Source organism: Ascidiella aspersa, chromosome 4, assembly GCF_963924565.1.
Source record: "Ascidiella aspersa chromosome 4, kaAscAspe10.2, whole genome shotgun sequence".
Lineage (NCBI taxonomy): Eukaryota > Metazoa > Chordata > Ascidiacea > Phlebobranchia > Ascidiidae > Ascidiella > Ascidiella aspersa.
In genome coordinates this window covers 29,763,000-29,890,576 of record NC_139450.1, presented here as the reverse complement: position 1 = coordinate 29,890,576, position 127,577 = coordinate 29,763,000, and the positions used below count along the sequence as shown (strand labels likewise).

Here is a 127,577-nt window from a genome sequence, read left to right as displayed (position 1 = left end):
ACTGTAATTGGCAGTGGAGCTGCAGCTGGCGCTCTAGCCGGCAATGGCCTCTATCGAGGACACTACGGCGGCCCAGCTTATAATGGAGCATTCGGACAGGGCAAGTCGGACATCGTCCTAGGAGGCGCTAGTTTCGAAACCGTGACTGGAGGTGACGGTTCGAGCGGCAGCGATGTTTTGCTCGCCAATGCGGCCGAAAATGCAGCCCTCGGAAAAGCGCTCGCCGCTAGCAAGCAAGGTAGCGACGTGTACGTCGGAGGCGAAGAAGACGAAGAGGACATGACCAAGACCTACTTTACTATGGGAGATACTGTGATTGGCGCTAATGCATTCGGAGGTGCGGCTGGCCACGGTCAGTATTACGGCGGCCCAGGTCAGTACTATGGAGGTGCTAAGGCCATGGGTGCTGCCGACTCGGGTATCGTCGTTGGCGGTCTCTCATTCGTGACGGAAGATTATGATGGCGACCATTACGACGGAGTTGTCAAGGCTGGCATGGCTGCCGATCAAGCGGCTGCTGGACTCGGCGCGGCCTACGGCGCCCAAGACGCCGGCGTCGCTGTCGACGGTGGCAGAAAGGGCGGCAAGAAGTCCAAGACCATTTACCAGCTCGGCGACACTGTAATTGGCAGTGGAGCTGCAGCTGGCGCTCTAGCCGGCAATGGCCTCTATCGAGGACACTACGGCGGCCCAGCTTATAATGGAGCATTCGGACAGGGCAAGTCGGACATCGTCCTAGGAGGCGCTAGTTTCGAAACCGTGACTGGAGGTGACGGTTCGACCGGCAGCGATGTTTTGCTCGCCAATGCGGCCGAAAATGCAGCCCTCGGAAAAGCGCTCGCCGCTAGCAAGCAAGGTAGCGACGTGTATGTCGGAGGCGAAGAAGACGAAGAGGACATGACCAAGACCTACTTTACTATGGGAGATACTGTGATTGGCGCTAATGCATTCGGAGGTGCGGCTGGCCACGGTCAGTATTACGGCGGCCCGGGTCAGTACTATGGAGGTGCTAAGGCCATGGGTGCTGCCGACTCGGGTATCGTCGTTGGCGGTCTCTCATTCGTGACGGAAGATTATGATGGCGACCATTACGACGGAGTTGTCAAGGCTGGCATGGCTGCCGATCAAGCGGCTGCTGGACTCGGCGCGGCCTACGGCGCCCAAGACGCCGGCGTCGCTGTCGACGGTGGCAGAAAGGGCGGCAAGAAGTCCAAGACCATTTACCAGCTCGGCGACACTGTAATTGGCAGTGGAGCTGCAGCTGGCGCTCTAGCCGGCAATGGCCTCTATCGAGGACACTACGGCGGCCCAGCTTATAATGGAGCATTCGGACAGGGCAAGTCGGACATCGTCCTAGGAGGCGCTAGTTTCGAAACCGTGACTGGAGGTGACGGTTCGAGCGGCAGCGATGTTTTGCTCGCCAATGCGGCCGAAAATGCGGCCCTCGGAAAAGCGCTCGCCGCTAGCAAGCAAGGTAGCGACGTGTACGTCGGAGGCGAAGAAGACGAAGAGGACATGACCAAGACCTACTTTACTATGGGAGATACTGTGATTGGCGCTAATGCATTCGGAGGTGCGGCTGGCCACGGTCAGTATTACGGCGGCCCGGGTCAGTACTATGGAGGTGCTAAGGCCATGGGTGCTGCCGACTCGGGTATCGTCGTTGGCGGTCTCTCATTCGTGACGGAAGATTATGATGGCGACCATTACGACGGAGTTGTCAAGGCTGGCATGGCTGCCGATCAAGCGGCTGCTGGACTCGGCGCGGCCTACGGCGCCCAAGACGCCGGCGTCGCTGTCGACGGTGGCAGAAAGGGCGGCAAGAAGTCCAAGACCATATACCAGCTCGGCGACACTGTAATTGGCAGTGGAGCTGCAGCTGGCGCTCTAGCCGGCAATGGCCTCTATCGAGGACACTACGGCGGCCCAGCTTATAATGGAGCATTCGGACAGGGCAAGTCGGACATCGTCCTAGGAGGCGCTAGTTTCGAAACCGTGACTGGAGGTGACGGTTCGAGCGGCAGCGATGTTTTGCTCGCCAATGCGGCCGAAAATGCAGCCCTCGGAAAAGCGCTCGCCGCTAGCAAGCAAGGTAGCGACGTGTACGTCGGAGGCGAAGAAGACGAAGAGGACATGACCAAGACCTACTTTACTATGGGAGATACTGTGATTGGCGCTAATGCATTCGGAGGTGCGGCTGGCCACGGTCAGTATTACGGCGGCCCAGGTCAGTACTATGGAGGTGCTAAGGCCATGGGTGCTGCCGACTCGGGTATCGTCGTTGGCGGTCTCTCATTCGTGACGGAAGATTATGATGGCGACCATTACGACGGAGTTGTCAAGGCTGGCATGGCTGCCGATCAAGCGGCTGCTGGACTCGGCGCGGCCTACGGCGCCCAAGACGCCGGCGTCGCTGTCGACGGTGGCAGAAAGGGCGGCAAGAAGTCCAAGACCATTTACCAGCTCGGCGACACTGTAATTGGCAGTGGAGCTGCAGCTGGCGCTCTAGCCGGCAATGGCCTCTATCGAGGACACTACGGCGGCCCAGCTTATAATGGAGCATTCGGACAGGGCAAGTCGGACATCGTCCTAGGAGGCGCTAGTTTCGAAACCGTGACTGGAGGTGACGGTTCGACCGGCAGCGATGTTTTGCTCGCCAATGCGGCCGAAAATGCAGCCCTCGGAAAAGCGCTCGCCGCTAGCAAGCAAGGTAGCGACGTGTATGTCGGAGGCGAAGAAGACGAAGAGGACATGACCAAGACCTACTTTACTATGGGAAATACTGTGATTGGCGCTAATGCATTCGGAGGTGCGGCTGGCCACGGTCAGTATTACGGCGGCCCGGGTCAGTACTATGGAGGTGCTAAGGCCATGGGTGCTGCCGACTCGGGTATCGTCGTTGGCGGTCTCTCATTCGTGACGGAAGATTATGATGGCGACCATTACGACGGAGTTGTCAAGGCTGGCATGGCTGCCGATCAAGCGGCTGCTGGACTCGGCGCGGCCTACGGCGCCCAAGACGCCGGCGTCGCTGTCGACGGTGGCAGAAAGGGCGGCAAGAAGTCCAAGACCATTTACCAGCTCGGCGACACTGTAATTGGCAGTGGAGCTGCAGCTGGCGCTCTAGCCGGCAATGGCCTCTATCGAGGACACTACGGCGGCCCAGCTTATAATGGAGCATTCGGACAGGGCAAGTCGGACATCGTCCTAGAAGGCGCTAGTTTCGAAACCGTGACTGGAGGTGACGGTTCGAGCGGCAGCGATGTTTTGCTCGCCAATGCGGCCAAAAATGCAGCCCTCGGAAAAGCGCTCGCCGCTAGCAAGCAAGGTAGCGACGTGTACGTCGGAGGCGAAGAAGACGAAGAGGACATGACCAAGACCTACTTTACTATGGGAGATACTGTGATTGGCGCTAATGCATTCGGAGGTGCGGCTGGCCACGGTCAGTATTACGGCGGCCCGGGTCAGTACTATGGAGGTGCTAAGGCCATGGGTGCTGCCGACTCGGGTATCGTCGTTGGCGGTCTCTCATTCGTGACGGAAGATTATGATGGCGACCATTACGACGGAGTTGTCAAGGCTGGCATGGCTGCCGATCAAGCGGCTGCTGGACTCGGCGCGGCCTACGGCGCCCAAGACTCCGGCGTCGCTGTCGACGGTGGCAGAAAGGGCGGCAAGAAGTCCAAGACCATTTACCAGCTCGGCGACACTGTAATTGGCAGTGGAGCTGCAGCTGGCGCTCTAGCCGGCAATGGCCTCTATCGAGGACACTACGGCGGCCCAGCTTATAATGGAGCATTCGGACAGGGCAAGTCGGACATCGTCCTAGGAGGTGCTAGTTTCGAAACCGTGACTGGAGGTGACGGTTCGAGCGGCAGCGATGTTTTGCTCGCCAATGCGGCCGAAAATGCAGCCCTCGGAAAAGCGCTCGCCGCTAGCAAGCAAGGTAGCGACGTGTATGTCGGAGGCGAAGAAGACGAAGAGGACATAACCAAGACCTACTTTACTATGGGAGATACTGTGATTGGCGCTAATGCATTCGGAGGTGCGGCTGGCCACGGTCAGTATTACGGCGGCCCGGGTCAGTACTATGGAGGTGCTAAGGCCATGGGTGCTGCCGACTCGGGTATCGTCGTTGGCGGTCTCTCATTCGTGACGGAAGATTATGATGGCGACCATTACGACGGAGTTGTCAAGGCTGGCATGGCTGCCGATCAAGCGGCTGCTGGACTCGGCGCGGCCTACGGCGCCCAAGACGCCGGCGTCGCTGTCGACGGTGGCAGAAAGGGCGGCAAGAAGTCCAAGACCATTTACCAGCTCGGCGACACTGTAATTGGCAGTGGAGCTGCAGCTGGCGCTCTAGCCGGCAATGGCCTCTATCGAGGACACTACGGCGGCCCAGCTTATAATGGAGCATTCGGACAGGGCAAGTCGGACATCGTCCTAGGAGGCGCTAGTTTCGAAACCGTGACTGGAGGTGACGGTTCGAGCGGCAGCGATGTTTTGCTCGCCAATGCGGCCAAAAATGCAGCCCTCGGAAAAGCGCTCGCCGCTAGCAAGCAAGGTAGCGACGTGTACGTCGGAGGCGAAGAAGACGAAGAGGACATGACCAAGACCTACTTTACTATGGGAGATACTGTGATTGGCGCTAATGCATTCGGAGGTGCGGCTGGCCACGGTCAGTATTACGGCGGCCCGGGTCAGTACTATGGAGGTGCTAAGGCCATGGGTGCTGCCGACTCGGGTATCGTCGTTGGCGGTCTCTCATTCGTGACGGAAGATTATGATGGCGACCATTACGACGGAGTTGTCAAGGCTGGCATGGCTGCCGATCAAGCGGCTGCTGGACTCGGCGCGGCCTACGGCGCCCAAGACGCCGGCGTCGCTGTCGACGGTGGCAGAAAGGGCGGCAAGAAGTCCAAGACCATTTACCAGCTCGGCGACACTGTAATTGGCAGTGGAGCTGCAGCTGGCGCTCTAGCCGGCAATGGCCTCTATCGAGGACACTACGGCGGCCCAGCTTATAATGGAGCATTCGGACAGGGCAAGTCGGACATCGTCCTAGGAGGCGCTAGTTTCGAAACCGTGACTGGAGGTGACGGTTCGAGCGGCAGCGATGTTTTGCTCGCCAATGCGGCCAAAAATGCAGCCCTCGGAAAAGCGCTCGCCGCTAGCAAGCAAGGTAGCGACGTGTACGTCGGAGGCGAAGAAGACGAAGAGGACATGACCAAGACCTACTTTACTATGGGAGATACTGTGATTGGCGCTAATGCATTCGGAGGTGCGGCTGGCCACGGTCAGTATTACGGCGGCCCGGGTCAGTACTATGGAGGTGCTAAGGCCATGGGTGCTGCCGACTCGGGTATCGTCGTTGGCGGTCTCTCATTCGTGACGGAAGATTATGATGGCGACCATTACGACGGAGTTGTCAAGGCTGGCATGGCTGCCGATCAAGCGGCTGCTGGACTCGGCGCGGCCTACGGCGCCCAAGACTCCGGCGTCGCTGTCGACGGTGGCAGAAAGGGCGGCAAGAAGTCCAAGACCATTTACCAGCTCGGCGACACTGTAATTGGCAGTGGAGCTGCAGCTGGCGCTCTAGCCGGCAATGGCCTCTATCGAGGACACTACGGCGGCCCAGCTTATAATGGAGCATTCGGACAGGGCAAGTCGGACATCGTCCTAGGAGGCGCTAGTTTCGAAACCGTGACTGGAGGTGACGGTTCGACCGGCAGCGATGTTTTGCTCGCCAATGCGGCCGAAAATGCAGCCCTCGGAAAAGCGCTCGCCGCTAGCAAGCAAGGTAGCGACGTGTATGTCGGAGGCGAAGAAGACGAAGAGGACATGACCAAGACCTACTTTACTATGGGAGATACTGTGATTGGCGCTAATGCATTCGGAGGTGCGGCTGGCCACGGTCAGTATTACGGCGGCCCGGGTCAGTACTATGGAGGTGCTAAGGCCATGGGTGCTGCCGACTCGGGTATCGTCGTTGGCGGTCTCTCATTCGTGACGGAAGATTATGATGGCGACCATTACGACGGAGTTGTCAAGGCTGGCATGGCTGCCGATCAAGCGGCTGCTGGACTCGGCGCGGCCTACGGCGCCCAAGACTCCGGCGTCGCTGTCGACGGTGGCAGAAAGGGCGGCAAGAAGTCCAAGACCATATACCAGCTCGGCGACACTGTAATTGGCAGTGGAGCTGCAGCTGGCGCTCTAGCCGGCAATGGCCTCTATCGAGGACACTACGGCGGCCCAGCTTATAATGGAGCATTCGGACAGGGCAAGTCGGACATCGTCCTAGGAGGTGCTAGTTTCGAAACCGTGACTGGAGGTGACGGTTCGAGCGGCAGCGATGTTTTGCTCGCCAATGCGGCCGAAAATGCAGCCCTCGGAAAAGCGCTCGCCGCTAGCAAGCAAGGTAGCGACGTGTATGTCGGAGGCGAAGAAGACGAAGAGGACATGTCCAAGACCTACTTTACTATGGGAGATACTGTGATTGGCGCTAATGCATTCGGAGGTGCGGCTGGCCACGGTCAGTATTACGGCGGCCCGGGTCAGTACTATGGAGGTGCTAAGGCCATGGGTGCTGCCGACTCGGGTATCGTCGTTGGCGGTCTCTCATTCGTGACGGAAGATTATGATGGCGACCATTACGACGGAGTTATCAAGGCTGGCATGGCTGCCGATCAAGCGGCTGCTGGACTCGGCGCGGCCTACGGCGCCCAAGACGCCGGCGTCGCTGTCGACGGTGGCAGAAAGGGCGGCAAGAAGTCCAAGACCATTTACCAGCTCGGCGACACTGTAATTGGCAGTGGAGCTGCAGCTGGCGCTCTAGCCGGCAATGGCCTCTATCGAGGACACTACGGCGGCCCAGCTTATAATGGAGCATTCGGACAGGGCAAGTCGGACATCGTCCTAGGAGGCGCTAGTTTCGAAACCGTGACTGGAGGTGACGGTTCGACCGGCAGCGATGTTTTGCTCGCCAATGCGGCCAAAAATGCAGCCCTCGGAAAAGCGCTCGCTGCTAGCAAGCAAGGTAGCGACGTGTATGTCGGAGGCGAAGAAGACGAAGAGGACATGACCAAGACCTACTTTACTATGGGAGATACTGTGATTGGCGCTAATGCATTCGGAGGTGCGGCTGGCCACGGTCAGCATTACGGCGGCCCGGGTCAGTACTATGGAGGTGCTAAGGCCATGGGTGCTGCCGACTCGGGTATCGTCGTTGGCGGTCTCTCATTCGTGACGGAAGATTATGATGGCGACCATTACGACGGAGTTGTCAAGGCTGGCATGGCTGCCGATCAAGCGGCTGCTGGACTCGGCGCGGCCTATGGCGCCCAAGACGCCGGCGTCGCTGTTGACGGTGGCAGAAAGGGCGGCAAGAAGTCCAAGACCATTTACCAGCTCGGCGACACTGTAATTGGCAGTGGAGCTGCAGCTGGCGCTCTAGCCGGCAATGGCCTCTATCGAGGACACTACGGCGGCCCAGCTTATAATGGAGCATTCGGACAGGGCAAGTCGGACATCGTCCTAGGAGGCGCTAGTTTCGAAACCGTGACTGGAGGTGACGGTTCGAGCGGCAGCGATGTTTTGCTCGCCAATGCGGCCAAAAATGCAGCCCTCGGAAAAGCGCTCGCTGCTAGCAAGCAAGGTAGCGACGTGTATGTCGGAGGCGAAGAAGACGAAGAGGACATGACCAAGACCTACTTTACTATGGGAGATACTGTGATTGGCGCTAATGCATTCGGAGGTGCGGCTGGCCACGGTCAGTATTACGGCGGCCCGGGTCAGTACTATGGAGGTGCTAAGGCCATGGGTGCTGCCGACTCGGGTATCGTCGTTGGCGGTCTCTCATTCGTGACGGAAGATTATGATGGCGACCATTACGACGGAGTTGTCAAGGCTGGCATGGCTGCCGATCAAGCGGCTGCTGGACTCGGCGCGGCCTACGGCGCCCAAGACGCCGGCGTCGCTGTCGACGGTGGCAGAAAGGGCGGCAAGAAGTCCAAGACCATTTACCAGCTCGGCGACACTGTAATTGGCAGTGGAGCTGCAGCTGGCGCTCTAGCCGGCAATGGCCTCTATCGAGGACACTACGGCGGCCCAGCTTATAATGGAGCATTCGGACAGGGCAAGTCGGACATCGTCCTAGGAGGCGCTAGTTTCGAAACCGTGACTGGAGGTGACGGTTCGAGCGGCAGCGATGTTTTGCTCGCCAATGCGGCCGAAAATGCAGCCCTCGGAAAAGCGCTCGCCGCTAGCAAGCAAGGTAGCGACGTGTATGTCGGAGGCGAAGAAGACGAAGAGGACATGACCAAGACCTACTTTACTATGGGAGATACTGTGATTGGCGCTAATGCATTCGGAGGTGCGGCTGGCCACGGTCAGTATTACGGCGGCCCGGGTCAGTACTATGGAGGTGCTAAGGCCATGGGTGCTGCCGACTCGGGTATCGTCGTTGGCGGTCTCTCATTCGTGACGGAAGATTATGATGGCGACCATTACGACGGAGTTGTCAAGGCTGGCATGGCTGCCGATCAAGCGGCTGCTGGACTCGGCGCGGCCTACGGCGCCCAAGACGCCGGCGTCGCTGTCGACGGTGGCAGAAAGGGCGGCAAGAAGTCCAAGACCATTTACCAGCTCGGCGACACTGTAATTGGCAGTGGAGCTGCAGCTGGCGCTATAGCCGGCAATGGCCTCTATCGAGGACACTACGGCGGCCCAGCTTATAATGGAGCATTCGGACAGGGCAAGTCGGACATCGTCCTAGGAGGCGCTAGTTTCGAAACCGTGACTGGAGGTGACGGTTCGACCGGCAGCGATGTTTTGCTCGCCAATGCGGCCAAAAATGCAGCCCTCGGAAAAGCGCTCGCTGCTAGCAAGCAAGGTAGCGACGTGTATGTCGGAGGCGAAGAAGACGAAGAGGACATGACCAAGACCTACTTTACTATGGGAGATACTGTGATTGGCGCTAATGCATTCGGAGGTGCGGCTGGCCACGGTCAGTATTACGGCGGCCCGGGTCAGTACTATGGAGGTGCTAAGGCCATGGGTGCTGCCGACTCGGGTATCGTCGTTGGCGGTCTCTCATTCGTGACGGAAGATTATGATGGCGACCATTACGACGGAGTTGTCAAGGCTGGCATGGCTGCCGATCAAGCGGCTGCTGGACTCGGCGCGGCCTACGGCGCCCAAGACGCCGGCGTCGCTGTCGACGGTGGCAGAAAGGGCGGCAAGAAGTCCAAGACCATTTACCAGCTCGGCGACACTGTAATTGGCAGTGGAGCTGCAGCTGGCGCTCTAGCCGGCAATGACCTCTATCGAGGACACTACGGCGGCCCAGCTTATAATGGAGCATTCGGACAGGGCAAGTCGGACATCGTCCTAGGAGGCGCTAGTTTCGAAACCGTGACTGGAGGTGACGGTTCGACCGGCAGCGATGTTTTGCTCGCCAATGCGGCCAAAAATGCAGCCCTCGGAAAAGCGCTCGCCGCTAGCAAGCAAGGTAGCGACGTGTATGTCGGAGGCGAAGAAGACGAAGAGGACATGACCAAGACCTACTTTACTATGGGAGATACTGTGATTGGCGCTAATGCATTCGGAGGTGCGGCTGGCCACGGTCAGCATTACGGCGGCCCGGGTCAGTACTATGGAGGTGCTAAGGCCATGGGTGCTGCCGACTCGGGTATCGTCGTTGGCGGTCTCTCATTCGTGACGGAAGATTATGATGGCGACCATTACGACGGAGTTGTCAAGGCTGGCATGGCTGCCGATCAAGCGGCTGCTGGACTCGGCGCGGCCTATGGCGCCCAAGACGCCGGCGTCGTTGTCGACGGTGGCAGAAAGGGCGGCAAGAAGTCCAAGACCATTTACCAGCTCGGCGACACTGTAATTGGCAGTGGAGCTGCAGCTGGCGCTCTAGCCGGCAATGGCCTCTATCGAGGACACTACGGCGGCCCAGCTTATAATGGAGCATTCGGACAGGGCAAGTCGGACATCGTCCTAGGAGGCGCTAGTTTCGAAACCGTGACTGGAGGTGACGGTTCGAGCGGCAGCGATGTTTTGCTCGCCAATGCGGCCGAAAATGCAGCCCTCGGAAAAGCGCTCGCCGCTAGCAAGCAAGGTAGCGACGTGTATGTCGGAGGCGAAGAAGACGAAGAGGACATGACCAAGACCTACTTTACTATGGGAGATACTGTGATTGGCGCTAATGCATTCGGAGGTGCGGCTGGCCACGGTCAGTATTACGGCGGCCCGGGCCAGTACTATGGAGGTGCTAAGGCCATGGGTGCTGCCGACTCGGGTATCTTCGTTGGCGGTCTCTCATTCGTGACGGAAGATTATGATGGCGACCATTACGACGGAGTTGTCAAGGCTGGCATGGCTGCCGATCAAGCGGCTGCTGGACTCGGCGCGGCCTACGGCGCCCAAGACGCCGGCGTCGCTGTCGACGGTGGCAGAAAGGGCGGCAAGAAGTCCAAGACCATTTACCAGCTCGGCGACACTGTAATTGGCAGTGGAGCTGCAGCTGGCGCTCTAGCCGGCAATGGCCTCTATCGAGGACACTACGGCGGCCCAGCTTATAATGGAGCATTCGGACAGGGCAAGTCGGACATCATCCTAGGAGGCGCTAGTTTCGAAACCGTGACTGGAGGTGACGGTTCGACCGGCAGCGATGTTTTGCTCGCCAATGCGGCCAAAAGTGCAGCCCTCGGAAAAGCGCTCGCTGCTAGCAAGCAAGGTAGCGACGTGTATGTCGGAGGCGAAGAAGACGAAGAGGACATGACCAAGACCTACTTTACTATGGGAGATACTGTGATTGGCGCTAATGCATTCGGAGGTGCGGCTGGCCACGGTCAGCATTACGGCGGCCCGGGTCAGTACTATGGAGGTGCTAAGGCCATGGGTGCTGCCGACTCGGGTATCGTCGTTGGCGGTCTCTCATTCGTGACGGAAGAATATGATGGCGACCATTACGACGGAGTTGTCAAGGCTGGCATGGCTGCCGATCAAGCGGCTGCTGGACTCGGCGCGGCCTACGGCGCCCAAGACGCCGGCGTCGCTGTCGACGGTGGCAGAAAGGGCGGCAAGAAGTCCAAGACCATTTACCAGCTCGGCGACACTGTAATTGGCAGTGGAGCTGCAGCTGGCGCTCTAGCCGGCAATGGCCTCTATCGAGGACACTACGGCGGCCCAGCTTATAATGGAGCATTCGGACAGGGCAAGTCGGACATCGTCCTAGGAGGCGCTAGTTTCGAAACCGTGACTGGAGGTGACGGTTCGAGCGGCAGCGATGTTTTGCTCGCCAATGCGGCCGAAAATGCAGCCCTCGGAAAAGCGCTCGCCGCTAGCAAGCAAGGTAGCGACGTGTATGTCGGAGGCGAAGAAGACGAAGAGGACATGACCAAGACCTACTTTACTATGGGAGATACTGTGATTGGCGCTAATGCATTCGGAGGTGCGGCTGGCCACGGTCAGTATTACGGCGGCCCGGGTCAGTACTATGGAGGTGCTAAGGCCATGGGTGCTGCCGACTCGGGTATCGTCGTTGGCGGTCTCTCATTCGTGACGGAAGATTATGATGGCGACCATTACGACGGAGTTGTCAAGGCTGGCTTGGCTGCCGATCAAGCGGCTGCTGGACTCGGCGCGGCCTACGGCGCCCAAGACGCCGGCGTCGCTGTCGACGGTGGCAGAAATGGCGGCAAGAAGTCCAAGACCATTTACCAGCTCGGCGACACTGTAATTGGCAGTGGAGCTGCAGCTGGCGCTCTAGCCGGCAATGGCCTCTATCGAGGACACTACGGCGGCCCAGCTTATAATGGAGCATTCGGACAGGGCAAGTCGGACATCATCCTAGGAGGCGCTAGTTTCGAAACCGTGACTGGAGGTGACGGTTCGAGCGGCAGCGATGTTTTGCTCGCCAATGCGGCCAAAAATGCAGCCCTCGGAAAAGCGCTCGCCGCTAGCAAGCAAGGTAGCGACGTGTATGTCGGAGGCGAAGAAGACGAAGAGGACATGACCAAGACCTACTTTACTATGGGAGATACTGTGATTGGCGCTAATGCATTCGGAGGTGCGGCTGGCCACGGTCAGTATTACGGCGGCCCGGGTCAATACTATGGAGGTGCTAAGGCCATGGGTGCTGCCGACTCGGGTATCGTCGTTGGCGGTCTCTCATTCGTGACGGAAGATTATGATGGCGACCATTACGACGGAGTTGTCAAGGCTGGCATGGCTGCCGATCAAGCGGCTGCTGGACTCGGCGCGGCCTACGGCGCCCAAGACGCCGGCGTCGCTGTCGACGGTGGCAGAAAGGGCGGCAAGAAGTCCAAGACCATTTACCAGCTCGGCGACACTGTAATTGGCAGTGGAGCTGCAGCTGGCGCTCTAGCCGGCAATGGCCTCTATCGAGGACACTACGGCGGCCCAGCTTATAATGGAGCATTCGGACAGGGCAAGTCGGACATCGTCCTAGGAGGCGCTAGTTTCGAAACCGTGACTGGAGGTGACGGTTCGACCGGCAGCGATGTTTTGCTCGCCAATGCGGCCGAAAATGCAGCCCTCGGAAAAGCGCTCGCCGCTAGCAAGCAAGGTAGCGACGTGTATGTCGGAGGCGAAGAAGACGAAGAGGACATGACCAAGACCTACTTTACTATGGGAGATACTGTGATTGGCGCTAATGCATTCGGAGGTGCGGCTGGCCACGGTCAGTATTACGGCGGCCCGGGTCAGTACTATGGAGGTGCTAAGGCCATGGGTGCTGCCGACTCGGGTATCGTCGTTGGCGGTCTCTCATTCGTGACGGAAGATTATGATGGCGACCATTACGACGGAGTTGTCAAGGCTGGCATGGCTGCCGATCAAGCGGCTGCTGGACTCGGCGCGGCCTACGGCGCCCAAGACGCCGGCGTCGCTGTCGACGGTGGCAGAAAGGGCGGCAAGAAGTCCAAAACCATTTACCAGCTCGGCGACACTGTAATTGGCAGTGGAGCTGCAGCTGGCGCTCTAGCCGGCAATGGCCTCTATCGAGGACACTACGGCGGCCCAGCTTATAATGGAGCATTCGGACAGGGCAAGTCGGACATCGTCCTAGGAGGCGCTAGTTTCGAAACCGTGACTGGAGGTGACGGTTCGAGCGGCAGCGATGTTTTGCTCGCCAATGCGGCCGAAAATGCAGCCCTCGGAAAAGCGCTCGCCGCTAGCAAGCAAGGTAGCGACGTGTATGTCGGAGGCGAAGAAGACGAAGAGGACATGACCAAGACCTACTTTACTATGGGAGATACTGTGATTGGCGCTAATGCATTCGGAGGTGCGGCTGGCCACGGTCAGTATTACGGCGGCCCGGGTCAGTACTATGGAGGTGCTAAGGCCATGGGTGCTGCCGACTCGGGTATCGTCGTTGGCGGTCTCTCATTCGTGACGGAAGATTATGATGGCGACCATTACGACGGAGTTGTCAAGGCTGGCATGGCTGCCGATCAAGCGGCTGCTGGACTCGGCGCGGCCTACGGCGCCCAAGACGCCGGCGTCGCTGTCGACGGTGGCAGAAAGGGCGGCAAGAAGTCCAAGACCATTTACCAGCTCGGCGACACTGTAATTGGCAGTGGAGCTGCAGCTGGCGCTATAGCCGGCAATGGCCTCTATCGAGGACACTACGGCGGCCCAGCTTATAATGGAGCATTCGGACAGGGCAAGTCGGACATCGTCCTAGGAGGCGCTAGTTTCGAAACCGTGACTGGAGGTGACGGTTCGACCGGCAGCGATGTTTTGCTCGCCAATGCGGCCAAAAATGCAGCCCTCGGAAAAGCGCTCGCTGCTAGCAAGCAAGGTAGCGACGTGTATGTCGGAGGCGAAGAAGACGAAGAGGACATGACCAAGACCTACTTTACTATGGGAGATACTGTGATTGGCGCTAATGCATTCGGAGGTGCGGCTGGCCACGGTCAGTATTACGGCGGCCCGGGTCAGTACTATGGAGGTGCTAAGGCCATGGGTGCTGCCGACTCGGGTATCGTCGTTGGCGGTCTCTCATTCGTGACGGAAGATTATGATGGCGACCATTACGACGGAGTTGTCAAGGCTGGCATGGCTGCCGATCAAGCGGCTGCTGGACTCGGCGCGGCCTACGGCGCCCAAGACGCCGGCGTCGCTGTCGACGGTGGCAGAAAGGGCGGCAAGAAGTCCAAGACCATTTACCAGCTCGGCGACACTGTAATTGGCAGTGGAGCTGCAGCTGGCGCTCTAGCCGGCAATGGCCTCTATCGAGGACACTACGGCGGCCCAGCTTATAATGGAGCATTCGGACAGGGCAAGTCGGACATCGTCCTAGGAGGCGCTAGTTTCGAAACCGTGACTGGAGGTGACGGTTCGACCGGCAGCGATGTTTTGCTCGCCAATGCGGCCAAAAATGCAGCCCTCGGAAAAGCGCTCGCCGCTAGCAAGCAAGGTAGCGACGTGTATGTCGGAGGCGAAGAAGACGAAGAGGACATGACCAAGACCTACTTTACTATGGGAGATACTGTGATTGGCGCTAATGCATTCGGAGGTGCGGCTGGCCACGGTCAGCATTACGGCGGCCCGGGTCAGTACTATGGAGGTGCTAAGGCCATGGGTGCTGCCGACTCGGGTATCGTCGTTGGCGGTCTCTCATTCGTGACGGAAGATTATGATGGCGACCATTACGACGGAGTTGTCAAGGCTGGCATGGCTGCCGATCAAGCGGCTGCTGGACTCGGCGCGGCCTATGGCGCCCAAGACGCCGGCGTCGCTGTCGACGGTGGCAGAAAGGGCGGCAAGAAGTCCAAGACCATTTACCAGCTCGGCGACACTGTAATTGGCAGTGGAGCTGCAGCTGGCGCTCTAGCCGGCAATGGCCTCTATCGAGGACACTACGGCGGCCCAGCTTATAATGGAGCATTCGGACAGGGCAAGTCGGACATCGTCCTAGGAGGCGCTAGTTTCGAAACCGTGACTGGAGGTGACGGTTCGAGCGGCAGCGATGTTTTGCTCGCCAATGCGGCCGAAAATGCAGCCCTCGGAAAAGCGCTCGCCGCTAGCAAGCAAGGTAGCGACGTGTATGTCGGAGGCGAAGAAGACGAAGAGGACATGACCAAGACCTACTTTACTATGGGAGATACTGTGATTGGCGCTAATGCATTCGGAGGTGCGGCTGGCCACGGTCAGTATTACGGCGGCCCGGGTCAGTACTATGGAGGTGCTAAGGCCATGGGTGCTGCCGACTCGGGTATCGTCGTTGGCGGTCTCTCATTCGTGACGGAAGATTATGATGGCGACCATTACGACGGAGTTGTCAAGGCTGGCATGGCTGCCGATCAAGCGGCTGCTGGACTCGGCGCGGCCTACGGCGCCCAAGACGCCGGCGTCGCTGTCGACGGTGGCAGAAAGGGCGGCAAGAAGTCCAAGACCATTTACCAGCTCGGCGACACTGTAATTGGCAGTGGAGCTGCAGCTGGCGCTCTAGCCGGCAATGGCCTCTATCGAGGACACTACGGCGGCCCAGCTTATAATGGAGCATTCGGACAGGGCAAGTCGGACATCATCCTAGGAGGCGCTAGTTTCGAAACCGTGACTGGAGGTGACGGTTCGACCGGCAGCGATGTTTTGCTCGCCAATGCGGCCAAAAATGCAGCCCTCGGAAAAGCGCTCGCTGCTAGCAAGCAAGGTAGCGACGTGTATGTCGGAGGCGAAGAAGACGAAGAGGACATGACCAAGACCTACTTTACTATGGGAGATACTGTGATTGGCGCTAATGCATTCGGAGGTGCGGCTGGCCACGGTCAGCATTACGGCGGCCCGGGTCAGTACTATGGAGGTGCTAAGGCCATGGGTGCTGCCGACTCGGGTATCGTCGTTGGCGGTCTCTCATTCGTGACGGAAGATTATGATGGCGACCATTACGACGGAGTTGTCAAGGCTGGCATGGCTGCCGATCAAGCGGCTGCTGGACTCGGCGCGGCCTACGGCGCCCAAGACGCCGGCGTCGCTGTCGACGGTGGCAGAAAGGGCGGCAAGAAGTCCAAGACCATTTACCAGCTCGGCGACACTGTAATTGGCAGTGGAGCTGCAGCTGGCGCTCTAGCCGGCAATGGCCTCTATCGAGGACACTACGGCGGCCCAGCTTATAATGGAGCATTCGGACAGGGCAAGTCGGACATCGTCCTAGGAGGCGCTAGTTTCGAAACCGTGACTGGAGGTGACGGTTCGAGCGGCAGCGATGTTTTGCTCGCCAATGCGGCCGAAAATGCAGCCCTCGGAAAAGCGCTCGCCGCTAGCAAGCAAGGTAGCGACGTGTATGTCGGAGGCGAAGAAGACGAAGAGGACATGACCAAGACCTACTTTACTATGGGAGATACTGTGATTGGCGCTAATGCATTCGGAGGTGCGGCTGGCCACGGTCAGTATTACGGCGGCCCGGGTCAGTACTATGGAGGTGCTAAGGCCATGGGTGCTGCCGACTCGGGTATCGTCGTTGGCGGTCTCTCATTCGTGACGGAAGATTATGATGGCGACCATTACGACGGAGTTGTCAAGGCTGGCTTGGCTGCCGATCAAGCGGCTGCTGGACTCGGCGCGGCCTACGGCGCCCAAGACGCCGGCGTCGCTGTCGACGGTGGCAGAAAGGGCGGCAAGAAGTCCAAGACCATTTACCAGCTCGGCGACACTGTAATTGGCAGTGGAGCTGCAGCTGGCGCTCTAGCCGGCAATGGCCTCTATCGAGGACACTACGGCGGCCCAGCTTATAATGGAGCATTCGGACAGGGCAAGTCGGACATCGTCCTAGGAGGCGCTAGTTTCGAAACCGTGACTGGAGGTGACGGTTCGAGCGGCAGCGATGTTTTGCTCGCCAATGCGGCCAAAAATGCAGCCCTCGGAAAAGCGCTCGCCGCTAGCAAGCAAGGTAGCGACGTGTATGTCGGAGGCGAAGAAGACGAAGAGGACATGACCAAGACCTACTTTACTATGGGAGATACTGTGATTGGCGCTAATGCATTCGGAGGTGCGGCTGGCCACGGTCAGTATTACGGCGGCCCGGGTCAGTACTATGGAGGTGTCAAGGCCATGGGTGCTGCCGACTCGGGTATCGTCGTTGGCGGTCTCTCATTCGTGACGGAAGATTATGATGGCGACCATTACGACGGAGTTGTCAAGGCTGGCATGGCTGCCGATCAAGCGGCTGCTGGACTCGGCGCGGCCTACGGCGCCCAAGACGCCGGCGTCGCTGTCGATGGTGGCAGAAAGGGCGGCAAGAAGTCCAAGACCATTTACCAGCTCGGCGACACTGTAATTGGCAGTGGAGCTGCAGCTGGCGCTCTAGCCGGCAATGGCCTCTATCGAGGACACTACGGCGGCCCAGCTTATAATGGAGCATTCGGACAGGGCAAGTCGGACATCGTCCTAGGAGGCGCTAGTTTCGAAACCGTGACTGGAGGTGACGGTTCGACCGGCAGCGATGTTTTGCTCGCCAATGCGGCCGAAAATGCAGCCCTCGGAAAAGCGCTCGCCGCTAGCAAGCAAGGTAGCGACGTGTATGTCGGAGGCGAAGAAGACGAAGAGGACATGACCAAGACCTACTTTACTATGGGAGATACTGTGATTGGCGCTAATGCATTCGGAGGTGCGGCTGGCCACGGTCAGTATTACGGCGGCCCGGGTCAGTACTATGGAGGTGCTAAGGCCATGGGTGCTGCCGACTCGGGTATCGTCGTTGGCGGTCTCTCATTCGTGACGGAAGATTATGATGGCGACCATTACGACGGAGTTGTCAAGGCTGGCATGGCTGCCGATCAAGCGGCTGCTGGACTCGGCGCGGCCTACGGCGCCCAAGACGCCGGCGTCGCTGTCGACGGTGGCAGAAAGGGCGGCAAGAAGTCCAAAACCATTTACCAGCTCGGCGACACTGTAATTGGCAGTGGAGCTGCAGCTGGCGCTCTAGCCGGCAATGGCCTCTATCGAGGACACTACGGCGGCCCAGCTTATAATGGAGCATTCGGACAGGGCAAGTCGGACATCGTCCTAGGAGGCGCTAGTTTCGAAACCGTGACTGGAGGTGACGGTTCGAGCGGCAGCGATGTTTTGCTCGCCAATGCGGCCAAAAATGCAGCCCTCGGAAAAGCGCTCGCCGCTAGCAAGCAAGGTAGCGACGTGTACGTCGGAGGCGAAGAAGACGAAGAGGACGTGACCAAGACCTACTTTACTATGGGAGATACTGTGATTGGCGCTAATGCATTCGGAGGTGCGGCTGGCCACGGTCAGTATTACGGCGGCCCGGGTCAGTACTATGGAGGTGCTAAGGCCATGGGTGCTGCCGACTCGGGTATCGTCGTTGGCGGTCTCTCATTCGTGACGGAAGATTATGATGGCGACCATTACGACGGAGTTGTCAAGGCTGGCATGGCTGCCGATCAAGCGGCTGCTGGACTCGGCGCGGCCTACGGCGCCCAAGACGCCGGCGTCGCTGTCGACGGTGGCAGAAAGGGCGGCAAGAAGTCCAAGACCATTTACCAGCTCGGCGACACTGTAATTGGCAGTGGAGCTGCAGCTGGCGCTCTAGCCGGCAATGGCCTCTATCGAGGACACTACGGCGGCCCAGCTTATAATGGAGCATTCGGACAGGGCAAGTCGGACATCGTCCTAGGAGGCGCTAGTTTCGAAACCGTGACTGGAGGTGACGGTTCGAGCGGCAGCGATGTTTTGCTCGCCAATGCGGCCAAAAATGCAGCCCTCGGAAAAGCGCTCGCCGCTAGCAAGCAAGGTAGCGACGTGTACGTCGGAGGCGAAGAAGACGAAGAGGACATGACCAAGACCTACTTTACTATGGGAGATACTGTGATTGGCGCTAATGCATTCGGAGGTGCGGCTGGCCACGGTCAGTATTACGGCGGCCCGGGTCAGTACTATGGAGGTGCTAAGGCCATGGGTGCTGCCGACTCGGGTATCGTCGTTGGCGGTCTCTCATTCGTGACGGAAGATTATGATGGCGACCATTACGACGGAGTTGTCAAGGCTGGCATGGCTGCCGATCAAGCGGCTGCTGGACTCGGCGCGGCCTACGGCGCCCAAGACTCCGGCGTCGCTGTCGACGGTGGCAGAAAGGGCGGCAAGAAGTCCAAGACCATTTACCAGCTCGGCGACACTGTAATTGGCAGTGGAGCTGCAGCTGGCGCTCTAGCCGGCAATGGCCTCTATCGAGGACACTACGGCGGCCCAGCTTATAATGGAGCATTCGGACAGGGCAAGTCGGACATCGTCCTAGGAGGCGCTAGTTTCGAAACCGTGACTGGAGGTGACGGTTCGAGCGGCAGCGATGTTTTGCTCGCCAATGCGGCCAAAAATGCAGCCCTCGGAAAAGCGCTCGCCGCTAGCAAGCAAGGTAGCGACGTGTACGTCGGAGGCGAAGAAGACGAAGAGGACATGACCAAGACCTACTTTACTATGGGAGATACTGTGATTGGCGCTAATGCATTCGGAGGTGCGGCTGGCCACGGTCAGTATTACGGCGGCCCGGGTCAGTACTATGGAGGTGCTAAGGCCATGGGTGCTGCCGACTCGGGTATCGTCGTTGGCGGTCTCTCATTCGTGACGGAAGATTATGATGGCGACCATTACGACGGAGTTGTCAAGGCTGGCATGGCTGCCGATCAAGCGGCTGCTGGACTCGGCGCGGCCTACGGCGCCCAAGACGCCGGCGTCGCTGTCGACGGTGGCAGAAAGGGCGGCAAGAAGTCCAAGACCATTTACCAGCTCGGCGACACTGTAATTGGCAGTGGAGCTGCAGCTGGCGCTCTAGCCGGCAATGGCCTCTATCGAGGACACTACGGCGGCCCAGCTTATAATGGAGCATTCGGACAGGGCAAGTCGGACATCGTCCTAGGAGGCGCTAGTTTCGAAACCGTGACTGGAGGTGACGGTTCGAGCGGCAGCGATGTTTTGCTCGCCAATGCGGCCGAAAATGCAGCCCTCGGAAAAGCGCTCGCCGCTAGCAAGCAAGGTAGCGACGTGTATGTCGGAGGCGAAGAAGACGAAGAGGACATGACCAAGACCTACTTTACTATGGGAGATACTGTGATTGGCGCTAATGCATTCGGAGGTGCGGCTGGCCACGGTCAGTATTACGGCGGCCCGGGTCAGTACTATGGAGGTGCTAAGGCCATGGGTGCTGCCGACTCGGGTATCGTCGTTGGCGGTCTCTCATTCGTGACGGAAGATTATGATGGCGACCATTACGACGGAGTTGTCAAGGCTGGCATGGCTGCCGATCAAGCGGCTGCTGGACTCGGCGCGGCCTACGGCGCCCAAGACGCCGGCGTCGCTGTCGACGGTGGCAGAAAGGGCGGCAAGAAGTCCAAGACCATTTACCAGCTCGGCGACACTGTAATTGGCAGTGGAGCTGCAGCTGGCGCTCTAGCCGGCAATGGCCTCTATCGAGGACACTACGGCGGCCCAGCTTATAATGGAGCATTCGGACAGGGCAAGTCGGACATCGTCCTAGGAGGCGCTAGTTTCGAAACCGTGACTGGAGGTGACGGTTCGACCGGCAGCGATGTTTTGCTCGCCAATGCGGCCAAAAATGCAGCCCTCGGAAAAGCGCTCGCTGCTAGCAAGCAAGGTAGCGACGTGTATGTCGGAGGCGAAGAAGACGAAGAGGACATGACCAAGACCTACTTTACTATGGGAGATACTGTGATTGGCGCTAATGCATTCGGAGGTGCGGCTGGCCACGGTCAGCATTACGGCGGCCCGGGTCAGTACTATGGAGGTGCTAAGGCCATGGGTGCTGCCGACTCGGGTATCGTCGTTGGCGGTCTCTCATTCGTGACGGAAGATTATGATGGCGACCATTACGACGGAGTTGTCAAGGCTGGCATGGCTGCCGATCAAGCGGCTGCTGGACTCGGCGCGACCTACGGCGCCCAAGACGCCGGCGTCGCTGTTGACGGTGGCAGAAAGGGCGGCAAGAAGTCCAAGACCATTTACCAGCTCGGCGACACTGTAATTGGCAGTGGAGCTGCAGCTGGCGCTCTAGCCGGCAATGGCCTCTATCGAGGACACTACGGCGGCCCAGCTTATAATGGAGCATTCGGACAGGGCAAGTCGGACGTCGTCCTAGGAGGCGCTAGTTTCGAAACCGTGACTGGAGGTGACGGTTCGAGCGGCAGCGATGTTTTGCTCGCCAATGCGGCCGAAAATGCAGCCCTCGGAAAAGCGCTCGCCGCTAGCAAGCAAGGTAGCGACGTGTATGTCGGAGGCGAAGAAGACGAAGAGGACATGACCAAGACCTACTTTACTATGGGAGATACTGTGATTGGCGCTAATGCATTCGGAGGTGCGGCTGGCCACGGTCAGCATTACGGTGGCCCGGGTCAGTACTATGGAGGTGCTAAGGCCATGGGTGCTGCCGACTCGGGTATCGTCGTTGGCGGTCTCTCATTCGTGACGGAAGATTATGATGGCGACCATTACGACGGAGTTGTCAAGGCTGGCATGGCTGCCGATCAAGCGGCTGCTGGACTCGGCGCGGCCTACGGCGCCCAAGACGCCGGCGTCGCTGTCGACGGTGGCAGAAAGGGCGGCAAGAAGTCCAAGACCATTTACCAGCTCGGCGACACTGTAATTGGCAGTGGAGCTGCAGCTGGCGCTCTAGCCGGCAATGGCCTCTATCAAGGACACTACGGCGGCCCAGCTTATAATGGAGCATTCGGACAGGGCAAGTCGGACATCGTCCTAGGAGGCGCTAGTTTCGAAACCGTGACTGGAGGTGACGGTTCGAGCGGCAGCGATGTTTTGCTCGCCAATGCGGCCGAAAATGCAGCCCTCGGAAAAGCGCTCGCCGCTAGCAAGCAAGGTAGCGACGTGTATGTCGGAGGCGAAGAAGACGAAGAGGACATGACCAAGACCTACTTTACTATGGGAGATACTGTGATTGGCGCTAATGCATTCGGAGGTGCGGCTGGCCACGGTCAGTATTACGGCGGCCCGGGTCAGTACTATGGAGGTGCTAAGGCCATGGGTGCTGCCGACTCGGGTATCGTCGTTGGCGGTCTCTCATTCGTGACGGAAGATTATGATGGCGACCATTACGACGGAGTTGTCAAGGCTGGCATGGCTGCCGATCAAGCGGCTGCTGGACTCGGCGCGGCCTACGGCGCCCAAAACGCCGGCGTCGCTGTCGACGGTGGCAGAAAGGGCGGCAAGAAGTCCAAGACCATTTACCAGCTCGGCGACACTGTAATTGGCAGTGGAGCTGCAGCTGGCGCTCTAGCCGGCAATGGCCTCTATCGAGGACACTACGGCGGCCCAGCTTATAATGGAGCATTCGGACAGGGCAAGTCGGACATCGTCCTAGGAGGCGCTAGTTTCGAAACCGTGACTGGAGGTGACGGTTCGACCGGCAGCGATGTTTTGCTCGCCAATGCGGCCGAAAATGCAGCCCTCGGAAAAGCCCTCGCTGCTAGCAAGCAAGGTAGCGACGTGTATGTCGGAGGCGAAGAAGACGAAGAGGACATGACCAAGACCTACTTTACTATGGGAGATACTGTGATTGGCGCTAATGCATTCGGAGGTGCAGCTGGCCACGGTCAGTATTACGGCGGCCCGGGTCAGTACTATGGAGGTGCTAAGGCCATGGGTGCTGCCGACTCGGGTATCGTCGTTGGCGGTCTCTCATTCGTGACGGAAGATTATGATGGCGACCATTACGACGGAGTTGTCAAGGCTGGCATGGCTGCCGATCAAGCGGCTGCTGGGTTCGGAAATGGTGTAAGTTCCTCTTCGATGAAAGTATTTGCCGAAGCTTCTATGTGCTGCGACTTCTTCGGTCGAGATAAGTTTTACGGCGACTCCTGGACTGACAATAAGGATCCCTGCTCTACCTGCACTTGTGTAGATGTTGATGATATTAGGTAGGTTTGGATTTGTTTGTCTTTTGATTTATTGAAATATCTCTTTTGTATGTTGTCATGTATCCCCTTTTTGTTGCTATTTAATAGAACTTTACACTTATTGGACATTTAAACCCGAAGTCAAACCTTTTTTCATGCTGTTTTTTTAGGTGCGAGCGACAGACTTGCGACGAACCACCCACGCCCGACGACGGGTTTTCACTTGTCCTGGACAAAAACGACACTTGCTGTCCGGTTTATCGCTCGGTGCCGACCGAGTGCGACGTTTCGTCTTGTCCCTACTCGGCACCAAGCTGCGCATCCTACGAAGACCTCGTCAGCTACTCGATTGACGAGTGCTGTGCTACGTACGAGTGCAAGTGCAATCCGTCGCTCTGCCCAGCACTAGGAAACCCCGCCTGTCCGGAGGGAAGCACTCGTGTCGTCATCGAATCTGACGAATGTTGCGCGGCCGGCAAATGCATCTCGTCGGGCGACGGCCAAGCTTCGGCCGCGCACGCAGCCGCTGGTCTGCTGGCACCGGGACTCTCCGCGGGTCATTCTTCGTTTAACGACGCCGGGCTTTTCTCACCTTACGTGGGTGGCCAAGCTAGCGGTTTGGCTGGTGCGGGCGCTGGAGCTTCGGGACTGTCAGCACTTGAAATCGTCACCGAAAGTGCGATGTGCGTCGACAGCAGCGGTCAGGAGCGCGAATTCGGCAAGACCTGGTACGGAGATGGGGATCCGTGTCGCCTGTGCACTTGCTGTGACAACAACGACGTCAGGTTAGTGAATGATTTGCTTTATTGGTTTTGCAAAGCTTCGGCCAGACCATACGAATTACCGCTAGCCGCGTAACATGTTAAAACATGTCTTTTGGATGTGAATGCGTGGTATTTCGCAAGAAATGTACTTCCAAATATTAGAGTACCTCAGTAATATTGAATTTTTAACGGCTCACTTCGATTATTTTTGGCGAAATTACCGAATAAACTAACAAATAGCGGCATACATCAATATCAATAATCAAGTCTCCTTATAAGCTGTCCGTTACTAAAAACAAACAATAATTCTATCATTCTGAGCTACTCAATTAAAATTTATCCCTTAAGCAATTGCACAAAAAAACAATTTTCTCACAAAGGTACATCAAACCATGACTTTATAAAGTTACGTATAAACGTGAGATCTTAAAAAAGGTTGCCACAATGCAAAAATTTTGTCGATTTGCGCAAAACGTGAACAACTTGCCTTAACGGATAAATTGCCTTTTTTAAATGGTCGTGGTTCGGCCATAGTCACATTAAAAAGTAGAGAAAAATACTTTAACACAGAGTGATAAATTCTATAGTTTATCCTGTTTAAAGTTGCAAAACATATATTCTTAAACATTGTCTAAATTGAAACCTGTAGTTTAAAAAATAACCGTGTATTTTTTGTTTGTTAAAACGATAGAAAAAATGCCTTTAGGCTATATAGTTCAGGTTATACCAAAACTTTCATTTAAGGGAGTACGATGACACGCGCGGCGCCTTTGCGCTAATGGATTGTTGCAAAATGGGCTAAGACATACCCGAAACATAACTTTGGTAGCGCAAATTTCGCTTGAATTTACGTTGATATATATATATATATTTGTTGTTTTTTTGGGGGGAGAGCATTGCCTCGTGTCGAACTAAACACCCAAACAGACCGGAAACTGTGAAAGGCGGCACGCTTTCGCCAATTTTGTTGTGAATCGTACTATTGCCCTGAATATTCAATCTTCTCGAATTTGACATTGAATTACCTTAGCAGTTGTACAATATCTAGTGCAGTGATTCTCAACCTTTTTTAGAGCAAGAGCCGCATTTCAAACCTAATGTTTGCAAGGAGCCGCATAAAAAACATTAAGAAAGCAACAAGAAAACAACAAATATACATTACGCTAGCCAGGCTAACTAATTAACACTGTTTGCCATAGCTTGTCGATCAGGACTAAATATATTGTGACGTAACAAATCACAAAATTATTTTAAAGAGCCGGATGGAAGTACCCGGTAACATTAGTACTTCGTACTCGGGATCCTTGCTGATACAATTCATTAATTCTTCATTTCTCTTACTTACTTTGTTGCAATTCTGCTACTTCTAACTAATTTTTCACTCGGTTAGAGAGCCGCAAAATGTACAGTTGAGAGCCGCGGTTGAGAATCACTGATCTAGTGTGTGTTCGTTTTAGGGGATATTTTCGACCTAAAGGCGCACAAGCTGGAACTATAAACAATACAGGTTTCGCCAACTTAGTATATGCGACCGACCGATAAACCCTGTCAAACAGATGAATGTAATTGTTTCTTTTATATATTTACAAAGCACCGAGAGCTTACAACCCTAGTCAATTTCCACAATGACGTTTATCGTGTTTTTCTAAAGTATCTTTATTACATCTTTTCATTGTGATCATGGATGACGCCGCAGAGACTCGACCAATTTTTAATTACAACAATCCTAACTACCTTGCTGATCAGCAGTTGTTATACTAAAATCTTTAAAAACCACACATTTTACAACCAAATTGACAGTTAAAATTTGTTGCAGCCCGACGAGACCTTTCGAAGTCTGGCTTTTGCCCGCGACTAGGAATAGTTTGTCGACAAGTGCGCTAAGCGATAACAACTTAGCGTTACAAAAAACGCGAATTTTTGTATGAAGCAATTGTTACACATAACTATATTTTTGTGTCGCTACAATAACATTGCATAAATATGTGTGAACACGTATATAACCACATTGAAATTCGTGATATACTTTTAGATGTGAGACAAGAGAATGTGAATCATATCCAATTGCACCGGTGGGCTATCACGTGATCGAAGAAAAAGCAGATGAATGTTGCTACAACTACAGGGTTGTTGCAGCCGATTGTGATATTTCAAATTGCCCTTACAGCTCGAACATCTGCAACTATTACGAGGATTTAATGACCTATCAATTAGATGAGTGCTGCTGTACATACGAATGTAAATGTAACAAGGATAAATGTCCCGAACTAGGAAACCCAGAATGTCCCGGAACTTCCAAACGTGTGCACCTGCAATCAGAAGAATGCTGCCCTATTACAAAATGTGTCGAAACTAATTCACAACAAGCGACAGGAACCGGAGGATTAGCTGGAAGTCACTATGGTGGAAACGCTTTCTTTATTGAGGATTTTGGGGGTGACCATTACGACGGAGTTGTCAAGGATGGCATGGCTGCCGATCAAGCGGCTGCTGGACTCGGCGCGGCCTACGGCGCCCAAGACGCCGGCGTCGCTGTCGACGGTGGCAGAAAGGGCGGCAAGAAGTCCAAGACCATTTACCAGCTCGGCGACACTGTAATTGGCAGTGGAGCTGCAGCTGGCGCTCTAGCCGGCAATGGCCTCTATCGAGGACACTACGGCGGCCCAGCTTATAATGGAGCATTCGGACAGGGCAAGTCGGACATCGTCCTAGGAGGCGCTAGTTTCGAAACCGTGACTGGAGGTGACGGTTCGACCGGCAGCGATGTTTTGCTCGCCAATGCGGCCGAAAATGCAGCCCTCGGAAAAGCGCTCGCTGCTAGCAAGCAAGGTAGCGACGTGTACGTCGGAGGCGAAGAAGACGGAGAGGACATGACCAAGACCTACTTTACTATGGGAGATACTGTGATTGGCGCTAATGCATTCGGAGGTGCGGCTGGCCACGGTCAGTATTACGGCGGCCCGGGTCAGTACTATGGAGGTGCTAAGGCCATGGGTGCTGCCGACTCGGGTATCGTCGTTGGCGGTCTCTCATTCGTGACGGAAGATTATGATGGCGACCATTACGACGGAGTTGTCAAGGCTGGCATGGCTGCCGATCAAGCGGCTGCTGGACTCGGCGCGGCCTACGGCGCCCAAGACGCCGGCGTCGCTGTCGACGGTGGCAGAAAGGGCGGCAAGAAGTCCAAGACCATTTACCAGCTCGGCGACACTGTAATTGGCAGTGGAGCTGCAGCTGGCGCTCTAGCCGGCAATGGCCTCTATCGAGGACACTACGGCGGCCCAGCTTATAATGGAGCATTCGGACAGGGCAAGTCGGACATCGTCCTAGGAGGCGCTAGTTTCGAAACCGTGACTGGAGGTGACGGTTCGACCGGCAGCGATGTTTTGCTCGCCAATGCGGCCGAAAATGCAGCCCTCGGAAAAGCGCTCGCTGCTAGCAAGCAAGGTAGCGACGTGTACGTCGGAGGCGAAGAAGACGGAGAGGACATGACCAAGACCTACTTTACTATGGGAGATACTGTGATTGGCGCTAATGCATTCGGAGGTGCGGCTGGCCACGGTCAGTATTACGGCGGCCCGGGTCAGTACTATGGAGGTGCTAAGGCCATGGGTGCTGCCGACTCGGGTATCGTCGTTGGCGGTCTCTCATTCGTGACGGAAGATTATGATGGCGACCATTACGACGGAGTTGTCAAGGCTGGCATGGCTGCCGATCAAGCGGCTGCTGGACTCGGCGCGGCCTACGGCGCCCAAGACGCCGGCGTCGCTGTCGACGGTGGCAGAAAGGGCGGCAAGAAGTCCAAGACCATTTACCAGCTCGGCGACACTGTAATTGGCAGTGGAGCTGCAGCTGGCGCTCTAGCCGGCAATGGCCTATATCGAGGACACTACGGCGGCCCAGCTTATAATGGAGCATTCGGACAGGGCAAGTCGGACATCGTCCTAGGAGGCGCTAGTTTCGAAACCGTGACTGGAGGTGACGGTTCGACCGGCAGCGATGTTTTGCTCGCCAATGCGGCCGAAAATGCAGCCCTCGGAAAAGCGCTCGCTGCTAGCAAGCAAGGTAGCGACGTGTACGTCGGAGGCGAAGAAGACGGAGAGGACATGACCAAGACCTACTTTACTATGGGAGATACTGTGATTGGCGCTAATGCATTCGGAGGTGCGGCTGGCCACGGTCAGTATTACGGCGGCCCGGGTCAGTACTATGGAGGTGCTAAGGCCATGGGTGCTGCCGACTCGGGTATCGTCGTTGGCGGTCTCTCATTCGTGACGGAAGATTATGATGGCGACCATTACGACGGAGTTGTCAAGGCTGGCATGGCTGCCGATCAAGCGGCTGCTGGACTCGGCGCGGCCTACGGCGCCCAAGACGCCGGCGTCGCTGTCGACGGTGGCAGAAAGGGCGGCAAGAAGTCCAAGACCATTTACCAGCTCGGCGACACTGTAATTGGCAGTGGAGCTGCAGCTGGCGCTTTAGCCGGCAATGGCCTCTATCGAGGACACTACGGCGGCCCAGCTTATAATGGAGCATTCGGACAGGGCAAGTCGGACATCGTCCTAGGAGGCGCTAGTTTCGAAACCGTGACTGGAGGTGACGGTTCGACCGGCAGCGATGTTTTGCTCGCCAATGCGGCCGAAAATGCAGCCCTCGGAAAAGCGCTCGCTGCTAGCAAGCAAGGTAGCGACGTGTACGTCGGAGGCGAAGAAGACGGAGAGGACATGACCAAGACCTACTTTACTATGGGAGATACTGTGATTGGCGCTAATGCATTCGGAGGTGCGGCTGGCCACGGTCAGTATTACGGCGGCCCGGGTCAGTACTATGGAGGTGCTAAGGCCATGGGTGCTGCCGACTCGGGTATCGTCGTTGGCGGTCTCTCATTCGTGACGGAAGATTATGATGGCGACCATTACGACGGAGTTGTCAAGGCTGGCATGGCTGCCGATCAAGCGGCTGCTGGACTCGGCGCGGCCTACGGCGCCCAAGACGCCGGCGTCGCTGTCGACGGTGGCAGAAAGGGCGGCAAGAAGTCCAAGACCATTTACCAGCTCGGCGACACTGTAATTGGCAGTGGAGCTGCAGCTGGCGCTCTAGCCGGCAATGGCCTCTATCGAGGACACTACGGCGGCCCAGCTTATAATGGAGCATTCGGACAGGGCAAGTCGGACATCGTCCTAGGAGGCGCTAGTTTCGAAACCGTGACTGGAGGTGACGGTTCGACCGGCAGCGATGTTTTGCTCGCCAATGCGGCCGAAAATGCAGCCCTCGGAAAAGCGCTCGCTGCTAGCAAGCAAGGTAGCGACGTGTACGTCGGAGGCGAAGAAGACGGAGAGGACATGACCAAGACCTACTTTACTATGGGAGATACTGTGGTTGGCGCTAATGCATTCGGAGGTGCGGCTGGCCACGGTCAGTATTACGGCGGCCCGGGTCAGTACTATGGAGGTGCTAAGGCCATGGGTGCTGCCGACTCGGGTATCGTCGTTGGCGGTCTCTCATTCGTGACGGAAGATTATGATGGCGACCATTACGACGGAGTTGTCAAGGCTGGCATGGCTGCCGATCAAGCGGCTGCTGGACTCGGCGCGGCCTACGGCGCCCAAGACGCCGGCGTCGCTCTCGACGGTGGCAGAAAGGGCGGCAAGAAGTCCAAGACCATTTACCAGCTCGGCGACACTGTAATTGGCAGTGGAGCTGCAGCTGGCGCTCTAGCCGGCAATGGCCTCTATCGAGGACACTACGGCGGCCCAGCTTATAATGGAGCATTCGGACAGGGCAAGTCGGACATCGTCCTAGGAGGCGCTAGTTTCGAAACCGTGACTGGAGGTGACGGTTCGACCGGCAGCGATGTTTTGCTCGCCAATGCGGCCGAAAATGCAGCCCTCGGAAAAGCGCTCGCTGCTAGCAAGCAAGGTAGCGACGTGTACGTCGGAGGCGAAGAAGACGGAGAGGACATGACCAAGACCTACTTTACTATGGGAGATACTGTGATTGGCGCTAATGCATTCGGAGGTGCGGCTGGCCACGGTCAGTATTACGGCGGCCCGGGTCAGTACTATGGAGGTGCTAAGGCCATGGGTGCTGCCGACTCGGGTATCGTCGTTGGCGGTCTCTCATTCGTGACCGAAGATTATGATGGCGACCAGTACGACGGAGTTGTCAAGGCTGGCATGGCTGCCGATCAAGCGGCTGCTGGACTCGGCGCGGCCTACGGCGCCCAAGACGCCGGCGTCGCTGTCGACGGTGGCAGAAAGGGCGGCAAGAAGTCCAAGACCATTTACCAGCTCGGCGACACTGTAATTGGCAGTGGAGCTGCAGCTGGCGCTCTAGCCGGCAATGGCCTCTATCGAGGACACTACGGCGGCCCAGCTTATAATGGAGCATTCGGACAGGGCAAGTCGGACATCGTCCTAGGAGGCGCTAGTTTCGAAACCGTGACTGGAGGTGACGGTTCGACCGGCAGCGATGTTTTGCTCGCCAATGCGGCCGAAAATGCAGCCCTCGGAAAAGCGCTCGCTGCTAGCAAGCAAGGTAGCGACGTGTACGTCGGAGGCGAAGAAGACGGAGAGGACATGACCAAGACCTACTTTACTATGGGAGATACTGTGATTGGCGCTAATGCATTCGGAGGTGCGGCTGGCCACGGTCAGTATTACGGCGGCCCGGGTCAGTACTATGGAGGTGCTAAGGCCATGGGTGCTGCCGACTCGGGTATCGTCGTTGGCGGTCTCTCATTCGTGACGGAAGATTATGATGGCGACCATTACGACGGAGTTGTCAAGGCTGGCATGGCTGCCGATCAAGCGGCTGCTGGACTCGGCGCGGCCTACGGCGCCCAAGACGCCGGCGTCGCTGTCGACGGTGGCAGAAAGGGCGGCAAGAAGTCCAAGACCATTTACCAGCTCGGCGACACTGTAATTGGCAGTGGAGCTGCAGCTGGCGCTCTAGCCGGCAATGGCCTCTATCGAGGACACTACGGCGGCCCAGCTTATAATGGAGCATTCGGACAGGGCAAGTCGGACATCGTCCTAGGAGGCGCTAGTTTCGAAACCGTGACTGGAGGTGACGGTTCGACCGGCAGCGATGTTTTGCTCGCCAATGCGGCCGAAAATGCAGCCCTCGGAAAAGCGCTCGCTGCTAGCAAGCAAGGTAGCGACGTGTACGTCGGAGGCGAAGAAGACGGAGAGGACATGACCAAGACCTACTTTACTATGGGAGATACTGTGATTGGCGCTAATGCATTCGGAGGTGCGGCTGGCCACGGTCAGTATTACGGCGGCCCGGGTCAGTACTATGGAGGTGCTAAGGCCATGGGTGCTGCCGACTCGGGTATCGTCGTTGGCGGTCTCTCATTCGTGACGGAAGATTATGATGGCGACCATTACGACGGAGTTGTCAAGGCTGGCATGGCTGCCGATCAAGCGGCTGCTGGACTCGGCGCGGCCTACGGCGCCCAAGACGCCGGCGTCGCTGTCGACGGTGGCAGAAAGGGCGGCAAGAAGTCCAAGACCATTTACCAGCTCGGCGACACTGTAATTGGCAGTGGAGCTGCAGCTGGCGCTCTAGCCGGCAATGGCCTATATCGAGGACACTACGGCGGCCCAGCTTATAATGGAGCATTCGGACAGGGCAAGTCGGACATCGTCCTAGGAGGCGCTAGTTTCGAAACCGTGACTGGAGGTGACGGTTCGACCGGCAGCGATGTTTTGCTCGCCAATGCGGCCGAAAATGCAGCCCTCGGAAAAGCGCTCGCTGCTAGCAAGCAAGGTAGCGACGTGTACGTCGGAGGCGAAGAAGACGGAGAGGACATGACCAAGACCTACTTTACTATGGGAGATACTGTGATTGGCGCTAATGCATTCGGAGGTGCGGCTGGCCACGGTCAGTATTACGGCGGCCCGGGTCAGTACTATGGAGGTGCTAAGGCCATGGGTGCTGCCGACTCGGGTATCGTCGTTGGCGGTCTCTCATTCGTGACGGAAGATTATGATGGCGACCATTACGACGGAGTTGTCAAGGCTGGCATGGCTGCCGATCAAGCGGCTGCTGGACTCGGCGCGGCCTACGGCGCCCAAGACGCCGGCGTCGCTGTCGACGGTGGCAGAAAGGGCGGCAAGAAGTCCAAGACCATTTACCAGCTCGGCGACACTGTAATTGGCAGTGGAGCTGCAGCTGGCGCTCTAGCCGGCAATGGCCTCTATCGAGGACACTACGGCGGCCCAGCTTATAATGGAGCATTCGGACAGGGCAAGTCGGACATCGTCCTAGGAGGCGCTAGTTTCGAAACCGTGACTGGAGGTGACGGTTCGACCGGCAGCGATGTTTTGCTCGCCAATGCGGCCGAAAATGCAGCCCTCGGAAAAGCGCTCGCTGCTAGCAAGCAAGGTAGCGACGTGTACGTCGGAGGCGAAGAAGACGGAGAGGACATGACCAAGACCTACTTTACTATGGGAGATACTGTGATTGGCGCTAATGCATTCGGAGGTGCGGCTGGCCACGGTCAGTATTACGGCGGCCCGGGTCAGTACTATGGAGGTGCTAAGGCCATGGGTGCTGCCGACTCGGGTATCGTCGTTGGCGGTCTCTCATTCGTGACGGAAGATTATGATGGCGACCATTACGACGGAGTTGTCAAGGCTGGCATGGCTGCCGATCAAGCGGCTGCTGGACTCGGCGCGGCCTACGGCGCCCAAGACGCCGGCGTCGCTGTCGACGGTGGCAGAAAGGGCGGCAAGAAGTCCAAGACCATTTACCAGCTCGGCGACACTGTAATTGGCAGTGGAGCTGCAGCTGGCGCTCTAGCCGGCAATGGCCTCTATCGAGGACACTACGGCGGCCCAGCTTATAATGGAGCATTCGGACAGGGCAAGTCGGACATCGTCCTAGGAGGCGCTAGTTTCGAAACCGTGACTGGAGGTGACGGTTCGACCGGCAGCGATGTTTTGCTCGCCAATGCGGCCGAAAATGCAGCCCTCGGAAAAGCGCTCGCCGCTAGCAAGCAAGGTAGCGACGTGTACGTCGGAGGCGAAGAAGACGAAGAGGACATGACCAAGACCTACTTTACTATGGGAGATACTGTGATTGGCGCTAATGCATTCGGAGGTGCGGCTGGCCACGGTCAGTATTACGGCGGCCCGGGTCAGTACTATGGAGGTGCTAAGGCCATGGGTGCTGCCGACTCGGGTATCGTCGTTGGCGGTCTCTCATTCGTGACGGAAGATTATGATGGCGACCATTACGACGGAGTTGTCAAGGCTGGCATGGCTGCCGATCAAGCGGCTGCTGGACTCGGCGCGGCCTACGGCGCCCAAGACGCCGGCGTCGCTGTCGACGGTGGCAGAAAGGGCGGCAAGAAGTCCAAGACCATTTACCAGCTCGGCGACACTGTAATTGGCAGTGGAGCTGCAGCTGGCGCTCTAGCCGGCAATGGCCTCTATCGAGGACACTACGGCGGCCCAGCTTATAATGGAGCATTCGGACAGGGCAAGTCGGACATCGTCCTAGGAGGCGCTAGTTTCGAAACCGTGACTGGAGGTGACGGTTCGAGCGGCAGCGATGTTTTGCTCGCCAATGCGGCCGAAAATGCAGCCCTCGGAAAAGCGCTCGCCGCTAGCAAGCAAGGTAGCGACGTGTACGTCGGAGGCGAAGAAGACGAAGAGGACATGACCAAGACCTACTTTACTATGGGAGATACTGTGATTGGCGCTAATGCATTCGGAGGTGCGGCTGGCCACGGTCAGTATTACGGCGGCCCGGGTCAGTACTATGGAGGTGCTAAGGCCATGGGTGCTGCCGACTCGGGTATCGTCGTTGGCGGTCTCTCATTCGTGACGGAAGATTATGATGGCGACCATTACGACGGAGTTGTCAAGGCTGGCATGGCTGCCGATCAAGCGGCTGCTGGACTCGGCGCGGCCTACGGCGCCCAAGACGCCGGCGTCGCTGTCGACGGTGGCAGAAAGGGCGGCAAGAAGTCCAAGACCATTTACCAGCTCGGCGACACTGTAATTGGCAGTGGAGCTGCAGCTGGCGCTCTAGCCGGCAATGGCCTCTATCGAGGACACTACGGCGGCCCAGCTTATAATGGAGCATTCGGACAGGGCAAGTCGGACATCGTCCTAGGAGGCGCTAGTTTCGAAACCGTGACTGGAGGTGACGGTTCGACCGGCAGCGATGTTTTGCTCGCCAATGCGGCCGAAAATGCAGCCCTCGGAAAAGCGCTCGCCGCTAGCAAGCAAGGTAGCGACGTGTACGTCGGAGGCGAAGAAGACGAAGAGGACATGACCAAGACCTACTTTACTATGGGAGATACTGTGATTGGCGCTAATGCATTCGGAGGTGCGGCTGGCCACGGTCAGTATTACGGCGGCCCGGGTCAGTACTATGGAGGTGCTAAGGCCATGGGTGCTGCCGACTCGGGTATCGTCGTTGGCGGTCTCTCATTCGTGACGGAAGATTATGATGGCGACCATTACGACGGAGTTGTCAAGGCTGGCATGGCTGCCGATCAAGCGGCTGCTGGACTCGGCGCGGCCTACGGCGCCCAAGACGCCGGCGTCGCTGTCGACGGTGGCAGAAAGGGCGGCAAGAAGTCCAAGACCATTTACCAGCTCGGCGACACTGTAATTGGCAGTGGAGCTGCAGCTGGCGCTCTAGCCGGCAATGGCCTCTATCGAGGACACTACGGCGGCCCAGCTTATAATGGAGCATTCGGACAGGGCAAGTCGGACATCGTCCTAGGAGGCGCTAGTTTCGAAACCGTGACTGGAGGTGACGGTTCGAGCGGCAGCGATGTTTTGCTCGCCAATGCGGCCGAAAATGCAGCCCTCGGAAAAGCGCTCGCTGCTAGCAAGCAAGGTAGCGACGTGTACGTCGGAGGCGAAGAAGACGGAGAGGACATGACCAAGACCTACTTTACTATGGGAGATACTGTGATTGGCGCTAATGCATTCGGAGGTGCGGCTGGCCACGGTCAGTATTACGGCGGCCCGGGTCAGTACTATGGAGGTGCTAAGGCCATGGGTGCTGCCGACTCGGGTATCGTCGTTGGCGGTCTCTCATTCGTGACGGAAGATTATGATGGCGACCATTACGACGGAGTTGTCAAGGCTGGCATGGCTGCCGATCAAGCGGCTGCTGGACTCGGCGCGGCCTACGGCGCCCAAGACGCCGGCGTCGCTGTCGACGGTGGCAGAAAGGGCGGCAAGAAGTCCAAGACCATTTACCAGCTCGGCGACACTGTAATTGGCAGTGGAGCTGCAGCTGGCGCTCTAGCCGGCAATGGCCTCTATCGAGGACACTACGGCGGCCCAGCTTATAATGGAGCATTCGGACAGGGCAAGTCGGACATCGTCCTAGGAGGCGCTAGTTTCGAAACCGTGACTGGAGGTGACGGTTCGAGCGGCAGCGATGTTTTGCTCGCCAATGCGGCCGAAAATGCAGCCCTCGGAAAAGCGCTCGCCGCTAGCAAGCAAGGTAGCGACGTGTACGTCGGAGGCGAAGAAGACGAAGAGGACATGACCAAGACCTACTTTACTATGGGAGATACTGTGATTGGCGCTAATGCATTCGGAGGTGCGGCTGGCCACGGTCAGTATTACGGCGGCCCGGGTCAGTACTATGGAGGTGCTAAGGCCATGGGTGCTGCCGACTCGGGTATCGTCGTTGGCGGTCTCTCATTCGTGACGGAAGATTATGATGGCGACCATTACGACGGAGTTGTCAAGGCTGGCATGGCTGCCGATCAAGCGGCTGCTGGACTCGGCGCGGCCTACGGCGCCCAAGACGCCGGCGTCGCTGTCGACGGTGGCAGAAAGGGCGGCAAGAAGTCCAAGACCATTTACCAGCTCGGCGACACTGTAATTGGCAGTGGAGCTGCAGCTGGCGCTCTAGCCGGCAATGGCCTCTATCGAGGACACTACGGCGGCCCAGCTTATAATGGAGCATTCGGACAGGGCAAGTCGGACATCGTCCTAGGAGGCGCTAGTTTCGAAACCGTGACTGGAGGTGACGGTTCGACCGGCAGCGATGTTTTGCTCGCCAATGCGGCCGAAAATGCAGCCCTCGGAAAAGCGCTCGCTGCTAGCAAGCAAGGTAGCGACGTGTACGTCGGAGGCGAAGAAGACGGAGAGGACATGACCAAGACCTACTTTACTATGGGAGATACTGTGATTGGCGCTAATGCATTCGGAGGTGCGGCTGGCCACGGTCAGTATTACGGCGGCCCGGGTCAGTACTATGGAGGTGCTAAGGCCATGGGTGCTGCCGACTCGGGTATCGTCGTTGGCGGTCTCTCATTCGTGACGGAAGATTATGATGGCGACCATTACGACGGAGTTGTCAAGGCTGGCATGGCTGCCGATCAAGCGGCTGCTGGACTCGGCGCGGCCTACGGCGCCCAAGACGCCGGCGTCGCTGTCGACGGTGGCAGAAAGGGCGGCAAGAAGTCCAAGACCATTTACCAGCTCGGCGACACTGTAATTGGCAGTGGAGCTGCAGCTGGCGCTCTAGCCGGCAATGGCCTCTATCGAGGACACTACGGCGGCCCAGCTTATAATGGAGCATTCGGACAGGGCAAGTCGGACATCGTCCTAGGAGGCGCTAGTTTCGAAACCGTGACTGGAGGTGACGGTTCGAGCGGCAGCGATGTTTTGCTCGCCAATGCGGCCGAAAATGCAGCCCTCGGAAAAGCGCTCGCCGCTAGCAAGCAAGGTAGCGACGTGTACGTCGGAGGCGAAGAAGACGAAGAGGACATGACCAAGACCTACTTTACTATGGGAGATACTGTGATTGGCGCTAATGCATTCGGAGGTGCGGCTGGCCACGGTCAGTATTACGGCGGCCCGGGTCAGTACTATGGAGGTGCTAAGGCCATGGGTGCTGCCGACTCGGGTATCGTCGTTGGCGGTCTCTCATTCGTGACGGAAGATTATGATGGCGACCATTACGACGGAGTTGTCAAGGCTGGCATGGCTGCCGATCAAGCGGCTGCTGGACTCGGCGCGGCCTACGGCGCCCAAGACGCCGGCGTCGCTGTCGACGGTGGCAGAAAGGGCGGCAAGAAGTCCAAGACCATTTACCAGCTCGGCGACACTGTAATTGGCAGTGGAGCTGCAGCTGGCGCTCTAGCCGGCAATGGCCTCTATCGAGGACACTACGGCGGCCCAGCTTATAATGGAGCATTCGGACAGGGCAAGTCGGACATCGTCCTAGGAGGCGCTAGTTTCGAAACCGTGACTGGAGGTGACGGTTCGAGCGGCAGCGATGTTTTGCTCGCCAATGCGGCCGAAAATGCAGCCCTCGGAAAAGCGCTCGCTGCTAGCAAGCAAGGTAGCGACGTGTACGTCGGAGGCGAAGAAGACGGAGAGGACATGACCAAGACCTACTTTACTATGGGAGATACTGTGATTGGCGCTAATGCATTCGGAGGTGCGGCTGGCCACGGTCAGTATTACGGCGGCCCGGGTCAGTACTATGGAGGTGCTAAGGCCATGGGTGCTGCCGACTCGGGTATCGTCGTTGGCGGTCTCTCATTCGTGACGGAAGATTATGATGGCGACCATTACGACGGAGTTGTCAAGGCTGGCATGGCTGCCGATCAAGCGGCTGCTGGACTCGGCGCGGCCTACGGCGCCCAAGACGCCGGCGTCGCTGTCGACGGTGGCAGAAAGGGCGGCAAGAAGTCCAAGACCATTTACCAGCTCGGCGACACTGTAATTGGCAGTGGAGCTGCAGCTGGCGCTCTAGCCGGCAATGGCCTCTATCGAGGACACTACGGCGGCCCAGCTTATAATGGAGCATTCGGACAGGGCAAGTCGGACATCGTCCTAGGAGGCGCTAGTTTCGAAACCGTGACTGGAGGTGACGGTTCGAGCGGCAGCGATGTTTTGCTCGCCAATGCGGCCGAAAATGCAGCCCTCGGAAAAGCGCTCGCCGCTAGCAAGCAAGGTAGCGACGTGTACGTCGGAGGCGAAGAAGACGAAGAGGACATGACCAAGACCTACTTTACTATGGGAGATACTGTGATTGGCGCTAATGCATTCGGAGGTGCGGCTGGCCACGGTCAGTATTACGGCGGCCCGGGTCAGTACTATGGAGGTGCTAAGGCCATGGGTGCTGCCGACTCGGGTATCGTCGTTGGCGGTCTCTCATTCGTGACGGAAGATTATGATGGCGACCATTACGACGGAGTTGTCAAGGCTGGCATGGCTGCCGATCAAGCGGCTGCTGGACTCGGCGCGGCCTACGGCGCCCAAGACGCCGGCGTCGCTGTCGACGGTGGCAGAAAGGGCGGCAAGAAGTCCAAGACCATTTACCAGCTCGGCGACACTGTAATTGGCAGTGGAGCTGCAGCTGGCGCTCTAGCCGGCAATGGCCTCTATCGAGGACACTACGGCGGCCCAGCTTATAATGGAGCATTCGGACAGGGCAAGTCGGACATCGTCCTAGGAGGCGCTAGTTTCGAAACCGTGACTGGAGGTGACGGTTCGACCGGCAGCGATGTTTTGCTCGCCAATGCGGCCGAAAATGCAGCCCTCGGAAAAGCGCTCGCTGCTAGCAAGCAAGGTAGCGACGTGTACGTCGGAGGCGAAGAAGACGGAGAGGACATGACCAAGACCTACTTTACTATGGGAGATACTGTGATTGGCGCTAATGCATTCGGAGGTGCGGCTGGCCACGGTCAGTATTACGGCGGCCCGGGTCAGTACTATGGAGGTGCTAAGGCCATGGGTGCTGCCGACTCGGGTATCGTCGTTGGCGGTCTCTCATTCGTGACGGAAGATTATGATGGCGACCATTACGACGGAGTTGTCAAGGCTGGCATGGCTGCCGATCAAGCGGCTGCTGGACTCGGCGCGGCCTACGGCGCCCAAGACGCCGGCGTCGCTGTCGACGGTGGCAGAAAGGGCGGCAAGAAGTCCAAGACCATTTACCAGCTCGGCGACACTGTAATTGGCAGTGGAGCTGCAGCTGGCGCTCTAGCCGGCAATGGCCTCTATCGAGGACACTACGGCGGCCCAGCTTATAATGGAGCATTCGGACAGGGCAAGTCGGACATCGTCCTAGGAGGCGCTAGTTTCGAAACCGTGACTGGAGGTGACGGTTCGAGCGGCAGCGATGTTTTGCTCGCCAATGCGGCCGAAAATGCAGCCCTCGGAAAAGCGCTCGCCGCTAGCAAGCAAGGTAGCGACGTGTACGTCGGAGGCGAAGAAGACGAAGAGGACATGACCAAGACCTACTTTACTATGGGAGATACTGTGATTGGCGCTAATGCATTCGGAGGTGCGGCTGGCCACGGTCAGTATTACGGCGGCCCGGGTCAGTACTATGGAGGTGCTAAGGCCATGGGTGCTGCCGACTCGGGTATCGTCGTTGGCGGTCTCTCATTCGTGACGGAAGATTATGATGGCGACCATTACGACGGAGTTGTCAAGGCTGGCATGGCTGCCGATCAAGCGGCTGCTGGACTCGGCGCGGCCTACGGCGCCCAAGACGCCGGCGTCGCTGTCGACGGTGGCAGAAAGGGCGGCAAGAAGTCCAAGACCATTTACCAGCTCGGCGACACTGTAATTGGCAGTGGAGCTGCAGCTGGCGCTCTAGCCGGCAATGGCCTCTATCGAGGACACTACGGCGGCCCAGCTTATAATGGAGCATTCGGACAGGGCAAGTCGGACATCGTCCTAGGAGGCGCTAGTTTCGAAACCGTGACTGGAGGTGACGGTTCGAGCGGCAGCGATGTTTTGCTCGCCAATGCGGCCGAAAATGCAGCCCTCGGAAAAGCGCTCGCCGCTAGCAAGCAAGGTAGCGACGTGTACGTCGGAGGCGAAGAAGACGAAGAGGACATGACCAAGACCTACTTTACTATGGGAGATACTGTGATTGGCGCTAATGCATTCGGAGGTGCGGCTGGCCACGGTCAGTATTACGGCGGCCCGGGTCAGTACTATGGAGGTGCTAAGGCCATGGGTGCTGCCGACTCGGGTATCGTCGTTGGCGGTCTCTCATTCGTGACGGAAGATTATGATGGCGACCATTACGACGGAGTTGTCAAGGCTGGCATGGCTGCCGATCAAGCGGCTGCTGGACTCGGCGCGGCCTACGGCGCCCAAGACGCCGGCGTCGCTGTCGACGGTGGCAGAAAGGGCGGCAAGAAGTCCAAGACCATTTACCAGCTCGGCGACACTGTAATTGGCAGTGGAGCTGCAGCTGGCGCTCTAGCCGGCAATGGCCTCTATCGAGGACACTACGGCGGCCCAGCTTATAATGGAGCATTCGGACAGGGCAAGTCGGACATCGTCCTAGGAGGCGCTAGTTTCGAAACCGTGACTGGAGGTGACGGTTCGAGCGGCAGCGATGTTTTGCTCGCCAATGCGGCCGAAAATGCAGCCCTCGGAAAAGCGCTCGCCGCTAGCAAGCAAGGTAGCGACGTGTACGTCGGAGGCGAAGAAGACGAAGAGGACATGACCAAGACCTACTTTACTATGGGAGATACTGTGATTGGCGCTAATGCATTCGGAGGTGCGGCTGGCCACGGTCAGTATTACGGCGGTCCGGGTCAGTACTATGGAGGTGCTAAGGCCATGGGTGCTGCCGACTCGGGTATCGTCGTTGGCGGTCTTTCATTCGTGACGGAAGATTATGATGGCGACCATTACGACGGAGTTGTCAAGGCTGGCATGGCTGCCGATCAAGCGGCTGCTGGACTCGGCGCGGCCTACGGCGCCCAAGACGCCGGCGTCGCTGTCGACGGTGGCAGAAAGGGCGGCAAGAAGTCCAAGACCATTTACCAGCTCGGCGACACTGTAATTGGCAGTGGAGCTGCAGCTGGCGCTCTAGCCGGCAATGGCCTCTATCGAGGACACTACGGCGGCCCAGCTTATAATGGAGCATTCGGACAGGGCAAGTCGGACATCGTCCTAGGAGGCGCTAGTTTCAAAACCGTGACTGGAGGTGACGGTTCGACCGGCAGCGATGTTTTGCTCGCCAATGCGGCCGAAAATGCAGCCCTCGGAAAAGCGCTCGCCGCTAGCAAGCAAGGTAGCGACGTGTACGTCGGAGGCGAAGAAGACGAAGAGGACATGACCAAGACCTACTTTACTATGGGAGATACTGTGATTGGCGCTAATGCATTCGGAGGTGCGGCTGGCCACGGTCAGTATTACGGCGGTCCGGGTCAGTACTATGGAGGTGCTAAGGCCATGGGTGCTGCCGACTCGGGTATCGTCGTTGGCGGTCTTTCATTCGTGACGGAAGATTATGATGGCGACCATTACGACGGAGTTGTCAAGGCTGGCATGGCTGCCGATCAAGCGGCTGCTGGACTCGGCGCGGCCTACGGCGCCCAAGACGCCGGCGTCGCTGTCGACGGTGGCAGAAAGGGCGGCAAGAAGTCCAAGACCATTTACCAGCTCGGCGACACTGTAATTGGCAGTGGAGCTGCAGCTGGCGCTCTAGCCGGCAATGGCCTCTATCGAGGACACTACGGCGGCCCAGCTTATAATGGAGCATTCGGACAGGGCAAGTCGGACATCGTCCTAGGAGGCGCTAGTTTCGAAACCGTGACTGGAGGTGACGGTTCGACCGGCAGCGATGTTTTGCTCGCCAATGCGGCCGAAAATGCAGCCCTCGGAAAAGCGCTCGCCGCTAGCAAGCAAGGTAGCGACGTGTACGTCGGAGGCGAAGAAGACGAAGAGGACATGACCAAGACCTACTTTACTATGGGAGATACTGTGATTGGCGCTAATGCATTCGGAGGTGCGGCTGGCCACGGTCAGTATTACGGCGGCCCGGGTCAGTACTATGGAGGTGCTAAGGCCATGGGTGCTGCCGACTCGGGTATCGTCGTTGGCGGTCTCTCATTCGTGACGGAAGATTATGATGGCGACCATTACGACGGAGTTGTCAAGGCTGGCATGGCTGCCGATCAAGCGGCTGCTGGACTCGGCGCGGCCTACGGCGCCCAAGACGCCGGCGTCGCTGTCGACGGTGGCAGAAAGGGCGGCAAGAAGTCCAAGACCATTTACCAGCTCGGCGACACTGTAATTGGCAGTGGAGCTGCAGCTGGCGCTCTAGCCGGCAATGGCCTCTATCGAGGACACTACGGCGGCCCAGCTTATAATGGAGCATTCGGACAGGGCAAGTCGGACATCGTCCTAGGAGGCGCTAGTTTCGAAACCGTGACTGGAGGTGACGGTTCGACCGGCAGCGATGTTTTGCTCGCCAATGCGGCCGAAAATGCAGCCCTCGGAAAAGCGCTCGCTGCTAGCAAGCAAGGTAGCGACGTGTACGTCGGAGGCGAAGAAGACGGAGAGGACATGACCAAGACCTACTTTACTATGGGAGATACTGTGATTGGCGCTAATGCATTCGGAGGTGCGGCTGGCCACGGTCAGTATTACGGCGGCCCGGGTCAGTACTATGGAGGTGCTAAGGCCATGGGTGCTGCCGACTCGGGTATCGTCGTTGGCGGTCTCTCATTCGTGACGGAAGATTATGATGGCGACCATTACGACGGAGTTGTCAAGGCTGGCATGGCTGCCGATCAAGCGGCTGCTGGACTCGGCGCGGCCTACGGCGCCCAAGACGCCGGCGTCGCTGTCGACGGTGGCAGAAAGGGCGGCAAGAAGTCCAAGACCATTTACCAGCTCGGCGACACTGTAATTGGCAGTGGAGCTGCAGCTGGCGCTCTAGCCGGCAATGGCCTCTATCGAGGACACTACGGCGGCCCAGCTTATAATGGAGCATTCGGACAGGGCAAGTCGGACATCGTCCTAGGAGGCGCTAGTTTCGAAACCGTGACTGGAGGTGACGGTTCGACCGGCAGCGATGTTTTGCTCGCCAATGCGGCCGAAAATGCAGCCCTCGGAAATGCGCTCGCCGCTAGCAAGCAAGGTAGCGACGTGTACGTCGGAGGCGAAGAAGACGAAGAGGACATGACCAAGACCTACTTTACTATGGGAGATACTGTGATTGGCGCTAATGCATTCGGAGGTGCGGCTGGCCACGGTCAGTATTACGGCGGCCCGGGTCAGTACTATGGAGGTGCTAAGGCCATGGGTGCTGCCGACTCGGGTATCGTCGTTGGCGGTCTCTCATTCGTGACGGAAGATTATGATGGCGACCATTACGACGGAGTTGTCAAGGCTGGCATGGCTGCCGATCAAGCGGCTGCTGGACTCGGCGCGGCCTACGGCGCCCAAGACGCCGGCGTCGCTGTCGACGGTGGCAGAAAGGGCGGCAAGAAGTCCAAGACCATTTACCAGCTCGGCGACACTGTAATTGGCAGTGGAGCTGCAGCTGGCGCTCTAGCCGGCAATGGCCTCTATCGAGGACACTACGGCGGCCCAGCTTATAATGGAGCATTCGGACAGGGCAAGTCGGACATCGTCCTAGGAGGCGCTAGTTTCGAAACCGTGACTGGAGGTGACGGTTCGAGCGGCAGCGATGTTTTGCTCGCCAATGCGGCCGAAAATGCAGCCCTCGGAAAAGCGCTCACCGCTAGCAAGCAAGGTAGCGACGTGTACGTCGGAGGCGAAGAAGACGAAGAGGACATGACCAAGACCTACTTTACTATGGGAGATACTGTGATTGGCGCTAATGCATTCGGAGGTGCGGCTGGCCACGGTCAGTATTACGGCGGCCCGGGTCAGTACTATGGAGGTGCTAAGGCCATGGGTGCTGCCGACTCGGGTATCGTCGTTGGCGGTCTCTCATTCGTGACGGAAGATTATGATGGCGACCATTACGACGGAGTTGTCAAGGCTGGCATGGCTGCCGATCAAGCGGCTGCTGGACTCGGCGCGGCCTACGGCGCCCAAGACGCCGGCGTCGCTGTCGACGGTGGCAGAAAGGGCGGCAAGAAGTCCAAGACCATTTACCAGCTCGGCGACACTGTAATTGGCAGTGGAGCTGCAGCTGGCGCTCTAGCCGGCAATGGCCTCTATCGAGGACACTACGGCGGCCCAGCTTATAATGGAGCATTCGGACAGGGCAAGTCGGACATCGTCCTAGGAGGCGCTAGTTTCGAAACCGTGACTGGAGGTGACGGTTCGACCGGCAGCGATGTTTTGCTCGCCAATGCGGCCGAAAATGCAGCCCTCGGAAAAGCGCTCGCTGCTAGCAAGCAAGGTAGCGACGTGTACGTCGGAGGCGAAGAAGACGGAGAGGACATGACCAAGACCTACTTTACTATGGGAGATACTGTAATTGGCGCTAATGCATTCGGAGGTGCGGCTGGCCACGGTCAGTATTACGGCGGCCCGGGTCAGTACTATGGAGGTGCTAAGGCCATGGGTGCTGCCGACTCGGGTATCGTCGTTGGCGGTCTCTCATTCGTGACGGAAGATTATGATGGCGACCATTACGACGGAGTTGTCAAGGCTGGCATGGCTGCCGATCAAGCGGCTGCTGGACTCGGCGCGGCCTACGGCGCCCAAGACGCCGGCGTCGCTGTCGACGGTGGCAGAAAGGGCGGCAAGAAGTCCAAGACCATTTACCAGCTCGGCGACACTGTAATTGGCAGTGGAGCTGCAGCTGGCGCTCTAGCCGGCAATGGCCTCTATCGAGGACACTACGGCGGCCCAGCTTATAATGGAGCATTCGGACAGGGCAAGTCGGACATCGTCCTAGGAGGCGCTAGTTTCGAAACCGTGACTGGAGGTGACGGTTCGAGCGGCAGCGATGTTTTGCTCGCCAATGCGGCCGAAAATGCAGCCCTCGGAAAAGCGCTCGCCGCTAGCAAGCAAGGTAGCGACGTGTACGTCGGAGGCGAAGAAGACGAAGAGGACATGACCAAGACCTACTTTACTATGGGAGATACTGTGATTGGCGCTAATGCATTCGGAGGTGCGGCTGGCCACGGTCAGTATTACGGCGGCCCGGGTCAGTACTATGGAGGTGCTAAGGCCATGGGTGCTGCCGACTCGGGTATCGTCGTTGGCGGTCTCTCATTCGTGACGGAAGATTATGATGGCGACCATTACGACGGAGTTGTCAAGGCTGGCATGGCTGCCGATCAAGCGGCTGCTGGACTCGGCGCGGCCTACGGCGCCCAAGACGCCGGCGTCGCTGTCGACGGTGGCAGAAAGGGCGGCAAGAAGTCCAAGACCATTTACCAGCTCGGCGACACTGTAATTGGCAGTGGAGCTGCAGCTGGCGCTCTAGCCGGCAATGGCCTCTATCGAGGACACTACGGCGGCCCAGCTTATAATGGAGCATTCGGACAGGGCAAGTCGGACATCGTCCTAGGAGGCGCTAGTTTCGAAACCGTGACTGGAGGTGACGGTTCGAGCGGCAGCGATGTTTTGCTCGCCAATGCGGCCGAAAATGCAGCCCTCGGAAAAGCGCTCGCCGCTAGCAAGCAAGGTAGCGACGTGTACGTCGGAGGCGAAGAAGACGAAGAGGACATGACCAAGACCTACTTTACTATGGGAGATACTGTGATTGGCGCTAATGCATTCGGAGGTGCGGCTGGCCACGGTCAGTATTACGGCGGCCCGGGTCAGTACTATGGAGGTGCTAAGGCCATGGGTGCTGCCGACTCGGGTATCGTCGTTGGCGGTCTCTCATTCGTGACGGAAGATTATGATGGCGACCATTACGACGGAGTTGTCAAGGCTGGCATGGCTGCCGATCAAGCGGCTGCTGGACTCGGCGCGGCCTACGGCGCCCAAGACGCCGGCGTCGCTGTCGACGGTGGCAGAAAGGGCGGCAAGAAGTCCAAGACCATTTACCAGCTCGGCGACACTGTAATTGGCAGTGGAGCTGCAGCTGGCGCTCTAGCCGGCAATGGCCTCTATCGAGGACACTACGGCGGCCCAGCTTATAATGGAGCATTCGGACAGGGCAAGTCGGACATCGTCCTAGGAGGCGCTAGTTTCGAAACCGTGACTGGAGGTGACGGTTCGACCGGCAGCGATGTTTTGCTCGCCAATGCGGCCGAAAATGCAGCCCTCGGAAAAGCGCTCGCCGCTAGCAAGCAAGGTAGCGACGTGTACGTCGGAGGCGAAGAAGACGAAGAGGACATGACCAAGACCTACTTTACTATGGGAGATACTGTGATTGGCGCTAATGCATTCGGAGGTGCGGCTGGCCACGGTCAGTATTACGGCGGCCCGGGTCAGTACTATGGAGGTGCTAAGGCCATGGGTGCTGCCGACTCGGGTATCGTCGTTGGCGGTCTCTCATTCGTGACGGAAGATTATGATGGCGACCATTACGACGGAGTTGTCAAGGCTGGCATGGCTGCCGATCAAGCGGCTGCTGGACTCGGCGCGGCCTACGGCGCCCAAGACGCCGGCGTCGCTGTCGACGGTGGCAGAAAGGGCGGCAAGAAGTCCAAGACCATTTACCAGCTCGGCGACACTGTAATTGGCAGTGGAGCTGCAGCTGGCGCTCTAGCCGGCAATGGCCTCTATCGAGGACACTACGGCGGCCCAGCTTATAATGGAGCATTCGGACAGGGCAAGTCGGACATCGTCTTAGGAGGCGCTAGTTTCGAAACCGTGACTGGAGGTGACGGTTCGAGCGGCAGCGATGTTTTGCTCGCCAATGCGGCCGAAAATGCAGCCCTCGGAAAAGCGCTCGCCGCAAGCAAGCAAGGTAGCGACGTGTACGTCGGAGGCGAAGAAGACGAAGAGGACATGACCAAGACCTACTTTACTATGGGAGATACTGTGATTGGCGCTAATGCATTCGGAGGTGCGGCTGGCCACGGTCAGTATTACGGCGGCCCGGGTCAGTACTATGGAGGTGCTAAGGCCATGGGTGCTGCCGACTCGGGTATCGTCGTTGGCGGTCTGTCATTCGTGACGGAAGATTATGATGGCGACCATTACGACGGAGTTGTCAAGGCTGGCATGGCTGCCGATCAAGCGGCTGCTGGACTCGGCGCGGCCTACGGCGCCCAAGACGCCGGCGTCGCAGTCGACGGTGGCAGAAAGGGCGGCAAGAAGTCCAAGACCATTTACCAGCTCGGCGACACTGTAATTGGCAGTGGAGCTGCAGCTGGCGCTCTAGCCGGCAATGGCCTCTATCGAGGACACTACGGCGGCCCAGCTTATAATGGAGCATTCGGACAGGGCAAGTCGGACATCGTCCTAGGAGGCGCTAGTTTCGAAACCGTGACTGGAGGTGACGGTTCGACCGGCAGCGATGTTTTGCTCGCCAATGCGGCCGAAAATGCAGCCCTCGGAAAAGCGCTCGCCGCTAGCAAGCAAGGTAGCGACGTGTACGTCGGAGGCGAAGAAGACGAAGAGGACATGACCAAGACCTACTTTACTATGGGAGATACTGTGATTGGCGCTAATGCATTCGGAGGTGCGGCTGGCCACGGTCAGTATTACGGCGGCCCGGGTCAGTACTATGGAGGTGCTAAGGCCATGGGTGCTGCCGACTCGGGTATCGTCGTTGGCGGTCTCTCATTCGTGACGGAAGATTATGATGGCGACCATTACGACGGAGTTGTCAAGGCTGGCATGGCTGCCGATCAAGCGGCTGCTGGACTCGGCGCGGCCTACGGCGCCCAAGACGCCGGCGTCGCTGTCGACGGTGGCAGAAAGGGCGGCAAGAAGTCCAAGACCATTTACCAGCTCGGCGACACTGTAATTGGCAGTGGAGCTGCAGCTGGCGCTCTAGCCGGCAATGGCCTCTATCGAGGACACTACGGCGGCCCAGCTTATAATGGAGCATTCGGACAGGGCAAGTCGGACATCGTCTTAGGAGGCGCTAGTTTCGAAACCGTGACTGGAGGTGACGGTTCGAGCGGCAGCGATGTTTTGCTCGCCAATGCGGCCGAAAATGCAGCCCTCGGAAAAGCGCTCGCCGCAAGCAAGCAAGGTAGCGACGTGTACGTCGGAGGCGAAGAAGACGAAGAGGACATGACCAAGACCTACTTTACTATGGGAGATACTGTGATTGGCGCTAATGCATTCGGAGGTGCGGCTGGCCACGGTCAGTATTACGGCGGCCCGGGTCAGTACTATGGAGGTGCTAAGGCCATGGGTGCTGCCGACTCGGGTATCGTCGTTGGCGGTCTGTCATTCGTGACGGAAGATTATGATGGCGACCATTACGACGGAGTTGTCAAGGCTGGCATGGCTGCCGATCAAGCGGCTGCTGGACTCGGCGCGGCCTACGGCGCCCAAGACGCCGGCGTCGCAGTCGACGGTGGCAGAAAGGGCGGCAAGAAGTCCAAGACCATTTACCAGCTCGGCGACACTGTAATTGGCAGTGGAGCTGCAGCTGGCGCTCTAGCCGGCAATGGCCTCTATCGAGGACACTACGGCGGCCCAGCTTATAATGGAGCATTCGGACAGGGCAAGTCGGACATCGTCCTAGGAGGCGCTAGTTTCGAAACCGTGACTGGAGGTGACGGTTCGACCGGCAGCGATGTTTTGCTCGCCAATGCGGCCGAAAATGCAGCCCTCGGAAAAGCGCTCGCCGCTAGCAAGCAAGGTAGCGACGTGTACGTCGGAGGCGAAGAAGACGAAGAGGACATGACCAAGACCTACTTTACTATGGGAGATACTGTGATTGGCGCTAATGCATTCGGAGGTGCGGCTGGCCACGGTCAGTATTACGGCGGCCCGGGTCAGTACTATGGAGGTGCTAAGGCCATGGGTGCTGCCGACTCGGGTATCGTCGTTGGCGGTCTCTCATTCGTGACGGAAGATTATGATGGCGACCATTACGACGGAGTTGTCAAGGCTGGCATGGCTGCCGATCAAGCGGCTGCTGGACTCGGCGCGGCCTACGGCGCCCAAGACGCCGGCGTCGCTGTCGACGGTGGCAGAAAGGGCGGCAAGAAGTCCAAGACCATTTACCAGCTCGGCGACACTGTAATTGGCAGTGGAGCTGCAGCTGGCGCTCTAGCCGGCAATGGCCTCTATCGAGGACACTACGGCGGCCCAGCTTATAATGGAGCATTCGGACAGGGCAAGTCGGACATCGTCCTAGGAGGCGCTAGTTTCGAAACCGTGACTGGAGGTGACGGTTCGACCGGCAGCGATGTTTTGCTCGCCAATGCGGCCGAAAATGCAGCCCTCGGAAAAGCACTCGCCGCTAGCAAGCAAGGTAGCGACGTGTACGTCGGAGGCGAAGAAGACGAAGAGGACATGACCAAGACCTACTTTACTATGGGAGATACTGTGATTGGCGCTAATGCATTCGGAGGTGCGGCTGGCCACGGTCAGTATTACGGCGGCCCGGGTCAGTACTATGGAGGTGCTAAGGCCATGGGTGCTGCCGACTCGGGTATCGTCGTTGGCGGTCTCTCATTCGTGACGGAAGATTATGATGGCGACCATTACGACGGAGTTGTCAAGGCTGGCATGGCTGCCGATCAAGCGGCTGCTGGACTCGGCGCGGCCTACGGCGCCCAAGACGCCGGCGTCGCTGTCGACGGTGGCAGAAAGGGCGGCAAGAAGTCCAAGACCATTTACCAGCTCGGCGACACTGTAATTGGCAGTGGAGCTGCAGCTGGCGCTCTAGCCGGCAATGGCCTCTATCGAGGACACTACGGCGGCCCAGCTTATAATGGAGCATTCGGACAGGGCAAGTCGGACATCGTCCTAGGAGGCGCTAGTTTCGAAACCGTGACTGGAGGTGACGGTTCGAGCGGCAGCGATGTTTTGCTCGCCAATGCGGCCGAAAATGCAGCCCTCGGAAAAGCGCTCGCCGCTAGCAAGCAAGGTAGCGACGTGTACGTCGGAGGCGAAGAAGACGAAGAGGACATGACCAAGACCTACTTTACTATGGGAGATACTGTGATTGGCGCTAATGCATTCGGAGGTGCGGCTGGCCACGGTCAGTATTACGGCGGCCCGGGTCATTACTATGGAGGTGCTAAGGCCATGGGTGCTGCCGACTCGGGTATCGTCGTTGGCGGTCTCTCATTCGTGACGGAAGATTATGATGGCGACCATTACGACGGAGTTGTCAAGGCTGGCATGGCTGCCGATCAAGCGGCTGCTGGACTCGGCGCGGCCTACGGCGCCCAAGACGCCGGCGTCGCTGTCGACGGTGGCAGAAAGGGCGGCAAGAAGTCCAAGACCATTTACCAGCTCGGCGACACTGTAATTGGCAGTGGAGCTGCAGCTGGCGCTCTAGCCGGCAATGGCCTCTATCGAGGACACTACGGCGGCCCAGCTTATAATGGAGCATTCGGACAGGGCAAGTCGGACATCGTCCTAGGAGGCGCTAGTTTCGAAACCGTGACTGGAGGTGACGGTTCGAGCGGCAGCGATGTTTTGCTCGCCAATGCGGCCGAAAATGCAGCCCTCGGAAAAGCGCTCGCCGCTAGCAAGCAAGGTAGCGACGTGTACGTCGGAGGCGAAGAAGGCGAAGAGGACATGACCAAGACCTACTTTACTATGGGAGATACTGTGATTGGCGCTAATGCATTCGGAGGTGCGGCTGGCCACGGTCAGTATTACGGCGGCCCGGGTCAGTACTATGGAGGTGCTAAGGCCATGGGTGCTGCCGACTCGGGTATCGTCGTTGGCGGTCTCTCATTCGTGACGGAAGATTATGATGGCGACCATTACGACGGAGTTGTCAAGGCTGGCATGGCTGCCGATCAAGCGGCTGCTGGACTCGGCGCGGCCTACGGCGCCCAAGACGCCGGCGTCGCTGTCGACGGTGGCAGAAAGGGCGGCAAGAAGTCCAAGACCATTTACCAGCTCGGCGACACTGTAATTGGCAGTGGAGCTGCAGCTGGCGCTCTAGCCGGCAATGGCCTCTATCGAGGACACTACGGCGGCCCAGCTTATAATGGAGCATTCGGACAGGGCAAGTCGGACATCGTCCTAGGAGGCGCTAGTTTCGAAACCGTGACTGGAGGTGACGGTTCGAGCGGCAGCGATGTTTTGCTCGCCAATGCGGCCGAAAATGCAGCCCTCGGAAAAGCGCTCGCCGCTAGCAAGCAAGGTAGCGACGTGTACGTCGGAGGCGAAGAAGACGAAGAGGACATGACCAAGACCTACTTTACTATGGGAGATACTGTGATTGGCGCTAATGCATTCGGAGGTGCGGCTGGCCACGGTCAGTATTACGGCGGCCCGGGTCAGTACTATGGAGGTGCTAAGGCCATGGGTGCTGCCGACTCGGGTATCGTCGTTGGCGGTCTCTCATTCGTGACGGAAGATTATGATGGCGACCATTACGACGGAGTTGTCAAGGCTGGCATGGCTGCCGATCAAGCGGCTGCTGGACTCGGCGCGGCCTACGGCGCCCAAGACGCCGGCGTCGCTGTCGACGGTGGCAGAAAGGGCGGCAAGAAGTCCAAGACCATTTACCAGCTCGGCGACACTGTAATTGGCAGTGGAGCTGCAGCTGGCGCTCTAGCCGGCAATGGCCTCTATCGAGGACACTACGGCGGCCCAGCTTATAATGGAGCATTCGGACAGGGCAAGTCGGACATCGTCCTAGGAGGCGCTAGTTTCGAAACCGTGACTGGAGGTGACGGTTCGAGCGGCAGCGATGTTTTGCTCGCCAATGCGGCCGAAAATGCAGCCCTCGGAAAAGCGCTCGCTGCTAGCAAGCAAGGTAGCGACGTGTACGTCGGAGGCGAAGAAGACGGAGAGGACATGACCAAGACCTACTTTACTATGGGAGATACTGTGATTGGCGCTAATGCATTCGGAGGTGCGGCTGGCCACGGTCAGTATTACGGCGGCCCGGGTCAGTACTATGGAGGTGCTAAGGCCATGGGTGCTGCCGACTCGGGTATCGTCGTTGGCGGTCTCTCATTCGTGACGGAAGATTATGATGGCGACCATTACGACGGAGTTGTCAAGGCTGGCATGGCTGCCGATCAAGCCGCTGCTGGACTCGGCGCGGCCTACGGCGCCCAAGACGCCGGCGTCGCTGTCGACGGTGGCAGAAAGGGCGGCAAGAAGTCCAAGACCATTTACCAGCTCGGCGACACTGTAATTGGCAGTGGAGCTGCAGCTGGCGCTCTAGCCGGCAATGGCCTCTATCGAGGACACTACGGCGGCCCAGCTTATAATGGAGCATTCGGACAGGGCAAGTCGGACATCGTCCTAGGAGGCGCTAGTTTCGAAACCGTGACTGGAGGTGACGGTTCGAGCGGCAGCGATGTTTTGCTCGCCAATGCGGCCGAAAATGCAGCCCTCGGAAAAGCGCTCGCCGCTAGCAAGCAAGGTAGCGACGTGTACGTCGGAGGCGAAGAAGACGAAGAGGACATGACCAAGACCTACTTTACTATGGGAGATACTGTGATTGGCGCTAATGCATTCGGAGGTGCGGCTGGCCACGGTCAGTATTACGGCGGCCCGGGTCAGTACTATGGAGGTGCTAAGGCCATGGGTGCTGCCGACTCGGGTATCGTCGTTGGCGGTCTCTCATTCGTGACGGAAGATTATGATGGCGACCATTACGACGGAGTTGTCAAGGCTGGCATGGCTGCCGATCAAGCGGCTGCTGGACTCGGCGCGGCCTACGGCGCCCAAGACGCCGGCGTCGCTGTCGACGGTGGCAGAAAGGGCGGCAAGAAGTCCAAGACCATTTACCAGCTCGGCGACACTGTAATTGGCAGTGGAGCTGCAGCTGGCGCTCTAGCCGGCAATGGCCTCTATCGAGGACACTACGGCGGCCCAGCTTATAATGGAGCATTCGGACAGGGCAAGTCGGACATCGTCCTAGGAGGCGCTAGTTTCGAAACCGTGACTGGAGGTGACGGTTCGAGCGGCAGCGATGTTTTGCTCGCCAATGCGGCCGAAAATGCAGCCCTCGGAAAAGCGCTCGCCGCTAGCAAGCAAGGTAGCGACGTGTACGTCGGAGGCGAAGAAGACGAAGAGGACATGACCAAGACCTACTTTACTATGGGAGATACTGTGATTGGCGCTAATGCATTCGGAGGTGCGGCTGGCCACGGTCAGTATTACGGCGGCCCGGGTCAGTACTATGGAGGTGCTAAGGCCATGGGTGCTGCCGACTCGGGTATCGTCGTTGGCGGTCTCTCATTCGTGACGGAAGATTATGATGGCGACCATTACGACGGAGTTGTCAAGGCTGGCATGGCTGCCGATCAAGCGGCTGCTGGACTCGGCGCGGCCTACGGCGCCCAAGACGCCGGCGTCGCAGTCGACGGTGGCAGAAAGGGCGGCAAGAAGTCCAAGACCATTTACCAGCTCGGCGACACTGTAATTGGCAGTGGAGCTGCAGCTGGCGCTCTAGCCGGCAATGGCCTCTATCGAGGACACTACGGCGGCCCAGCTTATAATGGAGCATTCGGACAGGGCAAGTCGGACATCGTCCTAGGAGGCGCTAGTTTCGAAACCGTGACTGGAGGTGACGGTTCGACCGGCAGCGATGTTTTGCTCGCCAATGCGGCCGAAAATGCAGCCCTCGGAAAAGCGCTCGCCGCTAGCAAGCAAGGTAGCGACGTGTACGTCGGAGGCGAAGAAGACGAAGAGGACATGACCAAGACCTACTTTACTATGGGAGATACTGTGATTGGCGCTAATGCATTCGGAGGTGCGGCTGGCCACGGTCAGTATTACGGCGGCCCGGGTCAGTACTATGGAGGTGCTAAGGCCATGGGTGCTGCCGACTCGGGTATCGTCGTTGGCGGTCTCTCATTCGTGACGGAAGATTATGATGGCGACCATTACGACGGAGTTGTCAAGGCTGGCATGGCTGCCGATCAAGCGGCTGCTGGACTCGGCGCGGCCTACGGCGCCCAAGACGCCGGCGTCGCTGTCGACGGTGACAGAAAGGGCGGCAAGAAGTCCAAGACCATTTACCAGCTCGGCGACACTGTAATTGGCAGTGGAGCTGCAGCTGGCGCTCTAGCCGGCAATGGCCTCTATCGAGGACACTACGGCGGCCCAGCTTATAATGGAGCATTCGGACAGGGCAAGTCGGACATCGTCCTAGGAGGCGCTAGTTTCGAAACCGTGACTGGAGGTGACGGTTCGACCGGCAGCGATGTTTTGCTCGCCAATGCGGCCGAAAATGCAGCCCTCGGAAAAGCGCTCGCCGCTAGCAAGCAAGGTAGCGACGTGTACGTCGGAGGCGAAGAAGACGAAGAGGACATGACCAAGACCTACTTTACTATGGGAGATACTGTGATTGGCGCTAATGCATTCGGAGGTGCGGCTGGCCACGGTCAGTATTACGGCGGCCCGGGTCAGTACTATGGAGGTGCTAAGGCCATGGGTGCTGCCGACTCGGGTATCGTCGTTGGCGGTCTCTCATTCGTGACGGAAGATTATGATGGCGACCATTACGACGGAGTTGTCAAGGCTGGCATGGCTGCCGATCAAGCGGCTGCTGGACTCGGCGCGGCCTACGGCGCCCAAGACGCCGGCGTCGCTGTCGACGGTGGCAGAAAGGGCGGCAAGAAGTCCAAGACCATTTACCAGCTCGGCGACACTGTAATTGGCAGTGGAGCTGCAGCTGGCGCTCTAGCCGGCAATGGCCTCTATCGAGGACACTACGGCGGCCCAGCTTATAATGGAGCATTCGGACAGGGCAAGTCGGACATCGTCCTAGGAGGCGCTAGTTTCGAAACCGTGACTGGAGGTGACGGTTCGACCGGCAGCGATGTTTTGCTCGCCAATGCGGCCGAAAATGCAGCCCTCGGAAAAGCACTCGCCGCTAGCAAGCAAGGTAGCGACGTGTACGTCGGAGGCGAAGAAGACGAAGAGGACATGACCAAGACCTACTTTACTATGGGAGATACTGTGATTGGCGCTAATGCATTCGGAGGTGCGGCTGGCCACGGTCAGTATTACGGCGGCCCGGGTCAGTACTATGGAGGTGCTAAGGCCATGGGTGCTGCCGACTCGGGTATCGTCGTTGGCGGTCTCTCATTCGTGACGGAAGATTATGATGGCGACCATTACGACGGAGTTGTCAAGGCTGGCATGGCTGCCGATCAAGCGGCTGCTGGACTCGGCGCGGCCTACGGCGCCCAAGACGCCGGCGTCGCTGTCGACGGTGGCAGAAAGGGCGGCAAGAAGTCCAAGACCATTTACCAGCTCGGCGACACTGTAATTGGCAGTGGAGCTGCAGCTGGCGCTCTAGCCGGCAATGGCCTCTATCGAGGACACTACGGCGGCCCAGCTTATAATGGAGCATTCGGACAGGGCAAGTCGGACATCGTCCTAGGAGGCGCTAGTTTCGAAACCGTGACTGGAGGTGACGGTTCGAGCGGCAGCGATGTTTTGCTCGCCAATGCGGCCGAAAATGCAGCCCTCGGAAAAGCGCTCGCCGCTAGCAAGCAAGGTAGCGACGTGTACGTCGGAGGCGAAGAAGACGAAGAGGACATGACCAAGACCTACTTTACTATGGGAGATACTGTGATTGGCGCTAATGCATTCGGAGGTGCGGCTGGCCACGGTCAGTATTACGGCGGCCCGGGTCAGTACTATGGAGGTGCTAAGGCCATGGGTGCTGCCGACTCGGGTATCGTCGTTGGCGGTCTCTCATTCGTGACGGAAGATTATGATGGCGACCATTACGACGGAGTTGTCAAGGCTGGCATGGCTGCCGATCAAGCGGCTGCTGGACTCGGCGCGGCCTACGGCGCCCAAGACGCCGGCGTCGCTGTCGACGGTGGCAGAAAGGGCGGCAAGAAGTCCAAGACCATTTACCAGCTCGGCGACACTGTAATTGGCAGTGGAGCTGCAGCTGGCGCTCTAGCCGGCAATGGCCTCTATCGAGGACACTACGGCGGCCCAGCTTATAATGGAGCATTCGGACAGGGCAAGTCGGACATCGTCCTAGGAGGCGCTAGTTTCGAAACCGTGACTGGAGGTGACGGTTCGAGCGGCAGCGATGTTTTGCTCGCCAATGCGGCCGAAAATGCAGCCCTCGGAAAAGCGCTCGCCGCTAGCAAGCAAGGTAGCGACGTGTACGTCGGAGGCGAAGAAGACGAAGAGGACATGACCAAGACCTACTTTACTATGGGAGATACTGTGATTGGCGCTAATGCATTCGGAGGTGCGGCTGGCCACGGTCAGTATTACGGCGGCCCGGGTCAGTACTATGGAGGTGCTAAGGCCATGGGTGCTGCCGACTCGGGTATCGTCGTTGGCGGTCTCTCATTCGTGACGGAAGATTATGATGGCGACCATTACGACGGAGTTGTCAAGGCTGGCATGGCTGCCGATCAAGCGGCTGCTGGACTCGGCGCGGCCTACGGCGCCCAAGACGCCGGCGTCGCTGTCGACGGTGGCAGAAAGGGCGGCAAGAAGTCCAAGACCATTTACCAGCTCGGCGACACTGTAATTGGCAGTGGAGCTGCAGCTGGCGCTCTAGCCGGCAATGGCCTCTATCGAGGACACTACGGCGGCCCAGCTTATAATGGAGCATTCGGACAGGGCAAGTCGGACATCGTCCTAGGAGGCGCTAGTTTCGAAACCGTGACTGGAGGTGACGGTTCGAGCGGCAGCGATGTTTTGCTCGCCAATGCGGCCGAAAATGCAGCCCTCGGAAAAGCGCTCGCCGCTAGCAAGCAAGGTAGCGACGTGTACGTCGGAGGCGAAGAAGACGAAGAGGACATGACCAAGACCTACTTTACTATGGGAGATACTGTGATTGGCGCTAATGCATTCGGAGGTGCGGCTGGCCACGGTCAGTATTACGGCGGCCCGGGTCAGTACTATGGAGGTGCTAAGGCCATGGGTGCTGCCGACTCGGGTATCGTCGTTGGCGGTCTCTCATTCGTGACGGAAGATTATGATGGCGACCATTACGACGGAGTTGTCAAGGCTGGCATGGCTGCCGATCAAGCGGCTGCTGGACTCGGCGCGGCCTACGGCGCCCAAGACGCCGGCGTCGCTGTCGACGGTGGCAGAAAGGGCGGCAAGAAGTCCAAGACCATTTACCAGCTCGGCGACACTGTAATTGGCAGTGGAGCTGCAGCTGGCGCTCTAGCCGGCAATGGCCTCTATCGAGGACACTACGGCGGCCCAGCTTATAATGGAGCATTCGGACAGGGCAAGTCGGACATCGTCCTAGGAGGCGCTAGTTTCGAAACCGTGACTGGAGGTGACGGTTCGACCGGCAGCGATGTTTTGCTCGCCAATGCGGCCGAAAATGCAGCCCTCGGAAAAGCGCTCGCTGCTAGCAAGCAAGGTAGCGACGTGTACGTCGGAGGCGAAGAAGACGGAGAGGACATGACCAAGACCTACTTTACTATGGGAGATACTGTGATTGGCGCTAATGCATTCGGAGGTGCGGCTGGCCACGGTCAGTATTACGGCGGCCCGGGTCAGTACTATGGAGGTGCTAAGGCCATGGGTGCTGCCGACTCGGGTATCGTCGTTGGCGGTCTCTCATTCGTGACGGAAGATTATGATGGCGACCATTACGACGGAGTTGTCAAGGCTGGCATGGCTGCCGATCAAGCCGCTGCTGGACTCGGCGCGGCCTACGGCGCCCAAGACGCCGGCGTCGCTGTCGACGGTGGCAGAAAGGGCGGCAAGAAGTCCAAGACCATTTACCAGCTCGGCGACACTGTAATTGGCAGTGGAGCTGCAGCTGGCGCTCTAGCCGGCAATGGCCTCTATCGAGGACACTACGGCGGCCCAGCTTATAATGGAGCATTCGGACAGGGCAAGTCGGACATCGTCCTAGGAGGCGCTAGTTTCGAAACCGTGACTGGAGGTGACGGTTCGAGCGGCAGCGATGTTTTGCTCGCCAATGCGGCCGAAAATGCAGCCCTCGGAAAAGCGCTCGCTGCTAGCAAGCAAGGTAGCGACGTGTACGTCGGAGGCGAAGAAGACGGAGAGGACATGACCAAGACCTACTTTACTATGGGAGATACTGTGATTGGCGCTAATGCATTCGGAGGTGCGGCTGGCCACGGTCAGTATTACGGCGGCCCGGGTCAGTACTATGGAGGTGCTAAGGCCATGGGTGCTGCCGACTCTGGTATCGTCGTTGGCGGTCTCTCATTCGTGACGGAAGATTATGATGGCGACCATTACGACGGAGTTGTCAAGGCTGGCATGGCTGCCGATCAAGCGGCTGCTGGACTCGGCGCGGCCTACGGCGCCCAAGACGCCGGCGTCGTTGTCGACGGTGGCAGAAAGGGCGGCAAGAAGTCCAAGACCATTTACCAGCTCGGCGACACTGTAATTGGCAGTGGAGCTGCAGCTGGCGCTCTAGCCGGCAATGGCCTCTATCGAGGACACTACGGCGGCCCAGCTTATAATGGAGCATTCGGACAGGGCAAGTCGGACATCGTCCTAGGAGGCGCTAGTTTCGAAACCGTGACTGGAGGTGACGGTTCGACCGGCAGCGATGTTTTGCTCGCCAATGCGGCCGAAAATGCAGCCCTCGGAAAAGCGCTCGCTGCTAGCAAGCAAGGTAGCGACGTGTACGTCGGAGGCGAAGAAGACGGAGAGGACATAACCAAGACCTACTTTACTATGGGAGATACTGTTATTGGCGCTAATGCATTCGGAGGTGCGGCTGGCCACGGTCAGTATTACGGTGGCCCGGGTCAGTACTATGGAGGTGCTAAGGCCATGGGTGCTGCCGACTCGGGTATCGTCGTAGGCGGTCTCTCATTCGTGACGGAAGATTATGATGGCGACCATTACGACGGAGTTGTCAAGGCTGGCATGGCTGCCGATCAAGCGGCTGCTGGACTCGGCGCGGCCTACGGCGCCCAAGACGCCGGCGTCGCTGTCGACGGTGGCAGAAAGGGCGGCAAGAAGTCCAAGACCATTTACCAGCTCGGCGACACTGTAATTGGCAGTGGAGCTGCAGCTGGCGCTCTAGCCGGCAATGGCCTCTATCGAGGACACTACGGCGGCCCAGCTTATAATGGAGCATTCGGACAGGGCAAGTCGGACATCGTCCTAGGAGGCGCTAGTTTCGAAACCGTGACTGGAGGTGACGGTTCGACCGGCAGCGATGTTTTGCTCGCCAATGCGGCCGAAAATGCAGCCCTCGGAAAAGCGCTCGCTGCTAGCAAGCAAGGTAGCGACGTGTACGTCGGAGGCGAAGAAGAGGGAGAGGACATGACCAAGACCTACTTTACTATGGGAGATACTGTGATTGGCGCTAATGCATTCGGAGGTGCGGCTGGCCACGGTCAGTATTACGGCGGCCCGGGTCAGTACTATGGAGGTGCTAAGGCCATGGGTGCTGCCGAATCGGGTATCGTCGTTGGCGGTCTCTCATTCGTGACGGAAGATTATGATGGCGACCATTACGACGGAGTTGTCAAGGCTGGCATGGCTGCCGATCAAGCGGCTGCTGGACTCGGCGCGGCCTACGGCGCCCAAGACGCCGGCGTCGCTGTCGACGGTGGCAGAAAGGGCGGCAAGAAGTCCAAGACCATTTACCAGCTCGGTGACACTGTAATTGGCAGTGGAGCTGCAGCTGGCGCTCTAGCCGGCAATGGCCTCTATCGAGGACACTACGGCGGCCCAGCTTATAATGGAGCATTCGGACAGGGCAAGTCGGACATCGTCCTAGGAGGCGCTAGTTTCGAAACCGTGACTGGAGGTGACGGTTCGACCGGCAGCGATGTTTTGCTCGCCAATGCGGCCGAAAATGCAGCCCTCGGAAAAGCGCTCGCTGCTAGCAAGCAAGGTAGCGACGTGTACGTCGGAGGCGAAGAAGACGGAGAGGACATGACCAAGACCTACTTTACTATGGGAGATACTGTGATTGGCGCTAATGCATTCGGAGGTGCGGCTGGCCACGGTCAGTATTACGGCGGCCCGGGTCAGTACTATGGAGGTGCTAAGGCCATGGGTGCTGCCGACTCGGGTATCGTCGTTGGCGGTCTCTCATTCGTGACGGAAGATTATGATGGCGACCATTACGACGGAGTTGTCAAGGCTGGCATGGCTGCCGATCAAGCGGCTGCTGGACTCGGCGCGGCCTACGGCGCCCAAGACGCCGGCGTCGCTGTCGACGGTGGCAGAAAGGGCGGCAAGAAGTCCAAGACCATTTACCAGCTCGGCGACACTGTAATTGGCAGTGGAGCTGCAGCTGGCGCTCTAGCCGGCAATGGCCTCTATCGAGGACACTACGGCGGCCCAGCTTATAATGGAGCATTCGGACAGGGCAAGTCGGACATCGTCCTAGGAGGCGCTAGTTTCGAAACCGTGACTGGAGGTGACGGTTCGACCGGCAGCGATGTTTTGCTCGCCAATGCGGCCGAAAATGCAGCCCTCGGAAAAGCGCTCGCTGCTAGCAAGCAAGGTAGCGACGTGTACGTCGGAGGCGAAGAAGACGGAGAGGACATAACCAAGACCTACTTTACTATGGGAGATACTGTTATTGGCGCTAATGCATTCGGAGGTGCGGCTGGCCACGGTCAGTATTACGGCGGCCCGGGTCAGTACTATGGAGGTGCTAAGGCCATGGGTGCTGCCGACTCGGGTATCGTCGTTGGCGGTCTCTCATTCGTGACGGAAGATTATGATGGCGACCATTACGACGGAGTTGTCAAGGCTGGCATGGCTGCCGATCAAGCGGCTGCTGGACTCGGCGCGGCCTACGGCGCCCAAGACGCCGGCGTCGCTGTCGACGGTGGCAGAAAGGGCGGCAAGAAGTCCAAGACCATTTACCAGCTCGGCGACACTGTAATTGGCAGTGGAGCTGCAGCTGGCGCTCTAGCCGGCAATGGCCTCTATCGAGGACACTACGGCGGCCCAGCTTATAACGGAGCATTCGGACAGGGCAAGTCGGACATCGTCCTAGGAGGCGCTAGTTTCGAAACCGTGACTGGAGGTGACGGTTCGACCGGCAGCGATGTTTTGCTCGCCAATGCGGCCGAAAATGCAGCCCTCGGAAAAGCGCTCGCTGCTAGCAAGCAAGGTAGCGACGTGTACGTCGGAGGCGAAGAAGACGGAGAGGACATGACCAAGACCTACTTTACTATGGGAGATACTGTGATTGGCGCTAATGCATTCGGAGGTGCGGCTGGCCACGGTCAGTATTACGGCGGCCCGGGTCAGTACTATGGAGGTGCTAAGGCCATGGGTGCTGCCGACTCGGGTATCGTCGTTGGCGGTCTCTCATTCGTGACGGAAGATTATGATGGCGACCATTACGACGGAGTTGTCAAGGCTGGCATGGCTGCCGATCAAGCGGCTGCTGGACTCGGCGCGGCCTACGGCGCCCAAGACGCCGGCGTCGCTGTCGACGGTGGCAGAAAGGGCGGCAAGAAGTCCAAGACCATTTACCAGCTCGGCGACACTGTAATTGGCAGTGGAGCTGCAGCTGGCGCTCTAGCCGGCAATGGCCTCTATCGAGGACACTACGGCGGCCCAGCTTATAATGGAGCATTCGGACAGGGCAAGTCGGACATCGTCCTAGGAGGCGCTAGTTTCGAAACCGTGACTGGAGGTGACGGTTCGACCGGCAGCGATGTTTTGCTCGCCAATGCGGCCGAAAATGCAGCCCTCGGAAAAGCGCTCGCTGCTAGCAAGCAAGGTAGCGACGTGTACGTCGGAGGCGAAGAAGAGGGAGAGGACATGACCAAGACCTACTTTACTATGGGAGATACTGTGATTGGCGCTAATGCATTCGGAGGTGCGGCTGGCCACGGTCAGTATTACGGCGGCCCGGGTCAGTACTATGGAGGTGCTAAGGCCATGGGTGCTGCCGAATCGGGTATCGTCGTTGGCGGTCTCTCATTCGTGACGGAAGATTATGATGGCGACCATTACGACGGAGTTGTCAAGGCTGGCATGGCTGCCGATCAAGCGGCTGCTGGACTCGGCGCGGCCTACGGCGCCCAAGACGCCGGCGTCGCTGTCGACGGTGGCAGAAAGGGCGGCAAGAAGTCCAAGACCATTTACCAGCTCGGTGACACTGTAATTGGCAGTGGAGCTGCAGCTGGCGCTCTAGCCGGCAATGGCCTCTATCGAGGACACTACGGCGGCCCAGCTTATAATGGAGCATTCGGACAGGGCAAGTCGGACATCGTCCTAGGAGGCGCTAGTTTCGAAACCGTGACTGGAGGTGACGGTTCGACCGGCAGCGATGTTTTGCTCGCCAATGCGGCCGAAAATGCAGCCCTCGGAAAAGCGCTCGCTGCTAGCAAGCAAGGTAGCGACGTGTACGTCGGAGGCGAAGAAGACGGAGAGGACATGACCAAGACCTACTTTACTATGGGAGATACTGTGATTGGCGCTAATGCATTCGGAGGTGCGGCTGGCCACGGTCAGTATTACGGCGGCCCGGGTCAGTACTATGGAGGTGCTAAGGCCATGGGTGCTGCCGACTCGGGTATCGTCGTTGGCGGTCTCTCATTCGTGACGGAAGATTATGATGGCGACCATTACGACGGAGTTGTCAAGGCTGGCATGGCTGCCGATCAAGCGGCTGCTGGACTCGGCGCGGCCTACGGCGCCCAAGACGCCGGCGTCGCTGTCGACGGTGGCAGAAAGGGCGGCAAGAAGTCCAAGACCATTTACCAGCTCGGCGACACTGTAATTGGCAGTGGAGCTGCAGCTGGCGCTCTAGCCGGCAATGGCCTCTATCGAGGACACTACGGCGGCCCAGCTTATAATGGAGCATTCGGACAGGGCAAGTCGGACATCGTCCTAGGAGGCGCTAGTTTCGAAACCGTGACTGGAGGTGACGGTTCGACCGGCAGCGATGTTTTGCTCGCCAATGCGGCCGAAAATGCAGCCCTCGGAAAAGCGCTCGCTGCTAGCAAGCAAGGTAGCGACGTGTACGTCGGAGGCGAAGAAGAGGGAGAGGACATGACCAAGACCTACTTTACTATGGGAGATACTGTGATTGGCGCTAATGCATTCGGAGGTGCGGCTGGCCACGGTCAGTATTACGGCGGCCCGGGTCAGTACTATGGAGGTGCTAAGGCCATGGGTGCTGCCGACTCGGGTATCGTCGTTGGCGGTCTCTCATTCGTGACGGAAGATTATGATGGCGACCATTACGACGGAGTTGTCAAGGCTGGCATGGCTGCCGATCAAGCGGCTGCTGGACTCGGCGCGGCCTACGGCGCCCAAGACGCCGGCGTCGCTGTCGACGGTGGCAGAAAGGGCGGCAAGAAGTCCAAGACCATTTACCAGCTCGGCGACACTGTAATTGGCAGTGGAGCTGCAGCTGGCGCTCTAGCCGGCAATGGCCTCTATCGAGGACACTACGGCGGCCCAGCTTATAATGGAGCATTCGGACAGGGCAAGTCGGACATCGTCCTAGGAGGCGCTAGTTTCGAAACCGTGACTGGAGGTGACGGTTCGACCGGCAGCGATGTTTTGCTCGCCAATGCGGCCGAAAATGCAGCCCTCGGAAAAGCGCTCGCTGCTAGCAAGCAAGGTAGCGACGTGTACGTCGGAGGCGAAGAAGACGGAAAGGACATAACCAAGACCTACTTTACTATGGGAGATACTGTTATTGGCGCTAATGCATTCGGAGGTGCGGCTGGCCACGGTCAGTATTACGGCGGCCCGGGTCAGTACTATGGAGGTGCTAAGGCCATGGGTGCTGCCGACTCGGGTATCGTCGTTGGCGGTCTCTCATTCGTGACGGAAGATTATGATGGCGACCATTACGACGGAGTTGTCAAGGCTGGCATGGCTGCCGATCAAGCGGCTGCTGGACTCGGCGCGGCCTACGGCGCCCAAGACGCCGGCGTCGCTGTCGACGGTGGCAGAAAGGGCGGCAAGAAGTCCAAGACCATTTACCAGCTCGGCGACACTGTAATTGGCAGTGGAGCTGCAGCTGGCGCTCTAGCCGGCAATGGCCTCTATCGAGGACACTACGGCGGCCCAGCTTATAATGGAGCATTCGGACAGGGCAAGTCGGACATCGTCCTAGGAGGCGCTAGTTTCGAAACCGTGACTGGAGGTGACGGTTCGACCGGCAGCGATGTTTTGCTCGCCAATGCGGCCGAAAATGCAGCCCTCGGAAAAGCGCTCGCTGCTAGCAAGCAAGGTAGCGACGTGTACGTCGGAGGCGAAGAAGACGGAGAGGACATGACCAAGACCTACTTTACTATGGGAGATACTGTGATTGGCGCTAATGCATTCGGAGGTGCGGCTGGCCACGGTCAGTATTACGGCGGCCCGGGTCAGTACTATGGAGGTGCTAAGGCCATGGGTGCTGCCGACTCGGGTATCGTCGTTGGCGGTCTCTCATTCGTGACGGAAGATTATGATGGCGACCATTACGACGGAGTTGTCAAGGCTGGCATGGCTGCCGATCAAGCGGCTGCTGGACTCGGCGCGGCCTACGGCGCCCAAGACGCCGGCGTCGCTGTCGACGGTGGCAGAAAGGGCGGCAAGAAGTCCAAGACCATTTACCAGCTCGGCGACACTGTAATTGGCAGTGGAGCTGCAGCTGGCGCTCTAGCCGGCAATGGCCTCTATCGAGGACACTACGGCGGCCCAGCTTATAATGGAGCATTCGGACAGGGCAAGTCGGACATCGTCCTAGGAGGCGCTAGTTTCGAAACCGTGACTGGAGGTGACGGTTCGACCGGCAGCGATGTTTTGCTCGCCAATGCGGCCGAAAATGCAGCCCTCGGAAAAGCGCTCGCTGCTAGCAAGCAAGGTAGCGACGTGTACGTCGGAGGCGAAGAAGACGGAAAGGACATAACCAAGACCTACTTTACTATGGGAGATACTGTTATTGGCGCTAATGCATTCGGAGGTGCGGCTGGCCACGGTCAGTATTACGGCAGCCCGGGTCAGTACTATGGAGGTGCTAAGGCCATGGGTGCTGCCGACTCGGGTATCGTCGTTGGCGGTCTCTCATTCGTGACGGAAGATTATGATGGCGACCATTACGACGGAGTTGTCAAGGCTGGCATGGCTGCCGATCAAGCGGCTGCTGGACTCGGCGCGGCCTACGGCGCCCAAGACGCCGGCGTCGCTGTCGACGGTGGCAGAAAGGGCGGCAAGAAGTCCAAGACCATTTACCAGCTCGGCGACACTGTAATTGGCAGTGGAGCTGCAGCTGGCGCTCTAGCCGGCAATGGCCTCTATCGAGGACACTACGGCGGCCCAGCTTATAATGGAGCATTCGGACAGGGCAAGTCGGACATCGTCCTAGGAGGCGCTAGTTTCGAAACCGTGACTGGAGGTGACGGTTCGACCGGCAGCGATGTTTTGCTCGCCAATGCGGCCGAAAATGCAGCCCTCGGAAAAGCGCTCGCTGCTAGCAAGCAAGGTAGCGACGTGTACGTCGGAGGCGAAGAAGAGGGAGAGGACATGACCAAGACCTACTTTACTATGGGAGATACTGTGATTGGCGCTAATGCATTCGGAGGTGCGGCTGGCCACGGTCAGTATTACGGCGGCCCGGGTCAGTACTATGGAGGTGCTAAGGCCATGGGTGCTGCCGACTCGGGTATCGTCGTTGGCGGTCTCTCATTCGTGACGGAAGATTATGATGGCGACCATTACGACGGAGTTGTCAAGGCTGGCATGGCTGCCGATCAAGCGGCTGCTGGACTCGGCGCGGCCTACGGCGCCCAAGACGCCGGCGTCGCTGTCGACGGTGGCAGAAAGGGCGGCAAGAAGTCCAAGACCATTTACCAGCTCGGTGACACTGTAATTGGCAGTGGAGCTGCAGCTGGCGCTCTAGCCGGCAATGGCCTCTATCGAGGACACTACGGCGGCCCAGCTTATAATGGAGCATTCGGACAGGGCAAGTCGGACATCGTCCTAGGAGGCGCTAGTTTCGAAACCGTGACTGGAGGTGACGGTTCGACCGGCAGCGATGTTTTGCTCGCCAATGCGGCCGAAAATGCAGCCCTCGGAAAAGCGCTCGCTGCTAGCAAGCAAGGTAGCGACGTGTACGTCGGAGGCGAAGAAGACGGAGAGGACATGACCAAGACCTACTTTACTATGGGAGATACTGTGATTGGCGCTAATGCATTCGGAGGTGCGGCTGGCCACGGTCAGTATTACGGCGGCCCGGGTCAGTACTATGGAGGTGCTAAGGCCATGGGTGCTGCCGACTCGGGTATCGTCGTTGGCGGTCTCTCATTCGTGACGGAAGATTATGATGGCGACCATTACGACGGAGTTGTCAAGGCTGGCATGGCTGCCGATCAAGCGGCTGCTGGACTCGGCGCGGCCTACGGCGCCCAAGACGCCGGCGTCGCTGTCGACGGTGGCAGAAAGGGCGGCAAGAAGTCCAAGACCATTTACCAGCTCGGCGACACTGTAATTGGCAGTGGAGCTGCAGCTGGCGCTCTAGCCGGCAATGGCCTCTATCGAGGACACTACGGCGGCCCAGCTTATAATGGAGCATTCGGACAGGGCAAGTCGGACATCGTCCTAGGAGGCGCTAGTTTCGAAACCGTGACTGGAGGTGACGGTTCGACCGGCAGCGATGTTTTGCTCGCCAATGCGGCCGAAAATGCAGCCCTCGGAAAAGCGCTCGCTGCTAGCAAGCAAGGTAGCGACGTGTACGTCGGAGGCGAAGAAGAGGGAGAGGACATGACCAAGACCTACTTTACTATGGGAGATACTGTGATTGGCGCTAATGCATTCGGAGGTGCGGCTGGCCACGGTCAGTATTACGGCGGCCCGGGTCAGTACTATGGAGGTGCTAAGGCCATGGGTGCTGCCGACTCGGGTATCGTCGTTGGCGGTCTCTCATTCGTGACGGAAGATTATGATGGCGACCATTACGACGGAGTTGTCAAGGCTGGCATGGCTGCCGATCAAGCGGCTGCTGGACTCGGCGCGGCCTACGGCGCCCAAGACGCCGGCGTCGCTGTCGACGGTGGCAGAAAGGGCGGCAAGAAGTCCAAGACCATTTACCAGCTCGGTGACACTGTAATTGGCAGTGGAGCTGCAGCTGGCGCTCTAGCCGGCAATGGCCTCTATCGAGGACACTACGGCGGCCCAGCTTATAATGGAGCATTCGGACAGGGCAAGTCGGACATCGTCCTAGGAGGCGCTAGTTTCGAAACCGTGACTGGAGGTGACGGTTCGACCGGCAGCGATGTTTTGCTCGCCAATGCGGCCGAAAATGCAGCCCTCGGAAAAGCGCTCGCTGCTAGCAAGCAAGGTAGCGACGTGTACGTCGGAGGCGAAGAAGACGGAGAGGACATGACCAAGACCTACTTTACTATGGGAGATACTGTGATTGGCGCTAATGCATTCGGAGGTGCGGCTGGCCACGGTCAGTATTACGGCGGCCCGGGTCAGTACTATGGAGGTGCTAAGGCCATGGGTGCTGCCGACTCGGGTATCGTCGTTGGCGGTCTCTCATTCGTGACGGAAGATTATGATGGCGACCATTACGACGGAGTTGTCAAGGCTGGCATGGCTGCCGATCAAGCGGCTGCTGGACTCGGCGCGGCCTACGGCGCCCAAGACGCCGGCGTCGCTGTCGACGGTGGCAGAAAGGGCGGCAAGAAGTCCAAGACCATTTACCAGCTCGGTGACACTGTAATTGGCAGTGGAGCTGCAGCTGGCGCTCTAGCCGGCAATGGCCTCTATCGAGGACACTACGGCGGCCCAGCTTATAATGGAGCATTCGGACAGGGCAAGTCGGACATCGTCCTAGGAGGCGCTAGTTTCGAAACCGTGACTGGAGGTGACGGTTCGACCGGCAGCGATGTTTTGCTCGCCAATGCGGCCGAAAATGCAGCCCTCGGAAAAGCGCTCGCTGCTAGCAAGCAAGGTAGCGACGTGTACGTCGGAGGCGAAGAAGACGGAGAGGACATGACCAAGACCTACTTTTCTATGGGAGATACTGTGATTGGCGCTAATGCATTCGGAGGTGCGGCTGGCCACGGTCAGTATTACGGCGGCCCGGGTCAGTACTATGGAGGTGCTAAGGCCATGGGTGCTGCCGACTCGGGTATCGTCGTTGGCGGTCTCTCATTCGTGACGGAAGATTATGATGGCGACCATTACGACGGAGTTGTCAAGGCTGGCATGGCTGCCGATCAAGCGGCTGCTGGACTCGGCGCGGCCTACGGCGCCCAAGACGCCGGCGTCGCTGTCGACGGTGGAAGAAAGGGCGGCAAGAAGTCCAAGACCATTTACCAGCTCGGCGACACTGTAATTGGCAGTGGAGCTGCAGCTGGCGCTCTAGCCGGCAATGGCCTCTATCGAGGACACTACGGCGGCCCAGCTTATAATGGAGCATTCGGACAGGGCAAGTCGGACATCGTCCTAGGAGGCGCTAGTTTCGAAACCGTGACTGGAGGTGATGGTTCGACCGGCAGCGATGTTTTGCTCGCCAATGCGGCCGAAAATGCAGCCCTCGGAAAAGCGCTCGCTGCTAGCAAGCAAGGTAGCGACGTGTACGTCGGAGGCGAAGAAGACGGAGAGGACATGACCAAGACCTACTTTACTATGGGAGATACTGTGATTGGCGCTAATGCATTCGGAGGTGCGGCTGGCCACGGTCAGTATTACGGCGGCCCGGGTCAGTACTATGGAGGTGCTAAGGCCATGGGTGCTGCCGACTCGGGTATCGTCGTTGGCGGTCTCTCATTCGTGACGGAAGATTATGATGGCGACCATTACGACGGAGTTGTCAAGGCTGGCATGGCTGCCGATCAAGCGGCTGCTGGACTCGGCGCGGCCTACGGCGCCCAAGACACCGGCGTCGCTGTCGACGGTGGCAGAAAGGGCGGCAAGAAGTCCAAGACCATTTACCAGCTCGGCGACACTGTAATTGGCAGTGGAGCTGCAGCTGGCGCTCTAGCCGGCAATGGCCTCTATCGAGGACACTACGGCGGCCCAGCTTATAATGGAGCATTCGGACAGGGCAAGTCGGACATCGTCCTAGGAGGCGCTAGTTTCGAAACCGTGACTGGAGGTGACGGTTCGACCGGCAGCGATGTTTTGCTCGCCAATGCGGCTGAAAATGCAGCCCTCGGAAAAGCGCTCGCTGCTAGCAAGCAAGGTAGCGACGTGTACGTCGGAGGCGAAGAAGACGGAGAGGACATGACCAAGACCTACTTTACTATGGGAGATACTGTGATTGGCGCTAATGCATTCGGAGGTGCGGCTGGCCACGGTCAGTATTACGGCGGCCCGGGTCAGTACTATGGAGGTGCTAAGGCCATGGGTGCTGCCGACTCGGGTATCGTCGTTGGCGGTCTCTCATTCGTGACGGAAGATTATGATGGCGACCATTACGACGGAGTTGTCAAGGCTGGCATGGCTGCCGATCAAGCGGCTGCTGGACTCGGCGCGGCCTACGGCGCCCAAGACGCCGGCGTCGCTGTCGACGGTGGCAGAAAGGGCGGCAAGAAGTCCAAGACCATTTACCAGCTCGGCGACACTGTAATTGGCAGTGGAGCTGCAGCTGGCGCTCTAGCCGGCAATGGCCTCTATCGAGGACACTACGGCGGCCCAGCTTATAATGGAGCATTCGGACAGGGCAAGTCGGACATCGTCCTAGGAGGCGCTAGTTTCGAAACCGTGACTGGAGGTGACGGTTCGACCGGCAGCGATGTTTTGCTCGCCAATGCGGCCGAAAATGCAGCCCTCGGAAAAGCGCTCGCTGCTAGCAAGCAAGGTAGCGACGTGTACGTCGGAGGCGAAGAAGACGGAGAGGACATGACCAAGACCTACTTTACTATGGGAGATACTGTGATTGGCGCTAATGCATTCGGAGGTGCGGCTGGCCACGGTCAGTATTACGGCGGCCCGGGTCAGTACTATGGAGGTGCTAAGGCCATGGGTGCTGCCGACTCGGGTATCGTCGTTGGCGGTCTCTCATTCGTGACGGAAGATTATGATGGCGACCATTACGACGGAGTTGTCAAGGCTGGCATGGCTGCCGATCAAGCGGCTGCTGGACTCGGCGCGGCCTACGGCGCCCAAGACGCCGGCGTCGCTGTCGACGGTGGCAGAAAGGGCGGCAAGAAGTCCAAGACCATTTACCAGCTCGGCGACACTGTAATTGGCAGTGGAGCTGCAGCTGGCGCTCTAGCCGGCAATGGCCTCTATCGAGGACACTACGGCGGCCCAGCTTATAATGGAGCATTCGGACAGGGCAAGTCGGACATCGTCCTAGGAGGCGCTAGTTTCGAAACCGTGACTGGAGGTGACGGTTCGACCGGCAGCGATGTTTTGCTCGCCAATGCGGCCGAAAATGCAGCCCTCGGAAAAGCGCTCGCTGCTAGCAAGCAAGGTAGCGACGTGTACGTCGGAGGCGAAGAAGACGGAGAGGACATGACCAAGACCTACTTTACTATGGGAGATACTGTGATTGGCGCTAATGCATTCGGAGGTGCGGCTGGCCACGGTCAGTATTACGGCGGCCCGGGTCAGTACTATGGAGGTGCTAAGGCCATGGGTGCTGCCGACTCGGGTATCGTCGTTGGCGGTCTCTCATTCGTGACGGAAGATTATGATGGCGACCATTACGACGGAGTTGTCAAGGCTGGCATGGCTGCCGATCAAGCGGCTGCTGGACTCGGCGCGGCCTACGGCGCCCAAGACGCCGGCGTCGCTGTCGACGGTGGCAGAAAGGGCGGCAAGAAGTCCAAGACCATTTACCAGCTCGGCGACACTGTAATTGGCAGTGGAGCTGCAGCTGGCGCTCTAGCCGGCAATGGCCTCTATCGAGGACACTACGGCGGCCCAGCTTATAACGGAGCATTCGGACAGGGCAAGTCGGACATCGTCCTAGGAGGCGCTAGTTTCGAAACCGTGACTGGAGGTGACGGTTCGACCGGCAGCGATGTTTTGCTCGCCAATGCGGCCGAAAATGCAGCCCTCGGAAAAGCGCTCGCTGCTAGCAAGCAAGGTAGCGACGTGTACGTCGGAGGCGAAGAAGACGGAGAGGACATGACCAAGACCTACTTTACTATGGGAGATACTGTGATTGGCGCTAATGCATTCGGAGGTGCGGCTGGCCACGGTCAGTATTACGGCGGCCCGGGTCAGTACTATGGAGGTGCTAAGGCCATGGGTGCTGCCGACTCGGGTATCGTCGTTGGCGGTCTCTCATTCGTGACGGAAGATTATGATGGCGACCATTACGACGGAGTTGTCAAGGCTGGCATGGCTGCCGATCAAGCGGCTGCTGGACTCGGCGCGGCCTACGGCGCCCAAGACGCCGGCGTCGCTGTCGACGGTGGCAGAAAGGGCGGCAAGAAGTCCAAGACCATTTACCAGCTCGGCGACACTGTAATTGGCAGTGGAGCTGCAGCTGGCGCTCTAGCCGGCAATGGCCTCTATCGAGGACACTACGGCGGCCCAGCTTATAATGGAGCATTCGGACAGGGCAAGTCGGACATCGTCCTAGGAGGCGCTAGTTTCGAAACCGTGACTGGAGGTGACGGTTCGACCGGCAGCGATGTTTTGCTCGCCAATGCGGCCGAAAATGCAGCCCTCGGAAAAGCGCTCGCTGCTAGCAAGCAAGGTAGCGACGTGTACGTCGGAGGCGAAGAAGACGGAGAGGACATGACCAAGACCTACTTTACTATGGGAGATACTGTGATTGGCGCTAATGCATTCGGAGGTGCGGCTGGCCACGGTCAGTATTACGGCGGCCCGGGTCAGTACTATGGAGGTGCTAAGGCCATGGGTGCTGCCGACTCGGGTATCGTCGTTGGCGGTCTCTCATTCGTGACGGAAGATTATGATGGCGACCATTACGACGGAGTTGTCAAGGCTGGCATGGCTGCCGATCAAGCGGCTGCTGGACTCGGCGCGGCCTACGGCGCCCAAGACGCCGGCGTCGCTGTCGACGGTGGCAGAAAGGGCGGCAAGAAGTCCAAGACCATTTACCAGCTCGGCGACACTGTAATTGGCAGTGGAGCTGCAGCTGGCGCTCTAGCCGGCAATGGCCTCTATCGAGGACACTACGGCGGCCCAGCTTATAATGGAGCATTCGGACAGGGCAAGTCGGACATCGTCCTAGGAGGCGCTAGTTTCGAAACCGTGACTGGAGGTGACGGTTCGAGCGGCAGCGATGTTTTGCTCGCCAATGCGGCCGAAAATGCAGCCCTCGGAAAAGCGCTCGCTGCTAGCAAGCAAGGTAGCGACGTGTACGTCGGAGGCGAAGAAGACGGAGAGGACATGACCAAGACCTACTTTACTATGGGAGATACTGTGATTGGCGCTAATGCATTCGGAGGTGCGGCTGGCCACGGTCAGTATTACGGCGGCCCGGGTCAGTACTATGGAGGTGCTAAGGCCATGGGTGCTGCCGACTCGGGTATCGTCGTTGGCGGTCTCTCATTCGTGACGGAAGATTATGATGGCGACCATTACGACGGAGTTGTCAAGGCTGGCATGGCTGCCGATCAAGCGGCTGCTGGACTCGGCGCGGCCTACGGCGCCCAAGACGCCGGCGTCGCTGTCGACGGTGGCAGAAAGGGCGGCAAGAAGTCCAAGACCATTTACCAGCTCGGCGACACTGTAATTGGCAGTGGAGCTGCAGCTGGCGCTCTAGCCGGCAATGGCCTCTATCGAGGACACTACGGCGGCCCAGCTTATAATGGAGCATTCGGACAGGGCAAGTCGGACATCGTCCTAGGAGGCGCTAGTTTCGAAACCGTGACTGGAGGTGACGGTTCGACCGGCAGCGATGTTTTACTCGCCAATGCGGCCGAAAATGCAGCCCTCGGAAAAGCGCTCGCTGCTAGCAAGCAAGGTAGCGACGTGTACGTCGGAGGCGAAGAAGACGGAGAGGACATGACCAAGACCTACTTTACTATGGGAGATACTGTGATTGGCGCTAATGCATTCGGAGGTGCGGCTGGCCACGGTCAGTATTACGGCGGCCCGGGTCAGTACTATGGAGGTGCTAAGGCCATGGGTGCTGCCGACTCGGGTATCGTCGTTGGCGGTCTCTCATTCGTGACGGAAGATTATGATGGCGACCATTACGACGGAGTTGTCAAGGCTGGTATGGCTGCCGATCAAGCGGCTGCTGGACTCGGCGCGGCCTACGGCGCCCAAGACGCCGGCGTCGCTGTCGACGGTGGCAGAAAGGGCGGCAAGAAGTCCAAGACCATTTACCAGCTCGGCGACACTGTAATTGGCAGTGGAGCTGCAGCTGGCGCTCTAGCCGGCAATGGCCTCTATCGAGGACACTACGGCGGCCCAGCTTATAATGGAGCATTCGGACAGGGCAAGTCGGACATCGTCCTAGGAGGCGCTAGTTTCGAAACCGTGACTGGAGGTGACGGTTCGACCGGCAGCGATGTTTTGCTCGCCAATGCGGCCGAAAATGCAGCCCTCGGAAAAGCGCTCGCTGCTAGCAAGCAAGGTAGCGACGTGTACGTCGGAGGCGAAGAAGACGGAGAGGACATGACCAAGACCTACTTTACTATGGGAGATACTGTGATTGGCGCTAATGCATTCGGAGGTGCGGCTGGCCACGGTCAGTATTACGGCGGCCCGGGTCAGTACTATGGAGGTGCTAAGGCCATGGGTGCTGCCGACTCGGGTATCGTCGTTGGCGGTCTCTCATTCGTGACGGAAGATTATGATGGCGACCATTACGACGGAGTTGTCAAGGCTGGCATGGCTGCCGATCAAGCGGCTGCTGGACTCGGCGCGGCCTACGGCGCCCAAGACGCCGGCGTCGCTGTCGACGGTGGCAGAAAGGGCGGCAAGAAGTCCAAGACCATTTACCAGCTCGGCGACACTGTAATTGGCAGTGGAGCTGCAGCTGGCGCTCTAGCCGGCAATGGCCTCTATCGAGGACACTACGGCGGCCCAGCTTATAATGGAGCATTCGGACAGGGCAAGTCGGACATCGTCCTAGGAGGCGCTAGTTTCGAAACCGTGACTGGAGGTGACGGTTCGACCGGCAGCGATGTTTTGCTCGCCAATGCGGCCGAAAATGCAGCCCTCGGAAAAGCGCTCGCTGCTAGCAAGCAAGGTAGCGACGTGTACGTCGGAGGCGAAGAAGACGGAGAGGACATGACCAAGACCTACTTTACTATGGGAGATACTGTGATTGGCGCTAATGCATTCGGAGGTGCGGCTGGCCACGGTCAGTATTACGGCGGCCCGGGTCAGTACTATGGAGGTGCTAAGGCCATGGGTGCTGCCGACTCGGGTATCGTCGTTGGCGGTCTCTCATTCGTGACGGAAGATTATGATGGCGACCATTACGACGGAGTTGTCAAGGCTGGCATGGCTGCCGATCAAGCGGCTGCTGGACTCGGCGCGGCCTACGGCGCCCAAGACGCCGGCGTCGCTGTCGACGGTGGCAGAAAGGGCGGCAAGAAGTCCAAGACCATTTACCAGCTCGGCGACACTGTAATTGGCAGTGGAGCTGCAGCTGGCGCTCTAGCCGGCAATGGCCTCTATCGAGGACACTACGGCGGCCCAGCTTATAATGGAGCATTCGGACAGGGCAAGTCGGACATCGTCCTAGGAGGCGCTAGTTTCGAAACCGTGACTGGAGGTGACGGTTCGACCGGCAGCGATGTTTTGCTCGCCAATGCGGCCGAAAATGCAGCCCTCGGAAAAGCGCTCGCTGCTAGCAAGCAAGGTAGCGACGTGTACGTCGGAGGCGAAGAAGACGGAGAGGACATGACCAAGACCTACTTTACTATGGGAGATACTGTGATTGGCGCTAATGCATTCGGAGGTGCGGCTGGCCACGGTCAGTATTACGGCGGCCCGGGTCAGTACTATGGAGGTGCTAAGGCCATGGGTGCTGCCGACTCGGGTATCGTCGTTGGCGGTCTCTCATTCGTGACGGAAGATTATGATGGCGACCATTACGACGGAGTTGTCAAGGCTGGCATGGCTGCCGATCAAGCGGCTGCTGGACTCGGCGCGGCCTACGGCGCCCAAGACGCCGGCGTCGCTGTCGACGGTGGCAGAAAGGGCGGCAAGAAGTCCAAGACCATTTACCAGCTCGGCGACACTGTAATTGGCAGTGGAGCTGCAGCTGGCGCTCTAGCCGGCAATGGCCTCTATCGAGGACACTACGGCGGCCCAGCTTATAATGGAGCATTCGGACAGGGCAAGTCGGACATCGTCCTAGGAGGCGCTAGTTTCGAAACCGTGACTGGAGGTGACGGTTCGACCGGCAGCGATGTTTTGCTCGCCAATGCGGCCGAAAATGCAGCCCTCGGAAAAGCGCTCGCTGCTAGCAAGCAAGGTAGCGACGTGTACGTCGGAGGCGAAGAAGACGGAGAGGACATGACCAAGACCTACTTTACTATGGGAGATACTGTGATTGGCGCTAATGCATTCGGAGGTGCGGCTGGCCACGGTCAGTATTACGGCGGCCCGGGTCAGTACTATGGAGGTGCTAAGGCCATGGGTGCTGCCGACTCGGGTATCGTCGTTGGCGGTCTCTCATTCGTGACGGAAGATTATGATGGCGACCATTACGACGGAGTTGTCAAGGCTGGCATGGCTGCCGATCAAGCGGCTGCTGGACTCGGCGCGGCCTACGGCGCCCAAGACGCCGGCGTCGCTGTCGACGGTGGCAGAAAGGGCGGCAAGAAGTCCAAGACCATTTACCAGCTCGGCGACACTGTAATTGGCAGTGGAGCTGCAGCTGGCGCTCTAGCCGGCAATGGCCTATATCGAGGACACTACGGCGGCCCAGCTTATAATGGAGCATTCGGACAGGGCAAGTCGGACATCGTCCTAGGAGGCGCTAGTTTCGAAACCGTGACTGGAGGTGACGGTTCGACCGGCAGCGATGTTTTGCTCGCCAATGCGGCCGAAAATGCAGCCCTCGGAAAAGCGCTCGCTGCTAGCAAGCAAGGTAGCGACGTGTACGTCGGAGGCGAAGAAGACGGAGAGGACATGACCAAGACCTACTTTACTATGGGAGATACTGTGATTGGCGCTAATGCATTCGGAGGTGCGGCTGGCCACGGTCAGTATTACGGCGGCCCGGGTCAGTACTATGGAGGTGCTAAGGCCATGGGTGCTGCCGACTCGGGTATCGTCGTTGGCGGTCTCTCATTCGTGACGGAAGATTATGATGGCGACCATTACGACGGAGTTGTCAAGGCTGGCATGGCTGCCGATCAAGCGGCTGCTGGACTCGGCGCGGCCTACGGCGCCCAAGACGCCGGCGTCGCTGTCGACGGTGGCAGAAAGGGCGGCAAGAAGTCCAAGACCATTTACCAGCTCGGCGACACTGTAATTGGCAGTGGAGCTGCAGCTGGCGCTTTAGCCGGCAATGGCCTCTATCGAGGACACTACGGCGGCCCAGCTTATAATGGAGCATTCGGACAGGGCAAGTCGGACATCGTCCTAGGAGGCGCTAGTTTCGAAACCGTGACTGGAGGTGACGGTTCGACCGGCAGCGATGTTTTGCTCGCCAATGCGGCCGAAAATGCAGCCCTCGGAAAAGCGCTCGCTGCTAGCAAGCAAGGTAGCGACGTGTACGTCGGAGGCGAAGAAGACGGAGAGGACATGACCAAGACCTACTTTACTATGGGAGATACTGTGATTGGCGCTAATGCATTCGGAGGTGCGGCTGGCCACGGTCAGTATTACGGCGGCCCGGGTCAGTACTATGGAGGTGCTAAGGCCATGGGTGCTGCCGACTCGGGTATCGTCGTTGGCGGTCTCTCATTCGTGACGGAAGATTATGATGGCGACCATTACGACGGAGTTGTCAAGGCTGGCATGGCTGCCGATCAAGCGGCTGCTGGACTCGGCGCGGCCTACGGCGCCCAAGACGCCGGCGTCGCTGTCGACGGTGGCAGAAAGGGCGGCAAGAAGTCCAAGACCATTTACCAGCTCGGCGACACTGTAATTGGCAGTGGAGCTGCAGCTGGCGCTCTAGCCGGCAATGGCCTCTATCGAGGACACTACGGCGGCCCAGCTTATAATGGAGCATTCGGACAGGGCAAGTCGGACATCGTCCTAGGAGGCGCTAGTTTCGAAACCGTGACTGGAGGTGACGGTTCGACCGGCAGCGATGTTTTGCTCGCCAATGCGGCCGAAAATGCAGCCCTCGGAAAAGCGCTCGCTGCTAGCAAGCAAGGTAGCGACGTGTACGTCGGAGGCGAAGAAGACGGAGAGGACATGACCAAGACCTACTTTACTATGGGAGATACTGTGATTGGCGCTAATGCATTCGGAGGTGCGGCTGGCCACGGTCAGTATTACGGCGGCCCGGGTCAGTACTATGGAGGTGCTAAGGCCATGGGTGCTGCCGACTCGGGTATCGTCGTTGGCGGTCTCTCATTCGTGACGGAAGATTATGATGGCGACCATTACGACGGAGTTGTCAAGGCTGGCATGGCTGCCGATCAAGCGGCTGCTGGACTCGGCGCGGCCTACGGCGCCCAAGACGCCGGCGTCGCTGTCGACGGTGGCAGAAAGGGCGGCAAGAAGTCCAAGACCATTTACCAGCTCGGCGACACTGTAATTGGCAGTGGAGCTGCAGCTGGCGCTCTAGCCGGCAATGGCCTCTATCGAGGACACTACGGCGGCCCAGCTTATAATGGAGCATTCGGACAGGGCAAGTCGGACATCGTCCTAGGAGGCGCTAGTTTCGAAACCGTGACTGGAGGTGACGGTTCGACCGGCAGCGATGTTTTGCTCGCCAATGCGGCCGAAAATGCAGCCCTCGGAAAAGCGCTCGCTGCTAGCAAGCAAGGTAGCGACGTGTACGTCGGAGGCGAAGAAGACGGAGAGGACATGACCAAGACCTACTTTACTATGGGAGATACTGTGATTGGCGCTAATGCATTCGGAGGTGCGGCTGGCCACGGTCAGTATTACGGCGGCCCGGGTCAGTACTATGGAGGTGCTAAGGCCATGGGTGCTGCCGACTCGGGTATCGTCGTTGGCGGTCTCTCATTCGTGACGGAAGATTATGATGGCGACCATTACGACGGAGTTGTCAAGGCTGGCATGGCTGCCGATCAAGCGGCTGCTGGACTCGGCGCGGCCTACGGCGCCCAAGACGCCGGCGTCGCTGTCGACGGTGGCAGAAAGGGCGGCAAGAAGTCCAAGACCATTTACCAGCTCGGCGACACTGTAATTGGCAGTGGAGCTGCAGCTGGCGCTCTAGCCGGCAATGGCCTCTATCGAGGACACTACGGCGGCCCAGCTTATAATGGAGCATTCGGACAGGGCAAGTCGGACATCGTCCTAGGAGGCGCTAGTTTCGAAACCGTGACTGGAGGTGACGGTTCGACCGGCAGCGATGTTTTGCTCGCCAATGCGGCCGAAAATGCAGCCCTCGGAAAAGCGCTCGCTGCTAGCAAGCAAGGTAGCGACGTGTACGTCGGAGGCGAAGAAGACGGAGAGGACATGACCAAGACCTACTTTACTATGGGAGATACTGTGATTGGCGCTAATGCATTCGGAGGTGCGGCTGGCCACGGTCAGTATTACGGCGGCCCGGGTCAGTACTATGGAGGTGCTAAGGCCATGGGTGCTGCCGACTCGGGTATCGTCGTTGGCGGTCTCTCATTCGTGACGGAAGATTATGATGGCGACCATTACGACGGAGTTGTCAAGGCTGGCATGGCTGCCGATCAAGCGGCTGCTGGACTCGGCGCGGCCTACGGCGCCCAAGACGCCGGCGTCGCTGTCGACGGTGGCAGAAAGGGCGGCAAGAAGTCCAAGACCATTTACCAGCTCGGCGACACTGTAATTGGCAGTGGAGCTGCAGCTGGCGCTCTAGCCGGCAATGGCCTCTATCGAGGACACTACGGCGGCCCAGCTTATAATGGAGCATTCGGACAGGGCAAGTCGGACATCGTCCTAGGAGGCGCTAGTTTCGAAACCGTGACTGGAGGTGACGGTTCGACCGGCAGCGATGTTTTGCTCGCCAATGCGGCCGAAAATGCAGCCCTCGGAAAAGCGCTCGCTGCTAGCAAGCAAGGTAGCGACGTGTACGTCGGAGGCGAAGAAGACGGAGAGGACATGACCAAGACCTACTTTACTATGGGAGATACTGTGATTGGCGCTAATGCATTCGGAGGTGCGGCTGGCCACGGTCAGTATTACGGCGGCCCGGGTCAGTACTATGGAGGTGCTAAGGCCATGGGTGCTGCCGACTCGGGTATCGTCGTTGGCGGTCTCTCATTCGTGACGGAAGATTATGATGGCGACCATTACGACGGAGTTGTCAAGGCTGGCATGGCTGCCGATCAAGCGGCTGCTGGACTCGGCGCGGCCTACGGCGCCCAAGACGCCGGCGTCGCTGTCGACGGTGGCAGAAAGGGCGGCAAGAAGTCCAAGACCATTTACCAGCTCGGCGACACTGTAATTGGCAGTGGAGCTGCAGCTGGCGCTCTAGCCGGCAATGGCCTATATCGAGGACACTACGGCGGCCCAGCTTATAATGGAGCATTCGGACAGGGCAAGTCGGACATCGTCCTAGGAGGCGCTAGTTTCGAAACCGTGACTGGAGGTGACGGTTCGACCGGCAGCGATGTTTTGCTCGCCAATGCGGCCGAAAATGCAGCCCTCGGAAAAGCGCTCGCTGCTAGCAAGCAAGGTAGCGACGTGTACGTCGGAGGCGAAGAAGACGGAGAGGACATGACCAAGACCTACTTTACTATGGGAGATACTGTGATTGGCGCTAATGCATTCGGAGGTGCGGCTGGCCACGGTCAGTATTACGGCGGCCCGGGTCAGTACTATGGAGGTGCTAAGGCCATGGGTGCTGCCGACTCGGGTATCGTCGTTGGCGGTCTCTCATTCGTGACGGAAGATTATGATGGCGACCATTACGACGGAGTTGTCAAGGCTGGCATGGCTGCCGATCAAGCGGCTGCTGGACTCGGCGCGGCCTACGGCGCCCAAGACGCCGGCGTCGCTGTCGACGGTGGCAGAAAGGGCGGCAAGAAGTCCAAGACCATTTACCAGCTCGGCGACACTGTAATTGGCAGTGGAGCTGCAGCTGGCGCTTTAGCCGGCAATGGCCTCTATCGAGGACACTACGGCGGCCCAGCTTATAATGGAGCATTCGGACAGGGCAAGTCGGACATCGTCCTAGGAGGCGCTAGTTTCGAAACCGTGACTGGAGGTGACGGTTCGACCGGCAGCGATGTTTTGCTCGCCAATGCGGCCGAAAATGCAGCCCTCGGAAAAGCGCTCGCTGCTAGCAAGCAAGGTAGCGACGTGTACGTCGGAGGCGAAGAAGACGGAGAGGACATGACCAAGACCTACTTTACTATGGGAGATACTGTGATTGGCGCTAATGCATTCGGAGGTGCGGCTGGCCACGGTCAGTATTACGGCGGCCCGGGTCAGTACTATGGAGGTGCTAAGGCCATGGGTGCTGCCGACTCGGGTATCGTCGTTGGCGGTCTCTCATTCGTGACGGAAGATTATGATGGCGACCATTACGACGGAGTTGTCAAGGCTGGCATGGCTGCCGATCAAGCGGCTGCTGGACTCGGCGCGGCCTACGGCGCCCAAGACGCCGGCGTCGCTGTCGACGGTGGCAGAAAGGGCGGCAAGAAGTCCAAGACCATTTACCAGCTCGGCGACACTGTAATTGGCAGTGGAGCTGCAGCTGGCGCTCTAGCCGGCAATGGCCTCTATCGAGGACACTACGGCGGCCCAGCTTATAATGGAGCATTCGGACAGGGCAAGTCGGACATCGTCCTAGGAGGCGCTAGTTTCGAAACCGTGACTGGAGGTGACGGTTCGACCGGCAGCGATGTTTTGCTCGCCAATGCGGCCGAAAATGCAGCCCTCGGAAAAGCGCTCGCTGCTAGCAAGCAAGGTAGCGACGTGTACGTCGGAGGCGAAGAAGACGGAGAGGACATGACCAAGACCTACTTTACTATGGGAGATACTGTGGTTGGCGCTAATGCATTCGGAGGTGCGGCTGGCCACGGTCAGTATTACGGCGGCCCGGGTCAGTACTATGGAGGTGCTAAGGCCATGGGTGCTGCCGACTCGGGTATCGTCGTTGGCGGTCTCTCATTCGTGACGGAAGATTATGATGGCGACCATTACGACGGAGTTGTCAAGGCTGGCATGGCTGCCGATCAAGCGGCTGCTGGACTCGGCGCGGCCTACGGCGCCCAAGACGCCGGCGTCGCTCTCGACGGTGGCAGAAAGGGCGGCAAGAAGTCCAAGACCATTTACCAGCTCGGCGACACTGTAATTGGCAGTGGAGCTGCAGCTGGCGCTCTAGCCGGCAATGGCCTCTATCGAGGACACTACGGCGGCCCAGCTTATAATGGAGCATTCGGACAGGGCAAGTCGGACATCGTCCTAGGAGGCGCTAGTTTCGAAACCGTGACTGGAGGTGACGGTTCGACCGGCAGCGATGTTTTGCTCGCCAATGCGGCCGAAAATGCAGCCCTCGGAAAAGCGCTCGCTGCTAGCAAGCAAGGTAGCGACGTGTACGTCGGAGGCGAAGAAGACGGAGAGGACATGACCAAGACCTACTTTACTATGGGAGATACTGTGATTGGCGCTAATGCATTCGGAGGTGCGGCTGGCCACGGTCAGTATTACGGCGGCCCGGGTCAGTACTATGGAGGTGCTAAGGCCATGGGTGCTGCCGACTCGGGTATCGTCGTTGGCGGTCTCTCATTCGTGACCGAAGATTATGATGGCGACCATTACGACGGAGTTGTCAAGGCTGGCATGGCTGCCGATCAAGCGGCTGCTGGACTCGGCGCGGCCTACGGCGCCCAAGACGCCGGCGTCGCTGTCGACGGTGGCAGAAAGGGCGGCAAGAAGTCCAAGACCATTTACCAGCTCGGCGACACTGTAATTGGCAGTGGAGCTGCAGCTGGCGCTCTAGCCGGCAATGGCCTCTATCGAGGACACTACGGCGGCCCAGCTTATAATGGAGCATTCGGACAGGGCAAGTCGGACATCGTCCTAGGAGGCGCTAGTTTCGAAACCGTGACTGGAGGTGACGGTTCGACCGGCAGCGATGTTTTGCTCGCCAATGCGGCCGAAAATGCAGCCCTCGGAAAAGCGCTCGCTGCTAGCAAGCAAGGTAGCGACGTGTACGTCGGAGGCGAAGAAGACGGAGAGGACATGACCAAGACCTACTTTACTATGGGAGATACTGTGATTGGCGCTAATGCATTCGGAGGTGCGGCTGGCCACGGTCAGTATTACGGCGGCCCGGGTCAGTACTATGGAGGTGCTAAGGCCATGGGTGCTGCCGACTCGGGTATCGTCGTTGGCGGTCTCTCATTCGTGACGGAAGATTATGATGGCGACCATTACGACGGAGTTGTCAAGGCTGGCATGGCTGCCGATCAAGCGGCTGCTGGACTCGGCGCGGCCTACGGCGCCCAAGACGCCGGCGTCGCTGTCGACGGTGGCAGAAAGGGCGGCAAGAAGTCCAAGACCATTTACCAGCTCGGCGACACTGTAATTGGCAGTGGAGCTGCAGCTGGCGCTCTAGCCGGCAATGGCCTCTATCGAGGACACTACGGCGGCCCAGCTTATAATGGAGCATTCGGACAGGGCAAGTCGGACATCGTCCTAGGAGGCGCTAGTTTCGAAACCGTGACTGGAGGTGACGGTTCGACCGGCAGCGATGTTTTGCTCGCCAATGCGGCCGAAAATGCAGCCCTCGGAAAAGCGCTCGCTGCTAGCAAGCAAGGTAGCGACGTGTACGTCGGAGGCGAAGAAGACGGAGAGGACATGACCAAGACCTACTTTACTATGGGAGATACTGTGATTGGCGCTAATGCATTCGGAGGTGCGGCTGGCCACGGTCAGTATTACGGCGGCCCGGGTCAGTACTATGGAGGTGCTAAGGCCATGGGTGCTGCCGACTCGGGTATCGTCGTTGGCGGTCTCTCATTCGTGACGGAAGATTATGATGGCGACCATTACGACGGAGTTGTCAAGGCTGGCATGGCTGCCGATCAAGCGGCTGCTGGACTCGGCGCGGCCTACGGCGCCCAAGACGCCGGCGTCGCTGTCGACGGTGGCAGAAAGGGCGGCAAGAAGTCCAAGACCATTTACCAGCTCGGCGACACTGTAATTGGCAGTGGAGCTGCAGCTGGCGCTCTAGCCGGCAATGGCCTATATCGAGGACACTACGGCGGCCCAGCTTATAATGGAGCATTCGGACAGGGCAAGTCGGACATCGTCCTAGGAGGCGCTAGTTTCGAAACCGTGACTGGAGGTGACGGTTCGACCGGCAGCGATGTTTTGCTCGCCAATGCGGCCGAAAATGCAGCCCTCGGAAAAGCGCTCGCTGCTAGCAAGCAAGGTAGCGACGTGTACGTCGGAGGCGAAGAAGACGGAGAGGACATGACCAAGACCTACTTTACTATGGGAGATACTGTGATTGGCGCTAATGCATTCGGAGGTGCGGCTGGCCACGGTCAGTATTACGGCGGCCCGGGTCAGTACTATGGAGGTGCTAAGGCCATGGGTGCTGCCGACTCGGGTATCGTCGTTGGCGGTCTCTCATTCGTGACGGAAGATTATGATGGCGACCATTACGACGGAGTTGTCAAGGCTGGCATGGCTGCCGATCAAGCGGCTGCTGGACTCGGCGCGGCCTACGGCGCCCAAGACGCCGGCGTCGCTGTCGACGGTGGCAGAAAGGGCGGCAAGAAGTCCAAGACCATTTACCAGCTCGGCGACACTGTAATTGGCAGTGGAGCTGCAGCTGGCGCTCTAGCCGGCAATGGCCTCTATCGAGGACACTACGGCGGCCCAGCTTATAATGGAGCATTCGGACAGGGCAAGTCGGACATCGTCCTAGGAGGCGCTAGTTTCGAAACCGTGACTGGAGGTGACGGTTCGACCGGCAGCGATGTTTTGCTCGCCAATGCGGCCGAAAATGCAGCCCTCGGAAAAGCGCTCGCTGCTAGCAAGCAAGGTAGCGACGTGTACGTCGGAGGCGAAGAAGACGGAGAGGACATGACCAAGACCTACTTTACTATGGGAGATACTGTGATTGGCGCTAATGCATTCGGAGGTGCGGCTGGCCACGGTCAGTATTACGGCGGCCCGGGTCAGTACTATGGAGGTGCTAAGGCCATGGGTGCTGCCGACTCGGGTATCGTCGTTGGCGGTCTCTCATTCGTGACGGAAGATTATGATGGCGACCATTACGACGGAGTTGTCAAGGCTGGCATGGCTGCCGATCAAGCGGCTGCTGGACTCGGCGCGGCCTACGGCGCCCAAGACGCCGGCGTCGCTGTCGACGGTGGCAGAAAGGGCGGCAAGAAGTCCAAGACCATTTACCAGCTCGGCGACACTGTAATTGGCAGTGGAGCTGCAGCTGGCGCTCTAGCCGGCAATGGCCTCTATCGAGGACACTACGGCGGCCCAGCTTATAATGGAGCATTCGGACAGGGCAAGTCGGACATCGTCCTAGGAGGCGCTAGTTTCGAAACCGTGACTGGAGGTGACGGTTCGACCGGCAGCGATGTTTTGCTCGCCAATGCGGCCGAAAATGCAGCCCTCGGAAAAGCGCTCGCTGCTAGCAAGCAAGGTAGCGACGTGTACGTCGGAGGCGAAGAAGACGGAGAGGACATGACCAAGACCTACTTTACTATGGGAGATACTGTGATTGGCGCTAATGCATTCGGAGGTGCGGCTGGCCACGGTCAGTATTACGGCGGCCCGGGTCAGTACTATGGAGGTGCTAAGGCCATGGGTGCTGCCGACTCGGGTATCGTCGTTGGCGGTCTCTCATTCGTGACGGAAGATTATGATGGCGACCATTACGACGGAGTTGTCAAGGCTGGCATGGCTGCCGATCAAGCGGCTGCTGGACTCGGCGCGGCCTACGGCGCCCAAGACGCCGGCGTCGCTGTCGACGGTGGCAGAAAGGGCGGCAAGAAGTCCAAGACCATTTACCAGCTCGGCGACACTGTAATTGGCAGTGGAGCTGCAGCTGGCGCTCTAGCCGGCAATGGCCTCTATCGAGGACACTACGGCGGCCCAGCTTATAATGGAGCATTCGGACAGGGCAAGTCGGACATCGTCCTAGGAGGCGCTAGTTTCGAAACCGTGACTGGAGGTGACGGTTCGACCGGCAGCGATGTTTTGCTCGCCAATGCGGCCGAAAATGCAGCCCTCGGAAAAGCGCTCGCTGCTAGCAAGCAAGGTAGCGACGTGTACGTCGGAGGCGAAGAAGACGGAGAGGACATGACCAAGACCTACATTACTATGGGAGATACTGTGATTGGCGCTAATGCATTCGGAGGTGCGGCTGGCCACGGTCAGTATTACGGCGGCCCGGGTCAGTACTATGGAGGTGCTAAGGCCATGGGTGCTGCCGACTCGGGTATCGTCGTTGGCGGTCTCTCATTCGTGACGGAAGATTATGATGGCGACCATTACGACGGAGTTGTCAAGGCTGGCATGGCTGCCGATCAAGCGGCTGCTGGACTCGGCGCGGCCTACGGCGCCCAAGACGCCGGCGTCGCTGTCGACGGTGGCAGAAAGGGCGGCAAGAAGTCCAAGACCATTTACCAGCTCGGCGACACTGTAATTGGCAGTGGAGCTGCAGCTGGCGCTCTAGCCGGCAATGGCCTCTATCGAGGACACTACGGCGGCCCAGCTTATAATGGAGCATTCGGACAGGGCAAGTCGGACATCGTCCTAGGAGGCGCTAGTTTCAAAACCGTGACTGGAGGTGACGGTTCGACCGGCAGCGATGTTTTGCTCGCCAATGCGGCCGAAAATGCAGCCCTCGGAAAAGCGCTCGCTGCTAGCAAGCAAGGTAGCGACGTGTACGTCGGAGGCGAAGAAGACGGAGAGGACATGACCAAGACCTACTTTACTATGGGAGATACTGTGATTGGCGCTAATGCATTCGGAGGTGCGGCTGGCCACGGTCAGTATTACGGCGGCCCGGGTCAGTACTATGGAGGTGCTAAGGCCATGGGTGCTGCCGACTCGGGTATCGTCGTTGGCGGTCTCTCATTCGTGACGGAAGATTATGATGGCGACCATTACGACGGAGTTGTCAAGGCTGGCATGGCTGCCGATCAAGCGGCTGCTGGACTCGGCGCGGCCTACGGCGCCCAAGACGCCGGCGTCGCTGTCGACGGTGGCAGAAAGGGCGGCAAGAAGTCCAAGACCATTTACCAGCTCGGCGACACTGTAATTGGCAGTGGAGCTGCAGCTGGCGCTCTAGCCGGCAATGGCCTCTATCGAGGACACTACGGCGGCCCAGCTTATAATGGAGCATTCGGACAGGGCAAGTCGGACATCGTCCTAGGAGGCGCTAGTTTCGAAACCGTGACTGGAGGTGACGGTTCGACCGGCAGCGATGTTTTGCTCGCCAATGCGGCCGAAAATGCAGCCCTCGGAAAAGCGCTCGCTGCTAGCAAGCAAGGTAGCGACGTGTACGTCGGAGGCGAAGAAGACGGAGAGGACATGACCAAGACCTACTTTACTATGGGAGATACTGTGATTGGCGCTAATGCATTCGGAGGTGCGGCTGGCCACGGTCAGTATTACGGCGGCCCGGGTCAGTACTATGGAGGTGCTAAGGCCATGGGTGCTGCCGACTCGGGTATCGTCGTTGGCGGTCTCTCATTCGTGACGGAAGATTATGATGGCGACCATTACGACGGAGTTGTCAAGGCTGGCATGGCTGCCGATCAAGCGGCTGCTGGACTCGGCGCGGCCTACGGCGCCCAAGACGCCGGCGTCGCTGTCGACGGTGGCAGAAAGGGCGGCAAGAAGTCCAAGACCATTTACCAGCTCGGCGACACTGTAATTGGCAGTGGAGCTGCAGCTGGCGCTTTAGCCGGCAATGGCCTCTATCGAGGACACTACGGCGGCCCAGCTTATAATGGAGCATTCGGACAGGGCAAGTCGGACATCGTCCTAGGAGGCGCTAGTTTCGAAACCGTGACTGGAGGTGACGGTTCGACCGGCAGCGATGTTTTGCTCGCCAATGCGGCCGAAAATGCAGCCCTCGGAAAAGCGCTCGCTGCTAGCAAGCAAGGTAGCGACGTGTACGTCGGAGGCGAAGAAGACGGAGAGGACATGACCAAGACCTACTTTACTATGGGAGATACTGTGATTGGCGCTAATGCATTCGGAGGTGCGGCTGGCCACGGTCAGTATTACGGCGGCCCGGGTCAGTACTATGGAGGTGCTAAGGCCATGGGTGCTGCCGACTCGGGTATCGTCGTTGGCGGTCTCTCATTCGTGACGGAAGATTATGATGGCGACCATTACGACGGAGTTGTCAAGGCTGGCATGGCTGCCGATCAAGCGGCTGCTGGACTCGGCGCGGCCTACGGCGCCCAAGACGCCGGCGTCGCTGTCGACGGTGGCAGAAAGGGCGGCAAGAAGTCCAAGACCATTTACCAGCTCGGCGACACTGTAATTGGCAGTGGAGCTGCAGCTGGCGCTCTAGCCGGCAATGGCCTTTATCGAGGACACTACGGCGGCCCAGCTTATAATGGAGCATTCGGACAGGGCAAGTCGGACATCGTCCTAGGAGGCGCTAGTTTCGAAACCGTGACTGGAGGTGACGGTTCGACCGGCAGCGATGTTTTGCTCGCCAATGCGGCCGAAAATGCAGCCCTCGGAAAAGCGCTCGCTGCTAGCAAGCAAGGTAGCGACGTGTACGTCGGAGGCGAAGAAGACGGAGAGGACATGACCAAGACCTACTTTACTATGGGAGATACTGTGATTGGCGCTAATGCATTCGGAGGTGCGGCTGGCCACGGTCAGTATTACGGCGGCCCGGGTCAGTACTATGGAGGTGCTAAGGCCATGGGTGCTGCCGACTCGGGTATCGTCGTTGGCGGTCTCTCATTCGTGACGGAAGATTATGATGGCGACCATTACGACGGAGTTGTCAAGGCTGGCATGGCTGCCGATCAAGCGGCTGCTGGACTCGGCGCGGCCTACGGCGCCCAAGACGCCGGCGTCGCTGTCGACGGTGGCAGAAAGGGCGGCAAGAAGTCCAAGACCATTTACCAGCTCGGCGACACTGTAATTGGCAGTGGAGCTGCAGCTGGCGCTCTAGCCGGCAATGGCCTCTATCGAGGACACTACGGCGGCCCAGCTTATAATGGAGCATTCGGACAGGGCAAGTCGGACATCGTCCTAGGAGGCGCTAGTTTCGAAACCGTGACTGGAGGTGACGGTTCGACCGGCAGCGATGTTTTGCTCGCCAATGCGGCCGAAAATGCAGCCCTCGGAAAAGCGCTCGCTGCTAGCAAGCAAGGTAGCGACGTGTACGTCGGAGGCGAAGAAGACGGAGAGGACATGACCAAGACCTACTTTACTATGGGAGATACTGTGATTGGCGCTAATGCATTCGGAGGTGCGGCTGGCCACGGTCAGTATTACGGCGGCCCGGGTCAGTACTATGGAGGTGCTAAGGCCATGGGTGCTGCCGACTCGGGTATCGTCGTTGGCGGTCTCTCATTCGTGACGGAAGATTATGATGGCGACCATTACGACGGAGTTGTCAAGGCTGGCATGGCTGCCGATCAAGCGGCTGCTGGACTCGGCGCGGCCTACGGCGCCCAAGACGCCGGCGTCGCTGTCGACGGTGGCAGAAAGGGCGGCAAGAAGTCCAAGACCATTTACCAGCTCGGCGACACTGTAATTGGCAGTGGAGCTGCAGCTGGCGCTCTAGCCGGCAATGGCCTCTATCGAGGACACTACGGCGGCCCAGCTTATAATGGAGCATTCGGACAGGGCAAGTCGGACATCGTCCTAGGAGGCGCTAGTTTCGAAACCGTGACTGGAGGTGACGGTTCGACCGGCAGCGATGTTTTGCTCGCCAATGCGGCCGAAAATGCAGCCCTCGGAAAAGCGCTCGCTGCTAGCAAGCAAGGTAGCGACGTGTACGTCGGAGGCGAAGAAGACGGAGAGGACATGACCAAGACCTACTTTACTATGGGAGATACTGTGATTGGCGCTAATGCATTCGGAGGTGCGGCTGGCCACGGTCAGTATTACGGCGGCCCGGGTCAGTACTATGGAGGTGCTAAGGCCATGGGTGCTGCCGACTCGGGTATCGTCGTTGGCGGTCTCTCATTCGTGACGGAAGATTATGATGGCGACCATTACGACGGAGTTGTCAAGGCTGGCATGGCTGCCGATCAAGCGGCTGCTGGACTCGGCGCGGCCTACGGCGCCCAAGACGCCGGCGTCGCTGTCGACGGTGGCAGAAAGGGCGGCAAGAAGTCCAAGACCATTTACCAGCTCGGCGACACTGTAATTGGCAGTGGAGCTGCAGCTGGCGCTCTAGCCGGCAATGGCCTCTATCGAGGACACTACGGCGGCCCAGCTTATAATGGAGCATTCGGACAGGGCAAGTCGGACATCGTCCTAGGAGGCGCTAGTTTCGAAACCGTGACTGGAGGTGACGGTTCGACCGGCAGCGATGTTTTGCTCGCCAATGCGGCCGAAAATGCAGCCCTCGGAAAAGCGCTCGCTGCTAGCAAGCAAGGTAGCGACGTGTACGTCGGAGGCGAAGAAGACGGAGAGGACATGACCAAGACCTACTTTACTATGGGAGATACTGTGATTGGCGCTAATGCATTCGGAGGTGCGGCTGGCCACGGTCAGTATTACGGCGGCCCGGGTCAGTACTATGGAGGTGCTAAGGCCATGGGTGCTGCCGACTCGGGTATCGTCGTTGGCGGTCTCTCATTCGTGACGGAAGATTATGATGGCGACCATTACGACGGAGTTGTCAAGGCTGGCATGGCTGCCGATCAAGCGGCTGCTGGACTCGGCGCGGCCTACGGCGCCCAAGACGCCGGCGTCGCTGTCGACGGTGGCAGAAAGGGCGGCAAGAAGTCCAAGACCATTTACCAGCTCGGCGACACTGTAATTGGCAGTGGAGCTGCAGCTGGCGCTCTAGCCGGCAATGGCCTCTATCGAGGACACTACGGCGGCCCAGCTTATAATGGAGCATTCGGACAGGGCAAGTCGGACATCGTCCTAGGAGGCGCTAGTTTCGAAACCGTGACTGGAGGTGACGGTTCGACCGGCAGCGATGTTTTGCTCGCCAATGCGGCCGAAAATGCAGCCCTCGGAAAAGCGCTCGCTGCTAGCAAGCAAGGTAGCGACGTGTACGTCGGAGGCGAAGAAGACGGAGAGGACATGACCAAGACCTACTTTACTATGGGAGATACTGTGATTGGCGCTAATGCATTCGGAGGTGCGGCTGGCCACGGTCAGTATTACGGCGGCCCGGGTCAGTACTATGGAGGTGCTAAGGCCATGGGTGCTGCCGACTCGGGTATCGTCGTTGGCGGTCTCTCATTCGTGACGGAAGATTATGATGGCGACCATTACGACGGAGTTGTCAAGGCTGGCATGGCTGCCGATCAAGCGGCTGCTGGACTCGGCGCGGCCTACGGCGCCCAAGACGCCGGCGTCGCTGTCGACGGTGGCAGAAAGGGCGGCAAGAAGTCCAAGACCATTTACCAGCTCGGCGACACTGTAATTGGCAGTGGAGCTGCAGCTGGCGCTCTAGCCGGCAATGGCCTCTATCGAGGACACTACGGCGGCCCAGCTTATAATGGAGCATTCGGACAGGGCAAGTCGGACATCGTCCTAGGAGGCGCTAGTTTCGAAACCGTGACTGGAGGTGACGGTTCGACCGGCAGCGATGTTTTGCTCGCCAATGCGGCCGAAAATGCAGCCCTCGGAAAAGCGCTCGCTGCTAGCAAGCAAGGTAGCGACGTGTACGTCGGAGGCGAAGAAGACGGAGAGGACATGACCAAGACCTACTTTACTATGGGAGATACTGTGATTGGCGCTAATGCATTCGGAGGTGCGGCTGGCCACGGTCAGTATTACGGCGGCCCGGGTCAGTACTATGGAGGTGCTAAGGCCATGGGTGCTGCCGACTCGGGTATCGTCGTTGGCGGTCTCTCATTCGTGACGGAAGATTATGATGGCGACCATTACGACGGAGTTGTCAAGGCTGGCATGGCTGCCGATCAAGCGGCTGCTGGACTCGGCGCGGCCTACGGCGCCCAAGACGCCGGCGTCGCTGTCGACGGTGGCAGAAAGGGCGGCAAGAAGTCCAAGACCATTTACCAGCTCGGCGACACTGTAATTGGCAGTGGAGCTGCAGCTGGCGCTCTAGCCGGCAACGGCCTCTATCGAGGACACTACGGCGGCCCAGCTTATAATGGAGCATTCGGACAGGGCAAGTCGGACATCGTCCTAGGAGGCGCTAGTTTCGAAACCGTGACTGGAGGTGACGGTTCGACCGGCAGCGATGTTTTGCTCGCCAATGCGGCCGAAAATGCAGCCCTCGGAAAAGCGCTCGCTGCTAGCAAGCAAGGTAGCGACGTGTACGTCGGAGGCGAAGAAGACGGAGAGGACATGACCAAGACCTACTTTACTATGGGAGATACTGTGATTGGCGCTAATGCATTCGGAGGTGCGGCTGGCCACGGTCAGTATTACGGCGGCCCGGGTCAGTACTATGGAGGTGCTAAGGCCATGGGTGCTGCCGACTCGGGTATCGTCGTTGGCGGTCTCTCATTCGTGACGGAAGATTATGATGGCGACCATTACGACGGAGTTGTCAAGGCTGGCATGGCTGCCGATCAAGCGGCTGCTGGACTCGGCGCGGCCTACGGCGCCCAAGACGCCGGCGTCGCTGTCGACGGTGGCAGAAAGGGCGGCAAGAAGTCCAAGACCATTTACCAGCTCGGCGACACTGTAATTGGCAGTGGAGCTGCAGCTGGCGCTCTAGCCGGCAATGGCCTCTATCGAGGACACTACGGCGGCCCAGCTTATAATGGAGCATTCGGACAGGGCAAGTCGGACATCGTCCTAGGAGGCGCTAGTTTCGAAACCGTGACTGGAGGTGACGGTTCGACCGGCAGCGATGTTTTGCTCGCCAATGCGGCCGAAAATGCAGCCCTCGGAAAAGCGCTCGCTGCTAGCAAGCAAGGTAGCGACGTGTACGTCGGAGGCGAAGAAGACGGAGAGGACATGACCAAGACCTACTTTACTATGGGAGATACTGTGATTGGCGCTAATGCATTCGGAGGTGCGGCTGGCCACGGTCAGTATTACGGCGGCCCGGGTCAGTACTATGGAGGTGCTAAGGCCATGGGTGCTGCCGACTCGGGTATCGTCGTTGGCGGTCTCTCATTCGTGACGGAAGATTATGATGGTGACCATTACGACGGAGTTGTCAAGGCTGGCATGGCTGCCGATCAAGCGGCTGCTGGACTCGGCGCGGCCTACGGCGCCCAAGACGCCGGCGTCGCTGTCGACGGTGGCAGAAAGGGCGGCAAGAAGTCCAAGACCATTTACCAGCTCGGCGACACTGTAATTGGCAGTGGAGCTGCAGCTGGCGCTCTAGCCGGCAATGGCCTCTATCGAGGACACTACGGCGGCCCAGCTTATAATGGAGCATTCGGACAGGGCAAGTCGGACATCGTCCTAGGAGGCGCTAGTTTCGAAACCGTGACTGGAGGTGACGGTTCGACCGGCAGCGATGTTTTGCTCGCCAATGCGGCCGAAAATGCAGCCCTTGGAAAAGCGCTCGCTGCTAGCAAGCAAGGTAGCGACGTGTACGTCGGAGGCGAAGAAGACGGAGAGGACATAACCAAGACCTACTTTACTATGGGAGATACTGTGATTGGCGCTAATGCATTCGGAGGTGCGGCTGGCCACGGTCAGTATTACGGCGGCCCGGGTCAGTACTATGGAGGTGCTAAGGCCATGGGTGCTGCCGACTCGGGTATCGTCATTGGCGGTCTCTCATTCGTGACGGAAGATTATGATGGCGACCATTCCGACGGAGTTGTCAAGGCTGGCATGGCTGCCGATCAAGCGGCTGCTGGACTCGGCGCGGCCTACGGCGCCCAAGACGCCGGCGTCGCTGTCGACGGTGGCAGAAAGGGCGGCAAGAAGTCCAAGACCATTTACCAGCACGGCGACACTGTAATTGGCAGTGGCGCTGCAGCTGGCGCTCTAGCCGGCAATGGCCTCTATCGAGGACACTACGGCGGCCCAGCTTATAATGGAGCATTCGGACAGGGCAAGTCGGACATCGTCCTAGGAGGCGCTAGTTTCGAAACCGTGACTGGAGGTGACGGTTCGACTGGCAGCGATGTTTTGCTCGCCAATGCGGCCGAAAATGCAGCCCTCGGAACCGGAAATGCTGGAGGAAGTATCCTACATGATGGTGACATTTCTGAATCTCCGTCATGTGTTGATGAAAATGGAGTTTCTCGTTCTTTTGGAGAGACGTGGTATGAATTTGGCGACCCATGCTCACTCTGTTCCTGCACCGGTTGGACCGACATCAAGTTCGTCTGATTTTTCTGTTTTTAGTCTTATTTTTCTGTTCAAAACTGATTTTCTGTTCAAGTTTTTTTATTTTAAGTTTTTTTTAGGTTTTTTTTCTAATTGCTAGGTATTTGAAAATGTTTGTAGTTTTCAAGTTTATAGAGCTCTTCTGGCAAATGTAATTTGTAGTTTTGTTTACCACCTTCCCTACTATTCTTGATTGGTATTTTTATTCAAAATGGTGTGTTTTGAAAAATGTTGGTAAAAAAGAATAAAAAACAAAATCAGAATCATTATCATAATTACAAGCAATAACTATCCGAGTAACAGGTTTACCGGTTAAGGTTTGTTTACTAAAACTATCTGGCTTATTTACTTGCTTTGTAAAGCTTTTCTTTCAAGGCTATCCCGGCTGCCATCAATCCTCAACGTTTTTGACCAGCGTTTTTTTCTAGGTGCGTGCCAAAGTCCTGTGACCCGATGCCTGTAGCCGGCGAGGGTCAGAAGGTGATCAGTGAGCGCACCGACGAGTGCTGCCTCACCTACCGTCTGGTAGATATCGACTGTGCTCCGGACGCGTGTCAATCGACAGCGCCGTGTTGCGAGCACTACGAGGACGTGCAGTTCCTTCCTGATAACGCCGCGGGCGACTGCTGCGGAACGTACGAGTGCGTCTGTAACCCGACCAAGTGCCCGGTCCTCGCCCAACTGCGCTGCCCCGCCGGTTCGCTGAACGCGCCGATTGACAAGCACGCTTGCTGCGCTGTTTCTAAGTGCGTAAGCGGCGGTTACGGAGCAGGCGCCGGGGTCGGCATAGGTGCCGGTCTTCTCTCACCGGAATTCTTCTTCAGCTCGGTCAGAGGCGATTCAAACAAGAAGCCGAGTGGCATCGCGATCGGCCAGGCACAGCAGTCAGGCGTCGCCGGCCTAGGCGCTGCTGATTCAGCAGCCTCTAGCGGACTTTTGGTCGACGGCAATTCCGATTCCGGATCTAAATCTGTGGTTTCCTTTAGCGCCGGCGACGTGTCTCTTGGCGCGGGAGCTACTGCCCATTCCGGAGCAGCGCTCGCATCTGACTATGGCGCCTACACTGCTGGACGCCATAGCGCTCTCGCTGAGACCTATGCTAAGGCGCTCGCTTCCTCCGCTTCTGGCTACATGGACGGCTCGTGTCCAGGTGTCCACGACGCGTCCGCCTGTCCCAAGTGCGAAGCTGACCAGGTCTGCGACGGCCTAGCTTGCGTCTATCCTAGGGACTGTCCCTGCTTGACGGAATCCGGACGTAAAGCGGTGAGAACTGATTTTTCCGTCTGTGATTTGCTTAAAAGCAGGCGCACCCATACGCTACATAAGAAATTCTTTTAAAACGATTTTGTTCAAACGTGAAACAAATCATTTAACGTGCAAACTTGGGTCAACAGTAGAATAGATTAGCACTTTGTCTGTTTACTGAACGTGACGTCACAAAGTTACACCTTAACATGACGCCATCAAGAAGTAACTTTAAAAACACCACATACTTCGTTTATTTTATTACAGTTTAAGCTTTAGGTGGTGTTATATTGAATACAAAAGCTAAATTATGCAGATAATATTATATCGATGCGCACAAAGTGAAAAAACGCCTTCATTTAAGTTACCTAAACTTCCATCTCGGAAGTGCGATGAGACCCACGACGCCTTTGAAAACACCATTTACAAAATAGGCTTAGACATACTGGAAACACCATAAAAAAATTGGGAATTACATAGTTCAAATAGACAAAAAAAATCCAGTTGTGGAGGGCCATTTTGCCACGTGGCTTTTTATTAGTTTGTCTTTTTCATATGCTAAAAATATCGTGTTCCACCGGTCGTCAGTCAACAAAAACAAATGACTAAAGAGGTAAAGACATTGATACACTATCTACAACAATTCATTGTTTAAATGGACGTTTTCCTAATAGGTTAAAATTTTGTCAAAATAAATTATTTTTAGGTCAAAATTTGTCAAAGTTTTAATTTTTTACAATTTCACATTTTTAGGTCAAAAAATAATCGTCCTATTGATAAGTTATGTTAGTCGGGAGAACATTTTCTTACTGAATTTTATTGATAATAAATCTTTTGACAGCTTGTGTTCATTGATGATAGTTTGTTTGAGTTCAAACTGAATGTTAACAGTAATTGTTGTACTATAAAAATGACATTTTCGCTGTTTTATTCTTGAAAGAGGTCCGCCAATATTTTAAGAAAGCATAAGGGGTCAACAAGTTGAAAAAGTTTGAGAACCGTTCCTTTGAAACATTAGTCTTTACAGCAATCTTGCAGCAACTACAAATCCTACAGTGAAAGAAAACCATAGCATAACAACACAAAAGAATGGTCATTTTTTTTTCAAATTTATCCCTAATTTTTAAACATATTTAAAAACATTTATTGTGTTCTAGTGGTTGTGTTCTAGTGTTTTTTCACAAACATGATCTGTTAAGTAATTTTAAAGTTAGTTTGAAAAAAATAGCAGTGTTAGTGTTACCAGTAACAATATTGTTGTTCAAGTGATGTACATGGCGCTTGCTTGAGTGTTTGATTGACCCATAGAGTCTAACTAAGGTCATGGTAATCGGCAGGTAATTTAGTATAATAGAAATTAATCATATCACTTCACACTCACTGTATAGAACAGTTACCACAATTCTAAACAACTGGTTTTCATCAAAGTGAGTTCGTAAGAAATGCAAATATTAATCTTACCTTTTAGCCATTATTTCTCCAGGCAAATATGTGAAAAAAACATTCCATAGTGCCACAACTATTCTGCAACATTTTGAATAAAGTCATGGCTGTCATATAACCTTGGCCGATTTGTACGAGAAAAAGCAACCGCTTATTTATTTGAAGACGACTTTAACAACTTTGACTTTGACCAGCAGCAAAACAATGCCCCTGAAATTCAGCATTGTAATTCCCAAACGAAAAACTAATATGTAAACAAAACAAATCGACTTTTATGCTGCTAGTAAGCGTTTGTTAAACTAAATGATGGAAGAATGATATTTCCAACATCAAGTTCAACCAGGAGGTACATTTTTCTGTAAAAGTTCATTGGTGCTTTAATAATGAAAAATAATTTCTTCAAAAAATAATGTTCCAAATTTATTTTTAAGCTTCAAACTGTGGTTCAATTATTAGCAATAAAACTTAGACTAAAGTAATCATAAACTAGTCTATTGTTTACAAAAAATACAACAATGAGAATACCAGGAGCCACCAGATTGCAAGTACAGTAAACAGATAACAAATTATATGACTAAAATATACGGTGAAAGAACATTCGGTAAACATTCCCACCTTTAGGACTTACAGTGCAGAAGTTACTAATCACCAAATTCACTATGAAAGTCTCTCGCATTTACCGCTTAACCCCAAACGTGGTTGTGAAATGGGCTAAAAATAGATTAAAAATAATGTCCTCTTGGCTGCAGACGGGTGCCGTCTGGAAAGAAGATAACGGCTGCAGTAACTGCATCTGCATGGGCGGCGAGGCCCAGTGCGTGCCCGAGACCTGCGAAGTAAGCTCGTGTCCGGCTGGCCAGAAGCTTGAACTTGCCGATCCCTTCGACTGCTGTCCTGTATGCGTTGTTGACCACACCAGCTGTAAAGACACTGACGGTCTGCCTCATAATGTGAGCAGCCCAGTTTTTCTCTTTGCCTTTTAAGTCGGTTTGAATTTTTTTAATCCGGGCATGGAAACAAATACTCGATTGCAACTGATAGCTAGCACCAGGGTCGGATCAAGGGTACTGTAGGCGTAAGGCTGTCTACCATAGATGGGCTAAATGTTGCAAACCAAGCTACAAAAAATATTAAGAGTAGGCTACCTACAAAAATGTAACCTTAAAAAATTGGTGGTTGATTTTTCCATGGCCTAAGGCTACAGCTTATTAGCCTAATGGTTAATCCGGCCCTGACTCGCACCGCAGGATTATCCGCCACAATACTTGTCCGTCGTGTTGCTGACGTCATTTTAAACTTCATTCTTCAAGTGAAGTGTGACTTTTAGCAGACAACCTTTTAAACTTTATCAAAGCCGTTTATTAAATCTGTATAGCATAACTTTTCTGTTTTTGATAAACATGAACTTTTAACTTTACAAACGTTGTATAGAAAACATAGATATAAAAATAACATAGTGTTATTTACACTCGGCTGTCATTTGCACAATTAATAGCCTTCACGGCATTTTTTGAGGAAGCAGTAATTAATAACAACTTGATAAAACTAAACATTTTAACGCTAAACATATTCCGGCCTATATCCAGGCAAAAAAAATCCTTTAAACGACCTACGTTGACTCGAAATCATCAGGTGTCAGAATCGGAATTAAATGCCAAATATTCGACCTTTTCAAATGCAGCAGTTGGATTTAGACCAAAAGTTAGTCGTTTATCTAACAACAACTTTACTGATGCCATAGGTTGGCGACAGTTGGGTCGACCCGTGCGATTCTTGCCAGGAGTGTCTGTGCACCAGCGAAGGACCGCTCTGCAGCGCCAAGAGCTGCCCTGCTATCGCGGCACCAGAATGCGATGCTGGCTTCATGCTTGTCACTAAGAAGGCGGACTGCTGCGACGAATACGAATGCGGTAGGCTACTGTTACACTAAAAATATATATCGCCCAACCAGGCAACATATCAACAGATAAAAAATATATTCTTGTGTGCCGGATGACTATGTCGCGCCCCAGCTTATCGTATAGAACAGCGCTTATTGTATATAACATCGTATACAAGTTCATAGCTTTGTCGTTATTCTATGTAGTCTTTTTATTTTACAGTATATAAGTTGGCTAACGTTCTCGTTTAACTATTTACCCTAATGAATTGGAAACTGCTGACAAAACGTAGGTTAATAACCTCGTTTACACCGAAAGAGTGATTTTTATCTATTGTTACACTCAAAGTTGACATTTGTGGTGCATGTTCCTTTGGGTTGGTTGATACCATAGTGACTTTGGCTTTCCGTTATACAGCGGTCTTAACTCTGCTTTCTGGTCATAGGTCGAAACCAAACAAGTTTATAACTCTTTTGTTTTTGTGGTAGTGAATGACAATTTCGTTTTGTGGTTATAGTTTTCCAACGATGTGATTCATGTAATTTTAACTTTTCTTGAAATGAGAATAACGTTATCCTGCGTTCGAATTTCATTCTCATTTAACAAAAACATTTAAAAAAAACAGGCACCCTGCATTTAGATTTCTGGGGAGTTTGAGAATGGCGTTAATCGTCCTATACACTGAATGCTAGACTGACCCTTAACTTTTGCAATATGGTTGCCGACATTTATGTATTCTTTGTTTTGTTCAGTGTGCGACTCTTCCCTCTGCACCAGTGAAATCCCGACCTGCGAAGACCATCACCAAGCTGTGATTGTGAACCCATCGGACTGCTGTCCTGCATACGAGTGCAGTGAGTTTTTAATTGCCTTATGCTACTTCATTTCAGAAGTTTTAGCACAATTTAGGTTTACGTGCAACAATGCTGATCACAGCGCTACGATCGTTCTATTTATTAACTTGCTTATAAAATATTACCAACAAAATAAACGATTCAGTATGAATTTAAATGATGTCATATATAGGATCTTACCGATATCAATAAAAATCTAAATTCAGTTAAAATTTACTATTTCGTTGAATCTACAAGCGTAATCTCAAGTTACTCTGCAAATCTATTTTTTATTGTAAATATACTTCAAAGAAAACACCTATACTTATTTTTTCTCCACGTCAATGAAAAAACTAACTGCAATTATTTTAATTTCCTATTTATTTGAAATGATATTTGTCAAGAAGCATCTTTTTTTTCGCGAATTGTGGGCCAAGCAAACTTAAGCAATGCATTTTTTCTTGCTCACAGTCTGCAAGTCCGACTCGTGCCCACCAGCGCCCACTTGCGCCTTCAACGAACGACGTGAACGACTCAACGACGACACCGAGTGTTGCGGAGTGTACAGATGCGAACGTAAGAACTTTGAGTACAATGCTCCATGGTTTGAAACAGTGCTTCTTAAACTTTTTCAGTTTTGTTCACTCCTAGCATCTATCTCCAGATTTCATTCACCCTTGTCTCATGAAATGATAAAACTATCGCGTCTATATACAACAGCACAAAATGACTTGGGTTGTTTCGATTTTTGTCAAGATCAACTCAAGCTTTTACTATTGCAAATGTACAATTTCTCGAGTCCAGAGATATAAAGCCACAAAACACAGTCACTAAATTTTTGTACTTATACACTCAGTGTCAGTGCAAACCAACTTCACTATTACAATAAGCAAAAAAAACACCAAAAAACAACAGTTCAGCAGTCAATTTATTGCGAGTTATCATCCATTTCCGACGGTTCACCCTTATTCACCCCTTTTGGTTGGTTCACCCCTGCAAAAATGTTATTCACCCTGGGGTGAACCATTCACCTGTTTAAGAAAAGCTGGTTTAAAATACTTGTACAAACAGGAGTACACCGAAACTTGACTGAAGCAGTTTAAATTAGGACTGAGCTTGTTATGCCAAAATATAGTAAAAACTTATCTTGTACGGCAATGATCCACCTATAAAGTAGCGTATTTTGGGGTTAGTTTTGATATCACATGCTATATATTTATTTTGAACGCAGAATTGCAAAAAAGTGGTATACTTTTGTTAAACTTTTTTATAAATTTTTATTGTTTTTAAAGGCGAGTTACGTCATTTTTGTTCTAATTTTATATATTGATCATAACTTTAAATAAAAGGGGGTTAAATCAAATCCGTTTTCTTCTAGGAGGCAATTACTCGTAAAAAGGTTAAGAGGCACAGCCTGACGATATCCTTTGCCAGGCAGAAGTGTAACACTCAGCAATATGATTTAAACATTATTTAGTCTCTGCCATTTGGACAGTTGTCCGTGTGGTTCCTCCTATATGCAATTAACAGCCATTTGCGTTTAAAGTTTGCCCCGAAACAACTTTACGTGTCGTAAAACACAAAGCGAGCCTTTAACTATAACTTGACAAAAAGTAGTGACCTGTCCCCCCAAGAAAAATGTTTTACTAGAAATAAAGAAATTTGAACCTTAAATTTTTTTTTTGTTGTTAAAAATATTAAAAAAAATATTTGTTAACCAAATCCTTTCCTGTATCCAGGCATCGGCTGCGTAGACGACTGCGGTGCCTTCCACGAGGTACAGACCAGCTGGCGTCTCGCTAGCGACGCGTGCCAGACTTGCACGTGTGTCAGCGACCGCAACGTGATGTGCAAGGCCCTCACCTGTGACGAACAAGTCAAGCCGGTGTGCGACGGAGGTGTTGAGCCTACTCTGGTCATGGACGTCCAAGGATGCTGTCCAAGCTACGTGTGCGACTGTAAGTCTTGGCGACGGTCGACATTCCGAATCGAAACTCGCCGTTGACGGTGCATTGCTTCTGGATGCGTTTGCGTTACAACGCAACTTCCGATTATTTCGAAGCATGTTTTTGTCTTTTACAAATTTCATGTTAAAATGTAAACGAATTTCAAACAAGTTGACCTCGGTTAATTTTTTGTAACGCATGAAATTTTAAGCGAGTTTGTACAAAGTTCTAATCCGTTTTATCGGGTGACAGGCACAAGTATCGCAAAAAGCAACTTCGAACACATCAGGTCTAAATTACGCCCTGACCAGAGGGCTGATAGAAATATTATGTATTACTCAGTAAATTATTGGTAATTTGAAGAAATCCTTTATCTTCCCGAACTCACGATTTAAGCTATTATAACTATTTCCTGCGAATAATAAGGTTTTGCAAAGCGCAATATTCATTACAAAATTTAGTAAAGGGTGAAACGCTTACAAATAATCCATTGCAAAAGTTTTGACTGAAACAAAAAATCATGAGTATTTTAACCCTGTGTATGTGCCATTTTTGGTAGAAAGCTGTGCATTTACAGTAACTCGGGTTGCGCAAAAATATCGGCAAATAAAACGACTCTTCATTTCTACAGTCGTCTGTCGGGGCTAATAACGGTTGACGGAAAATCTGTTCAATAAAATATTGATAATTAATTTGCATCCTATAAAAATAGCCCTATAAATAAACATTCTTATCCTTCTGCAGTCGTGTGCCGAGGCTACGCCGGCAGTAGTCGCATCCACACTTTCGACGGATTCAGCTACGCGCGCTCCTGCCCGTGCACACACACGCTGGCGCGAGACTCTTTCGGCCTCGACTTCGACGTTTCAGTGGAACGCGGCTATTGCTCTGGCGCTATCTGCACCAAGGCCCTCGTCGTCACCGACACCCTGTCTTCCGAGGTCGCCCGAATTGTCAAGGACTCGCCGGTACGTTTTTCGTTTTTGCTTTTTTTGTTTGATTTGACGCTCCCTTGAATTGATGAACTGCGTCAGTTTTAAACACATAGTTTTATTATATAGCCCGCTGCTGCCAGGCAATAAACAATCCAAACTATGGCCATTGTATTGTAGTACACTCTTTTCCATATATTTTAATTGAGGATTTTACTATTCGAAATAAAGGCAATACGACGAATAGCCTGGTTTGCTTCTAATGGTAAAGCATTATCTGAAATAGTTATTTCTGAGAACTGTACCGCTTTGTATGTAACAATAATTATGGGAAAACAACAGCGTTCCTAGATAACTAATAAATTCGACCACTTAAAAAATATAATAGTCACTTAAAAAAGTCGTAATACATTTTTTTTAATTTGGTCACAAGTTCCTACGAATATTAGGAAATCAAAATCTGCATTCCTAAAATGAAAACTATTATGATCCTGAAACACATGAAAAGACCTCATTATCAATTCCTTAAAACTAACGCATACTTTGTAAATATTGTACATAAAATAAGGTTCAACATTTCCCATCCAGATTGACATCGGCACCGGATCGAGCTTTAGCATCGACGAGGTCGGATCGATGGTCACTGTGGCCATTAAGAGCGCCGGCGTCAAGGTGGTCTTCGACACGGCGTCGGACACCTGGTCAGTACACCTACCGGCCAAATTCTCAGGCAAGACCGAGGGTCTCTGCGGTCTGGCCGATGGTGACGTCACAAATGACCTGTGGACCGGAAGTTTCGCGGTCGCGTCGGTCGCGATCGGCGGCGAAGCTCCTGCCGACCAACTGGCAACCTTCTTCAACCACTGGCTGGTGGACAACACCGCTGCTGGTGCGGCTGCTGGTTCTGGTGCAGCTGCTGGTTCGGCCGCTGGTCTTCCGTCCTGTCTTTACGACGCTGTGCCCGAAACCGGTTTGATTGCTGGCGGCGGCAGCGCCCTTGTGCGCAGCCAATGCGAGCGGCTCTTCGCAAGTGGCGTGTTTGCGCCGCTTGCAGGCGTCGTCGACGCGTCAGAATACGTCGACACGTGCGTACGTGCGATCGCCGGTCTTCCAGTGCTCAAGCCCGACGCACCACTTGACGCAAGCTGGCCGGGATGTTCCGTGTTCGCGGCTTACGCGAGCGCCGGCGCCCGCCTTGGCAAGTGCGTGGACTGGCGTAGCGACAGCTTCTGTCCGTACAGCGGCTGCGCGACCGAGGGAACGGCCTACTGCGGCTGCGGACCGTCTGTGCCAAAGACCTGCGACAACTACAAGACCTACGCCAGTGTGGACGTGCAAGCCACCCATGAGGGCTGCTTCTGTGCCGACGGAATGGTGAGAAACAAAATCCAGATTAAAATGATAGTTAAGTCTATGCGCACATTATGTTAACTGTAAAAAACGTAAAAAACATAAAAAAATAGACTGAATAGTGAGTGCGATTGCGCAAATATAATAAGGGATTATTGCTTTACCTAATATTCGCCCAACGATCGTTAATAAATAATCAGTTTTAGTTTATATTCAACCAGCCTAAATGAATTACAATACATCATCCGAGTCGCCGATGACGAAGAATTTTTTTTTCTTGTTAAAATTACAACGCTTTTCGATTGTTGACGGAAACACTGTACAATTTTATATTTATTTTATTCCTATACTTCTGGAAGATTGGAAAATGGAAATAATCCAACATAAGCTTTGCATGTACACCTTTCAACCATTGATTAATCGACATGCGTACCATTTTCTATATCAAAAACTGTTGTTTGTGGTAATTTTATGTATGTCCCGCAGCAAACATATTTGCGTCGCGTTGCATTTACTGTTCAGCAACCAAGGACTGGCCTAGCAGTTGCTAGTTCGTTCTCATAAACCTCAGCGTTAACCAAATGCCACCCAAAAATCAAACCTCAGCCTACGATCTTAAACTTAACAATGACGTTTTTTCCACCAACCTCCAGGTTCTCTTGGACGGCAAGTGCATCGACACGGCTGCCTGTCCAGTCTGCGCCGACGAGAGTGGCTACGGACGCATGGCTGGCGAGCAGTGGCATTACGCCGGTGACGCCTGTATTGTTGCCACCTGCCAGCCTGACGCCAGCATCCTGCAATCGCAGATCGCCTGTCCACCGGAACCGACTTGTGGACCCGACGAGGTAAGATTTGTTTTTAACGTCAGTTGTATTGTTTAGTGGGGCATCGACGGTGTGCTATCTTAGGAGGGTTAATAAAGCATGTATTACAAGGTGATAGCTAAAATCCTATTTCGATGGGACATTTAATATTGTTTTAAAAAACTGTTCGGTGAATCATTAAGTGTGACTTCGATGATGTGCTATATTCGGAGGGCAAACGTCCGTGAGAGCTAAAATCTTATTTGAGTGTGACGTTTTTGTTTTAAAAAGTGTTTGATGAATCCTTAACTTCCACTTATACTTTTAGACTAGAGGAACTGTAAACGGACACAATCCACTAATATTTGTGTATTAAATGCCTTAGTTGAATATGACTCTTTTTGTGAATAGTATAGGTTTCAGTCATACAACAGAAAAAGAAAACACATTTTATGGAATTACATTCTTATAGAGGTTTAAAGATTAATTATTTATTGATTTTATATCTGATATAATCACTTGAAATGCTTAAAACTGACATCATACATATTTATAGCATTTTGTTCTAAAAAATCTAAATTCGACTTTGTTTGTCTTGTTTTTAAGTAAACAAATAAATAACTCCATTTATGTGCGGTTGCTGTTATTATAAGATAATCGTATCTTATTGTTCGAACCCACTAAGTTACATTGACAAAAAGGCCCCCGCTACAGCCACCCCCGTTCCCCCAACTACAAGAAGATATACCAATTCATAAAAAAATGTTTCTATTCCTAGAACTTGGCAAGTGCCAGTGACGACTCAGCTTGTTGCCCGGCGTTCATCTGCTTGCCCAAGAATCACGAATCGTTGTGCGCCGGCCTGCGATGCCCACCGATCATCCGACCAAGATGCGCGGTTGGCGAGGAGTGGCGTGCGACACCTAGCGGACCGAGCGACTGCTGTCTGACCTACCACTGCGAATGCAATCCGGAATCTTGCCCGAGCGCTCCAGTACCGGTAAGTGCCTTGTCCGTGATTTTTTAGTGCTGGCCACTTTAAGGAAAGCAAAATCGTAAAAAAAGGAACAAACGAGCAAAAAATGTGGAAAAATCCTAATTGTTTTATTTGAAATAACTCAACTTTTCCAATTTTGATGTAGAATCGGGTTTCAGTTGAACCAACAGCACACAATCTCATAAACTAGTTTGTCTTCACTTACTTGAAATGTGTGTTGTGGGCATTAAGTATGTTTATAATAGAACAACTACCATTCGTCTAATTTCTCGGCCCCTTTGTTATCTGACAGAAAAGCTTTCGATTTTCCAAAAACCTAAAAAATGGTTTGACGCAGGGGAGACGTGTCCGTGCTCTTTCCGCATTAAAATAGGTGCTAATCCAAACGCAACGGTTCTAAACATTACTTTTTCGCGCAGACCTGCGAAGAAGGCGAGGAGCTTGAGGTAGTGGGCGCCGACCAGTGTTGCCCTTCAGCCACTTGCATCTGCAAGCCCGAAAGCTGCCCAGCTCAACCACAGTGCGACGCTCCTGGCCACGTACTTAGCGTTGTTGAAGAAGGCCGCTGCTGCGCAACTTACGAGTGTGTGTGCTCGCGCGACGCGTGCCCTTACTGCGAGGTGCCGAGCTGTGAAGGCGGCGAAGTAACAGTAGTTGCCAACCCTGGCGACTGTTGCCCGGTGTACGAGTGCGCATGCGCGCCAGACCAGTGCGCGCCTGCTCTCACTGAGTGCGCGGTTGGCTTCGAATTGGTGAAGACCAGCACGGAAGGTGCCTGCTGTGAAGCGTACGAGTGCGTGTGTGACGCGACTCAGTGCCCGGCTACCAGCACTACGGCTTGCCCGACCACTGCTGGATACAGGTAAGGGCTGTGGGCATTCTCTGTCTTGATTACTTGTTAGATATGGCGTCTCACTCATTAACCCAGTCATTCTCAACCTTTTATGGCTTACGGCATCCCCCCAAAACAATAAATAGATGTTCGGCATCACTGCTGGAATTTTCGTTGAGTATTTTACTAAAATGTCACTTTAAATGTAACTGGAACAACAGGACCAACTTAAAACATGTAGGAAAATGTAACTTGATATAATGGTCTCTAATTGTACATAAATAGTTGTATCAAGAAGCTTACCAATTAGGCAAAAATCAGATTCTTAAAAATCCTTAACTACCCAACGCCACCCTTGCATTAGAAATGGTACATCAGGCGTTGAGTACCACTACAGTAACCTATTAACCTCGAACTGCCTCATTTTTAAATCTTACTAACACACTGTGTTCAAAAGTACTTATACAATTTCTTTAACTGTACCTTTTATTGGTTTGTTTAATTTTAGCCTACACACGCTTCCGTGGTTTGTCGAATGGTAGTGTCCTTTTATTAATGCAGTAAATTTCGATCACTATTCCTGGAATAGAAAGGTCAGTTCTGTGCTAGGGAGTCCTTTACTACCTTAACATATTACCAATATTAGGTTTGCCAAACACAAATTTACAATATTGCCCCGCCTATCGATATACCTCATTCTTCTGAACACTATACCTGCTCTGCGTTACCGAATTTGCGCAACTTATCCATATCATCTAACTTGTCAGATTGAGCAGGATTTTCGCTTCATAATCAGCTGAATAACGACCATCTTCCACAAAAAAGGCTAGTTTTCATTTTAGAGTAGTATACTCGTGTGGTTAACCATTACCTCTCGGAATTGCAGAGTTGTGACGACTGGCAAGGAAACTCGTGCTCCAGGCTTGCCTGAATGCTGTCCAAGCCAGTTCGAGGAGATCTGCATTTGCGACGTTGCCAGCTGTCCAGCGGACACGACTGTGTGCGCTTCCTACCAACGCAAGTACCAGACCAATGCCGGAGAATGCTGCCCAACATATGCCTGTGAATGTGACAACAGTAAGTTGAAGTGATTTCTTCAATTTGAGACGGATAATAACGCACAAAACAAATACTTGTTGGTGCCAAATTTTTAAATACAGATAATATTTTTTTACGCCTATGAAAGCGACAACAGTAAGTGTGCAAAAGCTGACAATATCAACTTTTCGTTATGTTGTAATTTTAAGGGCCACCTCTTGCACCTACTTTTTCAAATTGCATCATCAGTTATTTTTAATAAATAAACTTATATATCTTTAAAAAATACCTCGGCAAATCTCAGTTTTACCTTTCATGATTTATGATTGGAGTACAAAGTTGTTGTTGCAACAAAATTTATAAACATGAAACCGTCAGTCAGGTAGCTTGTAGCACATTAGTATGAGAACGATAACATTGATAATGTAGATTCGATTCTGATCCCGGGAACAACCATGGACAATTGTGTATTATTCTAAGTTTCTCCACCCGCTCCTCTCTGAGCCTGTGTAGATTAGTTTGAGCGACGGTCCAGGTATTGCCACAGGTCGTGAGTTCAAACCTCACTGCAGGCTAGTTATTTTTCTAGCCTGTCCTGCTTGCATCATTGATCAACAGATTCGGTGGGTCTGCGATGGCTTTCGGTGTACTATTGTACTAAGATTTTTGATTTCTTATCCAGGTCAATGCGATCTCGGGGAAAGCAGCTGTCCGTCCAACTACCACCTCGCTTCCAAGGTGCTCAACGAATGTTGCACTAGCAGCTTCTGCGAATGTAACGTTTGCGAGGAACCGGCGCTCTGCAAGGAAGGCTGGACCGCGTGCGACACGAGCGACGAATGTGGATGTGTACAGAGACAGTGCACGCCGCCGACCGAATGCGTTTACGCCGGCGAGAAACACGAGCCAGGTACGTTTCGGTTTGAAGTGGCTTTAAAATATGTGGAGCAAAACAGGGTTTTTTAAGCTTTTTTTACCGCAGACCCCTAAATTATTTTATTCTCCACAATTATTGACCCACATTTTTGGATTTAACGCAACTTAAATTGTATTCGAACCGTAACTTTATGAACCGGTTTTGAAATAACAATGGTCGAACCAGAGTTGAACCGTAAATTTTGAATTGCTCCGTAACCGAAACCGGAACAAAATCCTTATACCCGTACCGAACCTGAATCAGAAAAGTTAAGCGGTTCGACTCCCAGTATAATACACATTTTTCCACTATCTCCACCAGGAACCACGTGGCAAGAGGACGTATGTACCGAGTGCACTTGCTCAGGCACGCCCAACCTGCTTGGAGAGTACGAATCCTCGTGCACAGCATTCAAGTGCCCGACCTGCAGCTCCGGTTATGCCTACGTACCGGTTGCTGGCCAGTGTTGCGGAGATTGCGTGCCTACCGTTTGCCACTTCGAGGGCAAGCAGTATCACCCCGGACAGACCTGGGTCGCTACCGGTAAGTTGCAGCTTCTGTTTTTGTCTTCTGGATAATGAAAGAGGAAAATCGAGTTATCAATCTCTAGCATTGATCTGGCGAGCTTGAAATACTTTAGAAAATCTAATTTAACAAGCTAAGTAATCAGTTCTAATAAAAGAATAAATAAGCCCGGACTAAATGACCTTCGGCTAAACTTGGACATTTTTTATTAAATGTTTACAAGATTAATAATGGCTGGTAGCAACATTTTGTTTATTAGACCTCTGAAAGGCACCAAACATGATAGTGATAATTAACACAACCCGCACAATAAAAGATAACCAAGCGATGGAATTTGCATTTAGTAAAAAAAATAATTTGCATTTAACATTTACTAATGTGCCATACCTAGACTTTGCATCATAAAGCTATTATTGTTAAATAAAAATCCTTCCGCTTATGTTTGTTATAATTTATTACCTTTTTAACTGGACCCCTGAAACTAAATAAGGAGTGATAAAATTTGTAAAAAAATGTTAAATAATGATCTAGGCTGATGTATAAATATGTGCAATGTCGCCGTTAAAAGCACATTTTAAATGACTAAACATCTAGATTTTATTCTGTGTCTCATACTGTTTTAAATAGCCCTACGTTTTTTACATCAACTACCTTACCACTTGGTGATTTCAATTCTGCTTTTCAGACGACGTTTGCACGACTTGCGAATGTATGATCGACCCAGTGTCGAACGAGGTGTACAGTCAGTGCAGTGCTCCTGCCTGCGTTCCTATTGATCCGTTGTGCGAGCCACATAACATCGTCAAGACCGCCGATGGATGCTGCGAGACCTGCATGTCAAGTGGGTTGCTGCTATTTCGCGAACATTTTTAACTTTTTCGCGTTTCACAAAATCAGAATAGCATAAATTTAATGGAGAGGGTTTTGTGGCGGCTGAATGTGTCCTAATTTTTGCTTTTGTATGACAGTAACTAGAAACCGTTTCGATAGGATAGGCAAGTACAGGTGTTCACAACTTTGGGCGAAGTATCTTTTATACGGCTATTTATTTTCATTATACCTTAACTTACGAGGAGTTAGGACCCGTATAAAGAAATAAGCGGTCTTCTGGTAGACTCATGAACGGGATTGACAGTATCAGGGGTGGACATATAGGTCTTTTTTTAAATGGGCATATATACGCGTTTAACATATTTTGTAAGCATTTTTTTTTCTACCGTCGATATCGCAACTTCTTAATACCTTTCCAGGCTGTTGTTAATCACAAAATAACAGTAAGATATTTTCGAAACGTAATTGATTAGTTTGACGTTCGACGGGGTTTACTATGGAAGACCACGAAACCAATATTTAACTTTCCATTGCAGGAAGCGTTCCAGAGAATAAGTGCAGACCTGTAACCGACTACGTGGAAGAAATTGAACACGACGGATGCAGATCGGCCAACAAGGTTTGTCTTATTACAATATTTCAAGGCCACTATATAATTTGAACGGAATATCTAGTTAGAAAGGGTTAAGTAAGTTAAAAAATACAAACCTTGAAATATACCTCGTTTATTAATGGGCAAACAACTATAGGTTTGCTCTTGGGTCAATAGCTATACACTGTGTCCTTCGAGAGATTGTTAAGTGTGCACGAAACTTTTTGTAATAGTAAAGTCAATATCTCATTCGTTTTTCAAATAGGCTTTACCGGTGTAGTATAACAAAGTGGGCCTTATCAGTCTCTGAATCTATAAAAGTATTTTAAATGTCTTTGAAAAACTCTTCGGTTTTTCCAAAAGTTGAATTTATTTTATGTTCACCTTAAGTTATGTGTTAAGTGCCATTGTAAGAATATTTACAAAGACGTTTTAAATTGTGTTGACCAGGCTATCCATGCTGTTTTGTTTTTCAAATATATTTAAAAAAAATCGTCGATCGATCCAATTTTAGGCCTTAAAATCCTACAAATCTTTAAAAAGTCTTTAATTTTTTAAAAAATATGTCGTTTTTCGCCCCATGTCAACAAACCACTCTACAAGCGGACCCTCTTACTTGTCTCTAAGTCCACCAGGTTTAAGTGAAAAGCCGCAAATATCAAAAACGTTATTCTTTAGACTTTCCTGCCTATATCAAAGTCAGTCATTATTAAGTTCTAGTGATTTGCTGATGATGCCTTATTTGGTGGCGAAATATGTTTATCTTTAAAATGACTAGAACTTATTAATGACTGACTTTGGTCAAAACAAGAAAGTCTAAAGAATATTTGCCCGCATTTGAAGTCATTGTCGTCATTTACGTGTAAGGGCGAGGGGATATCTTCATATTTGACACATTAAGTTTGCTTTCTCAATAACGATGTTTCGATTTGCGCAAGTGAACGTTGTCGTCTCGGGCCAATACCAGGCGAAAGTAAAGAAATTCAATTAGCACAGGACGGGTAATCCATCAGCGCGCTTTAATACCCACCTCCAATGCACAGCAACAAACGAGCTCGCGCTTATAGTTTCTTAGATAGTTTGTTGCTGTGCATTGAGCTCGTTTGTGGCTGTGCATTGTAGGTGGGTATTAAAGCGCTCTGATGGATTACTCGTCCTGTGCTAATTGAATTCTTACTGTGGATCGATATGGATTTTATGGCTTATAAGAACGCTGCTAAAATTGGATCCTGATGCATTTAAATGCCATAGTACCTTTTCGGATTTTCCTGGAAAGTCAAAGTTTGGTTAACATTAATTTAAGGATTCGGTACAGCAACGACGATCTATTAAACATTTTTTTCTCAGGTGAACGTGACAATGTGCGAGGGAGCCTGTACCAGCGCCTCGGTCTTCTCGTCCGAGGTCGGAAGCTTCCAGAAGCAGTGCTCTTGCTGTAGCACAGTGAAGACCGAGCGACGCACCGTCCAGCTTGAGTGTCCGGACGGCTCGCAGTCCACCTACTCGTATGAGGTGGCCCTCGATTGCGCCTGTCATGCCACTGCTTGTGGGGCTGAACCCCTCATTTAGGGGTCAGTTGCCGAACCCCCTGGTTTTCTAACGGACTGATTTGAAAGTGTACCTAATGCGCGGCGGATTATTTGCGATTGGATTTGTGTGTAACTTTTTTTGTTGTTGTGTTTTCCGTTCTATAATCCCTTAACACTTCCAATTTCTTGCCCACGTGCAATAGAGCTGTTTTTTTTTCATTTAGCTGTTGTAATATCGAAATAACTTATATCTATTTGTTCCTTAGTTTTCTTGTAACATAGTTCCATAGATATATACTGATTTAAAAAGTTCTTGTATAGTATTTAAACTTGCGTTTTTCTCACCTTTTCACATCGCTCTTATCTGACCGCCAGAAACGACCCGACAACGAAAATACTTTACTTTTTATTTTATTTTCTAGTTTTTCCCGGATCGCTGTAGTGTGTCTCGTTTTCCCTCTTTTTTCTCCTTAGTCCCTTTCCTTGCTTCAGCAAAGCCCGCCCCTCTCTCTCGCGGGCATACCCTAGTGTCGCGGATTACGGCGATCGCGAATCGACGAGAAGATTTCGGCTCCGCGACTTTTGACGGACGAAAGTATCACCACAAGTTCGACTCTCTTTGAAAAACATCATAAACCTGCAAAGAAGTTCAAAGAGTCATCATCGGCCAGGATATCTTGCAGTAAACGGGAAAATGAACTTTTTCAGCAAGCAAATTCGCGCCTTGATTTTTGGCGGAATCGCCAGGCAGCGGATTCGGCTGAAGTCCGCAAAGTGTTGGTCGCGGATGGATTCCGGAATCACCCTTTCTCAACTCGACTCACATGACCGGGGAACCAACCTGGTTGATCGCCGTAAAGTCCAGCGTCGATGCGTAACCGCTCTCCAGCTGAAAATCACGTCATTCGATGACGTCTGACGTTTTGACGCTACGACGAGGCATGTTACGTCTTCGACGCACTAGTCTAAAACTACAAGGTGGCTCATATCCTTGCAAGACTCTTTTCCGAGCGCTTTCTCAAGCTGGGGTCGCGATCTGGGGACGCGCCCCACGTTTGCGAAGGAAGCAGCTCGCTTAGAACCTTCCAGAACTTTCTCTAATTTCCGCTGCGATGCGCAACGGCACCTGGTTGGGGAACGGGGGCCGAACACGCACGCAGCAAACCCGCTCTTTACGCTTAGTTTTACGCAGTGTTGCTTGATTTATCTACTTTTTTCCTCACGGAGAACCAGTTAGTCAAATTTTGGTGTCCATATATACGTAACTAAAGGTGTTAAAGTCTTAATGTGAAGCGGTATATTTTTTCGGTGATTTGTGCGTAATTATTGGTGTTAATCGTGGTATGTTGGTTCACCGCAACGCGGTTAAGGTGCTGGCTATAAACGGTGCACTAGCAATTGACGGTATACGTTTTTACTTATAGTTTATTAACGAAACGAAATTCTTTTTTGTTTGTTGTGTTGCTAAAAAGTGTTAATGCTGAGTTGGCTTGGTTTACTATTCTTTCCGTTTCTCTTGTTTTCTTCCGTTTAATCACGACCGGGAATACACGCATTGCAAAATCATGTCTGTTGTGCAATTTTTCTTAAAGAACTAATTAGAAAAGATGTCTAACCAAGAAAAACAGAACTAGGTGCCCCCTGTTGAGAAACTAAGTGCTAGTGATATGTTTTAATTAGGGATAAAAGATTTAAAAAATATTTAAAAATAATTCTTTAAAAAGAAATTATCTGAGTCCAACATACGTATCAAACAAACCTGAGATGAGGTACGAATTATTAAAAAGCGCAAATAAAACGTATTTTTGAGAATTATTTCGTCAGCAACAGATGATGCTGACCTCAAAACTGCTCTACGTCTGATTGAAGTCAATTTGGAGCTCACAAGTTTTGGATTTTAAATGTACGACCGGTGGTGCTGAAACTTTTTAGGTACACTTTTATTGTTACTTAGAGATTCAATAAAATTACAATGCTACCATCACCTTTACCGCACTGCAAGGCGATTGGTAAATACTTAATTATTAACTTATCAGCTATCTTATAAATGGAGTGTAATTAATTTTTAATTCTTGCCGGCCTGTCTATTCGTTATTTTCATACAGGTTACATAACGCCACGTTAAACATTTGATTTTTTTTTATAATTTTTGATTTTATTTTGAAATCTATTAAAACAACCAAAAACTGAGCATTTTCTAAATTCAAAGCAAGGTAAAACATTGAATTTATAATGTTAAATTTGTGTTTGAAATGTATTTTTTTCGAGATAGATTATCGGATTATTCCGCGAACTACCTGAAACTGGTTAACGCTTTTGGTGAACATTCATGCACACAATTGTTTGAGTAAAATCAAATATAATTTCGTACATTTTCAATATTTAAGTGATTGATAAAAATAGAGTTACTATATGTACCACAATTTGCAATGGAAACCTGTTGGAAACACTTGAATTGGTTTACACCAGAACTCGGGAGATTAAGGCAAATAAGCATTTTAAAGCAATTACATTTTTTTGGTTAAATTTAAAATTTTGGTAAGGCTATACACTAGCCTGAAGTTCACCCAAAAGTGGGTCGTTATATAAATTACATCAAATGTTTCATGCTAAAATTTCGAGCTATGTTGACCAAAAGGGTTTTAGCAAAATTTTTCAATTTGGCAAAAATTATATTTTATGTGTTTTAATGTTTCTCATATTTTTTATGATTTAGGAAAAACAAGCCCTGTTTTATGATATTTTGTAAATATTTCTTTATTGATCGGTTTAACCCTGTTTTCTCACCCAATTATCACAAAACTGAAGTTCTCCTGTCAATTATTATTTTTTTTAACAACCTTGATCCACAAATTTTCTGTTTTTGGTATGCAATATCTTTTATCCAGATTTTTTCATATGCATCCAAAAACAACATTAAAAAATATAGTGTTTATTGTTTCATTTTGTGTTTTGTAAATGCTATCTGATTCACACTTTATTTTGGCCAAATCTAAATGGTTACTGATGGAAAGTTTGCAAATTTCAAAATAAGCAAAAATCAATTTTCACTTTTGCCAAATATTCGGTTTTTGTCGGAAAATCCGGTAAATTCCCCATGAAAATTGGATTTTTTCAAAATCTGTATTTTTTAATTTGCCAAAAATGGAAAAAACACCAAGGCTAGAGCCTTGCCAAATTTTTAAATTTTACCGTAAAACCTTTTTGCTTCAAATTGCCCCAAATTCTTGATTAAACCAGTTTAAGGCGGTTCTAACCGGTTTTGGTCGGAAAATCCGGTAAATTCCCCTTGAAAATTGGATTTTTTCAAAATCTGTATTTTTTAATTTGCCAAAAATGGAAAAATCACCAAGGCTATAGCCTTGCCAAATTTTTAAATTTTACCGTAAAATCTTTTTGCTTCAAATTTCCCCACACTCTTGATTAAACCAGTTTAAGGCGGTTCTAACCGGTTTTGGTCGGAAAATCCGGTAAATTCCTCATAAAAATTGGATTTTTTCAAAATCTGTATTTTTTAATTTGCCAAAAATGGAAAAAACACCAAGGCTATAGCCTTGCCAAATTTTTAAATTTTACCGTAAAACCTTTTTGCTTCAAATTGCCCCAAATTCTTGATTAAACCAGTTTAAGGCGGTTCTAACCGGTTTTGGTCGGAAAATCCGGTAAATTCCCCTTGAAAATTGGATTTTTTCAAAATAAATTTTTTTTAATTTGCCAAAAATGGAAGAAACACCAAGGCTATAGCCTTGCCAAATTTTTAAATTTTACAGAAAAACCTTTTTGCTTCAAATTGCCCCCAATACTTGATTGAACCAGTTTAAGGCGGTTCTAACCGGTTTTGGTCGGAAAATCGGGTAAATTCCCCATAAAAATTGGATTTTTTCAAAATCGATTTTTTTTAATTTGCCAAAAATGGAAAAAACACCACGGCCTTGCCAAATTTTTAAATTTTACCGAAAAACCTTTTTGCTAGTGTTTTGTAAATGCTATCTGGTTTAAACTTTATTTTGACCAAATGTAAACGGCTACTGAAGGAAAGTTTGCAAATTCCAAAATAAGCAAAAATCAATTTTTACTTTGGCCAAATTTTTTTCCGTCAGCATCGATTCCAACTTTAACAAGATCTCTGTGAATTTACTTCAGCTAGCATGCTTCAATAGTTCCATACGCTTACCTTTTATTGCGAAGGGTAATACGCAAATAAACATCTGAAAAAATGGACGCTGATGAAAGAAAAGCAAGAGCGAAAATTATAGCACAAATTACAAATAAAAACGTACACTGTTTGCGACACAACAAAAGAAAAAAAATATAAAAGCAAAACAAAAAAATTGTTAATCGCCAAGTAGAGTTGTAAAAACACGTTTTTTTTAAAGCAATGAATGCACCTCTCAATAAAGTTTCAATACATATTGAGTTGTGATGTAGTTCAGTGAAGCAATCAAATATATCTTATATAAAAAATAAATAAATTCAAGATTAAAGAAATATGTTGGAGTATGTGCACTATTTCTAACTAACTACTTCTTCTGCGTAAGGTTTTTTCCTGAAGTTTCTCATACTTAAGATTATGTACCGCTATAAGTTATGGATGTCTGGTTTCGTTTATAAACACAAAAACTTTGTCTTTGAGACGACCCTAGAATGTTTAGTTGCTTGTGGCCCGAAATGTTTTGGAATAGAACTGGTTAGGATAAAAGTTCTGGACATTTAGTTAAAATTTACCTAGAAGGTCTTGGCATTTTGCACAGTAACGAAAGTAGTCTTGAGACTGAGAGAACGTGACCAAAACAGCCCGTGTTTTAAATAATAAGTCGAAAAGAGAAACGGTTCAAGATAAAAAAAAAATCGCGGAACTTTTTTCCTGAAATAAAACGGTCACGTTTTAAACCATTAGCCTTTTTTCCAAAAGTGCTGGTAAACTGGTAACATAGGCGGTGCGAGAAAACAGTGGATTCACTGCCTTTACGTAAGTGGTTCCCAACCAGTGTGTCATTTCTAAATACTCAAGAGGGCCGAGATATTTAGAAATCTATTTTTTTGCTGAATTGGTGAGCCTATTTAAACTCTTGTGTACGATTAGAGAACAACAAACCAAATTGTATTTTAGTACATTGCGATGTGAGTTATTTCAGTTCATTTCATTGAATTAACCAACGAAAGCTCTAGTTAGGGGTGCTACAATCCTTTAATTATTTTAAAGGGTGCCGCAACCCAGAAAGCTTGGGACCACTATACACCGAAAATGAGCTCTTCTGGTATCTAGTTATTTGTCCAATCAATTAACTATCCAGAAAGCCTTCATCAGGAAATGTTACACACCACGCCCAATGATATAAATGTAGGACAATGATATAAATACCACAAGAACTTATTTTCAGTACATAGTGTGACTGGTAGGAACAGCATATTAAGTGCTCTATACGTTGAGAAACTTTCCTTCGAGCTTCTCAAGCTTGGTCCAGCGTTCAGGCGGGGGTAGAAATAACGACAACAACGAAGATTAAAAAATCACATCGACTGCTGGCTGCTTTGAACCGATTCCTCGTCGTTCGGGGGGGCATTGCCCCCCACCTGCAGCAGCATGACGAGACTGGGGTCCTGGCTGGCGGCGATTTTGAACTCCTCGACTGTGATCTTCTCGTCTCCGTTCTTGTCGATTCTTACGAAGATGCGATCGACTCGATCCTGCGCCGAGAGTCCGTCGGTCACGATGTTGCACATCGCTTCCTCGCCAACCATCTTGTAAATGGCCTGCGAAGAAAAAACGACGAGATATCAAAACCAAGTCATTTGGCAAAAATAACGTTACTTGACTTAAGTCTTTCGGGCAAATGACTTGGGTTAAAATGAGGTGTTTTCTATGTGTTGCTTTTTTGTTATATTTTACTTGATCTATTGCTCGTAATCGAGCTAGTTTACCAATTTTACTAGTTTAACGTTTACTTTTATGACAAGGACTTTTTAGGTGTTGAACAGGTACAGCGGTGTTGATAAGATGTCACAAGAAAACATTTGTTAATTGATTGCGACAGTTGCTGTACCTATACGAAAAAAAGTTCTTATTTTATTTATTGGTATTTATTTTTTATTCAAGGGTGACGTTATTCAACAGGTAAATACCAGAAGAACTTATTTTCAGTATATACTGTACCTGGTTGCAACAGCATATTTATTTGCTATACCTGTTTGCGTATCTTTTAGGCGATGTCTATTTTAAACGACGAAATAGTTGTATATCTGTTTTTTTTTTTGTTTTTTTCAATAAATAAATTTCGAATATGCTGAACATTATAAAGCTTGTCATTACATTATAAAGCTTGTCATTTTTTTCGAATTACCACACTACCACAGGTCTTTTAATCATATGGGTGAGTTTTGAAAGAGGTCAAATACTATAGGTGCATTGATCCCTGTAAAACTCTTCTAAACAGCTAAATAAATTACTTTCCATATACCCACGCGTATTCCTCATGCAGTGCAAAAGTAACCTATGTGAAAAAATCACAGTATCCGAAATGGCGTGGATAAATTACCATTAAACCACTCGGGGTTCAGTTAAAAATTGGCTTAATACTTAATATCCATTGTAAAGGAATGATATATTGTATGTCTTCGGGTCATATATCTTGTTGGTCTGTCGTATTATACCTTAGTATTGCCTTTAATCGTTTTAAAAAGTAAATTGCTGATTTTGCAAGATACATTCTCAAACATTTTAGGCCCTTGGTATTGTAATCGATTTTAGGTACTATGCGGCAAAAAGGGTCAAATCATTTCTCAATTTTCCAGCAGCTGGGTCAGAAGCAAACTAACCCCTGTCGTAATTGTAAGGCATCATTGTGTTTGGTTTAAAACAAGAGAGTGCGCGTTAATTCTAACAGTTTAAACTCATGGCTAAATTTGTCGCCAGAAACGACTTGCCGACGTCATCTATACATGTTATCTTCCAGTGGTCCCGTTGTAAGATAAAATGCAACGTTAAGAACTAAACGAACCGATTTTATTGCCCGCTGTTGCCCTTTAGGACTAAAGCACAGCGCGCTCGACTAATGTTACCGAAACAATATTGATTGGTTTTGTCAAGCGAAGAATGAGTGGTGCGGGATTTAATCGAATGGCGTGCCCTCGGATTTTTCTCGCCAGCAGCAAGTCAGTGGAACACCGAGGCATTAAATATTGAAGGTAACCTTTAGAAGCCAGGCCAAATGACATTATTGACTGACGTAAGTAGGTACATTATTCGGAAGACGTTTTCAAACTGCGCATTAACGTGAATTAATGAAGGGAATTTTTTAGAAATTTTGTTTACGAGGGCACAAAATCAATGATAAAAGGCCATGCTGAAATAACGGATGACAAAGTTTTTTTCATAGCGTGCGTCACGAACAAGAAGTTAAACTCAATAAATTAGAACCAAGACTAAAATATAAATAAAAATACATGTTAATTCTTGCTGCTGCGTCTTCCAAACAAATAATTTAATCCTTGGTTGGTAAACAAAGGTTTAGAGACGATTAAATTTCAGTTACGAAAATTAGGATTCATAGCAATATGAAGAGAAGAAAAAGTTTATACATTTTTAAGGGAAGAAAAAGTTTACACAATTTTATTTTAAATATTTAATAAATATCGCATCCGACACCCATTACCAAGTGAAAGTATCGGTATTCGCCCGATATAAGAGTGGTGTCGGTACCGATCTAAATTAAACATGATTTTTGCTGACTATAGGACTCGATAAAGGCCTCTTTAAGAGTTAGGCCTACAAAGTCCAGAGAAATACATTGGACATTATTTTTTGGAAATAAATATTAACTAAAAATGTAATTTGTCCATGGTCACTGTATCCGCATCTAAGAACCGTCTGAACTAAAGTAACCTATATTTTTCACATACATTTACCCCACAGTGAGGTCCCGCGTTGGTTTCATGCATACAAACTATGATTTATTCATTTCGCTAAGGCCGCTGCGCCTTATAGGTCTGAGGTTTCTTTAATGTAAGTCACCTTGAAAATTAAGATCCCCTTGACCCGAAAACGCGAAATTATATACAAGGTATGTGCTTAGCTCGTATGGGTGACTGAAACGTAATATGTTGTGGCTTATAAGTACCCATATTTTGTCATTGTGGCTGTGAGTTGTATTATGTTTCTTACAACAGGAAATTATTTATCAAAAGGGGGCATTAAGATGATAGAGGCGTATCTAGTGCTTTAGGTAATGTAAAGGGATAAATCCTAGTGTAACGCACGTGTATGATCTAACGATCTTTTGCCAATCCGCGATAAAACCAAAATACCTATAGCGTCTCAATGTCCAGAGACGTTACCCATTTCAATCAACAGAACATCTGGTGCGCCACTCCATGGATTACTATTGTCACTGCATGGATTGCTATTGAGTAAATATGTATAGGTGTTAAATGTTAAATGATAAAAAAAATCGTGATTACTTATCGCCTTTATCTAACAAAATGTCTCAAATAAGCCTACACAAAAACTATTCTACTTCTGTAAATCGAAATATGCTCAAAGGGCGTCGACTTAGGCAATTCGAGCGCCTTGGCATAAAGGTTGCCATTTACATTACGATTCGTTACAATAGTAATCAATTCGGTAAAGATTAAAGCCAAACCCCATTGAATCATGCATGAATTTGTTAAGTGGGCGTTTCTATCGTACACCGTCTTTTCTTAAAATAAATTATTCAAGGGATTTCGCCGTTTCATGTCGATACTCCTAGGAAACTACCAAATGGTAAGATATGTTGGGTTTGCGTGACAACTTGCACGTAGACAAACATCACTATTGACTCTTCTGATATTCACGCATGGCCATTTCGTTGTTTGCTTTGAGATTGACAACTATTCGATATTCGTGACCTATACAACTTGCCGACATATTTAGATTGCCTTAATACATTTTAATTCTGGGATGTTGTCGAATTGGCATTTTAATCGATTAGCTTTATAAATCACAAAATTACTTTATTCAGCGTTTATACTGGCATATAATGAGGAAATAGCGGGTATTTGGGATTCACAGGAGATGGTTTTGATGTACTTCTAAAGACTGGCGTACACCAGTGACTCATGAGCCTGCATAATTCAGTAATAAACTTTGCCAATTTACGGTGCGCAAGCTGAACGTTTCAACATAAACTTTATGTCCGAAATACGCAATATTATTTTCCAGTATTGCCACTCATAGAAATATGGAGACCAGGTTATACATTTTTGCCTTATAGCATGACAAGTGATCAGTTGGCTATTCTAACTAACTTACGCCTATACTAATACCACATTATTCAAGTAGCGGTTGCAGATCATATTCCGGATGAACATGCAATATTTTAAACTAAACTCCAGCATTAGCTGGTACACAATCCTTGCACTTTTTAAAACACGAATAAATACATCGCCTTACCTGAATGATTTCGAGCATCTCCTTCTTGGTCACGTGGCCGTCCTTGTCCATGTCGTACATCGAGAAGGCCCAGCGCAACTTTTCATCGAAAGTACCTCGTGACGTCACCGATAGGGCGCACAGGAACTCCCGGAAGTCGATGGTTCCGTCCTGGTTTGAGTCGAACGTCCTGAACGATGCACGGTATAAGTGTTAAAATAAATGTTCAGTAATCTTCCGGTTAAGTCCGCAAGTTGAATCTTTTAGGCTTGTGCGGACTAGTTTTTTCGGGTACACACAGTATAGGTAGCGCAAAGAAAATAGGCTACTTCTCAACACAATAAACTCTTTGTCATAATAAATAGTGCGTGTTTACATGTATTTTAAAATTATAATTCACATCGTTCTAATGGACACTTTACCACGTCTTTGAGATTTCTGCCAAACCCGACATTAATCAAACTAAGTCATTGGATTTAAAACAGTTAACTTGAAACGGGTAAAATGCACAAATTGAAATCTAACAATATTTTCGCGGTACCTACAACCATACGCTGTATAGCAGAAAACATGTGTTTTTCGAACGTGTTGAATAAAATTACTTCTGTTCTTTTAAAAAAAAATTACTTTAGTTCTGTTAAAAAAAAATAAAATTATTTCAGTTCTGCTCAAAATTAGGCAAAGCCAATTAATATGAATGGAACTCCTCACGGAGAAAGCCAACGATATTTTTAACTTACCCCACCCTGTGAAACTCCTTAACAAACCACTGGGCATTCGCAACGAACCGCCCGTTTAAAATCTATTGACAATATCTTAACTTGAACGTCAATTTACAATTGGTTGTACGTGTTTGACCATCCAACACTTAAAATCAAAACAATATTCAATAAAACTTTATTTTACTTAACTTTGGGGGGGAGGGGGTGGCGAAGTCTACGTGGATGTAAGCAGGCCACGGGAAATATATACTGGTAAACCTACGAGATGCCTTTGCTGTCGGAATATATATATAAATATATATATATATATATATCTTCTTTAAGATCTTTTACTAGTGCCTGACCTCAATTGCTAGCTTTGCTAGGTTATTCTTCTGTTTATGATCAGGAATTAAGGTCGACATTTATCTTGCAAGGGTCAAGGTGAATTCCATTATTATATAGTACACCGAAAGCCATTGCAGACTCACCGAATCTATCGATCAATGATGCTAGCAGGGCAGGCTAGAAAAACAACTTAGCCTTATTATGTTTGTGCAATGTGTGCATGCTTCATTGGACCATTATCATATATTCAGTGCAACATCGAAGGCTACTATTCAATAATACCTGAAGGCGTGTCCGGCAAACTTGGAGGCGTCTCCGTTGGGAAAGAACTCAGTGTAGAGCTTCTTGAATTCGGTGAGACCCAAGCGACCGGTGGGACAGTCCTTCTTGAACGACTTGTACCACAGTCGGATCTCGTTTTCCGTGAAGTCGGTGTTGTTCACCAGGTCGCTCATGTCCTTCGGATTCAGCTTTGAGTGCTTGTGGCCCATTGCGCTTTATTTTAGTACAGGGTTTGCCTAAATGCTAAAGGAGATCTTTAAAAAGTAAAGTATGCGACGGTTAGTTTTTTCAGACTTTGTGTGGCATTTCGGTGAAAGCTTTTTTTATATATATGTATATGTGTGTGTGTGTAGAAAATGGACATGTATGTCTGTCCAATAACAGTGTTGGCAGTGTAAAATAAAAGCTACATTACTCTAATTGTGAAAATCGCAACGAGTATTACTTTAACTTACAAAATTCTATAGAAACTTGTTAAAACTGATTTTGGTTTTTCTCTTAATTTATAATTTTTGAGTAAACGTTGTCGGCTAGGATTTTCACTATTTTCAAGCCAGTTTTTACCAATTACCTTCCAGGGTGGCTTAATAACGTTTCGTCTTGGATGACAATAAAAATCTGGGACTGACCCGGTCCCCTAATTACAGAATGGTCATGACAACAAATCGAAACTTGACTGAATCGATTGTCAAAGGCGAAGCGTGGTCAAAATCTATATTCGCTTTCCACATGTGATTTCAACCAGCACACAATTCCCATACGGGACCATCTCCTTGGCAAACGGTCGCAATTAAACAGTATAGGTCTACATTTGAATTTCGCATAGTCACGCAATTTCTGGCGGAGCCAACTATAGTATTCGGGAGAATTCCAATATTTACCAAATGGCAGTCGAGTGAATCGAACCTAGCAGCTGGTGACATGATCAAGGCGGGTAACTTGATTGATTAACATTTTTTCGTACTAAAGTCAAAAAAAAAAAGTCGAAAACAACGAAATGTTTTTTTTTTTGAGGTTTGCTTATGGGTGGGAAACGTCATTCAATACAAGGATTTACAGATGTGCGGTAAACTAAATTCAAACTTTTAGATAATATTTATTCTTCAAATACAATAACCTTATATGAACACCTTTAATTGTTAGATTTTAGTTTCCGCAAAGCGTGTTAGACAGAAAACTTGCCTTTTTTGCATTTTAGGACGTGTAACGCGGTATCCCAAAATAAAACAGATACTGACATTAAGACTTACTATAAAAACGTATATTTTAATGGTTGAAAATTATGGCTCAGCACTAGAAACGATGGACACATTAGTAAACCTTAAACTCCCTTCTATTCCCTAAATGGGGACAGATAAATTTAAGCCTATTATGCTTGAACCAAACCCTCTTTTGCCAACACGCAAACACGTCCTGAAATTTGCACAGGCATGCAACTTCTATTGACTGGACAAAGGTCAAAGCCGTCTGCGGTTTTTATTTAAGTCTCCGCTCGATTTCGAGTGCCAAGGCGGTACATTTCTATACGATTTCGTGCCAGCGGGAGCCAGAATTGCTTTTAAAGACTTGTTTAAGTGTTCGTCACAAAAGCGGCCGGCTTTCGTGGGTATTTATTGCCATATTTTAACAATTAAGAGCTTTCGAATGGCTTTGCTTTTCAGTCAAGCGTACTGCCAATTTATGTAACATTAGGTCATGCGTAAAAGAACGTGCTTAAACAACCCGTTTTAACTTTTAGCGGAAGTATACTTTGGTCTCCAGTTTTACGTAGTATACCAAAAAGGTGTTTGCGAAAAAAGGACGACAGACGTACAAACCCACAGCATTAAAGTGAATTTTTTTATTTTTTGTTCAATAACTAGGAAATCAACGATTCATACCTAGCTACGACATTGATTAAAAAATCTCGTAAAATTTCAGCGGCGTAAACAAGTGAAATATACCGCCGAATAACTGCGCTTGGAATAAAGTTTGACAATTTTAGAGTCGTTATTCAATCGACGGCTGAGGTAACTTTTAGAAAGTGCTCGAATTTCATTTTGGTATTTGCGAATACCAAGTACTGAATTTTCAAAAATTAAATAAAAATAAAAATGTAAAATTTCGCCCGATCGGAATAAGCGCGTGGCAACATGTCGAATGGTAAAAGAGACTGGCATAGGAAGGGTTTTGAAGGTTTTCTAAGAAACAGAACCGGTCTGTCGAAAATTCACAATTTAGCCCATACTTCTATAATTACAGCATGGATTAGCAGTTGGGTCACACACTTATGGTTTCTTAAAATTGGCTTGTTGTTTTCCTCGTCGAAACTCCATAACAAACTTTTCGGAGCTCAGAGTTTATTTAAAAGATATGAACTCCAAGAATTAAAAAAAGCTACAATAGCCCTCAAGGCAAGGCGAAACGAGATAACTGAAACTCGAAATCTTGCGCTGGTTGCTACACAACAAGTGCGTTAGTACGTCTGCTGCAGAAGGGAGATCGTCACAGAAAATCAATGTATTACTGACAGTGTATCATAACGCTATATACGCCCGGCTAAAGAAACTTGACATGTCATAGCAAAAAGCTTTTGTTTGAAAAACAAATAGATTAAACGTATCAACATTTCCGAGTGTGTTTTAGAGTTTAAACAATATACTTTTATTCCAGCGCTCATAGAGCTGCCAAATTTACACCATTTAGCTTTGCAGTTTGTAACAGCCTAAGCTTTGCTGCTTGTATTTAGGTTCTTAATAAATTTTAATACCACTTTAATCAAGTCAACTGCAAAGTTAATTTATTTTATAAAAACTGGATTAAAAAACCTTGACCACTTTTAATAGTCCATTCATATCGTTATCGGCCTTAATTTTATCGCTGGTTTACAGCACAGCGTGCTTCCAGTTTGCTAATTTTTAAAGAACATTTAAATGGGAAATGGGTTTTTAAATCGAATGTTAATTTCTTAACCAAACAAAATTCATAAATTTTGAAGAGACAAAGTTTAAAGGACAATGCTCAACGTGAGCAGGCGGCAATTTTAACCCATATTGGCCGGCGCGAAATCAATACAAGTCAAACTGTCGCCGACCTCTCTCTTGCGCCAAGAACTTAATTTCAAAATGCGGTTCTTTCTTTGCCTTGCTGAGTAAATCGAACACACCCTTAACGGCTGCCTGTCTGCGAAGTCTGTGCACTGCACAGTTGTTTGAAATTCTCAGAAGAGCCGGTTCTTTTTCTTTCACGCTTCACGCTCGCCAAAGCGATGAACTGCGTCGAGCGGCGGTTCACGATTTTGCCTCTAAAGCAAAACAGGACGCAAAAGCTCTGGCATAAAGCCTGCGTTAGGCCGTGGCAAATTCCTAAGCGTAACGTCGTCTGTCGCGCTTTGCTTTGCTTTTGCGCTTCGGGGGTACTTTGTCAGTTCAGCTTTCCTAAATCAGGACAAATTTTGTGTCTTCGCAAGTAAAAATCGAGTAAGCTCAAAAATTATCTCTCAGACCTCCACTAGTTAGTTTAAAAGGGGTTGTATGACCAGACCAATAAAATATATGTTACTAATTGGTGTCTAAGCAATAATTTCGCACACATGAAAAGCTCTACTGACTTGTCAATGTTCAAGAAAACATTACTGCCCAGTAGAAGCAGTGAATCGTACAATTAGCTATGCATAATTTTACGCACATGCCTCTGGCTTTGATATGCTTGAATAAGTTCTTCCGCTCTTGTAAAAACTTTTATTGTCGTATTTCCCTACCTACCCTAAAGTGCAGTTTTAAACGGAACGATATAAGGCCTAAAATGACGTGACTAACCCGCTGCATGGCGTTACCAAGCTGATGCGCACCATGAACTGCGTCCAATCAAAAAACGCCGGCTTTAAATCGCAAAACGACCTTGAAAAAAACGAATTAAACAAAAATGTAATATTACTCGACGTCGCGCGGCCCGCCACTCTATCAAACTTGTTCGATGTCGGCCCAAGAGTAGGGCTGTGACATATGGCGCTGGCGTCTGAAGGGCAGATTAAATGAGCTCGAGAGAGATTTGGTTTAGGAATAGCGCCATCGATTGTGCAATAAAATATAATTCACGTGCGACAAGGGATTTGTCCGCTTTAGCAGTTTACATGTGCAGCAGAAACAAATTACGCGGTCGGCCAAAATGCAGACGAGGATTACCGCAGCTGGACTCATGCTGCCAAAATCAGCTTCAGATTGGACTATAGCCATAAGAACGAAATAATAACAACATTAACGTCGGAATAAAACACAGTTCGGAATAAGAGCAAAATAAGATTAATACCTATAGTAGCCGTAATAACGCCTTAAACAAAATAACCCGTAGGAATAAGAACTAAATGGTCAGAATCAGGCCTATACAACATCATTAATTCTCCTAATAATTTTAACCCTAACCCAATTCCTAGCGACTTACATTAACCCACATGTACCCCAAACAGGGACAAACCGGTTCAGCGGCTACATAACGGCACCGGTTAAACTATAGGGCGCCCAAGCGTCGAAATCAAAACGGCCGATGCTAGACCGACGCCCCCGATCGTCCCATGCCCTCTCCCTACAGTTTCAGCAGGGCGGGATTGTATTGTTGCCTTGTAGGTATCTTTTTCTGTTTTCTTCAGATTGTATACCGGCATCGTCAGTATCACATGATACCGATAGTTGCGATGTTTTAAAAAAATCCATATTTCTTCGGCTCCTTTATGTATGATGCAAAAATAAACGTTTTCTGTTGTTTGTTTTTTCAGCGAAAACGTTCGATAAATTTGCCATGCAAAACTTTCCATCATTTCGAGTTTTTGCGTAGTTGACCATAGCGACTGAGCGATTCCGAGTTAAGTCTTTGACACTAGAATTACCGCGAGCGGTCAAAATGACCGCGTGTCCAATAAAGAAAAAATGCAGAATAATTAAGCTTTATTTCATTCAATAAGTTTATTTTAACTATGAGAGACCTTAATCTTAGTAGGTATGAGAATAAATCGTTGTATAGGCTCCATTTACAATGTTCTGGAATATTCTTCATAGACCATATTAACGAATTGCATTGTAAAAATTTTTGTTCCTCAACCTAATTTTTATCTACGTGAAGGGAGTTTGATTTTTTTTGTTTTATTTACAACTAACATGAACATTGAAATTGATTGAAAAACAATTCATTTTCAAGTAGACTAAAAAGATCAAACGTCCATTTTTATTATGCTTCTTGTTACATGGACTACAAGTTGCTATTCAAAAGCATAGTAGAACGAAAAAATAGCAACGCTGAGCGTAATCCACATATTCAACTTTCACACAACTTGTACACTTTCCGCGACCTAACACACAGCATCCACAACACATTTTTGCGGTTTATTTGTGCTGATAGTTAACATTCGTTTGGAATTACTTCCACTTTCTGCTTCCGCTAACCATCGAATTTCGATAAAAATGGTTGACAAAAAAATATGAACCAGCTACTACAGCTAGTAACTGTTACCAGCTACTGCAGCAATTGTTCAATGGTTGTTTAAAATCAATTGCACAAGGGCTATCGTATAAGGCGATTTGAATTGTGAAGGAATAAGAATTTGCTTTTCGGACAAAATGACCGTTGGCGGTAATTTAAGATAAATCGCTTCCTAACTCATACTATGGTTATTCTAATAAACTAGAGATTTACATGCTAATAGTGACCCAGACTTAAAAAAGTCAGTAACACTCTAACCGACTAATATAAACGATTGAAATCAAAAACGGTCAAAATGACTGCTCTGCTCATTCTAGTTAAAATCGATCAAGCCTTATAAGAGATTCTCGTACAAACATTGATCTCTAACGATGGCTCAGTGCTGCGCTGTCGCACATCGTGAAGTTGAACACTCAACTATTTCGTCTTTTATTTGTAAGTTCAACTGTTCATGATACCAGAAAATCTACATAAAGGAATACAGTGAATCTGCAATGGCTTTCAGTGTACTAAAGGAATACAGTGTATGTATTCCGTTGTAAACTCTAAAAGTTGGGATTTCTGCAAAAAATCTAAATCAACTTTTAGGCATTTTTTTGAAGAGCAAAGTTTTACAAAAGGTGAAACTTCACAAGTATCGCACATGCGATTTTTTTTAATAATTTAGTGTCAATTAGGCGCAATTGAAATAACGTGGTGTATTATCTAAAATTCTAAGCGCAGCTAAATCAACTTACACCTTCACCGAAACAATTGCAATTCACTCGTTAAAGGTTACACTGAAGACCTACTATCATCCACGGTGCCATCAAAGTCTGCTGTAAAATGTATGCTCGAGGCCACGATGTACCTGCATTCCTGCAACCTGCATATTAGCGCAAAATCGCCTTTATGCAGTTACTAGCGCACTTTGCTTCAGTTGATTTTG

At 53.1% G+C, this 127,577-nt stretch overlaps 2 protein-coding genes across 2 annotated transcripts; one reads left to right on the top strand and one right to left on the bottom strand.

The window, feature by feature from the left end:
* Window positions 1–22,743: 22,743 nt before the first annotated feature.
* LOC146157394 (uncharacterized) lies at window positions 22,744–110,498 on the top strand. Its single transcript, XM_083388201.1, has 20 exons — window positions 22,744–22,925; window positions 23,075–23,689; window positions 25,701–25,886; window positions 93,192–94,026; window positions 96,201–96,401; window positions 97,193–97,361; window positions 98,084–98,185; window positions 98,636–98,740; window positions 99,904–100,122; window positions 100,855–101,078; window positions 101,631–102,416; window positions 103,046–103,240; window positions 103,977–104,198; window positions 104,615–105,057; window positions 105,914–106,104; window positions 106,748–106,975; window positions 107,303–107,524; window positions 108,192–108,351; window positions 108,878–108,956; window positions 110,277–110,498. The coding sequence occupies exons 1-20, from the start codon at window positions 22,744–22,746 to the stop codon at window positions 110,496–110,498; spliced, it is 5,586 nt and encodes a 1,861-aa protein (XP_083244327.1).
* Window positions 110,499–114,653: 4,155 nt separating this feature from the next.
* Window positions 114,654–121,446, bottom strand: LOC146157393 (visinin-like protein 1). Its single transcript, XM_083386402.1, has 3 exons — window positions 121,199–121,446; window positions 119,889–120,057; window positions 114,654–116,212 (listed from the first exon to the last, which is right to left on the bottom strand). Exons 1-3 carry the CDS (start codon window positions 121,405–121,407, stop codon window positions 115,970–115,972), a joined length of 621 nt encoding a protein of 206 aa, XP_083242528.1. The 5' UTR covers window positions 121,408–121,446; the 3' UTR covers window positions 114,654–115,969.
* Between the last annotated feature and the right edge of the window lie 6,131 nt (window positions 121,447–127,577).

Coding starts and splice junctions, on each gene's coding strand:
- LOC146157394 (XM_083388201.1), top strand. CDS start 22,744: ATGGCTGCCGATCAAGCGGCTGCTGGGTTCGGAAATGGTGTAAGTTCC. Junction 97,362..98,083: donor CTGCGACGAATACGAATGCG/GTAGGCTACTGT, acceptor TGTTTTGTTCAG/TGTGCGACTCTTCCCTCTGC. Junction 108,957..110,276: donor GATGCAGATCGGCCAACAAG/GTTTGTCTTATT, acceptor TTTTTTTCTCAG/GTGAACGTGACAATGTGCGA.
- LOC146157393 (XM_083386402.1), bottom strand. CDS start 121,407: ATGGGCCACAAGCACTCAAAGCTGAATCCGAAGGACATGAGCGACCTG. Junction 120,058..121,198: donor TTTGCCGGACACGCCTTCAG/GTATTATTGAAT, acceptor TGCATCGTTCAG/GACGTTCGACTCAAACCAGG. Junction 116,213..119,888: donor AGATGCTCGAAATCATTCAG/GTAAGGCGATGT, acceptor TTTTCTTCGCAG/GCCATTTACAAGATGGTTGG.